Consider the following 106318-nt stretch of genomic DNA (forward strand, 5'->3'; position numbering starts at 1 on the left):
GCTGCTCACTCTCTCCACCACAGCACCGTCGATGGTCAGCGGCAGGTGTTGGGCATGACCCTTCCGGAAGTCAACAACAATCTCCTTGGTCTTGCTGACGTTCAGCAGGAGGTTGTCAAAGGACTTTGTTTTCCCTCGCCCGGACGCTGGTCACCGGGGCCCCCCTCTGGAGCCAGGTCTGGAGGTGGGGCTCGAAGGCGAGCGCCTGATGGCCGGGCCTTCGCCCATGGGGCCCGGCCGGGCATAGCCCGAAAAGAAAACGTGGGTCCCCCTTCCAATGGGCTCACCACCTATAGGAGGAGCCAAAGGGGTCGGGTGCAGAGTGAGCTGGGCGGCGGCCAAAGGCGGGAACCTTGGCGGTCCGATCCCCGGCTGCAGAATCTGGCTCTTGGGACATGGAATGTCACCTCTCTGGCTGGAAAGGAGCCTGAGCTAGAGACACAGCGATGGATGTAAGTGGGAGAGAATTGCATCATTTTTTATATGTTTCAAAATAAATTCTTACTCATTGTTGGAGTAATCTCAAGAAAGCCTTGGCCTGCCAGACCTGGAGGCCTCATCTTTTACGAGTTTACGACTCTCCTTTGAACTAAGTACTTCCTATTCAGTTCAAGGAATGTCTTTTGATCCCCGTCAGCCTTATGTATCCTTCCTGTCCTTATGTTACTTTTGTGTTTGCTTTTGTAAGAGGTCTTCACTAACAATGAGCAGAACTTCTTTGCATAGGTGAGGTGTTCTTTGTTTAGTTCAAAGGGACTTCATTCCTTTTAGTTAACTGTAGCTTTGATTCATTGGGGATATGGGAGGAAACTGGAGTGCCCGAAGAAAACCCGCGCGGTCTCTTGGGGAGAACATATATATATATATATATATAAAAAACTCGCTCTCTCTCTGTGTCCGATCCGTTGGTTATGGACCATTTGTAATGAGCACAAAACTCCAGTCACATAACACCCACTCACCCACTCACCCACTCACCCACTCACTCACTCACTCACTCACTCACTCACTCACTCACTCACTCACTCACTCACTCACTCACTCACTCAAACCCACTCACTCACTCACTCACTCACTCACTCACTCACTCACTCACTCACTCACTCACTCACTCACTCATGGTGTGGGGGACGTTTCTCCCAATCACACCCTTTCATAGCTCGCAGCCACTGCCCACGTGAACATTGAAGTCACCGAGCAAATCGAAAGCGTCCCCAGATGGTCCACTCTCCAGCACTCATTCCAAGGACTCAAGAAAAGGTGGGTACTAGGAACTGCTGCTGCTGCAGCTGCTGCTATGCTCTCGTCCATCAGGGTGAACAGCAATGTACAGGCGGTAAGCCTGGGGGCAATAAGAACGCCACTCACCATGAAAAACTCCAGAGTGGAAGAGAGTCCAACCCAGAGAACTAGCACCAGAGCACAAAATGTATGTGGAGGCGACTCCCACTATGTGTAGTCGGAACTTCTCTGCCTTACACACCAACTTGGGCTTTTTCCCTGTCAGAGAGGTGACATTTCATGTCCCCAAGAGCCAGCTTCTGTAGCTCGGGATCAAATCGCCAAGGTCCTCGTCTTCCGCCGCCCATTTCTCTCTGCACTTGAGTCCTAAGGCCCCTCCCACAAGTGATGGGCCCATGGGATGATTGTTAGAGTTAATAGTTAAAATTTTAACATTTTTTGAATAGTTCAACCTAGAGGACTGGTACTAGAGCCCAAAATGTATGTGGAGGTGACTCCAACTATGTCTAGTCGGAACTTCTCTGCTTTGCACAGCAGCTCGGGCTTATTCCCTGTTAGAGAGAAGACTTTTTTTTTTGGGGGGGGGGGGGGGGGGGGATTTGATTTGTTTATTTCGGCAAGTATATAAACAATAACATTTTTACAGCTTTATTTCACATTAGATTTGACATGACTTGTCGAAAAAGGAAGTGGGTTGAAGTAATTCTGCTTATCTAAGTCAAAGTCAGCTTTATTGTCAATTTCTTCATGTTAAGACACACACAGATCGAAATTACGTTTCCCGCCGTCCCACAGTGACTAGACACATCACACAACACATACAAGCAAATAGCACAGAGTAAAAACAATAGATAAGAGCGATGAATAAGTAATAAGCAAATGACCGAAATAAATAAACAATAAATAAATAAATAAATAGACAAATGAGGAGCAAAATGGAGCAAGCGTGCAGACAGCCAGAATATAGCGCCAAAGTACAGGACGTTATGCAGCCGAGGGTGGAGGGAGTTCAGGATCTTGACAGCTTGGAGTATGAAGCTGTTGGTGAGTCTGGTGGTGCGGGAGCGCAAGCTCCTGTACCTCTTCCCAGAGGGCAGAAGATCAAACAAAGTGTGAGCGGGGTGACTCTCATCATACACTATCGCGGTCGCCTTGCGGGTGAGACGGGAGGTGTGAATGTCCTTCAGGGAGGGGAGTTAAGCACCAATAATCCTACCGGCTGTGTTCGCTGCAGGGCCTTCATGTTGTATTCAGTGCAGCTACCACCCCACACAGCGATACAACTGGAGAGGATGCTCTCAATGGTGCCACGGTAGAATGTGGTCATGATGGCAGGAGTAGCACTCGGTCGCCTGAGTTTCCGCAGAAAGTACAGGCGGCGCTGAGCTTTCTTCACCAGTGACGCAGTGTTGGTGGTCCAGGAGAGGTCCTCACTGATGTGCACCCCCAGAAATCTGGTGCTGCTCACTCCACCAGAGCACCGTCGATGGTCAGCGGCAGGTGTTGGGTGTGACCCTTCCAGAAGTCAACAACAATCTCCTTGGTCTTGCTGACGTTCAGCTTGAGGTTGTTGTCCCTGCATCACGAGGCCAGAAAGTCGACCTCCAACCTGTATAGAGTCTCGTCGCCCTTGGTGATGAGACCCACCAGAGTCGTGTCGTCAGCAAACTTCAGCATGCGGTTGCTGCTGAAGGTTGCAGTGCAGACATGCGTCAGCAGGATGAAGAGCAGCGGACTGAGCACGCAGCCTTGGAGGTTTCCCGTGCTCAGTGTGATGCTGCTGGAGATAGTGTCACCAACACGTACCACCTGAGGCCTCCGACAGAGGAAGTTCAGAAGCCAGTTGCAGAGGAAGGTACTGAGACCCAGTTTGTCGAGTTTGCAGATGAGACGCTGTGGTACAATGGTGTCGAAAACAGAACTGAAGTCCACAAACAGAAATCTCACATACGAGTCTCTTTTTTTCCAGGTGGGTGAGGGATGATTGGAGGGCAGAGCAGATAGCATCCTCAGAGGACCGTTTGGCTCGGTTCGTAAACTGGAAGGGGTCAAGGGGAGAACGAACCTGATGTGCGTCATGTCAAGCTGGTCAACGCACTTTATAATGATGGGAGTCAGCACCACAGGGCAGTAGTCATTGAAGCAGGATGGAGCAGCTTTCTTCGGTACAGGTATGATGGTGGCAGCCTTGAAACATGATGGGACGATGGGTGATCTCTAGTTCAAATTTACGGTGAACAACTGAGGAGCAGCATTTATTTTGTTTTACATTCGTTTTGTTTTTTTTTGTTTTTTTTTACATTTCGTGTTACAATGGAGGATTACATATCCAAACTCAAACGATTTTCAACTATGGATTTTCGGTCGAAGCAGGTCATCAGTAAAGGAAGACCAACTCCGAAGTTAAAAGGTTTGATTCGGACAGGGGGACTTCGGAGCATGTCTTTTCAAACGGAGTGGTACGCACGATCAAAAAGAAGTTTTTGATTCCATGTGCTTTATTGGGTGTTTTTATGCGTGAAGACTGCTGATATGGGATTTAGATTAAAATAGTTAAAATTATATAATGAATAAAATACTCTCAAGCAGCATTCCCTAACCTTTTTCGTGACACGGTGAGGTGTCGGACAAATTTTACCGGAAGGGTGTGTGTGTGTGTGTGTGTGTGTGTGTGTGTGTGTGTGTGTGTGTGTGTGTGTGTGTGTGTGTGTGTGTGTGTGTGTGTGTGTGTGTGTGTGTGACGTCACTGCCTCCCCGGTCATGAACCTCACCGCACGTCACTGACAATGAAATATGAAACGATATTACTATAATGGCATAATGTCCTGCAGGAAGACGCCCTTGGTCATCATGGCACTGCCTGCGAGGAGATGCTCTATAAAAATGGACAGGGACAAGAACTGTTTCTCCCGCCGATTAGTTCATACAGAATCCACTCAGCAACTTTTAGTTTGGGCATCACCTAGCTAGAAAGGAGTGGGCAGGAGAAAGAGTACAAACGGCAATCAAATCCGCCAGTGTAGTTTAATTTTAAAATAAATCACACCACTAAAACAATCTCTAGTGAATTAAAGGGTTTTTTGAGATGAGATTTATGATAAGCTGGCCTGCCCACTTTTGGAACTTGCTTCCTTTTTTTTTTCCCATCTCAGCGTGTGTAAGTCACAGGGGACAGGCAGGCAAGTATTGTAATTTTTCTCATAGTAATTTTATGATTAAGGGCTGTATAAATAAACTTGACTTGACTTAATGTGTTTCTGTAATGCGTAAATCCTGGCTTGGATTGTCTCGTTCTCTGAAATGGTGATTCATTGCCACCAAAATTCATATGCAAATATGAAAGCGTTCTGCACAATATTCTGGGTTTACTTTCTCAAAAGTGAGCTCCTATGAATAAAATCAACTATCACCTCCACAAAAAAAAAAAAAAAATTACAATGTGAAATGGACAATAGAAGAATTGTGCATACAAATTTTGGTTCAGCTGAGTGCGTCGAGTCAATTTTATTTATGTTGCCCTGGATCACAAACATGTCTCAGTTGTAAGTCACAAAACCTCAACCTCTCTCGTGTCTGCTCTTCTAGAATAAAATTCACCTTTTTATATTGGTTCATGTATCCCGTAGCCTGATCCAAATAAAACTTCTCTCTGTATGTGCATTCATGTGTAACATTGAAAGAAGTGGAATATTGTATTTCAATATGTAAATACCATAAATGTCTATTCAAACAGTAAAAACGTGCTTTCGTATGAAGCGATCTAATATTCATAATATTCACTTCACTTTTATTCGGCAGTGGCAGTTCTTGGACAGTGTTTATCTTGATTAGAGTCGAGGACATTTTAACGACGACTGACAAGTGACCAGTCACGAGCGTACCCCGATTCTCAGCCAACGTCGACAGGGAAGGGCTCCAGCTGAACTGTACAATCACAATAGAAAAACAATTGATGGCTCTGCGACATTTTTTGGCAAGTATTCTCTCAAAAGGCCTGGGCAACTACCAAGTAGCTGTCCTACGAGACACATGTAGCATAGAAAGAACAACACCGTAGTTCAGAAGTGCAACAACAGGAGACGGAAGTACGAGACGGAAGAGCGTGCAATTTCGGAAAAGCGGAGCACATTCCTATTTGCAAACAATTTTTTCTCTCAAACAAGGTCCCAGCGGAACTTTGAACGTGTAGGAGTTCAAGAAGTTGTTTTTTTTGTCACTTTTTTTTCTGCCACAGACAATCCATTCCTGTGCATTTTTGTTTTTGTTTTTGTAACTTTGTTGCTGTTTAGTGAAAGGGAATACAAGAAAACGTAACCGATCCAAGCAGATCGTGAACCCGCGAGTTTGTTAGCAGATTGCTAACAGCTGATTTACCGGGGAACAGCTGATTGAGCTGTCAAAGAGATAGCTGTGACTAACGTGAGCAATATGGGGCCGAAAAAAAACCTAACCATGTCCACGGAGGAGGTCGAGGACATAAAAAGGTCACTTGATTTCCTTTCGGAAGAAGTTTCTGCTGTAAGGATGCAGCAGAAAAACATCTTGGCACTGGTGGAAGAGGTAAATGCTCAATGCTGAGAAGGACAAGCGGCTTGCCTACCTTGAAAGTCGGGTAGCGGATATTGAGCAATATACAAGAATAAATGACATTGTGATCACGGGAATAGCAATTAAACCCATATCTTATGCAAGGGCAGTGACGGCAGGTAACGATGGCTGTGAGCAAGATGCAAGCTCAGCCGAGCAACAGGTAGCTGGGTTTCTGCAAACTGAAGGAATAACTATGGACTCCAACCAGGTTGAAGCATGTCATCCACTGCCCAGAAGAAACAGTATTGACAAGTCAGCAGTCATTCTGAAATTTGTCAACAGGAAGCACAAAGTTGCACTTCTAAAGCAGAGTAAGTTGCTCAAAGGCACAGACATCTACATAAATGAACATTTGACAAAGACCAATGCGGATATTGCAAAGAAAGCACGTCACTTGAGAAGAATGGGAAAAATACAGAGTACATGGACCAGAAATTGCAAGATATACATCAAACTAAAGGGATCACCAGAAGAGGCCAAGATACTGATGGTGAGGAGTATTGAAGAACTGGAAAAGCTTGAATAAGTATCCTCAATAGAAAATCAACTGGAATGGACTTGGAACTGAGTGGAGGTAACAACACAAAACATAAACATAATGCTCAGGGACACTACTCAACCTACATCAAGCAACAATGGACATGTAACACAGTGGATACAAGAACATGAGCAACTCCAACTAACGTTTGATTACAGTGAAAGCAACACTCTGGACATAGATCAGGACATCAACCCAGACAATAATTTCTTCTCCACCACAAACAACACGTTATTATTACAGCAATGATCAGTACAATACGGATATCTTCACAAAAGATAAGCTATCTATTATCCATTTCAATAGCTGGAGTCTATATAAAAATTTTAGTCGCATTTGGGATTACTTAAACACATTCAAACAACCATTTAATATAATTACTATTTCTGAGACCTGGATTACGACTGAGAAGGGAATGCACTTTGAGATGGAAGGCTATGAATTCATACATAATAACAGACAGAGTAAAGGTGGGGGTGGTGTTGCAATCTATGTTTATATGAATATGAAATTCAAGATTGTAGAGGCTATGACACAGGTGGTGGACAATCTTCTTGAATGTCTCACGATACAGATTTGTGTTGAAAAGAAAAAAGACATTATTATAAACTGTCTATAGAGCTCCTGGTTCTAGCATTGAGACACGTTTCGGTTCAGTCCAGATGTGTCTTGATCAGTTCAGCATGTGCATTTTTTAACCAGTTGAAACTGTGGCAGAATGAAACAGTGGTTCTCAGAAAATTGCATCCATGGAAAAGTGGCAAAGAAGAAAACAACCACAAATATCAAACCTTTCCGCGAGGTGTTGGAGTGGGCAGAGGTATTGCCACACAGAAACAAGGGATACGTAGCTTTGGCCACCCCTAGAGCTCTGCCCCATAGTGTCCTCAAGCCCTCAAATTGGGCCGTGGTCTATTTACTGGACTAAGACCATTAACGATGAGCCAGAAGCCAAGAAAAGAAACCACTGTTGCTAATAGCTTAATAGCTCTTCATTGAAACAGTCCATTTTCAAAGAAACAAAGTCAAGATGACAAAATACACTAAAAAACACACAACTCAGAGCAGTCTTTTGTGTCACATTTCCAGAGTAGTGCCCCAACTGTAAACCTACAAAAACAAATACATTTGTAAAATGTCCACCTAATTTTTGATCTCCTTGGCGAGCATCTTGTGTATGGCTCTTAGACAAATTTGAGTCCAAAAAATATGGCGGGGACATAATTTCAATCATCAACCCAGTGAAGAAGATTGAATGTGACCTAAATTCCATTATGGTTACCTGTCAAATGTAAATTTACTGAACTAAGCAGAGATGTGTTCTTGCCTTTTGACCTGGATGGACCTCTCTGCTGGAGCCCTAATTTATATCTTCATTCATCAATAATTAAAGATATAAATATACCTTCTCTGTCCCCAAGTGTTGATATATTATTTGAGCTTATGTGAGAAATCTGCCATCTTCTGATCTGCTGCGAACATAGTCAACTCCCCACTTTGCACCTCCGTCCTCCTCCTGCTCTTCTGCTTCCTCTTCCACCGAGCACTCAACCAGTATTTGAGCACAGATGTGTATTCACACTTTCAGCTACCTCCCTATGGTGAGGTTAAATCAGTGGGAGCAAAGTGTCAACTACCATAATTTTTGGACTATAAGTCGCTCCGGAGTATAAGTCGCACAAGCCATAAAATGCACAATAAAGTGAAAAAAAAACATGTATAAGTCGCACCGGACTACAAGTCGCACTTTTGGGGCAAATTTATTTGTCAAAATCCAACACCAAAAACAGACATGACCAGCAACAACAGGCTAAACGATATGGTATGTGAACGTGACATATACACAAACGAGGAGCTGAGAACGGGCCTGACGTAACATTCTGAGTTATTCAAGTGAGTATTACATAAATAACACGTTTATCAAACCATCTGTGTCACTCCAATTCATTAAATCCATCGATCGTGCTTTACGTAAACAATGCCGTGTATGCGCCGCATATGCTGACGTCGGACCTGTTGTAAGTTTCATTTCTAATTATTCCACAGACCCATATAACGATATATAAAGTATATTTCAAATAACTATCATATTACAACAATATTATCAAACCATCTGTGTCACTCCAAATCATTAAATCCATCGATCAAATTCCTCGTTCTTTATGTCAACAACGCCGCGCGTGCGCTGCAGAGATCTAGTATATAACTATATTGTAGCGTTAACAAAGTACCAGGAAAGACGTGGGTTTGGTAAACTGCTCTTCATTTAACAAAACAAGAGTTCAACGAGCCAACAACTACTGAACTTCCAGCCACGAAGAGAGCTCCATAAAATATAAGCGGGCGTGCGTAAAAGCCATGTCCGAGCCCCATCCACCGTCCCCGGACAGCCACCCGGCCGAGCGCCGGCCCCCGACTTCCATCCACGGAGGTGAAAGAGAGCTCCCGTTGAGAAGGACCGGGCGTGCGTACAAGCCATAATAGTTTTTCAAACCTTCTGTGTCACTCCAAATCATTAAATCCTTCAAACTCTTCGTCCTCCGTGTTACTTACAAACAAAGCCGCTAATGATGCCGGTAGTACGTGGGGCCCTTCGTCATCTTTGTCTTCCCGTGATCGAATCCTTTGCCCTTTATGTAAACAACTGCCGCGCGGCACGGGTGACGTCACTTGCAGTTCAAATGACAGTAATCTCTTGCTACATCGCGGTTCGTTTATTGTGGTTTCACTACATCATGGATTTTTGAATATTTGAGAAAGAAATCACATATAAGTCGCCCCCCCACCCAAACTATGACAAAAACCGCGATTTATAATCCGAAAATTACGGTAATTCCATCCTTGTGGACAGCACCAAAAGTAAAGTAACAAGGAATCTTGCATTTTGTGCTGAATATGGTTGCACAGAACACCATACAATAGCAAAAAATGTGAATAACATTGTAAAAAATAAAGGTACATACAATACATGCACAGAACAGTGTGAGAATGGTCATTAAGGGGAATGGGAAAGGTTTATGTCGCGTACAGCTGCCCTGGGGCAGATTGATGCGAGCGTGGCAGCCAGTGCGTGCCTATGGCCCCTACAATAACCGCCAAATATGCACAGCCAGTCATAATACATCAATGTGAGTTGTAATGGAGGCAAGACAATACTCATGCTTAAGGATACAACAACATATGACCCAGACAGAAAAGAAATCAAGCAGCCAACTCTCTGCTTACTCGACAACTGCTTTACAGCTGAACAAAGGCGACCCAGCATAGTAGCAGTAGTAGATAAGTGTAATAGGCTAATTTTGTACTGTATTGTAGAGAATAATGCCATTAGAAGGGAATGAAAAACCTTACTTATCCATGTTTGAAACAGCGGCTGGTTTCAACCTGCCAAGGGAGGCAAGCGTAAAGTGCACGTCAGTTGCCAGTGGACCCTGCTGATGTTTCAGGGGGCAATATAACTGTGTGCTGCCATATTTGAGAACAGTGTAGTTACACACATCCCCAGGTTTTGGCCTATACCACACTCAAAAACAAATTTTCTTGAGGATGGTCTAGACATTTTCTTCATTTCTTCCCTGGCTGCATCGCAGGGAAAAATGCGAGTGGCCATGTCATTTCTGTTCCAAGAAATGACCCAAACCAATATATTGATTAAATTGCAATCATCGATTTTGTAGGAAACTGCACATAATTGTACATCATCATTTGCATTGATATAGCGAAGTATTTGCAAGTTCAAATGAATAAGAAATTGATTTTCTTTTTGTGCAGACATTCAGATGTGAACACTAAGAATTTCAATCTGAGAGAGAGACAGAAAGAAACTGTAAAAATGACTGAATATGGGGAAATTAATTTTTTTAATGATTACATTTATTGCCATTAGAATGGTCATGATCTTCAGTACATAATACATTTTTCTTTTGTCATTGTGCTTTACAATTCATTATTTTCTGCATGCAGACAGAGGGCGGGCAGCTTCTTTCTGTGTCTGTCACTCATCCAATATGTCAACAGATGTCTTGGACTCCTTGATGCTGATCAGCTCTGGCCCCTGTGGCAGACCTTGGAAGACGCGAATGTGAACATGGTCGTCTCCTCCCACGTGCACCTGCAACAAAAGTGTGATAACACCAACATTTAAGAAAGCTTCTCACCTGCTACTAATAGTGTGATTATGCCACATTGTAATCAACTGCACACTCAGTCAGGAGCAGCTTTCCCCAACAGACAAATGGACACAAACATTGTCAAAAAGATCATGAACTGCCATGACATCAATATCCAGAAGCACTAAATCGCAAAATATATCAATTTTAATTAGCATTTTAATCAGAGCAAATTCTTCTCACATTCTCTGGATCCAGATACTACGGAAGAGGATTAGGACCAGTGTAGGAAAAAAAAACGAGGGGTGACAGGATTCTGACTTTTTTTTCTCAGAATTCTGACTTTATTCTCAGAATTCTGATTTTAAAGTCAGAATTCCCAATTTCTGACTTTAAACTCAGAATTCTGACTTTCTTGTCAGAATTCTGACTTTAAAGTCGGGATTCTGACTTTATTCTCAGAATTCCGACTTTATTCTCAGAATTCCGACTATATTCTCAGAATTCTGTCTTTAAATTCCGTTGGACTTTAAAGTCAGAATTCCCAATTTCTGACTTTAAACTTGGAATTCTGACTTTATTCTCAGAATTCTGACTTTCCGACTTTAAAGTCAGAATTCTGAGAATAAAGTCAGAATTCCGACTTTAAAGTCAGAATTCTGAGAATAAAGTCGGAATTCTGACTTTAAAGTCAGAATTCTGAGAATAAAGTCAGAATTCTGAGAAAAAAAGTCCGAATCCTGTCACCCCTCGTTTTTTTTCTTCTTCATTGGCCCTAATCCTCTTCCGTAACATACATATTAAGACTATGCAGCTACTTAGAAATCTATCTGGATCCATATGATTTTATTTTGTGCAATCATAAAAGTGAGTAAATTCAATGCATTTTTATTGTATTGTATTTGGAAATCTGTTTGTATATCAATAACATTTTCAGTAAGTTAAAAAATATTGTTGAAATATAGTATACTGTGTATTGTGCACTTGTATTCTATCCATCCATCCATCCATCCATTTTCTGAACCGCTTAGTCCCCACGGGGGTTGCGGGCGTGCTGGAGCCTATCCCAGCCGTCATCGGGCAGTAGGCGGGGGACACCCTGAACTGGTTGCCAACCAATCGCAGGGCACACACAGAGACGAACAACCATTCGCACTCGCACTCACACCTAGGGACAATTTGGAGTGCTCAATCGGCCTATCAAGCATGTTTTTGGGATGTGGGAGGAAACCGGAGTGCCCGGAGAAAACCCACGCGGACACGGGGAGAACATGCAAACTCCACACAGGGAGGGCCGGAGGTGGAATCGAACCCGCACCCTCCTAACTGTGAGGCGGACGTGCTACCCACTGCTCCACCGAGCCGCCCCACTTGTATTCTATTATGTAGTTATTTAAATAACATATTTTCGATTTATTTCAAAAGAATATAAAGCAACTTCTATATGTATTATCCATCCATCCATTTTCTGTACCGCTTTGTCCCCACGGGGACCGCGGGCGTGCTAGAGCCTATCCCAGCGGTCTTCGGGCAGTAGGCGGGGGACACTATGAACCGGTTGACAGCCAATCGTAGGGCACACAGAGATGAATAACCATCCGCACTCGCACTCACACCTAGGGGCAATTTAGAGTGCCCAATTGGCCTATCAAGCATGGGTTGTGGGAGGAAACCAGAGTGCCCAGAGGAAGCCCACGCGAGCTCGGGAGAACATGCAAACTCCACACAGGGAGGGTCGGAGGTGGAATCAAACTGGCACCCTCCTAACTTTGAGGCGGTCGTGCTAACCAGTGTGCTACCGAGCCACCTATATGTAATATAGTCATAATAATCATATTAATACAAAACAAACCATGATAAGATTACTTGGGCTGTGCTCACCTTGATGAGGTAGTTGGTCCCGTACACAACCTGTCATCTGTAACTTTTGCAGATGAAAACTTCGTAAATTTTCCCAGTTTTTTGCTCAGCTTGAGACTTCACCTGGAAGGAATTTGGGGAATTTGCAATTTTAGCCTTCCAAGCAAGCAACATTAGACGCAAATGTCAAATTTAAGTACTCACGTCACAGATTTTCTGAATCTCTTCGTTGGCACCTTTAACACCTGAAAAACCTCCCATTGGCTCGCAGATGACTATGCATTTTGAGAGACGAGGAGCAGAGCAGAAGTAAACTGTAGTTCGTCTGTTGATGTTCAACACTGCCTGAGTACAAAGTGACCTGCTTTTAAAAGCAGATGAAGGGGAGGGCTCAATGCTTTTTTCGTTAGGTGTCAGTGATGCTTTTGACACAGTTGACCGTCAGTGACCGGCTTAATCACTGGGTGTAAATCAGACACTGCCCTAAGTTGGTTTATTCCTCTTATTTATTTCTTATTATTTATATTTCTCCAGCTCAGTGGCCTTGTGGTATGAGTGTCCGCCCTGAGACTGGGGGGTCGTGGGTTCGATCCCCGGCCGAGTCACACCAAAGACTATTAAAAAAATAAATGAAACCCGATGCCTCCCTGCTTGACACTCAGAATTAAGGGTTGGATTGGGGATGCTGTAAAGCCCTTCTTAGGCTGCCCTGCATGTGGCATTACCTGCACCTGTTGGGCAACGACCCTCTGAAGGAGAGAGGTTGGCAAGGGGACGGCACGGCTGCTTGACACCTAAAACAATCTTTGTGCTGGTAAGACTTGCAGAAATAACTGCTAGTCTACTCATCCGTCGGATCGACGGGAGATTCCATCATCATCATCAATCATATTTATTTCTTAGAGAAACTTAAACAGCTAACTAGCAGCTGGAGAATACCTTTGCATTTTTCAATATATATGTATAGTACGTTGCAAGAATTGTAAGAATGCTATTCCAGGGACCTTGAGATTGAGAAAAAGTACACACTTTTGTATACAGTTCTGTAAATTCCCTATTTCTCTCGCAGATTTGTTCTAAATTTTGTATCAAATACATAAAAACATGTTAGAAATGCCATAAGTCATTCCTAATAGTTTCTTAACAATAATGTGTTCTGTCCAGTCCCACTAGACTGAACACAGTATTTTGATTAGTTTTTTTCTGGTGAGTTTTTTGTAACTTAACTATTTTTGCAAAACAATTCACGCAAATAACAAAACTTTCAAACAAATGTAACAATAAACATCTTATTTCTCTTACAAAAGTGGATACGTGTTGCTTAACTTTTCAAACGTTTGCATTATGTGCTTTTCTGGCTTATATTAGTGATGCTTGTTTGCAGATAAGGATGCTTGTTGTTGCACAGTTTTTTTTTAATTTATTGTTGTTCAAAACATAAGGAAAAAAAACATGTTGGTCATTTTGTACATTTTATGTGACAAAATGCATTAGACTTGACAAAGTTACATACTATACCTATTTATTTGGCATTCAGCGTGTACAAGCTGGAATAAAAGGTCTCGATGAGTTTTCCAAAAAAAATTTCCCTGCATCTCTCCCCGTTCAAGGTTAGGTCACACAGTTGATCATAGTGAATAATTTTTGTATGCAGTGTGGAAATTTGATGTCTAGAAATACAAGCTTAAAATTATGTTGCACAGGTCAATATAAATGTATCAGCTATAGCTTTCAAGATGTGTTTGGGCTGTTGAGTTGAGTTATCCCGCTGTGCGTGCGATTAACATTGAAAATCATTGCATTGAAAATGAGGCAACATAGGAGGTTTCACTCATCATATAAAAATCAAGCATGTGATGAAAACACACCATAGTTGCTTATGAATTACATGGAATTAAAAAACAAATAAAACCATCAAAACGTACTTTTGATGTGTATTCATATGACCAAATGCATTAAACAATTATTCGACATTCAGCGTGTACAAGCCGGAATAAAAGGTCACAATGCGTTTTCCATAAAAATGGGGTCTGTCCCATTCACAAGAAAAAAAAACCCATTCAAATGTTTTAAAAATCCATTAATGAGTGTGAATTTAAGAGGGCCCAACAACGAGAATATGGTGGTCTATTGTACAAATTATGCTGAATGGTTGTTCTTTTTCTGATAGTATTTAAAGCTAACATGAACTTGCAGAAATTCAAAATCCAAAATACATCATATTCGTAATGTTAAATGTGTATTTTCCTGTACAGCCGACACAAATGATGCTTTCCATGCTTAGTAAGTATTTTTAAATCATCAGTACACCCTGTCCCCCCACAGACACACCCTTGCTGCACATACTCACATTGTGCATCACTGCAATCACTGCATCTCTCTCTCTCTCTCATATATATATATATATATATATATATATATATATATATATATATATATATATATATATATATATATAGAGAGAGAGAGAGAGAGAGAGAGAGAGAGAGAGAGAGAGAGAGAGAGAGAGAGAGAGAGAGAGAGAGCGATGACCAAATAATTCAGGTCAAGACGCCCGTCCTGGTTTATTTTGAAAAATGTAAAAAAAATTGGCCATTCTTTCCCAATTACATTCGTCGGTTCAGGTCAAGACGCTTGTCTCGGTCACGTGACATGTCACCTCAGTCAAGCCCACGAAGCAAGCAAATATGAGCAAGAAACAGAGATGTTTGGAAAACTTCTTCAGAAAGGGAAAAAAGGCCAATGAGAAGACGGAAGAAGAAGAGGCTATGACTTCTAAGAAGGAAAGCTGCATTTAAAATTTCTGGAGTCCTACTTAAAACATGTATTTTTCGCCACAGGTGACTGACGCGCCAAGCCCACTCTGCATATGTGGCGACAGGCTAGCTAACGAGGCAATGAAGCCTTCAAAACTGCTTTCGGCACATGGAGACCAAGCATCCTGCATTAAAAAACAAACTTTAACCACCACTCATTGTCTAGATGGGACTGGCTCGTTTCTGAGAAACAAGCTCAGTGCTCCCACTAATTCAACGTAATGGTGAGTTTTATTTTTGTTATTTATACTTGTTTTTATGCCAGTCGTCTCATTTTATTTCATCGTATTTATATATGTATTTATAATAAATGTATTATTTATATAACTTTATTATTTATTTATATAAAGGCCGGTCCACAAAAATATTTCTGACAAGTCACGGATCGGAATGAGCAGAGCGACCAAATGCAGCTTGGACCAGGGTTTATTGAAGGTAAAAGGTAGTTGGAAGAGAGGATATGGGGAACAAACTAACAGAACCGGCAACCATGACGTAACGACCTAACAAATATCAACGGAACTGACCGACAGGCTGGCAAACAAAAACAGAACTGACAGAGACGTGAGACAAGAAACGTGAGACAAGAAATAATCCGACAAGCGTGTGACACGCAGACAGGGTTTGAATACGCGACAGGTAACGAGAGGCAGGTGACTGTGATTAGTACATATATTGTGAGTGGACACAGGAAAAGAGGTGCGAGTACACAGACACGGACAGAAATAATGACAACCTACACATAATAAAACAACCGGGGACCAGTCGTGACACACGTAACCGGTCCTTGGCGCAAAAAAAGGTTGGGGACCACTGGTTTAGGTGGTTAGCATGACTTGCTGTGCCTGTTTCTGGGAGCCTGAAGTTTGCGTAAACCAGGGGTGTCCAAACTTTTTGCAAGGAGGGCCCGATTTGATAAAGTGAAGGGGCCCGGGGGCCAGTAGTTTTTTCGGACATTTTTTTAACTACAATTTCATCCAAATAAACACTGTTATAAAACAAATTTCATTCTCCCAATTGTCTTTATTTTTTAAATGACAAAATAACCAAATATAAGCCACTCAGGCAGATGTGAACAACTCTAAAAACACAAATTCTGCCTTTCATTCATATCTGAAGAGTCCGATAACATTGAACAAACTATGAAATACCTTAAATTTACATGAGTTTAAAATTATTTTCGCCTCATGAACATTTTAAACAGGAGTTATAAGTAATACATAAAATACGATAACATTGAACAAACTGTATGAAATACCTTAAATTTACATGAGTTTAAAATTATTTTCGCCTCATGAACATTTCACACAGGGTTCACGCAGCCGGTTCGCGCGTACCCTTTTTACAACAGGTTTATTTCCGCATTTGACTTGCGCATGCTCCGCATAGCAGGACAGCTGGAGTCATGTTCTTGCTGTGAAATCACGCCTGTTCGCGCGAGATTACATTTCTGCGGCATAAATATAAAAAATAGCTTTGGTACGTGTGTATTAAAGCGCTGGTCAACAATGGCGGCGGGCCACATACTAAAGATTTTATCACAGAGGCTGCGGGCCTGATGAAATTTGACCACGGGCCGCAATTGGCCCGCGGGCCGGACTTTGGACATGTCTGGCGTAAACCATTCTAGTGAAGTAATACAAAGACTCATCTTAACAGTCATGAGACGCTTCAAGCAGGAATTGTCAGTTCATGTGCAGTCTTAACACTGCACTGGAGAATAATTTATGTGAGGAGACAGATAATGTGAGGTCATTAGGAATTCAAACTGACAAACCAGTAATTGGTTTTGTTTGCTTGCCATAACTGTCTATGCTGCCCTTTTGACTGTAAAACATTGCAGAACCGTATTTCTAGATGATTTCCTTTAACTGCCATCCTTTATCATTCCTTAGGCTTATGTTCAAATTATATTTCATACTTTGATTGCCATTTTTTTTCTACCTTTTCCATCCCATTCTGTCATTTAATAAAAGGATTATCTGTACCAAAGAAATCTGCAGCTCCTCTGAGGAGCTGCAGCACTGGAAATCTGGATGGGAGATACATTCTCTCGCTTGTTCTCTCAATAGCTCACACTGATGACTTCCACTCTTTTCCTCTGACTAATATTCTTTGTCTCCATTCTCCTCTTCCAAATTCTTTCTTCCTCATCCCAGCATACAGATTATGAGGCTGCCTGGTACTGTCCCCCATTCAACATTCATCTTCACTCAGGGGTTGCTTCATCCATACATCCCCTTTACTGGCGATGCCGTTCTCTTGCGTTCTCTTGCGGTAATCTTTCCATATACTGTAGCAAGACAAAATGCCACAAGAAATACATTCTCAGCTATTAATGGCACTCCCTCTTTAGCTTCCCCTTCTGCCAAACTCTACCTGTCCAGATACCCTCAATTTAATAGTCCTGACCTTTGGATATGAATAAGGTCGTCCTCAATAATGGGAACTCCTCAACTAATCATCAGTCTTGCAGGCAAGTAAGCGAATTTCAACAAGTTCTTCAGCCAGCATCCATGCTAAATTCATTACTGCATAATTCACAATAGAAACGTTTCTCACATAAAACTCATATAGAATGACGGGTTTTTGGTTGTAGGTTCAGTTGTAGTTTGACTTTATTCATAGTATTTGTCAAATGTGACCCATTCTGATATTTGAAAGTCAAATTAACAACATCAAAAAATACCCAAATCTCATCTCTCTAACTAGTCTGTACATGCAAAAAACAAGTGGAAGATATTGAGTAAATAAATATACGCTTTTTCTTAAACATTAGGAATTTGTCATTCATTCGTGATTTTAATGTCAATGTTCACTGAAGTCAGGTAAATGAGCCCAGTGCCATGATAAAATATTGAATTTTAATGTCAATGTTTGAACTTCGGGGCACTTGATCCTTTTGCACTTAAAGGCACTTATAGCCAACTATGGTAACCAGATTTCTCCATCGAGGTCTGTCGTGGGGCAAGTAGCTGAGCTTAGTCTGGTGTCACATGGCAGGCTTTGAGGTCCTCAGCAACAAGGTACAGCAAACTGGTGCAGGTGGGGGTGCAGCCTCCAGCCCGCATGCAGGGGATTAAAGTCCAAGAAAACTATTAATATTTTATAGCAGCCACATTTCCAGCAGATGCTTTTGCCAAAATGTTAGCTTGCTATAACTATTACATTTTGTAAACATCAAACTTTCTCTTTTTTCGAGAAACCAATCAATAGTCCAATGATTACACGAGCAAGCTCGTTGTACTTTGATACTGGCTGGCATACGGCCAAACAATAACGATAAAATCAACTCAAACAATATTGGACAAGTGAGGCCAATTCACCCATCAACCGTACCCTGGCTCATGGCCACTATAAAAAAAAACTAATATATAAGAGAGCACATTTCAGTTTTCAAGTCCAGGTATTTGCATTTGGACATGAAGAAGAATTACCGTAATTTTCGGACTATAAGTCGCGTTTTTTTTTTCATAGTTTGGGTGTGGGGGGGGGGGGGCGACTTATACTCAGGAGCGATTTATGTGGTTTTTTTTTGTTTTTTTTAAATTACTTTATCATTAACACATTACTTACTAGTACAGTTGATCACCTCACATATTATTTAATACACTGAAAAACAAAGCAATTCACACTTTAAAGCACAATATTCAAGTTCATGAAACAAATAAACAAAACAAAAAAAACAACTGAAAAAGAAATAGTTATTTTCAAACTAAACTGAACGAGGGTGATTTAAATTTCACACTGAAAAAACAAAGCAATTCACACTTTAAAGCACAATATTCAAGTTCATGAAACAAATAAACAAAACAAAAAAAAACTGAAAAAGAAATATAGTTATTTTCAAACTAAACTGAACGAGGGTGATTTAAATTTCACACTGAAAAAACAAAGCAATTCACACTTTAAAGCACAATATTCAAGTTCATGAAACAAATAAACAAAACAAAAAAAACAACTGAAAAAGAAATATAGTTATTTTCAAACTAAACTGAACGAGGGTGATTTAAATTTCACCATTGGCCGTGACGCAACTGGGAGGGGAAAGCGCTGTTTTTTGAGTTTTTAAAAAGCACAGGTCTGGTGAAGAGAATTTAGTGTGGTGATGTAAAAAAAAAAAAAAAAACGTAAGGGGCAGCAATGCAATTTAGGATGTGATGGACAGCATGCGAGCACACATCACGCCAGACATGCAAATCACGAGTCCGACGGCACGTACGCGGCATTGTTTACACGATCGATGATCGATGTATTTTATGATTTGGAGTGACAGATGGTTTGGTAAACATGCTTGATAGGCCGATTGAGCACTCCAAATTGTCCCTAGGTGTGAGTGTGAGTGCGAGTGCGAATGGTTGTTTGTCTCTGTGTGCCCTGCGATTGGTTGGCAACCAGTTCAGGGTGTCCCCCGCCTACTGCCCGATGACAGCTGGGATAGGCTCCAGCACGCCCGCGACCCCCGTGGGGACTAAGCGGTTCAGAAAATGAATGAATGAATGAATTAATGATAGTTATTTGAAATATACTTTATATATCGTTATATGGGTCTGTGGAATAATTAGACATGCAAATCACGAGTCCGACGGCGCACGTACGCGGCATTGTTTACACGATCGATGATCGATGTATTTTATGATTTGGAGTGACAGGTGGTTTGGTAATATTGTTGCTATATGATAGTTATTTGAAATATACTTTATATATCGTTATATGGGTCTGTGGAATAATTAGACATGCAAATCACGAGTCCGACGGCGCGCGTACGCGGCATTGTTTACACGATCGATGATCGATGTATTTTATGATTTGGAGTGACACAGATGGTTTGATAAACGTGTTATTTATGTAATAATCATTTGAATAACTCTGAATGTTACGTTAGGCCCGTTCTCAGCCTCTCGTTTGTGTATGTCACGTTAGCATACCGTATCGTTTAGCCTGTTGTTGCTGGTTCGTGTCTGTTTTTGGTGTTGGATTTTGACAAATACATTTGCCCCAAAAGTGCGACTTATACTCCGGAGCGACTTATATATGTTTTTTTTCACGTTATTGTGCATTTTATGGGTGGTGCGATTTATACTCCGGAGCGACTAATAGTCCAAAAATTACGTTAAGTCTTTCTAGTATTTTAGTCTTTCTTTTTTTTTTTTTTTTAAATAAAACAGGGGACTGATTTATTGATTTGTTGTGGTGTTTAGTTTCTCGTAAGGTTGATGTTTATCAGGTCCCTCAAAAACTGATTTGATACACCCTCCAAACACAAATGCCAGCTTCATAATTGTCCAATTTTTAGTTAACTGGTGAGAACGTCTCTGATAGGGAGGAGACATATTGAAATAAAAAAAAAAAAATTACCTCTCAAGAAATATTATTAAAAGCCCCCTTGAGTTAATTCAGTTGCTCGCGGACTTCCAATCAAAAGCTTCTAACACAATCTAGCTCGCTCAGTTACGCAAACACACTAACACTTATAATTTACATTTCAAAGGCTTTTGTGTTGCTGAATTACCTGATTTCATGCTTCACATCTTGGGACACTGAAACAGAGGAATAAAAAGAACATTCAACAAGGGATCAGAGTGAAACATGGCACAGTAGGAGCCTGAGGGCCATGATGGCAACAGTGCTGAAGAGCCTAACATTTGGGATTGATTCCTCCTGAGGTTTATGATTTTCATTTACACACTGTATATTTACATGACTGCTAATTTTTGGTCGTTAAAAGTGGTGCAGTGCGGAAGAAAGTGACAAAACTTAGGTGGAATGAGATCTTTTCAAAATATCCCAGATGCAAGTATACCTTGGCGCAGGGACAAGATTTTAATTAATTATATCATTTTAAATGAGCCATTATTGTAAATTCACTGGGAGCAGGGACTCATCCCAGTAAATAAAAAAAGAAAGAACGTATGCAATCAAAACAAGATTGGAAATATTCTATTCATGGGGGATCTATTGAAGAGCAGGGGTGTCAGGAACAGAGACAGGGCAACCAAATTCAGCATGAATCTGTATTGAAAAGGGGAAGTGGAAAGCTGGACTGCCAATCTGGTTGGGGAGGCTGAGCAGAAGAGTGCAGCATGGTCAGGGCAAGCAAGTAGTCGAGGCAGGTGTCAATCACAGCATGCTCGGTCAGTTTGACGGAAGCGGTCGGCAACAAGGAAAAAGCACAGCTTGACAGGCACAAAGAGCAAATGGGTGGCATACAGGAATGAACTGACAAAGGAGTAACTGGATGACAGGCTTTAAATAGGGAGACTAACAAGCAGGTGACAGGTGTGGGTGATTTCCTGATTAGGGGCGTGGTCAAATGGCAGGTGCCGCAGGCACGTGACAGGGGGTTAATTACATGTTTATAGTGTTCAGGGATTGTGTAGTTGTGTTGACGGTGTGGTATAGTTACTATAGGGAAAAGAAATCTAAATATTGTACAATTACTGTCATTATATTAAGAGCACATATTTACAAATATTTTGCCTATTTTTGTCATACATTCCGTTAGGAAAGGGGGTGTGGCCCCACAGTAGTAAAATTGTGGCACCCCCCAGTTGCCCATACCTGCTCTTGAGCATATCTTGGGTGCTGTCGTTTATAAATTGATACTTCTGGCATGTTACAACAGACAGTTGCTCATTTACAGTCATTTTCAAAGGATTGAAATTTTATTTTCAGTTTGTTTGAAATCCAAAAACAAGTATCGAATAAGCCGTAGACTGGTGATGTTTTTTGTGTGACATGATCCTAAGGGTTGCCATTCGTCATGACCCAGTGTTGACAGAGCGTGTGGCAGCATTGTCTTTAGGATGTTGAATTAACAAAAAGTCATCCACAGCAGTCACCTCCCGACAGGCAGAGAGGGGTATAAAGAGAGAGGAAGATGTGAACTTCGACATAAAGAGGACATTAGAGGGAGTGAGGGAGCAGTTTCGCCTCTAGCCAGAGCAAGGGGGAGCGTTGAAGTGACACACACAACCCCAGAGCAAAACGGAAGAGGGCAGAATTTTAAAAAAGAAAAAAAAAAAAAGGAACTGTGAGACAAAAAGGAAAAGTTCTCCCCAGCTTGAAGGGAAGCGAGGCTTTGAGTAGGCAATGCTTGGTCAGAAACACTTCATCAATCATAGCTGACAGCACTGTGAGAGACGACAGGAGAAATGCAGCAATCGGACTTGGGGCACTTATGTAAAACAAAAGTGCTGTTTTGATGTTATGAACCACTCTGGGAAGCTTCTTGTCCAAGATAATGGTTGGAAAGTATCATAATTTTCATGATTTGCTCTTAAAAACCCAAAACACTGTCAGCAATGACACATTTTCCTTAAAGTATGCATTCCACTGAGAGTTCATTTTCAACAAATATTTACCCTGTTTAGACAATGAATTTAAATTATAGAAAGAAAATCAAAATTAGTTTAATTATAGAAAGAAAATCAAAACACTTTTTACGAACAAAAATAAGCTTAATGAATACATTTGTCCAGTCACGCGAACATGAAGAATTTGCGGTATTTTTACAGTTTTTTTATGCTTGGTTTCATATATTAATCCAATAATTTAATGCTAAACATAATTTTAAAAATTGGAATTGAACCACAAATATTCCGATTATTTTCATAACTATTTTAAAGATTTAACAGCCTTTACTTTATGTCACATGTTCTCTTAGGGAGTTCTACACTTTTATTGCGGGAGAACAATGTAGAGTTCGTATATATGTGAATGGCTTATGCTTCATAAATTATTCTTGAATTTTTTGTTAGATTGCAACTGATCCAAAAATATACTATGTGGGATTTGGGGAATTGAAAGTGTCGGGGCACACAGTTAAAACCACCAATACTAATTATAATTAGGTAATAATTAGCCAATACTAATTAACATCAGTCAGGTCAATGGAAACAAATTTTTATTTTTATTTTCCCCCACCAGCATGAGTTATATTAAAACTCTTCAGTCAGTGACTCCTCTGCTTCAGCGGCAAATACCCCATGGGAAATACCCTTCCTGGCTTGTTGACCAAGACCTCCTACCGGACCTACGCAGCCTGACATCTCAACTGTCCCCTTGAAAGGCCCTGAAGGGCTCTTTGCTCCTGTCATTCTGGTCGCCCCCAGGAATGACCTGAGCTATCTCTGTTCTTTGGCCCAAGCCTTGTCTTTGTCTTCCTGCATTTGGCCTGCTTATTGTGTCTCCTCCAATCTCACTCACTCCCACTCATCTTCCATTTGTGCCTCAATGTGTTTTTAATTTGCTGGTTTCTATTCAATTTCCCCTTTGTGCATTGTTGGATTGTATGGATTGTTGTAAGTTATTTAATACGGTAAGTGTTTTTAAGTGTCAGTTTTTGTCTGTATTTCATTTAGTATCATTTTTCTTCGCTAAATATTTCAATTTCACGCCACCCAGTCTTCTCTGGATTTGGGTACACCTGCCATTGTCTTGGATAACACTGCTTCTTCAATATATCATTCATTATCATCATTTGGAACCAGCTCAGTGGGCTAGTGGTAGAGTGTCCGCCCTGAGACTGGAGGTTTGTGGGTTCAAACCCCGGTCGGGTCATACCAAAGACCATAAAAATGAGACCCATTGCCTCCCTGCCTGGCACTCAGCATTAAGGGTTGGAATTGGGGGTGTTAGGATACGGAATTTAGCTATCTGACTCCAAATTGCGATCAACACTTAACACAAGTTTCTATGTCCTAATCCACACACTGGCGCACCTAACAATTTTGCGAGTTCGTTCTGTCAAAGAGAAGACCAGTAGATCAATCAGACCAAATTTACCAATTGTTTATTCCTAACAAAGCGCACTAATACAGGCCTGGGTCCCGGGTCCCTCACACTAAAACTGGTGCGTTTTTGTGACCACCAAAAGACGACACATTCTTCCGGGTTGCCCAGTTTTAAAGAAACACAATATGAATATTAAAGCATGCAAAATATTGTGTGATGATTGGCCGATGGTCATCTCCTCCCCGTCGAGGTGTCATCACTCTGGTCAGGGGGTTGGTTTTTTCCTCTCGAAGCCCAACCACCTGGACGTGGTGTTGTTCTTTGTTCTCGTTCCTCACCGACCTTGAGGTGTTATTGTCCGGTACTCCCTTCGTTCCGTACCGTCCCGTACTCCCTTCGTCTGGTACTCCCTTCCTGGGCCTGTTCCATAACTCTTAGAAGAAAACAAGTTCATGCAGTGTGCCTGCACATTCCTCACCCCCCACCAATCCACACAAGCACTCCAATACTAGATATTATATTGATATGATTATATGTTTCACACAACCTTAAAAAATATGTTTGCAAACCGCTGAAAGCACATTTCCCTTTAGGGGGTTAGATCACCAAATGGTTCCCAAGCGCGGGACCGCTGCTGCTCACTGCTCCCCTCTCCCCCAGGGGATGGATTAAAATCACATGGGGATAGGTTAAATGCAGAGGATAAATTTCACCACACCCAGATGTGTGTGTGTGATGATGATCATTGGGGCTTTACACGTTCTAGGGATATCAGTTGCAATAGTCTCACAGGGAAGGTTATGTGGTGCTCCAAATTGACATTGCCCAATAAATGTCATGTAAATTCTCTCTTGGTGTACCTTTGGACATTTAGCTTAGCTCTGACAAAAAGGGATGTACAGATGTTCCAGATGTAAAGATAAGGTTTGAGCTGAAATGCTTGGCTGTAATCCCAGCATTTACATTAGATCAAAAGATTTGTCATACATGCTTACACAAACCAATCGCGAATCAACTTGTTATTTATGTTGTAGTTATTTGATATATACACTGCTCCAAAAAATTACTGCTTACTGATGCCCTTAGATAGATCTGGGAGGACATCCCACAAGACACCATCCGTCGTCTCATAAGGAGCATGTCGCGACGTTGCCAATCATGCATACAAGCATGTGGGGGCTACACAAGATATTGAAAAGAGTTTTGAATTGCAGAAATTGAATTTAGGCAAAATGGACGAGCCTGCCACATCATTTTTTTCACTTTGATTTTTGGGGTGTCTATATACTGAGCCCGCTGTAGGCTGAAAACTTTTATTTCGTTCAAAAGATGTGGCATCCTTTTGTTCTAGACATTAAACTGTCCATATCAGTATAGATATCCAACTTTTTTTTTCACCATTGAAATCTGATGTTTTCAAAGTGTTCCTTTACTTTTTTTGAGCAGTGTAGTTTATTGAGAGTAGCAACGTCTATGTTGTTAGATTTTAGTAGGTTCCGATTGTCTAGCAAGGCCGTGAAGGAAGGGACACAAGAAGAGCAATCCAGGGCGCTTGCTTGTAGCACTGTGTTGGCTCATATGTTGAGCTCTTGTTTTGTAAAATAGAGGCGGTTACCAAACCCACGTATTGCCTGGTACTATGGTAACGCTACAATATAGTTGTATACGTAGATCTGTGGAATAATTGTAGCCGCAACTGACGACGAGGCTGAACTCCCAAGTGAGAATTCATTCATTTATTTATTCATTTAATTTTAATTTAAAAACATCATTTTAATAATTTATTTCAGTCAACATCAATTTACCATTTTTATTTCTCGTTGAATAGCATCATTCCACCACAGCAACACTAAGTCACTGTTTAGCTCAGTTAGTAGAGAATGGCATATTCAACACGAGCCATGTTCCCGAGTGAGTTTGAATCTGACATCTGATAACTTTTATCATGATTTCTTTCCTGAACTCGTTTATTTTTTATTCATTCATTTATTTATTCATTTAATTTTAATTTAAAAACATCATTTTAATAATTTATTTCAGTCAACATCATCATCATCAATTTACCATTTTTATTTCTCTCTTTATTTAAAAATAGCATTTTAATAATTTATTTCATTCAACATCATCATCATAATTTACCATTTTTATTTTATTTAATCATCATAATTAATTTACCATTTTTATTTCATTTAATCATTATTTCGTTTAAATAATTTATTTCATTCAACTCTTTTTTTTCATTCATTTATTTATTTAATTTTAACACGTCATTTTAATCATTTATTTTATTCAACATCATCATAATTAATTTACCATATTTTTTAAATCATTTTATTTCTCATCATTTAGCATCATTCCACCGCATCAATAGTAAGTCACCTTTCTCAGTAGGTAGAGCATCAGACTTCCACCCTCAACGTCATGAGTTCGAGTCCCACAATAGTGTAAAGTGTCTTCGCCTTCGCACGCAATTTCTCCAGAAATTGCAAATTCTAGTTATTAAACAACTTATTCCTCCCACTTTTGGGCACCTAACTACTCCCACATGCTTCAACCGATTCACCCCATTCCAACTTTCACATGTTTCAAAAATTCACGTATTGCTTGCTACCATTTGTTTTTGTTCATAACATTTACAGTTTTTGCGTAATTAACAAAATTGTTCCTTAAAATCCCCCATTCATTCTTAATTGCACATTCAACACGAGCCATTTTCTCGAGTGGGTTCGAATCTCACATTTACTTATTACACATTAGCGCCATTCATTAAGCAAATTCCAGCGCTTAAACAGTCAGACACTGGTAAGCTCACTAGGTAGAGCGTCAGACTTCCAATCTCAACGTCGTGGGTTCGAGCTCTGCATTAGGCAATTTTGTCAATACCACTTTTATCATGATTTTTTTACCTACCGTAATTTTCGGACTATAAGTCGCGTTTTTTTTCATAGTTTTTTGACTTATACTCAGGAGCGACTTGTGTTTTTTTTTTTCAAAAAAAATTATTTGATCATTAACACATTACTTACTAGTACAGTTGATCACCTCACATTATTTTTAGTACATTGAAAAAAGGAATAAAGCAATTCACACTTTAAAGCACAATATTCAAGTTCATGAAACAAATAAACAAAACAAAAAAAACCAACTGAAAAAGAAATATAGTTATTTTCAAACTAAACTGAACGAGGGTGATTTAAATTTCACCATTGGCCGTGACGCAACAACTGGGAGGGGAAAGCGCTGTTTTTTGAGTTTTTAAAAAGCACAGGTCTGGTGAAGAGAATTTAGTGTGGTGATGTAAAAAAAAAAAAAACAAAAAAAAAAAAAAAAAAAAAAAAACAGTAAGGGGCAGCAATGCAATTTAGGATGTGATGGACAGCATGCGAGCACACATCACGCCAGACATGCCAATCACGAGTCCGACGGCACGTACGCGGCATTGTTTACACGATCGATGATCGATGTATTTTATGATTTGGAGTGACAGATGGTTTGGTAAACATGCTTGATAGGCCGATTGAGCACTCCAAATTGTCCCTAGGTGTGAGTGTGAGTGCGAGTGCGAATGGTTGTTTGTCTCTGTGTGCCCTGCGATTGGTTGGCAACCAGTTCAGGGTGTCCCCCGCCTACTGCCCGATGACAGCTGGGATAGGCTCCAGCACGCCCGCGACCCCCGTGGGGACTAAGCGGTTCAGAAAATGAATGAATGAATGAATTAATGATAGTTATTTGAAATATACTTTATATATCGTTATATGGGTCTGTGGAATAATTAGACATGCAAATCACGAGTCCGACGGCGCACGTACGCGGCATTGTTTACACGATCGATGATCGATGTATTTTATGATTTGGAGTGACAGGTGGTTTGGTAATATTGTTGCTATATGATAGTTATTTGAAATATACTTTATATATCGTTATATGGGTCTGTGGAATAATTAGACATGCAAATCACGAGTCCGACGGCGCGCGTACGCGGCATTGTTTACACGATCGATGATCGATGTATTTTATGATTTGGAGTGACACAGATGGTTTGATAAACGTGTTATTTATGTAATAATCATTTGAATAACTCTGAATGTTACGTTAGGCCCGTTCTCAGCCTCTCGTTTGTGTATGTCACGTTAGCATACCGTATCGTTTAGCCTGTTGTTGCTGGTTCGTGTCTGTTTTTGGTGTTGGATTTTGACAAATACATTTGCCCCAAAAGTGCCTTCGCCCATGGGGTCCGGCCGGGCATAGCCCAAAAAGAAAACGTGGGTCCCACTTCGCATGGGCTCACCACCTGGAGAAGGGGCCAAAGGGGTCGGGTGCAAAGTGAGCTGGGCGGCGGCCAAAGGCGGAGACCTTGACGGTCCGATCCCCGGCTGCAGAGGCTGGCTCTGGGGACATGGAATGTCACCTCTCTGGCTGGAAAGGAGCCCGAGCTGGTGTGTGAGGCATAAAGGTTCCGACTAGCATAGTCGGACTCGCCTCCACACATAGTTTGGGCTCTGGTACAAGCCCTCTCGAGAGGGGCTGGACTCTCTTCCACTCTGGAGTTGTCCACGGTGAGAGGCGTCGAGCAGGTGTTGGCATACTTATTGCCCCCCGGCTGGGCGCCTGCACATTGGGGTTCACCCCGGTGAGCGAGAGGGTAGCCTCCCTCCGCCTTCGGGTGGGGGTACGGGTCCTGACTGTTGTTTGTGTCTATGCACCGAACGGCAGCTCAGAGAGACCCTTCTTAGGCTTCCTGGAGGAAGTGCTGGAGAGCACTCCTTCTGGGGACTCCATCGTTCTACTGGGTGACTTCAATGCTCTCGTGGGCAATGACAGTGAGACCTGGAAGGGTGTGATTAGGAGGAACGCCCCCCCCCCCCCCCCCCGATCTGAACCCAAGCGGTATTCTATTATTGGACTTCTGTGCCCGACACGGATTTTCGATAATGAACACCATGTTCAAGCATAAGGGTGTCCATGTGTGCACTTGGCACCAGGACACCCTGGGCCGCAGTTCGTTGATCGACTTTGTAGTCGTGTGATCGGATTTGCGGCCGCATGTTTTGGACACTCAGGTGAAGAGAGGGGCGGAGCTTTCAACTGATCACCACCTGGTGGTGGGTTGGCTCCGATGGTGGGGGAAGATGACGGTCCGACCTGGCAGACCCAAACGCTCTGTGAGGGTCTGCTGGGAACGTCTGGCAGAATCCCCTGTCAGGAAGAGCTTCAACTCCCACCTCCGGCAGAGCTTTTCCCACGTCCCAGGGGAGGTGGAGGACATTGAGTCTGAGTGGACCATGTTCCGTGCCTCCATTGTTGAGGCAGCCGACCGGAGCTGTGGCCGTAAGGTCTTTGGTGCCTGTCATGGCGGCAATCCCCGAATCCGCTGGTGGACACCGGCGGTAAGGGATGCTGTCAAGCTGAAGAAGGAGTCCTATCAGGCCATTTTGGCCTGCGGAACTCAAGAGGCAGCTGACAGGTACCGTATGGCCAAGCGGAATGCGGCTTCTGCGTTTGCTGAGGCAAAAACCCTGGTGTGGGAGGAATTTGGCGAGGCCATGGAGAATTACTTCCGGACGGCTTCGAAGAAATCTGGTCTACTATCCAGCGTCTCAGGAGGGAGAAGCAGTGCACCGTTAATACTGTTTACAGTGGAGATGGCATGCTGCTGACCTCGACTCGGGACGTCGTGAGTCGGTGGGGAGAATACTTTGAAGACCTCAATTCCACCTACAAACCTTCCATTGTCGAAGCAGGACCTGAAGACTCTGAGACGGACTCTCCAATCTCTTGGGTCGAAGTTACTGAGGTAGTTAAAAAACTCCTCGGTGGCAGGGCCCCGGGGGTGGATGAGATCCACCCGGAGTTCTTAAAGGCTCTGGATGTTGTGGGGCTGACATGGCCTCTACAGCATTGCGTGGACATCGGGGACGGTGCCGCTGGATTGGCAGACTGGGGTGGTGGTTCCCCTCTTTAAGAAGGGGTGTGTTCCAATTACTGGGGGAATCACACTCCTCAGCCTCCCTGGTAAGGTCTATTCAGGGGTGCTGGAGAGGAGGGTTCGTCTGGAGGTCAAACCTCGGATTCAGGAGGAGCAGTGTAGCTTTCGTCCTGGCCGTGGAACAGTGGACCAGCTCTACACCCTCGGCAGGATCCTCGAGGGGGCATGGGAGTTTGCCCATCCAATCCACATGTGTTTTGTGGACTTGGAGAAGGCGTTCGACCGTGTCCCTCGGGAGGTTCTGTGGAGGGTGCTTCGGCAGTACGGGGTGCCGAGCCGACTGATAAGGGCATTTTGGTCCCTGTATCACTGATGCCAGAGTTCGGTCCGCATTTCCGGCAGTAAGTCGGATTCGTTCCCAGTGAGGGTTGGACTCCGCCAAGGCTGCCCTTTGTCACCGATTCTGTTCATAATTTTTATGGACAGAATTTCTAGGCGCAGCCGAGGCGTTGAGGGGTTCCGGTTTGGGGACCTCAGCATCACGTCACTGCTTTTTGCAGATAACGTGGTGCTGCTGGCATCTTCAGGCCGTGATCTCCAACTCTCACTGGAACGGTTCGCAGCCGAGTGTGAAGCGGTCGGGATGAGGGTCAGCACCTCCAAATCTGAGTCCATGGTCCTCGGTCGGAAAAGGGTGGAATGCCCTCTCCGGATCGGGGATGAGATCCTGCCCCAAGTGGAGGAGTTTAAGTATCTTGGGTTCTCGTTCACGAGTGAGGGCAGGATGGAGCGCGTGATCGACAGGCGGATCGGTGCAGCGTCGGCAGTAATGTGGACTCTGTACTGGTCCGTCGTGGTGAAGAGAGAGCTGAGCCAAATGGCAAAGCTCTCGATTTACCGGTCGATCTACGCTCCTACTCTCACCTATGGTCACAAGCTATGGGTTGTGACCGAAAGTACGAGATCCAGGATACAAGCGGCCGAAATGAGAACCCGGGGACGACCCAGGACGTGCTGGAGAGACTATGTCTCTAGGTTGGCCTGGGAACGCCTTGGGATCCCTGGGATGAGCTGGAAGAAGTGGCTGGGGAGAGGGAGGTCTGGGAGTCCCTCCTAAAGCTGCTGCCCCAGCGACCCGACTCCGGATAAGCGGAAGAAGATGGATGGATGATGACCCAAATAAACCGGAAGTGACCTAGGCTAAACCGGAAGTGACCTTGTTAAACCGGAAGTGACCCCAAATAAACCAGAAGTGTCCCAAATCAAATTGGAATATTTATATTTATTTGAAATTCCACCAAAATCTTCAAAATTCAGTTTTTCACCTCTAATTTCCACATTCTTCTACCGATTCAACCCATTCCAACTTTCAACTCTTCATCTTTTTCTGACCTATTCCCCAAATTCCCATTTCCCATAAATTCCACATTTTCATATTTGAAATTCCACCAAATTCTCCAAAATTCCGTTTTTCACCTCTAAATTCTACGTTTCTCAAGTAATTCCACTGGTTTCAACAACATTCGGCAGCATTCCCCAAAAAGTTATTCAAACATTTCGCCTTCAACCGCAATTTCTCCAGAAATTGCAAATTCTAGTTATTATTATTATTATTATTATTATTATTAATGAGCAAGCAGATGACGCTGGGTGAATGAGCGTGCTTGGCAGGCAGCAGTAGGTTTTTTTTCGTGGTACGGAGGCCTAGCGGTACTCGTCGCAATCAAATCTGTTTTATACGGCTCAGTGCTTTCCACGCTCTGGGCAAATACAGAGCACAGATGCCGCATCTTGTGTGGTAGACTCAAACATGAACAAAACAGAAAAATAAATCAGATACAAGTAGATCTCTGAGTGTAAAAAGAAAATCACTGAGTGGCCGATCTGAACCAGGGAAGCAGGGACAAACTTCTGAAGCGTGCCCAGTGCACAAAATCCATAATCTTATCTCTCGTTCTGTTTTAAAATGCCGTTCCTGGTTTTTGAGATTCCCTTTTTGCCAAATGCCACTTGTGCATTGCAGATCAAACAAACAAGCTTTAATTTGAGAATAGACAAAAAATACATATGTCTCGATGCTTTCTGCAATCCCAGACTGCGTTCTGTGATGCAGGTCATGTGCCTGTAAATTAAAGGAGACCTACTTTTTTATTTTATTATGAAATACTTTTTCGTGGACATGGGCCAGATGGGATGCGTATGATGTGGTCAAGCACAGATATAGATTAATGTAAAGACGGACACACAAAAAGCTCTCTTTTTTTATTCTTGTCCTCCTGCACACCTCGCAATTGGCTTAGGAAAAGTTCACGAGCTATTAGTCATTGGCTATCAACTGGTTGGGCAGTCCTGTGCTAGGCCATGCTAATCGTCATGTTCCTGGTTTTATTTGGACACAACAGGGCAGATCCATCCATTTGCTGAACTGCATTTCCCTGCAGCAGGCCATCGTCCCGTCATGTTTCAAGGCTGCCACCATCATACCTGTGCCGAAAAAACCTGCTCCTTCCTGCTTCAATGACTACCGCCCTGTGGCACTGAGTCGTGTCGGTAACAATAGGTAACAAGAGGCAGGTGAGAATAATCAAACTAATCATGGGCACACAGGAGGGGAGGGGCGAGCACACAGACAGAAACCATGACAACAGACAGTTAGTGGTACGGCTGGGGACGAGACGTGACCAATAGCTATCCTTTCATTCACATTGATTAGCTTTTGAGCAGTGTTGGAAAAGTTCATTATCTACATGAACAAGTTCAAAGTTCAGTTCACAAATTTTAGAATTAATTTGTTCAGTTTCAGGGCGGTGACTGGTTAGCACGTCCGCCTCACAGTTAGGAGGGTGCCGTTTCGATTCCACCTCCGACCCTCCCTGTGTGGAGTTTGCATGTTCTCCCCGAGCCTGCGTGGGTTTTCTCCAAGCACTCCGATTTCCTCCCACATCCCAAAAACATGCTTAGTAGGCCGATTGAGCGCTCCAAATTGCCCCTAGGTGTGAGTGTGAGTGCGGATGGTTGTTCATCTCTGTGTGCCCTGCTGGCAACCGGTTCAGGGTGTCCCCCACCTACTGTCCGATGACCGCTGGGATAGGCTCCAGCACGCCCGCGACCCCTGTGGGGACAAAGCGGTACAGAAAATGGATGGATGGATGGATGGATGGATGGATGGATGGATGGATGGATGGATGGATGGATGGATGGATGGATGGATGGATGGATGGATGGATGGATGGATGGATGGATGGATGGATGGATGGATGGATGGATGGATGGATGGATGGATGGATGGATGGAATTTGTTCAGTTCATAGTTCATAATTGAAATTATTTAACTCATCATTCCAAAAATGAAAGGTTCAGCGCTTTTCTTCTCTCAATCAAAAAAAGCTGATATGTTTATTTGAACACAGACACCCATCATGTTTTCCAACGTTTTAACATTCCCGTTGTCCAATCCCAGCATAATGTCTTGAACAGCTTGAAAGCTTACTGCTTGGACTGCACTCCACTGGTGTGAAAACTTTCGTTGCACAGACAGAACAATGATTAGCACAGCTTCTTCAAAGGAAGGGGATTCCTTAGGGATTGTGTTGAATCTTGGTTCATATGTAGGGTTTGAATGTTCATCCTGTGCTTGCATGGGTTTCAGCATTCTCCTCATCCAAAAAGATGCAGTGTACAGTATGTTAGCTTGGTTCATCTTGGGCACATAGTGCATAATGGTTTCCTGACATGACAAGTCAAGTTTCCAGCAACCATCACAATAAGGTATGAGACAAGACCTTGCTGAGCTCACTGTTAGGTTGTACAACAAGATGGAATAGGCCAATCGGTGGAAGAATACCAAAGATACCGAGGTGGTACAGTGTCAGTGAATGAAGACGTTTTCCAGTAGGCTGCGGAAAGGTTCTTGTGGCTAAGAAGGAGCACACCGTGGAGTAGTGCTACTAGGACACAAGTAAGGGCCTAATCAGCTTTGGTTGGGTCGCCTGGGGGAGAGTGTATGATGTTTGCTTCAAACGATCCTGGGTTACATCACTGATGATGTGTGTGTGCATCAGACGATGCTTCAAAAATGTTTATATCACTCTAAGGGGCCTATATAGTCATTTGGGAATAAAGCTTTCCACAACATTGTCCAATGTGTTGTGCTTTGGTTTTGTCTTTTTCATCATCTGATGCCCTCTATTAAAGCTTGGAACTGTCAGTTTTAATCTATTCCCAATTTCCCTTGACAGTGGAAACAGCTCTGACATTCACTATTCCCCCCATGTCTGTACTCTGATGTTGAGCTGCAGTGTCAACCTTCATTAACTCCACATTTGATCACAGTATATTTTTCCTTTATATATATATATATATATATATATATATATATATATATATATATATATATATATATATATATATATATATATATATATATATATATATATTCCAACTATAATAATATATTACAATATCATTTTGTATCTTATCCATTCATTTTGGAAAAATAAAACTAATACCTTCTGAGACAGCCACTTTTAAAGGGAACGCTCCTTCCTCTTCCTTCATGTTTTGGTGGAAGTCACTCAAGGAAATCATTGTACGGACATTGCCTATATTATTAAAATAACGGGGCTCAACCAGCCTCACAATGTATGTGGACATCTCTACTTAGGCCCACTTCAAGATCTGAAAACCTCATAAAAGGATTTGGCTTCCCATGGCTGACATAAAAGAGCAAGAAATTAGCAGCCTCCCTGCTGCTAAAATTCCCTTTCTGTCATGTCTGTCTGTCCTCTTTCATAAGTCACTAAGATAGCCAAATACAATGCCGTTCTGAGAGACTTTTTGGAAGTTGAATTGTTCATAAATGTTTGTATAGTCTACTGAAATCAGTAAGGGTTCATTTGACTTACAAGACCAAACAAAACAAGCACAGACTGCAACGGACAATCAGGACTGCAAAAAAGATAATAGGAACCAACCTCCCATCTATCCAGGACTTTACCTGTCCAGGACCAGGAAACGTGCTCGTAACATCTCTACAGACCCTTCTCACCCAGGTTGCAGTCTGTTCAAACTACTCATTTCGTCATTCTCGTTTCTCATTTCCCCTAGTAGGAGTTTTGAGTTTTTCCTTGCCCTCCTGGGAGTTTAAGATCAGGGGATGTTTGAGAATGTTTGTCAATTTTCGCACATGTTCTGAGTGTTGTTAGTCACCTAAATGTTGAACAGAGGCTGAGATGTATCAAAGTCAAATTCCTTTTTTGGCATGTTCAAACATGGCCAATAAAAAATCTTAAATCTTGAATCTTGAATTTCCCTTGAAGCTCTTTGGCTGCTGATTGACGGTGGGTATCTGCAACACAATGCCCCTATATCAATCTGGTAAGAAGTTGAATTTGTTCAGCTAATCTTGTCTTTCATCACCTTCACAGGTTAAAAACTGAGCAATAGTAGCAATGTGCATATCAATTTTGGTGACACTCGGTGACAACAGAACGTGACAAACCAAGCCAGGAAATGTGCTTTGGAATGCTTATATGAGTGTGGCTGGGCCACTTTGCCATAAATCTCGTCTCCAAAAAGCCCCCAAATCACTAGATTCTTTTAGTTGTGCGAAATTTAGTGCCAACATAATTTTTACATATAGACCTAAATGCCAATGTTCAGCACAGTTTAGTGTTCTTTTAACTTTTGAAGAGTTTTCACGTCATTCTCAACAACAACTTCAACACAATTCAATTCTTATTTGTAAAATAGTCTATTTAAATTACATTGCAGTGCAGTTGCCACCTTGACATACTTATCTTAATACATACAGTATAAACTGTAATATTTGTTTCACCTTTGTAGAAACTTGAAAATGGATCATATGCAATAAAATAACATCAATTCAACTCTTCCTTGGTGCCCCACTTTTGACATCAACACAAACTTAAAGTCTACAGCCAACTCATAAAAACGGTAAAACACCATTTAAGTGTGCTTATCCGATGGGGAAAAATCCTCTCTATGCAACACAAACTCCTAGGTGAATAAAATGATTTATACATAACAATTCCTTCCCATACTGATAACCAGACATGTTTCACTTTGAAAAAAATATTCTTATGCGGTCTTGAATACACAAAAACACCAAAGTAATTGCTCATCTCTCCAGACTGGAGTCACAGAAAGGCTAGTAGAGAGGAAGTCAAAATGATGTAATATTCTAAACACATATCTTGCCTCTGTCCTGTGACTACCTCTACTTCCTTCCTCATTTGCCCTGTTTGTAAAACATTACTTTCAACTATTCTTTACCCTTGAAAGAAAGCAAAAATTGTAATCATTAGATTGGTAGTGTTTTACTTTTCATTGTCTTGATCAATTAAAACAAACAAAAAAGTGTCATGTGAAAACAGAATTTTGATCCAGAAAGAGAAGGAGATGGTGATGGAAAAACTATTAAAGAATACAAAGTAACAAAAGTTGCTGATGGTATAGGGGTATACTCGCCTGACTTGTAGGTGGGCAGCGTTGGATCGAGTCCCGCTCAGTGGCTGTGTCGGTGTGACTGGTTGTTGGACTCTGTGTGCCCTCCATCTGGGTGTAGTCTGCCTTTCGCCCGATGTCAGCTGGCATACGCTCCTGCGCCCTCCGTGAGCTTTAACAGGATAAGTGCTGTCGAGAATGAATGGATGGACAAAGTAACAGAGCGTAGGTCTCTGTGCAGAACCCCCAAAAAGGTAACAACAGACAACAGGGCTGGAATCAGAAGGTAGGAAATTTGATATTCACGCCACTGAGCAATAACTGTTTAAAACAAAAATGCTCCGATTTTTTTTACTAGTTTATCAATGCCTGCATAGTGTAATAAGACACAATTTCTAACAACTCTAATGGCTACAACTAGCTGCCTGTCATTTATAAATGCAGCCATTATCTGCTAAAGCAACAGGAGTTAGGAGTGAGGGATGTAGGAGTATTGAGGGTGGGGGAGTGATTTGGGGGGGAGGGTGAACAAAGTGGGGTTGGTGGTTGCTCAGGTATAAAAGCCCAACTACAATTCATTGACCATTATTTGGGGGGAAGCTTACATTCAGTATCCTAAATAAAGTTTGTACATTATATCAAGTAGTGTAAATAACTTACTGCACCCGGTCTTTTACTTTACAACGTCCCGTGCAAGAAGCAAAGATGCCGAAGTTAAACACAACTCGAGGCTCTGGAAAAGATGCTGAGCGAGGTTGACCCTTGTGAAGAAATCAACCTCCAGCTGAGTTGAGTTTCTCATAAGTCTTTGGGTAAGCTTTCCTAAGGATCCTATTTTAGCAGCTGACAGGTACCGTATGGCCAAGCAGAACGAAGCTTCAGCAGTTGTTGAAGCAAAAACCCAGGACTGGGAGGAGTTTGGCGAGGCCATGAAAAATGACTTTCAAACCGCTTTGAGGAAATTCTGGTCAATTATTGACTCAGGAGGGTGGAGCAGTGAAAAGGTTAATACTGTGTATAGCGGAGACGGGTTGCAGCTGACCTTGACTCGGGACATTGTGAGTCACTGAAAGAATACAAAGACCTTCTCAATTCTATCAACACACCTTCTATTGAGGAAGCACAGCCTGGGGATTCTTAGGTGAACCCTCCTACATCTAGGGTTGAAGTCACCGAGGTGATCCGCCCAAAGTTCCTAAAGTCTCTGAATGTTGTGAGGCTGTTTCGGTTATACATCTCTGCAATATCACGTGGACATCGAGGACAGTGCTTCTAGATTGGCAGACAGGGGTGGTGGTCCATCCTTTTACAAAAGGGGATCAGAGGGTGTGTTCCAACTACAGAAGAATCCCACTGCTCAGCCTCCCTGGTCTATTTCGGGGTGCTTGAGAAGAAGGTCCATCGGGATGTCGAATCTCATTCAGGAGAAGCAGCCGTGTAACAGTGGACCAGCTTTACACCATTGGCAGGGTTCTCGAGGGTGCATTGGAGTTTTCCCAACCAGTTTACATGTGTTTTGTAGACTTGGAGAAGGTGTTTTACCATGTCCCTCAGGTAAATGTGTGGGGGATGCTACAGTACTATGGGATACCAATCCCACTGATAAGGGCGGTTTGGTCTCTGTATCACCGATGCCAGAGTTTGGTTCGCATTGCCAGCTGTAAGTTGAATTCGTTTCTGGTGGGAGTTAGACTCTGCCAAGGCTGCCCTTTGGCACCAATTCTGTTCATAACATGGACAGACAGCATTGAGGAGGTCCAGTTTGGTGACCGCAGTATTGCATTTATTTGTAGTTTTATGTTTTATAGTATTGTATCTATTTGCAGATGATAAGGTGCTGTTGGCTTCTTCAAGTCGCGATGTGCAGCTCAAAAAGGGTGAAGCTGTTCACAGCCGAGTGTGAAGCGGTTGGGATGAAAAGCAGCACATCCAAATCAGAGACTACGGTCCTCTGTCAGAAAAGGGTTGAATGCCCTCTTCGGGTCAGGGATGGAGGAGTTCAAGTATCTTGGGGTCTTGTTCATGAGTAAGAATAGAATGGAGCGGGAGATGGACAGGTGGCTATCTGAGTAGAATTCCTGGTGGATGCCTCCCTGGTGAGGTGTTCCGGGCATGTCTCACCGGAAGGAGGCCCCAGGGACAACCCAGTACACGCTGGAGAGACTGGCTCTGGGAATGCTTTAGGATTCCTTCGGATGAGCTGGATAAAGTGGCTGGGGAAAGAGGAAGTCTGGGCTTCACAACAGAAACTCCTGCCTCCGTGACTCAACTCTGGATAAGCTAGAGAAAATTTATAAATATGTTCATAGCTTAATAAAAAACATTGCTTCAGTTCCCTGGGATTCATCTGCAAAAATAGGATAAAATAAATATTACTGTATTTTCACGTTTATTAGGCGTGGATAAAAGTATTGGATTTTCTTCCAAATGTGCAGCACACCCGATCATGCAGTGGTCCCTATGTGTGTTGTAGTAAGGCGGACAAATTAAAGAGCGCCTTGAGACCGTTAAAGGGAGTATTGTGGGCGTGGATTTGCAGTACGCCCCGCCCTGTGTGTGTGTGTGTGTGTGTGTGTGTGTGTGTGTGTGTGTGTGTGTGTGTGTGTGTGTGTGTGTGTGTGTGTGTGTGTGTGTGTGTGTGTGTTGTTGTAAGGCGGACGTAGTAGAGAACACCATGAGAACGTTAAAGGGGGAAGTGTGGGCGGGGGAAGTGCGGGCGTGGATTGTATATAAAAGAACGGGTACATGCGTCATGCAAAACATTGTTGTTATGACAACAGTGAAAATGGCAAAGAGACACGCTTATCAAGCACAGTTCAAACTGAAGGCCATCAGCTATGCGGAGGAGCATGGAAATCGAGCAGCCGCGAGAGAATTTGAAATCAACGAATCGATGGTTCGCCAGTGGTGGAAGCTGGAAAACGAGCTCCGACAGGTCAAGAAGACGCAGCTGAGTTTCCGCGGACGTAAGGCAAGGTGGCCCGAGTTGGAGGAAAGACTCGAACAGTGGATCATCGAGCAAAGAACGAGTGGGAGAAGCGTTTCGATGGTCACCATTCGACTAAAAGCAGCAACGCTAGCAGAATTGAAAATTGAACATTGTCAAGGAGGTCCGCCTTGGTGCTTTTGTTTCATGAAACAGTGCCATTTTTCCATCTGGACCAGGACTACGTTGGCGCAGAAAGCGGATTATAATGAAAAGCTGGCCATCTTCCGCTCCTGCTGCAGCAAACGCATCGCCGACAAACACATCCAGCCCAGCCACATCACCAACATGGACGAGGTGCCGCTCACTTTTGACATCCCGGTGAATCACACTGTGGAGAAGAAAGGGACTAAGACGATCGCGGTACGCACAACGGGATACGAAAAGTCTTCTTTTACTGTGCTTGGCTCCCATGCTAATGTACAGAAACTGCCACCTATGGTGATTTTAAGAGAAAGACTTTGCCTAAAGAGAAGTTTCCAGCAGGAGTCATCATGGATGAGAAAATGAAGAGTGGCTGAGGGAGGTGTATGTAAGGAGACCATCGCTGTTGATCTGTGACTCTATGCGTGCCCATCTCACAGCCGATGTGAAAATATAAGTGAAACAAATGAGCGCCGAGCTTGCTGTCATTCCAGGAGGCCCGACAAAGGAACTCCAACCGCTGGACATCGGTGTACACCAGCCGTTCAAAATAAAGCTGCGAGTGACGCAGGAGCGATGGATGACCGACAGAGAGCATAGTTTCACAGAGTGGAAGGCAGTGCCGGGCAAGTTACGCCACAATTTGTGAATGGATTGTGGATGCTTGGGCTAACATATCTGCTGGTACTGTTGTTCGAGCTTTCGTAAAAGCCGGCATCATATCCGAGGAGCCACACGGCACGGAATGTGACTCTGACAGTGAAGAAAGTGAACCTGGCATGTCTGTTGGAGATTTAGCGCTGCTGTTCAATTCGGAAACAGAGGATGAGGACTTCGATGGGTTTAATTGATGACCAATACCGGTAATAAAAATGTGAATACCAAATTCCGTTTTGCTCCCGCTTCATTTTTAAATACGCACACTTGTATGCTTGTGTGTGGGTGTGTGTTGTTGCCATGCGAATGTTAAAGGGGGAAGTGTGGGCATGGATTTGCAGAGATTTACGCCTCATGGAACGGTGTTTGAAATGAGCTTTTGAGAAACAGGATTTCTCGGCGGTGCATTTTGCGATCTAGATTAATTTCGAGATTTACGCCTTGTGGGACGGTTTTTGAGAAACAGGATTCCTTGGCAGTGCGTTTTTGCGATCTAGATTAATTTCGAGATTTACGCCTTGTGGAACGGTGTTTGAGATAAGCTTTTGGTATACAGGATTCCTCATTGTGTGATCGTTTGGCTGCAGTGTTTTCTCATGCCAATTTTTGAATGTGTTTGTGTGATTGTTTGGCCACAGCGTTTTCTCCCGCCAATTTTTGAATGTGTCGGTGTGATCGTTTGGCCGCAGCGTTTTCTCCCGCCAATTTTTGAATGTGTTTGTGTGATCGTTAGGCCGCAGCGTTTTCTCCCGCCAATTTTTGAATGTGTTGGTGTGATCGTTTGGCCGCAGCGTTTTCTCCCGCCAATTTTTGAATGTGTTGGTGTGATCGTTTGGCCACAGTGTTTTCTCCCGCCAATTTTTGAAAGTGTATGTGTGATCAGTTGGCCGCGGCGTTCCCCCCTCCCCCCCCGCGATTTTTGAATGTGAGTCAGATACGTGATTGTTGTGATTGGCTTGTAAAAGGTCCCCAGGTGTCGCACCTGTGCATCTCCATCTTTCTTTGTCTCCACGGACGTTGGAGTGTGGGGGGGGGTGCATGATTGTTGTAATTTGCTTGTGAAAGGACTGCTGGAGCGTGCTCCCCGGGTGTGTCACCTGTGCCTTTCTATCGTTCATTGTCTCCACTAATGTAGGGGGGTGAGGGTTTATTGTCACTCGTTTGTGACGGAGTTTTGAGTACTTGCGTGTACGAGGCCTAACCTGTGTTGGTGGGTGTTGTTTCTGTGACTATAGTGCAGGACAGAAAATAAAGCGTTGGCCCTTAACGGTCCTGTTGGGCTGTTGGTACTTGTTTGGATATATCCTACATACGTGAATAGCGTTGCGTTTGTTGAGGGTTATTGATAGTGCAACCTCTAATTACGTACGCAATATGGAAGGAGAATTTGACCTCAGGGGGGATTGGTTTGACCTGGAGGCACTCCCATTGGCGAATGGAAGTGTGCGGGCTCAATTTGATGCCGCGGTGGCAATTCATGTGGAAAATTTCCAACCAGAGAAACGTGTAAAAAATAGACAGGTGATAACTGATTGGATAGGGGACTCTCAGAGGTCTGGGCATTTCTCCCCTGGGAGATGCAACACTGATGTGGTGGCCTTGTTGCAAAGGACTGAGGCTAAATTGGTGACCAGATTGGAGGAATTGTCTGCTGTTAAGCGGAGCGTTTTGGCGTGGCGTGATAGAAAAAATTGTCACAGACGTAAAAGGATCGAGATGTGGCGCTCGATGGTAAGGATGTTGATGTTGGCTGCTGGGAACAAATATTGGATGAGTGAGGGAGGCGTGGGCACCCCTGGGAAGGAGGGGGGGTCAGCGCTGGTGGGTGAGCCTGCGGAGGCTCAGAGGGTAAAGGTGCCTCTCCCTCTCCTCGGCTGGCTCCCCCTGGTGGCTGCTCACCTCCTCCTCGGATTACTCCCTCTGGTGGCTGCTCATTTCCTCCTCAATTACCCCCGGCGAGTGGCTGCTACCCGCAGCTGCCTGAAACCAGTAGTAAGTATGAAGACTTGTTTGTGCCAAGGCCGCCACCCTACCCTACACTGTTCAACCCTTTCTCCCAGGCGGCATCCCAGTCTACCTGTGTAGGCCCAGCATTGCAAGTACCTATTGTGCAAATTACGGGTGGCCAAGTAGATTCTTCCGTTCTCAGTGGAGATATGTCCGGGACCCCTCCCATCAATATCAGGGTCCCCGCGCTTGCGTCTGCTCCGGGGCCTTCACAAAGGGGTGATGACCCTATGCTAGGCAATCATTTTGACCAACTTTTGTCCACCATTACAGAAACGGTTGTGGGCGCTTTTGGCGCTTGATCAAATTATTGGCTGCACAAACGACTTTCCTCTGCATGGTGACCGGTGGGCACAACTTAACTCCCTTCTGGCTCATACCCGCTCGGTTATTGATGACCACCATTTAGGGGCGACACAGGTCGGGCCCTAGATGCAGGACAATTACGCAAGCACCCCCAGGTGGCCTAGCCACGTGTCGACATCTGGGGGTGCCACCTCTCTTGGGCAATTGATTACGCTTGACCGTTTCTCGCAGCCTGGCGGGACCACGCCCCGGTTCTCCCCGGTGACCCCCCGGTCTCCCTCCGTGGATCCGGTTGGGGACTGTGTCAAAACAATCGAGGCTATATGACTGAATTTGTTGGACGAAAGGTCGTTTGATAATAGGGATGGCCCTCCGTCCGTTGGTCATCCTTCAGGTTGTATCTCGCGGGTAGAAGTACGGGGGGGGCTGTGGATGGTTGGGAGGAGCCCAGACCTCTTACCTCATTGGCTATGCCTTTGGTATCCACGTCCTCCGCTGAGGGGATTCCGCAGTTTAAATATACTCCCTGGTCACTTGTGGATTTGGATTTGATTGTAGCCAAATTGCCTCCATCGTCCAATGGTGGTGCGCCGTGGGTGGCAAGACTTTCTGCGGCCACCGCGGGTCAGATCTTAACCACGGGAGATGTTCTGTCCTTGCTCACTTCTTGCTGCTCTGCGGAGAACCTGCTGGTTCTTCGCCAGAGGTTGGCCTGGCTTATTTGTCCCGCGGATACTGCACTCGATGGGAACATGACGCGTGCTCTGTCCGCCATTATTCGTCTACTTTTTCCTACTCCCCAAGTTGTCTTTGATGAAATGATCTTATCACCACTTCCTGGGGAATCTCCCACTAAATTCTTGGACAGGGCAGTGGAGGAATTTAGCATGAAGACCTCGTCCAGCCACACATTGAGCGAAATGTCCGCCTTTGTGTTCCGTTCTGCCGTAAGTCGCGGTTTGCCGGCTAGGGTGCAGGAACAGCTACGCGAGAATCCGACGGTGTTGTCCGTGGATCATCGTGCGTGGGTTTCATTGGTGACGTTCTATCTGATGCGACACAAAGAGAAGTCCGCCCAACAGGAGTCCAAGCTGCAGAAACTTGAACAGGAACTGACTGCCCTGAGGGTCCAGGAGGGTAAGGCTGCCGCATGCCAGCCCAGAACCCAACAGGTGGAGATGCAGGCCCCGGTAGCAGCGACGCAGGCGACGTCTAATCTTGAACCACCAGAGTGGGCTCCCCAGGCGATCATGGCGCCTCAGATGAATGTCCCATCAGGGGGTCCGAGTTACGGTCAGCCAGGAGGTAGGTGGGCTGCGAATCAAGGTCGTGGGTTTGTGGGTGAACCCCGCGGCGCATTGTCATTTACGGCCATGAACTGTGGCAAGACTGGACATTTGTACCAGGGGTGCAGGTACCAACTCCGCTACCCACTGGCATATGGTCCGTCACAATCTGATCCACGTTGATTGTGTCCAGCTGCATGTGCGCCCACCCGCTGGTCCTGGACAGGGGGCGGGACAGTATCCACTATGACGGCGGCCAATAATCGGGGAGACGGGTCTGCAGGAGCCCGTCCTCAGAGTGATGCTGAATGGCGAGGCCACCGACTTTATGGTGGATATCGGTGCCAGGTATTCCACCGTTACGAAGCTTCCATCTCAGGTGGGCCTTTCTAGCCAAACGGTATCTCTTACCAGTTTTTCGGGTAGGGCACATTCCCTGCCTCTGACACATGGTGTGAAGGTGGCCGTGGCTCACCAACATCTGTATCATTCCTTCATCTTGGCTCCCAAATGTCCCATCAATCTGATGGGAAGGGACCTCCTGATGAAGCTAGCCGCATCACTGGATTGTATTCCCTAATGGGGAACGGTTTCTCTGTACTGTGCAACAGACCTATGATTCATGCGTTCTTCCTCTGTTCTTGGTCACTGACGTGCCCGACCCTGCTGCTGGGCGGCGGTGGAAACATCCTCGGGCTCATGGCATCAGGTCATGCGCCAAGTAGACAGTTGGCGGCCTTGGTGCCGGACACTTCACCCTTACCTGCCCCAGTCTGATCCCTTTCATTGCACTTTATACTGACAGGTTGGGTGATTTGATATATGCGGAGGAATTCCAACAGGTGGAGGGCAGGGAATGGCAAGTATACAACACATATTTACTGCCAGGGCCTGCTGGGGTGGCTTTGCTGACTGATCTGATGATCAACGTGCGTGGTACAGGATGGACGAACCCCCAGACACGTCACTTCCTGCATGCAGCCCCCATATTACGGTGATGGTGGCAGCAGAACACACCGCTAAGGATCTAGGCTCCATGACGTATGCGGCCTCACGAGCTTCCGATTGGGTTGCCGTGTCTTCCGAACTGTCCTATTCATCATTCTGTGATTCTTACTGAAAGAAGTTGTCGGCTACTCCAGTCCCCTCCATCCTGCAACATGTTCTCCTGCCTCGCCACCATGGCCGGGAGACTACAGATTCGGAGGATGCCGGTGAGATGATGGATGCGCTCCCTGCCGATCTTTGGTCACAGGGCTCCAATGACGTTGGCCTGTGTCGCAATGTCTCTCCAATTACATTTGAGATCACCCCGGAACCGGTCCGTTTGCGTCAGTACCGTATTTCCCCTGAGGCCGCAGCGGGGGTCTCCGAAAATGTCTTCACCCTCCTTCATTCTGGTGGTCTTCAGGTGGAGTCAGACCCCACCTGGAACACCCCGCTTTTGCCGGATCCTAAAAAAGAAGGTGGGAAGTTGAGGATGGCTCATGATCTCTGCGCCATAAATGCTAAAGTTCTCATTCCTCTCACTCCAGCCCAACCCGTTTTGCGGCGTTGTCTCTGCTCTTTCCGTACCACAAATTATTTTCCTGTATTGATCTGGCGAATGCTTTCTTCTGCCTGCCGCTCTAAAGGTCGCTCCAGCATATCTTTGCCTTAACCTTTCAGGGTCAGACCTACTCCTACACTCGTTTACCCCAGGGGTTGTCCTTTTCCCTGGCCTTTTCAACGCAGCCCTCCGTGATGTTCTGTCTTCAGTGACCCTTCCTGATGGTGTCATGCTCGTCCAGTATATGGATGACACACTTCTTGCTGCCCCCTCGGAGGCTGTTTGTTTGCAGGCGACGAAGGCAGTTCTGCTGCGCCTGTGGTCCCAAGGTCTGGAAGTCACCCGATCTAAATTGCAGTGTGCCCGCCGGCTTGTTTCTTTCCTTGGGCGAATGGTGTCTTCTGGGGCCTAGCCTACATCATCCCCGACCGGAAACAGGACGGGAGATGCTTTGTTTCTTGGGTGTTGCCGATCACTCCCGTAATTTCATCCCTGACTTCGCTGAATTTACCTCCCCGTTGCGACAGTTGGTCAAGGAGGCTGGCATGTGCAATCTCACGGCTCCTCTGGCCTGGACGACGGAGGCAGAACAACTGTTCATTGCCCTGAAACATTCGCTGTCGTCCGCAATTGATATGGCCATTCCCCGGTACGACTTGCCCTTTTGTTTGGATGTTTCTGTGAAGGACCGATCTGTTTCCGCTGTTCTTTTCCAGAAGCATAGGGGGGGATCGAAGAATACCGTAATTTTTGGACTATAAGTCGTGTTTTTTTCATAGTTTGGGTGGGGGGGGGGGCGACTTATACTCAGGAGCGACTTATGTGGGGGGTTTTTTTCAAAAAAATTTACTTGATCATTAACACATTACTTACTAGTACAGTTGATCACCTCACATATTATTTTTAATACACTGAAAAAACGAATAAAGCAATTCACATTTTAATGCACAATATTCAAGTTCATTAAACAAATAAACAAAACAAAAAAAAACAACTGAAAAAGAAATATAGTTGAGCACTCCAAATTGTCCCTAGGTGTGAGTGTGAGTGTGAGTGCGAGTGTGAATGGTTGTTCGTCTCTGTGTGCCCTGCGATTGGTTGGCAACCAGTTCAGGGTGTTCCCCGCCTACTGCCCGATGACGGCTGGGATAGGCTCCAGCACGCCCGTGACCCCCGTGGGGACTAAGCGGTTCAGAAAATGAATGAATGAATGAATTAATGATAGTTATTTGAAATATACTTTATATATCGTTATATGGGTCTGTGGAATAATTAGACATTCAAATCACGAGTCCGACGGCGCACGTACGCGGCATTGTTTACACGATCGATGATCGATGTATTTTATGATTTGGAGTGACAGGTGGTTTGGTAATATTGTTGCTATATGATAGTTATTTGAAATATACTTTATATATCGTTATATGGGTCTGTGGAATAATTAGACATGCAAATCACGAGTCCGACGGCGCGCGTACGCGGCATTGTTTACACGATCGATGATCGATGTATTTTATAATTTGGAGTGACACAGATGGTTTGATAAACGTGTTATTGATGTAATAATCATTTGAATAACTCTGAATGTTACGTTAGGCCCGTTCTCAGCCTCTCGTTTGTGTATGTCACGTTAGCATATCGTATCGTTTAGCCTGTTGTTGCTGGTTCGTGTCTGTTTTTGGTGTTGGATTTTGACAAATACATTTGCCCCAAAAGTGCGACTTATACTCCGGAGCGACTTATATATGTTTTTTTTTAACGTTATTGTGCATTTTATGGGTGGTGCGACTTATACTCCGGAGCGACTAATAGTCCGAAAATTACGGTACTCATGTTTTGATCTGTTCTGCTAGACCCATATGAACAAAAACAACCTCCCTGTGTGCCTCGGCATTGGCGAAACCTTTGCAAAAGACTGCACACATTACACTTGGACATCAAACACACATTTTGACAACACATGGAGTGGTACAGTATGTCACCAGCCAACTATTCACCATGTCATCAGGCAGACAGTGCAAATTGGAGAAAATACTGCACCAAATTTGATTAACACACATGAAGGGGTGAATGCGGCACATGGATTGGGGGAGGGTCAGCCGCATGTGTGTGAAGAACGAGACTGGCAGGCACAGAAATTCCGTGAGCATTTGTACATGGAAGCGATGACAGATGCAGAAGTGCTGTTCACAGACGGATGCTGTTTCAGAGGCCAAGAGTCGCTTAAATCAGCTTACGCAGTGGTAACACACGTGAACAACGACACGTTTGAAGTGATTAAGGCCGAACCGATTGTGGGACCACAGTCGGCACAAAGAGCTGAACTGATAGCCATGACTCAGGCGTTGGAAATGGCGGAAGGTAAAAGTGTAAATATTTACACGGATTCTGCGTACGTGGTCACAACGGTTGGTCTGACGGAATGGGAAAGAATCACGTACGTCACCGCGTCAGGTACCCGGTAAGATACCTGACGGATGTTACGCGGCTAAGGGATGCGGTAATAAAACCTAAGAGAGTGGCGATTGTAAAATGCAAAGGACATTCAGTCAGACAAGATATGATTTCGCGCGGCAATGCCAAAAAGTACTCGGCCGCAAAAGAGGTGTTACTGGATGACGGAAAGATGGTGCAGCTGCCCATCCAATCGGGTGGACAGGCTAGATGGTCAGTTTCCGAACTACTGTTACAGCAAAAACGAGTGAGACCGGAAGAGGTGAGTATGTGGAAATCCAAAGGGGCCCAGAAGGCGGGATTTGGCGTAGAAACGAGTCTCTGATAGAAAGACAGAATAGTCAAGGTTTAGCTTCTTTGTTTTCTCAGAACACATTCAAAGGTTTCTTTTTAGCTCTGCCATGACGAGCCTTAACAATATTGCCTTGAGCACATTGGCCGGGACATGTGGGGAAAGTAGAGACAAAACGGAGAGTGGGAAGGTAGTGGCACCCTTTTATGGAGGAAGTAGTGGACGGGAGGGTTGAGAATTGTACAATATGCCGTGAGTGCAATGCAAGACCAACCTGGAAACCGCAGGTGGGTAAAAATGCCCCAAATCTATCATAACCTGACCAGGAAGTGGTAATGGACTTTACAGATATGGTTCAGAAGGTGGGTGGGAACCGATATCTGTTGGTGATTGTTGATGCATACTCAGGTTGGCCAGAGGCTTATCCATGCCGGCAGGAGAATGCAGTGAATGTCACGCGCTGTTTGGTTAATCACTACATCCCGACACATGGGTTTCCACACATTGTCAAGTCAGACAATGGCACCCACCTTAAGAACAAAGACCTTCAGTGTGTAGAAAGAATGTTGGGGCTAAGACACAAATTTGGTTCAGTTTATCACCCTCAATCTATGGCCCAAGTGGAGAGAATGAACCGCACATTGAAAGATAAACTGAACAAGGTGATGGCGGAGTCCAATCTGAATTGGGCTCCCTCTGGCATTGATGTGTGTGCGTATGTCCGTTAACGTCCGAACTGGGCACACCCCTTTTGAGTTGCAGAACGGACGCTGTTTTCCGGGACCTGCGTCTACCCTTCCGGTTGCAGATTCGGAGGGCGGTAAGCACTCTCGCACACATCTCCAATCTATTGTCCAGTTCTTTGGTTCCAGGTTTGCAGAACAGACGACAGCGGACCCAGAAGGGACGGCCGAGATCCAAATAACTCCATCGGTCTGGCTGAAGGTCCTGAGACGGAAGTGGACGGAGCCGAGGTGGACTGGTCCTTAAAAAGTGGTGGAGCGCACCTCGCATGCATCACGAGCAATTTTTTGTCTTGAACTGTTGTTATTGATAACGCTCTGGTCGTGTGAGACCTTTCCTGCATTATAATATTATATCTTGCCGCAGGTTTTTCACTCACACACTAAAATTGAACTGGAGTATTGAGGAAAAACCTCCTCATTACTGGGAATTATTCCTGACATTGTTGTTTTTTATCATGTATCACGCTTCACGATCCCCAATCTGTCCGCTATCACTTAGTCTTTTAGGTTTTTTGTTTGTGCTCTTGCTCTTTGATGTCACTCTGTAGCATGGTTTTTCTGTTTTTGTTGACCTCTTTCGAGGTCAAAAGGGGGATTGAAGAGAGAGCAACAGCAATGTGTACATGTTCTATTATGGGAGACAATCTGTACAATGTGATGCTCATATATGTACAATTCTTTTATTATTTTATGTAAACATAACTGATCAATCAGAACACGGATACAACACACATAACGGGATAAACACACAGGGGGGTGACGCCCCCCACACTCAGGTACAAAATGGTCATGTGACAAGTTCCCACCTTTCCAGACAGGATAAAAGAAGCTAACCTGGAGACAGAAGCTGTTGTTTCATTTGTTGCCATGCCATGTGTACTGCCTGCCATTAAACAACCCAAGATCTTGCCAATAAAGAACCACCTCTATGCTCCACATCTTTGTTGTCCTGGCTCAACATCGGACATCCCGCGCAGCACGCAACAAGCGCCATGAGAACGTTAAAGGGGTAAGTGTGGGCGTAGATTGTATATATAAAACCCGCGCCCTATGAGCTGTTGCGCCCTATGTGTGTGTTAAACACAGTCATGGCACACAACTGAGACTGCGCCTTTTGAACGTGAAAATACGGTAATTGCTCCAAAAAGTTAGAAAGTCGCTTCTCAAATGAAATTATTGATTCGGAAACTGCTCTGCAAAGAAAACAATATTTTGAGCCTTGCATATTGATGGCTACTGTTAAGTTACCCTTGTGCCAGACACCATCTCAACCCCCTCATCTACCGTCAAAAGGGGGATTGAAGAGAGAGCAACAGCAATGTGTACATGTTCTATTAGGAAAGACAATCTGTACAATGTGATGCTCATATATGTACAATTCTTTTATTATTTTATGTCAACATAACTGATCAATCAGAACACGGATACAACACACATAACTGGATAAACACACAGGGGGGTGACGCCCCCCACACTCAGGTACAAAATGGTCATGTGACAAGTTCCCACCTTTCCAGACAGGATAAAAGAAGCTGACCTGGAGACAGAAGCTGTTGTTTCATCTGTTGCCATGCCCTGTGTACTGCCTGCCATTAAACAACCCAAAATCTTGCCAATAAAGAACCAACTCTATGCTCCACATCTTTGTTGTCCTGGCTCAACATCGGACATCCCGCGCAGCACGCAACAAGCGCCATGAGAACGTTAAATGTGTAAGTGTGGGCGTAGATTGTATATATAAAACCCGCGCCCTATGAGCTGTTGCGCCCTATGTGTGTGTTAAACACAGTCATGGCGCACAACTGAGACTGCGCCTTTTGAACGTGAAAATACGGTAATTGCTCCAAAAAGTTAGAAAGTCGCTTCTCAAATGAAGTTATTGATTCGGAAACTGCTCTGCAAAGAAAACAATATTTTGAGCCTTGCATATTGATGGCTACTGTTGAGTTACCCTTGTGGCAGACACCATCTCAACCCCCTCATCTACCGTGCTGCAGCACTGTTTTTATGCCTTTTTTACTTTAATCTCCCGTTACACCCCTGCATGTGTACAGTGTTGAACAAATTACTTTCAAAATGTAATATCTTACATGTTACTAGTTACGTACTTTTGAAAGTATAATATGATTGTCTCCAGCACGCCCGCGGTATATGGATGGATGGGTGGATGTTTCTTTACAACATTACTGTCTGTTATGTGAGTAAAGAGTCACATTTCCACACTTTAAAATGAAAATGCAAAATTTGCAACCATACTGTAGCTGCAAAAGTTAACTTGTAATGAGGATCTTTAACACTATATAGTGTGTGTTATAATCTTAACTGTTTCCACTATGATTTGAAATCTGTCAGGGTCCGAGAGCTTTCTTTTTGTCCACGGGGCCACCATGAGCAGGGTGTCGGAGGACCCACAGGTGTGGCTGATCAGGCTCATTAGGATGAGGCTCTTAAGGAGCATGCTGCCAGCAACGCGTCGCCTGAGTGTCTGCCTATCCTGCCTGTCCCCTCGCCACCAGCTGACGCCACAACGGAGTCTCACAACGGACTCTGCACCCCAGCGGGGTTCATGCCCCCAATCCAGAGAAGTTCTGGAGAGGGTGGTAGCTGTAGAGGTTTCCTCCTTCAATGTTCGCTAGTGGCGGCTTGGTGGCGCACTGGGTAGCACGTCCGCCTCACAGTTAGGAGGGTGCGGGTTCGATTCCACCTCCGGCCCTCCCTGTGTGGAGTTTGCATGTTCTCCCCGTGTCCGCATGGGTTTTCTCCAGGCACTCCGGTTTCTTCCCACATCCCAAAAACATGCTTGGTAGGCCGATTGAAGACTCTAAATTGTCCCTAGGTATGAGTGCGAGTGCGGATGGTTGTTCGTCTCTGTGTGCTCTGCGATTGGCTGGCAACCGGTTCAGGGTGTCCCCCGCCTACTGCCCGATGATGGCTGGGATAGGCTCCAGCACGTCCACGACCCCCGTGGGGACAAAGCGGTTCAGAAAATGGATGGATGTTCGCTAGTTTTTAACCGGTCTCCTCGTTTTTTTCCCCACAACAAAGCCAGAATCTCATTCATTTTGGGACTCCTCACGGGCAAGGCTGTAAGATTGGCAGAGGCCCAATTTACTGACTACAGGCATTTTGGTTGTTCATACGATGATTTTTTTGAAGGAGTTTAAGCAGACTTTCTCAACCGAGACGGTTATGGGGGCCTAGGCAGAAGAATAACACCATGTCAGATTTTTCCATTGAGTTTTGTGCTTTAGCAGCCGCTTCCGGATGGGGCCTATCCTTGAAGATGGCCTTTTTTCAGGCCTTGGATGAGTCCTTAAAGGACAAATTGGCAGTCCTAGATGAACCAAAGATATGAGACGACATGATTTCCCTGGCCATTTGGTTAGAGAATCGCATAAGGGAGAGAAGGAGAAACTCTCGATGGGAGAGATTGAAGGGAAGTGTTAAGCTACGGATTTTAGCTATTGATCTGACTTCAAATTGCGATCAACACTTAACACGAGTTGCTATGTCCCAATCCACACACTGGCGCACCTAACAATTTTGTGACTTCGTTCTGTCAAAGAGAAGACCAGTAGATCAATCAGACTAAATTTACCAATTGTTTATTCCTAACAAAGTGAACATGGCTTACAGGCCTGGGTCCCGGGTCCCTCACACTAAAACTCGTGCGTTTTTGTGACCACCAAAAGACGACACATTCTTCCGGTTTGCCCAGTTTTGAAGAAACACAATATGAATATTAAAACATGCAAAACATTGTGTGATGATTGGTCGATGGCCATCTCCTCCCCGTCGAGGTGTTATCGCTGTGGTCAGGCGGTTCGGTTTTTTCCTCTCGAAGCCCGACCACCTGGACGTGGTGGTGTTCTTTGTTCTCGTTCCTCACCGACCTTGAGGTGATATCGTCCGGTACTCCCTTCGTCCTGTACTCCCTGTCTGGGCCTGTTCCACAACACTTCGAAGAAAACAAGTTCATGCAGTGTGCCTGCACATTCTTCACCCCCACCAATCCACACAAGCACTCCAATACTAGATATTATATTGATATGATTATAAGTTTAACACAACCTTAAAAATATGTTTGCAAACTGCTGAAAGCACATTTCCCTTTAGAAGATAACAGCCTTTTTTAGTCAAATCCAGTCCGCCCAGGCAGTTGCCTAGCCAGTCCCCTCCAGAGCCCGTGGCTATGCAAATTGGCCGGACTCGACTCACTCCGGAGTAACTGCAGCGGCGCAGAGATTCTAAACAATGCTTGTACTGCGGTTCCCCGGATCATTTCGTCACCTGCTGTCCGATTCGGCCAAATGGAGAGGGTCCGACGGTCGTGAGTGGAGGACGCCGGACCATCCTCCAAGTGTCAAGTCTCCTCACTTCTCCCTACCTGCCATAATTTCAGTCCATAATCATAGTCACAAGCTGTCTGCGCTCATTGACTCAGGATGTGAAAGTAATTGACCGAGAATTCATCTCCCAAGCCCAGATCGAGACGATACCTTTCTCCACTCCCCTCTCTGTCTCCGCCCTGGATGGGAGGGGACTAACCCTAACCCTCCTCACCTCTGGGAGCAGGATTCTTTTTTGTGGGCAAGAAGGATAAGACGTTATCCCCGTCAGAGAGAGAAAGACAATGCAGCTCGCTTTGATGTCTATTGTTATGCAAATGTAGCAGGTGTTTATGCTAATGAGTATAGCATCCTTGTGTGACATCCGGTCAGGTGTCACATCCTGTGTCAGGTGTCACATCCAGTGTCAGGTGTCACATCCGGTCAGGTGTCACATCCTGTGTCAGGTGTTTCATCCTGTGTCAGGTGTCACATCCTGTGTCAGGTGTCTCATCCTGTGTCAGGTGTCACATCCTGTGTCAGGTGTCTCATCCTGTGTCAGGTGTTACATCCGGTCAGGTGTCTCATCCTGTGTCAGGTGTTACATGGTTATGCTCGTCCCATCCGGTCAGGTGTTCTATCCTGGTGTCAGACAGAGAGGCGTCATCTCGTGCGTCAGACAGAAAGGCGCCATCTTGGCTGGCCAAGATGGCGTCTTCCTGGTTGTCGCGGGGGGAGATGACCCTATTGGTTATTGCGGGCGGCGGCATGTCTGGACATGTATTTTTTACTTTACCAAGCTATATTAGCTATTTTATCTATCGCCATATTGGTCATGGTTAATATTACGCAGGTGTGCATGCTAAACATGCTAATGTGTTTGATGGCCTGATGGTGCATGTATTGGGGGGTATCACCAGTCAATGTGTAAATTGATGAAAGCGGATGAAGACAAACTGTCTTAATTTTACCAGTTCGCATCACATATGATGTGTAAATGTATTTGGGGTGTCACCATATTGGTTGGTGGTATTATAGCTTTAGCCATATTGGTGGAGGCAATGTCTGTGGCCCCACATGCTAATGTGTGGTATTTTAACACGTTAATGTATTTGGTAGCATTTCATGACTGTATCCGTGCCTCTTATAGTACCTCTATCTGCGGTTCTACGTGTTAGTGTGTGGTATTTTAAGCCATATTGTTGGAGGCATGTTGGAGGATGGTTATGTATTTGGTTGCATTTTTTTTCTGCTGTAGCCATACCCTTTTGAAGGCCTGTTGGGGGTGTTAATGTATTTGGTTGTAGTGTTGATGGCTCTGCATACTAATGTGTTTGACGGTATTTTTTTTTTTTTTTTTAGCCATATTGGTGGAAGTGAGTTGGGGTATGTTTATGTATTTGGTTGTATTTTTTGATTGTATCCATACTTCTTGTAGCAATGTCTGCAAAAGAAAGCATGGTCAATGTGTTTTTTCACATGACTAGGCCATCATAGTCGTCTCCATTTGATGGCTCTAGCCGTCTCCTTAGGGGGGTGATGATCAGACAGGATGGAGCCGTTGGTGGAGGTAAGTTGGGGCATATTGGTGGAGGTAAGTTGGGGCATATTTATGTATTTTGGTTGTATTATTTATTTATTTATTTTTTTGGGTTGTATCCATGCTTCTTGTAGCAATGTCTGCAAAAGAAAGCATGGTCAATATGTTTTTTTTCACACTACTAGACCACCGTGGCCGTCTCCATTTGATTGTCTCCGTTTCTGCATTGGTGTTGATGGCTCTAGCCGCCTTCTTAGGAGGGTTGGTGATCAGACAGGATGGAGTCGTTGTATGAGTCGTCAATGTGCAAATTGTTGAAGGTGTCTCAAGACAAACCGTCTCCGTCAACCATTAGCTTTAGCAGAGCGTTCTAGTGCAGGTTGTATCTCTGATAGTTATAATTTGTTTAGATGGGTTTATGAAAGTTGTGTAAGTTAATAGCTTTTGACTAAAAAAACATGTGATACAGAGAGGTGTGGTTTGAAAAGGGGTGGGACCGGTAGCATCTATATTACGGCTCGCTTGAGGGGTGAGTTCACAGAAAAAATTTAAGCTAAAGCTACGCTGCTAAACCACAAACCTGAAGATCGGATCATGATTGCGGAAACGCCGGTCAGCATCCACCTATGCCACAAAGGCTCAGCTGGACTTGCGGATGCTCCCAAGAGGAAGAAAATGTTTCTCCAACGTGTACAGAGGCCTCCTACAGAGAAGCTTGAGCAAAACTGGCGCTTAACACCGGAGGCCATGTGGGGATTTAGATTTTCTTACGAGGTTGGTGAGGTTTCATTCTACATGAGGGACGAAGCCCCGCCAGGAGCAGCCAACGTCTGCAGATTTGACGATGCAAGCACAGCATGTGGTGATGACAGCTCAAAAGGATCTTTGAACTCAAACGACTGGGCCATCGTAAGTGAGCTGGCACCCAGAGTGATGGAAGATTTTCTTGATGAATATGGAACACAGGGCGAGTTGTACATCACTTGGGTATCAAGGATTACAGCGAGCGGGAAATGTTTTTTACGTCTTAAAGTTTCTCCTCAAACTATTGATGGCCCGGAAGATGGGGAGGTGAATGAAATACTGTATTTCGCCATACAAGTGTTTAGCAGTGAATGTGGGATTTTTCAGACATTATTGAATATACCGCTTTCTGAATGGTATCAAAGAATGGAAGGCTGTGGAGACACTATTTCGGAACTTTTTCTTTCTAGCCGTGCTTGGATCAACATTGTAGGAGTGAAGCGGAGGTTAGTTTTAGACTAAATTAACTTTAAACTGTTCAAAAAAAATCTCCCCAAACCACACCCCCACCTCCCCACCCCCCTCCTTCACCTCTTGTCATAGAAAGGCGGGATCGTAGTCATTAGCATACCTGTGTAAATTGTATAAGAGAGGTCATGATCGTATGGCCCGTCCCACATGCCTTCCCAAGCCGTCACAGCTCAACCATCTAAGAGAGACCGAAGATTGAAAGCAGCGATGCCTCAAAGAAGACCAACAAGACGACTTCTGCCAAGTTTTCCTGCCATGGAGAATGGTCCAGGAGAAAAGACTTCCAGAGGTGTGCAGACCGTGCCTGATTGTACAGTTACACTCTGGTCTACTCCTGACAGCTCCGACACAGAGTCGGGTCTGGGGGGCAGCATATCACCAAACTCAGAAGGACCAAGCACCAGCTCATACGTGTCTACAACGAGGCCGCAGCCAGAGAGACCGAGCGTCGACTTTTCAACAGCTGCAACGAGGCCGAGCGTGTCACCTTCAGCTATGGGGCTGCCTCTCATCACGTCTGCAGCTGTATCCCCGTCGCTATTGCAGCAAACCGACCTGGAGGCAAAGGTGTACGCACAAGCCAGCCGATTCGACCGTCTCTTCCCAGGACCCGGCGTCATTTTGCCATCATCATCAGCCTTCGATGCATTTGGCAGTCCTGCAAGCCCCCCACAACCATCACCACAGAGAGGTGACGGACCACGATATGCAACAGCGGAGGAGGAGTTTTGGTCAGCGTCTCCTTCCGTAGAGCTGATTGACAACGCATGCGTCTCATATCCGATAGCTGGTATGTACCTGGCGCCATTAATGGAGGGTGACGTGACACATGTGCTCAGTCCAGACCAGGGCATCATGGTAGCCGGTGACTGTGGTTTTGCTGGCTATGAGGATGCCGTTGTGAGCCAACCCGTAAGGCCCGATGACCAACACCCCGTCATGGACCCTACAATGGCCGGGGAGCTCACGTCAACAGAGGACATGGATATAGGATGGTACCTTGATATCCTGGAACAACCTACAACGACAGAGGCCTGCAACAACCAACCAAAGGAGTTCGTCCCGCTGGGTGAGGATGCTGACTGGGATGAATTCGCTATGGAAATACCACAATTACCCTGGTTAGTAGTTGAAGATTACATGCGTGTCAAACTTTTGATTGTTCATCTTCTGTACAATACATTGATGGAGCATGCTAAGGAGACGTGTGACGGTTGTATTCTTGATGATCTGAGTCAAATGCATCATACCTGCCTATATGTTGAAGAGAGCTACTTTTATTTTTACAATAATTACGCTAAGGTAATGGCTGAACTATGCAATACGAATTTTCTCCACACATTATCGACCATGCTTTTCTATTTCAATACAGCAGCCCCTCTTAAAACGATCCGCAGTACAGCTACATTCATTTTACAAGAACTGGCTCCAGAGTGCAGTATCTTCACGCAATTAAGGGCTATAAAAAAAGAATATAAAGCTATTGTGGAATTGACCGAATCAGACATTGATCTTCTATTCAGAACTTTTGGAAAACGAGAATGGGTAACATTATCAGGAAAATGATTGTGAAATATTACTACCGTATCCAAAATTGGACGGATATTCTAGAGAAAGTCATCTCACAAAACAATGTCAATGATGTTTCTCTCCAGAAAATGCTTGCATTAATGTCAAAAGTCCGATCGCTGTCAGAATCATTGTTTCAAACACCATGGGACAATTTAGTCATCCACTCTGTCATGTCAAGTTTAGCAGGTTTGTCTGAAAAAATGAACTGTATTCTTAATGTGTGGGCTCAAATTGGTGTAGGGCAATTGATGACTGTTTTGACTTTGTTTACAGATTGTGTTAAATTTCACATACAAAACAATATGCCAATTGATATTACAGGAGAGTTAAAGAGATTTAAAAATCTAATTGAGTCAAAGGTTTCCCCCTCTGTATTATATACTCTGATCAGTGTTTTTACTCAATAGTGTTTTAATAATGTGACCTGATTGCTTTTTACTCCTTAGTAGTGGTTTTTTTTTTTTTTTTGGGTTGTTGTTTTTTAAATAAAGTGTATTATGTTTCTTTTAAACACTAATGTGATCTGATTGTTGTTGTTTCTTTTAAACACTAATGTGATCTGATTGTTTTACTATTAAAAAAAAAGAAAAAAAAGCGTTTCTGTGTGTGTGTGTGTGTGTGTGTGTGTGTGTGTGTGTGTGTGTGTGTGTGTGTGTGTGTGTGTGTGTGTGTGTTTCATTAATCCCACCACACGCCGATTTGCATCATAACAAACCTAACAATGCCTCGGAAGAGATGTCTCGAGAGAGTCTATTATAATGCTAAGAACCCAGGTAGTTTTGGTGGTCCAGAGCGTTTACATAGAGCAGCGGTTGTTAGCTGTAAAAACATTAATATAAAAAAGGTGAAAGCATTTTTATCACAACAAGACACCTATAGTCTGCATAAACCGGTCAGAATAAACTTTCCTAGAAACCGAGTTTTTGTAAGAGCCCCAAAAAGACAATTTCAAGCAGATCTGTGCGATATGCAATCGTTTGCCCGGTACAACGACGGCTATAAGTATATTTTAACCGTGATTGACATTTTCACAAAGTATGCATATGCTCGAGTTTTGAAAGCTAAAACAGGAGCGCATGTTACAAAGGCATTTGAATCTGTCTTATCAGATAGCGATGCTCCTTTACGGCTCCAAACAGACAAGGGAAAAGAATTCTTCAACAAGCCCTTCCAAAAATTAATGGCCCACCATAATATCCAGCACTTTGCAACGTCTTCAGAGACGAAAGCGCAAACTGTGGAGAGATTCAACAAAACATTAAAAACACGCATGTGGAGATATTTTACAGCTAAAAATACACATAGGTACGTGGACGTGATTGCGAGCCTTCTAACCAGCTATAATAATAGCTATCACAGCAGTATAAAAATGGCCCCAAGTGCCGTCACCGTTGGCAACATAGATACTGTGTTCCGGCATCTGTATGCAAATGCTCCTATCCGTCATGAAAAAAAGCCCCGTTTTGCCCTGGGGGAAATTGTTAGGATTTCCAAATTAAGAGGGATTTTTGATAAGTCATACCTGCAAAGTTTTAGTGATGAGCTATTCAGAATAACAAAATGTCTCCGCCGTGTTCCACCTGTCTACAAGATAGCTGATTTAGATGATGTGGAAATAGAAGGTACTTTTTATGAAGCAGAATTGCAAAACGTGAAAATTAGTAATAATAAAATTTTCCGCATACAACGAATTTTGAAATCACGCGTCGTGGCAGGTAGACGTGAGATGCTGGTGCAATGGGTCGGTTGGCCGTCCAAATTTAACAGTTGGGTACCAGCGAGCAGTGTCAAAAACATATGATGCAAGATAAAACAGCCATTGTGTGAAACATACAAGATGAGTGAAGTTCAGAGAGAATTTTACGTCACGCTGGCTTCGAATGCTAGCATGCATGTTTTCAAAGATAATAGCTTATCCGAATTTAAAATTGAGTTAGCGAGACACATAGAGTTAGAGGGGTCATGGGAAGTCGGTTTATGCGAAATATCCTACGTTAATTCAATCCTCGACATCCCTGAGAAAAAGCGCAGCTTTTACCTCAAACAACCCAAGATGGATACACCCCGCGGAGATGGGTTTCAGAGCGACCTGGAATCACGTCATATGCTGAAAGTACGAGGCGGGATCTTCAAAAGCTACGACTCCTTAGCTTCTGAAATTCAAACCTTATTAAGTAAAGCTAGTAATAAAAAGACCGCTGTGAAATTTGATCATCATAAGCAAAGGTTCGTGTTTACGGGGGAAGAAGGTTTAAGAATAATGTTCAAAAGCCCTCTAGCGTTTGTTTTAGGAACTAACCATGAACATTGGATAGCACTGAAACCGGAAGGTGTCATTGCCCCCCACCCCGCTGACAAGAGAGCTGGACGTTACCACATGTTTGTTTACACTGATTTAATTCACCACCAGACGATCGGAGACGCATTCGCGCCCATGCTTAGAACAATCGCTATCGAGGGTGAATACGGTGATGTTGTTTGCAAGACATTTAATCCTGTTTACTATTTAAAAGTAAGCCGCAGGCATATTGAGACCATTACGATCAGTCTACGGTCAGATCAAAACACTCCGTTAGATTTCGAATACGGCAAAGTAATTCTCATTCTGCATTTTAGATTGAAATAAAAATAAAATAAAAATGATTATGCCCTTAACTACACACCCCGACTTGAACCGTTTTATAAACTATTACGAGAACCAAGCAGGTGGCTCATTTACAGGCTTTCAAGGTAGCCCGGTCCAATACGGACGAGGCCTAGGTTCTATTTTCTCTAAACTTTTCCGTTTTGTTGCGCCGATGTTCAGAAGTGGATTTAACCTGGCGAAGCCACACCTCCAAAACGCTGCTAAAAACATAGCTTCAGATGTAGCGGGCCGGGTTATACAGAGAATACAACGGAAACCGGAAACAACGCAAGAAGGCTCGGGACTTGTAGTTTTATCACGCAGAGGCCTGCATCCTGGTGGGCGGAGGAAGAGAGCTGTTAAGAATAAAAAGAAAAGGCGCTCTACCAGCCGCAAGTCAGTCGTCAGACGAAAGCGTTCGAAACGGAGTACAGATATATTCTCTTGAAAGAAATGGCCCTCCTCCACTATCGCTCACAAGAATGTGTTCTGAGTGAGTTAGATTTGTTTACAGCGCCATTGACACAATTATCTATCGAGGACAATCAATATGTAGAGATTCAGCCTTTATCCGCTATATTGGACCAAGGTCCAATTGAATTTTTCATCCCTGGAGACGGTTCAAAATATCTGGATTTATCTGATACGCTACTTCACCTACGTTTAAAACTTACACGGAGAGATGGGAGTAATTTACCACCGAATGAACCTGTAAGCTTAATCAACTTCCCGCTAAATACAATTTTCGGTCAAGTCGATATATCTCTCGGAGATCGGCTCATATCACAATCCAGCGCTACACATGGTTATAGGTCTATTATAGAATTGTTACTAAACTTTTCAAAAAGCTCGTTAGAGTCACAATTCACAGCCTGTATGTTTGCAAAAGATACAAGCGGGCGTATGGATTCCATCGCTTTCGAAGGGGCGGGAGTGAATGAGGGCTTACTCAAGCGCGCACAGCGGGTAGCCGGGTCACGCGAGTTCCATCTCCTAGGCCCGCTTCATGCCGACATATTTTTTTCTGAGCGCCATCTGTTGAATAACGTGGATCTTCGTGTGAAGCTGACTAGAGCCCCTGATGATTTCTGTATCATGAGCCCTCCTGACAGTGATTCTTGTCTTAAGATACTTGGAGCTTCACTGTTTGTAAAAAAAAGTTACAGTGTCCCCAGCAGTGGCTTTGGGTCACGCGTCCGCTTTACTTAAAAACAATGCCCTTTATCCACTTACAAGGGTGAATATTAAATCTTTTTCCATACCTCAAAACTCACGGATTTGCCACCAAGACAATCTCTTCCTAGGACATATACCCAAACAAATTGTAATAGGTTTGGTCAATCACAACAGTTTTACAGGGCGTCGTGATTTGAACCCCTTTAATTTTTTTCATCACGATGTCGAGTATCTGGCTTTGAGCCATGAGGGCCGTCAGATTCCGGCTAAAGCTTTTCAACCCAATTTCGAGGCTGGGATATGTACACGGGAATTCCATAATTTATACACCGCATCTGGACGTTTTTTAAAAGATTTACCTCTATGTATCGATCAACAAGATTTTAATCACGGCTACTCCCTTTTTGTTTTCAATCTAAATCAAGCAGATGACTCAGGAGCTTTATCGACGATTAGCAATGGTGTATTAAGACTTGATATGCGCTTCCGTGTGACCCTCCCACACACAGCTACTCTTATTGTGTATGCAGCTTATGATTCAATTATAGAAATCAATGCAAAGAGAGAGGTCTTGATGGATTATTACTAACAAGATGAACGGACGCGAACTAGATTTGATCATGACTCGAAAACAAAGATCCCTTTTCGGAGGGGTGTTTGCATCGGATGAGATCGGTGACATCAAAGACACACACCCTAAGCATTATATTGTGAATACCGACCCCCGCCATCTTCCAGGGGAGCATTGGCTCGCCATAACACTGGAAAGCGACGGAACCGCCTCATTCTTTGATCCTTTTGGTTTACCACCGAATAACCCATACTACCCATCTACTATATATGAATTCCTGAAAAAACGCTCGAGTCGTATAACATACCACAACAGACAACTCCAACACGAACTGACGGACACCTGCGGGCAGCATTGCGTGTATTATTTGTGTCAACGCGGATACGGCCTTACCTACCTGGAGGTGTTATCTCATTACACTACTGACCCTTTAAAAAACGATGTTATGGTCCGCAATTTTGTCAAAAAACTACAAAGGCCAGATCGGATGTGTGGAGGACAGATAGCTTGCTCGCTGCATAAATTTAAAAAATGCTATTGTTTGAAACAACGTTAATGTTTTATAAACCTCTTTATTCAATAAACAATGTTAAAGAGATTTACAGAGTCATGTGTTTTTTTTCCGGTAACAGTTCGTAATACAACAAAAAAAAAAAACATTTTCATATCTAATAACTAACCCATTTTACAGTCGACATTGTTTTCTTCCTTTTTCGTTTACTTATAACGCTTACATCTTTCTCGTAAGAAGCAGCCACATTGTCATCCTTAGCATATTTCACACGTTGAAGATCAGCACGAGCCAGGGGGTTGGAGATCGAAGATTCAGGTAGGTTAAGATTAGCTAGTGTATTTAAAAATTCGCTCCAACCAACAGGCTGACCAGGTAGTTTTTTTCCACTCACAACTAGATGTTTTAACAGATCACTCATATGGGAGCCTTTGACCGTTTTTCCTTTAAAAATAAATTCATTTAGCGGTGTCCATTTCATGTCAGCGGCCGACAATCTTTTCAGCACATAGCTGGCGTTGCGACGATAACGGGGTCCGATGGCATCCAGAATATCTCCCCAATCTCCATCGGTTGTCTTCTCAAAAGTCTTTCTTTCAACCGTCTCCCTCTCATCGCTTTGAATCGTGATAGGTATTCGTTCGATGTCCTTTTGTTTCACCACACCCATGTAACGTTGTAGCAGAGTTTGATACATTTTGATTTTCTCATATTGATTTAAATTTTTATTTTCCAAAACCTGTTTCATTTCACGATCGAGATCATTTTCAAGCGTATCACGTATGGTTGGTGCAGGTCGGCTTAGCTTCTCTAGCTGATAGGGTGAGATCATGTACATTTTTTGGGCTGTTTTCAAACTCATTTCTCATTTGTTTATGAAAGCGCCGGCGAGGCTCCCCAGAACAGGTGCAAAAGCGGCCAGCAGTGGTAGTATAAAACCGCCCTTCTGAACCAACACAGCTCTTTTCTTCTTCAACGTATTTTTCTTATCAGCCAGAAAGCGGATGTTTTTCTTTTGTTTTTGAAGTTTTTGATAATGTTTTGATTTTAGAGGGATATGCCCTTTCAAAAGATTCAAAGCAATCTCACACAATGCTTTCACTAGACTAGCAGGACCTCTAAGGAGTAAATGCTTACGTTTGGCAGGTTTGGATGTAAACAAAGAGCGGAGTAGCGATGCGTTTGTTTTTAATAGTTTTGTCATGGTTTTATTGTTTAGGGATATAAACAGTAGGCCACTGGTTATGTAGTACACCTGTCCGCAGTCTATATTGTTCTGGACAAGATGGTGTCAAATCTATCAGTAAATAGCCATGTGGGTCCTTTGTAGCATCCTCAAAACACTCTAGGAAAAACTTCCGATTGCTAGGGCAAATCTGATTTGCCAGAACATTCACTTGTAATTTATCGCGCGGGTTTTTGAACAAAATCAAATAATTACTGTTTAAACTGATTGTGCGGCTGAATTTCCCCTGGTGGAATACATTCTGCGTCAGCATTATAACGCTTAAATTTTTATGATGTCGATATTGAGTGAATATTCGAACCACTTCTGGATTATCTGAAGCCTGGAAGACGATGTCATCCAAAATCAGCAGATGATGTTGCTGCGGCGGGAACAGCTTCTCGTCATCAAAAGATTCAGGCAGTCCTTTGATAAATGTGATTTCTTTATTCAACCTTTTGAGCTCATCGTACATCGGTTGATATGATGTGTAGACCCACACAATATTATCAGGTTTTTTTCTCAAAACATGTTCAGGATTTTCCAATACATTTTTTACAAAAAAGGTTTTGCCACAACCAGAAGGCCCTGCTACTAAAGATGAAAAAGGAAGTTCTAATCTAGGGTCAAAATCAACCTGATTAAAAGCCATTTCCACACACACACACACACACACACACACACACACACACACACACACACACACACACACACACACACACACACACACACACACACACACGTATGGATAGAGAGTTGTCAATAACCAAAGGGTTCAGTGGTGCCTCGCTCGAGTAACCTCCTTTTATCATAGACCACACGAAGCCGTTTGGAGAATGACGTGTTTCTGAGATGAAACCCCCTCTTATCACGAACAATGCTGTGTTGGGGGGGGTATAGCACATCTGAGTGGGCACCTGCTGTGTCAATGTAACCCTGAACCAAACCGAGCATGCTATCGAGATTGATGTTTTGACCGCTCTCGTGAGTCTGCGTGATCCCCTTAACCTTCATTACAACGCGACCTGTCTCCCTCGTTCGGTAAGCGTACGTTTTTGGCCCTGCAGAGACAAATTCTTGAATGGTGTCATTCGAGAGCTCATCTGTCAAATCACCCAGATAATCCCCTAGAGGAAGAACACTCTCACCCGGTTTCACAGTGTACACGATGCTGTCGGTGTCTGTGTAAAGCACTCTCCTCTGTAAAACCTCCAAATAGCTATACATTTTCAAACGTGCATAGGCTGTCGTGAAACACGCTGCAGCCACATTTGATGTTTTTGACGCAGGTATCTCTGTGTTTGTGTGGAGACAATACTGTACAATCGAAAGCTTTTCACTAATGAAGTGGAAAAACCTCACGTCGTACAGGCCTGAAAACAGAAGTTCAAAAAACTCCTCAGATTTTGTCACAATTTTGGTGTTTGCCATGTTCTCACGCTGCGCGAGCTTACCCCACAAGTTGTTTAGACAGAGTTTTGACACTTGTCTTTTTCCTGGGTTTACAGCAATTTTAGAAGGGTCGAGCTGGATACCCTGGTGAGTTGCGTAATTTTCGATGTATTTTTGTCTATCAGCTTGGTTGACCACGTGAGCCGGATAACCTGAAGACTCTTGTTTACCTTTAAGAAATGTGCGCATATAACCCTGAAAAATTGTGTCGCTTGTTCTTGTGTAGTGCCATACTTCTGTAATACTTGCAACCGTGTAGCCAAGGTCAAGTGCCTTAACAAATTCAGGGGTTGTCCAAACACCTGTTAACGATCTTTGATCATCATCATGTCTACATGCTGTTTGTTGATTATTGAGCTCAGCGCATGTACGACACAGTGTGAAGACAAGTTTACCTTTAGCTGTTTTGAAGGGTAAGATCGGCAAATACAAACCACGTGGTGGGTTGACTGTGGCGCTGATGAAGCCGAAATACGATCTGGGGTCTTTAAAACCATCATGGATAATCGTCGGATGCCCGATGGGGTAGATGCCTGTGCTATTTATGTAAGGGTATAATGACGTTACATCAACATACAACACACGCTCGTCAGGTTCTGCTGTGTATCTTAAAACAAACGCGTTTGTTCGACCTCCAAAGAGGGCTTGCCTCGGCTTGAGAGGTGTGGGGAATTTGGCCTTTTTCAGGAATTCCTTCACCTGTATGTTCACCTTTTTCATCTGCAACCACTCGTGCTCCCACATGATTACAAGGTGCACATCCTGTTTAAGCTGTAGTTCCTGAATTTTCCTTTGGGTGCTATCAAACCTCTCCTGAAAGGGGCGTTTTGTTGTCGGGCATATTTTGGTAAGATCGTAGCATTCTGAACAGCCATGGTGATAACAACCAAAATACTCAAACACTACTTTTACACCGTCAATTTCGGTATAACCATCCACAGTGTACTTATCTATCATGACCTCACCACCGTTCAACGCATGTCTGATGTGAATATTCTGGCTATGCATGATCCATAGCAGGTATTGTATAGCATCATGTGAGAAGGCTTTATACTGACGCATATAGTTGTCTGAAGGTGTGATGGCTAGTGTTTGGGGGGTGAGGAAGTTAGCGCGAAAAACATTCATGCACGCCGACGCAATTGTCACAGCTTTGAATGGATCTGTTCCTGTGGCTTCAAAAAACTCACCCCTGAATTTCTCACTCCCCAACATTAACAGGTCAACATCATTCTTACAATAGGCTATCGCCTGCTCAGCAAAATCGAACACACCATTAGCTTCATTGTCGTACCATTCATCAAACTTAGCTCGTTGAGAGGGTGACATCCGATCGACACCGTAGTGTGCACGGTCAGGGTAACACCCTACATAGTTTAGATGTTCTAAAGAGCTGAATTTGTGCGGAAAATACCCCTTTGATTTATCTTCAAACCCGAGGGCCTTAGGCATCGCACTTAAGGGCATGGTCAGAAATGAGAGAGAGTCTATATATCGGGATTTCATGTCTAAATCGACAAATGACAAAACTTTACTCCCTTGCATCAGAATGTCAAGTTTGATACCGAGTTCGAGCATTCTCTTTATCAAGATGTATGAATCAAAACCTCTCGCATTATGCGCGACAAATGTCGTTTGTTTAAACCGGGGGTTTCGAAAAAAACTAAGAAAATCATCAACGCATTCGTCACCAAACCAATGTTTCTCCAATCTATTTGATTTACAGCAGATGAGAAAAGGTTTGTGGAAACCATCTGTATCTACATAGGTTTCAAAATCGTAGTAGACTACATCTTTGCAAGGTGGCTGAGGCTTGATGGGCTGAATGTAACACACATGAGGGTTTAACAGAGCACCGTTTTGACTCAAAACCTCGTCACAGACAGTACACCTGTTAACAGGGCAGCGATGTTTAGCACCTGTGCCATCAGCTTTCACATAATATTGCAGACCACATTGGATGCATTTTTTGTATGAGCTGCAGTTGCTCACACGATTCGCCACCCGGGCCTCTTTATGTTTGGCAAAGCATTCCTCATTACGACAAGTTTTGTTACAATCAGGGCAGATGATTCGCTTAAACCGCTTTTGTTTACAAAACGGGTCGAGACAAACATCACAATGCCCTGCACAACGGTGTTGATGCCAATTCTCGTGCCCCTTATAGCAATGTCTGCAAAAGTAAGCGTGACCAACAAACCCCTCTATAGCTTTCACACCATAGAAATGACCCTCGAGTAGTAAGACAAATAAAGTGTCTTCATCTGATGCGGGGTAATGCGTGTCAAAAAAAGTCATCGGACGACAATCCTCTTTTCGATACATTACAATTATTTTCCGTTTGAGGATTTTTTCAAATTTGTGGACATCCCCTAGACTCACAGGTGTCTGGCAATTCAACCCTACACTCTCGTGTAAAAGTCGTGCATGCCTTGTGGCCTGTTTTGCTGTTAGTGTGTTATTTAGCAGATAGGTTAGTGACAAAGCAAAACATAGCTTGTTGTCTTTGTTACGGGGTATGTGTAAATGCCGTTTTTTCAACCTCAAAATTTCTCTGTTGGTACTGTTTACCAGCCTGCGCCGCATTCCACCACCTTGTAACGGTGTGACTATTTGCACAACAAGCTCTAAGCTGTCGTCGGCAAGAAGCTCTGTGTTTGATTGAGCTAGACGTTCGAGCATGTCTGTTACATTATCTCTGATAGAGTTTATGTCACTCTTTTGCCTGTAGATATGCGCTCTCTCATTACCACCCACTAACTCAACCTGAATCACATCACCTTGTTGTGCCAGCCTATCCACCTCACGCATGACATCATCGATCTTATCCTCAATCTGGAGGTATAAGGTTGCAAAATCATTGATGTTTGTTTGTGATGGTATATTTAGCTGGTTCCTTACCTCCACATTATTGAAATGCGGTCTGCTAACTACAACAGAACCACCTTGTTGGGAATTGACATTATTCGCAAACATATCTGTGTGTGTGTTTTCATCATTAGCATCATTAGCATCAATCTGATGCTCGTTTATTACAGAACAGTTGCTAGGTTGGTGAGGCCTGTGTTGAAATGTTGATGTGTCGGCATCAATAACATCTATTTGATGATCAATTATTACAGAACAGTTGCTAGGTTGGTGAGGCATGTGTTGAAATGTTGGTGTGTCGACTTCGATAGCAGATGGAAGAGGGTCAACAGGATTAACGGGCAACTGGTCAACCATAGGCTGTGTATTTAGATTTCTGATCATAGTTAGCAGGTGTATAGGAATATCAGGACTGATACGGCCGTTGTTATCATTAGCATGGTTGTTTAATTCCTCTATAATTTCTACCAATTGTGGCGGGATCTGTGTAGGACTCTGTCTACCTTCGTTCAAACTTTGATTGTTCAAATCATCTACGGCAGTTTGTAAATGTGTAAGCAAATCGGGGGTTAGGGGGCTCTCACCCCCCGACACAGCAGCATTCATATTGTTGAGAACCAAGAGCAGATCTGACACATGACCGTCAGACGCATCAGCCGATAGCAAATCAATATCATTGTTAACGCTAAGCAAATCTAACTCAGATGCGTTACTTCTTTGGTTTGTACCCGTTTCAGAACATGGTTGCAAATCTATTTCATTCATGCTTGTTAGGAAATCTGACTCTGTTGACGACAGGTTACAACGCTCCATTATATTTCTTTAAAAAAACACAACAGAAATAGTACAAACAGTGATCTAAGTTGATTCAGCCAATTTCGTCAGGATTCGTATAACCCTAAAAGACTCTTGGAGTCGACTTTTGTAAATGCAGTTACCACCACACTCTCGTCTTCTATTGTTATGGTGATGACCCTCGCGTGCCGACTCTCGCGCGCTGTTGGTCTGACGGCTCGCGTTGTAGATGGCGGCCCAGCGGCTCCTCCTCCTCCTCCTCCTTTCCTTTTGAACCCCACGACTCGTGAATCGGCGTTTGGCTGGAGGGTAGATATTTAAAATCAGTAAAACAGCTATAATAGCAAAAAATAGTTAGTCGAATGATAACATATAAAAAAAGTATACCTTTAACTTTGTTTGTCGATTCGTGAGGGTGGTTCACACCTTCGTATGCACTTAAAGCATCCGCCAATTCTGTGTCAGTCAACGCTTCCGGCTCCACCTTCTGCCGCTCTGCACAAGGTCCAATGCTAGCACGTGACTCTGGTGCGCTTGACTCCTGCGGCTCAGGTATTTTGAAACACCGTTGAGAGATGTCTGCTAATGCCTGCGCTGTTTTTGAATCAGCTTCTGTCGGCAGCCCGTTTTTTCTGATATCCTCTTCAGCGGCGGCTATGAGGTCTGGTACATACATAAAATAAATCTTAAACCAGTAGCATTTATATTAACAACCCTAGATGAATACCACATTCACTCACCGTAGTCTGATTGTGTAAGAAAAACCCCGCTAAGATCATCGTTGAATGGGGCTGTAGGTGAATGAAAAAAAGTATTATAAAGTAGAAAAAATAAGAGTAATATATTCATGTAAATAAACTCATAAATCATTTACTTACGAGGATCATGAACATCAGCATAAACGATGATATCTATGACACAATACATAAACATTACACCATGTTTTTACAAATAACCTTAGTGCCTGATAATAAGCTTAATGTATTAATATATTGATAAAAAACTAGCAACACTCACCTTTAACCATCTCGGTACAGTATTCAGCACTCTCCGACTCAGCTGCTCAGAGCTTCTACGCCGGTCTGCTCTCTCAAATGATTGATGGTTGTCTGCCCCAAACTAACTTCAAACTTGGCGGGCGGAAAAGAGCACACCCCCCGGGGTCATGTGATGTGAAAACACTCTGCTAAAGCTAATGATTGGTGGAGGGGCTTGTCTTCATCAGCCCTTCAAACTTAGCTGGGGGGAAATGTCACACCTCCGAGGTTATGTGATGCAAAAACACTCTGGTAAAACGGAGACGGCTCGTCTTCATCCACCTTCATCCATTTACACATCATATGTGATGCGAACTGGTAAAATGAAGACAGTGTGTCTTCATCCGCTTTCATCAATTTACACATTGACTGGTGATACCCCCCAATACATGCACCATCAGGCCATCAAACACATTAGCATGTTTAGCATGCACACCTGCGTAATATTAACCATGACCAATATGGCGATAGATAAAATAGATAAAATAGCTTGGTAAAGTAAAAAATACATGTCCAGACATGCCGCCGCCCGCAATAACCAATAGGGTCATCTCCCCCCGCGACAACCAGGAAGACGCCATCTTGGCCAGCCAAGATGGCGCCTTTCTGTTTGACGCACGAGATGACGCCTCTCTGTCTGACACCAGGATAGAACACCTGACCGGATGGGACGAGCATCACCATGTAACACCTGACACAGGATGAGACACCTGACCGGATGTAACACCTGACACAGGATGAGACACCTGACACAGGATGTGACACCTGACACAGGATGAGACACCTGACACAGGATGTGACACCTGACACAGGATGAGACACCTGACACAGGATGTGACACCTGACCGGATGTGACACCTGACACTGGATGTGACACCTGACACAGGATGTGACACCTGACCGGATGTCACACAAGGATGCTATACTCATTAGCATAAACACCTGCTACATTTGCATAACAATAGACATCAAAGCGAGCTGCATTGTCTTTCTCTCTCCCGTCAATAACCAGTATCTCCTCCCCCTCATCAGCGTTTGAACCAGTCCAGGAAGCCACCATGTTCACCAAGCTTGATCTCCAGAACGCATACCATCTGGTCAGGATAATAATAATAATAATAATACATTTTATTTGTATGGCGCCTTTCACGGCACTCAAGGTCGCCGAACACACATAAAATCGACACAATTAAAAGAAAAGAAGTCTAAAAGCAAAGAGACCTCTTGAGCAGAGCAATAAACTTAGACAAATGCCTGCCTAAACAGGTGGGTTTTGAGGTGAGATTTAAAAAGTTTGATAGAGTCAATGTTTCTGATGTCCGGGGGGAGGGAATTCCAGAGGCGAGGGGCAGAGCAACTGAAGGCTCTGGCCCCCATAGTTGACAGATGAAATGAGGGGACAGTGAGGGTGATACTGGAGGCAGACCTGAGAGACCGGGTAGGACTGTGTACATGAAGGAGGTCGGACAGGTATGGAGAAGCAAGGTTATGGATGGCCTTGAATGTGTGAAGGAGAATTTTTTAATCAATGCGCTGTTTTATGGGGAGCCAGTGAAGTTGGTGTAGAACGGGAGTGATATGATGGTAGACAGTGGTTCCAGTGACAATGCGAGCAGTAGCGTTCTGGACCAGTTGCAATTTATGGAGGAGTTTTTGAGGGAGACCAAAAAGGATGGAGTTGCAGTAATCTAAGCGAGAGGTGACAAGTGAGTGAACTAAGATAGCAGCGCTGGATGGGGTGAGTGATGAGCGGAGGCGATTAATGTTACGGAGGTGAAAATAAGCGGAACGGATAGTGTTGTTTATGTGGGTGCTGAATGATAGGTTGCAATCAAGGACGACACCCAGACTCTTTGTCTGAGGGGAAGGGGAAACCGAGGAGGTGTCAATGGTGAGAGTAAAACAGGGTTGTTTATTGAGAGAAGCTTTGGAACCTATAAGGATTACCTCAGTTTTGTCGCTGTTTAGTTTAAGGAAGTTTGAGGTGAACCAGGATTTTATTTCTTGAAGGCACGCACTGAGAGAGGAGGTTGTGAGGCTGAAAGGGGGTTTTGAAGAGACATAGAGCTGGGTGTCGTCCGCGTAACAGTGAAAATTAATGTTATGTTTACGGAAAATCTGACCAAGTGGGAGGAGATAAATGATAAATAGGAGGGGACCAAGGACAGAACCCTGGGGAACACCAGAGGACACGGGGGAGGGGTGAGATGTGAATGATTTTAACTGGATAAATTAAGAACGGCCAGAAAGATAAGAGTGAAACCAGTGCAGGGGTGTGTCAACCAGTCCAATAGCCGCTAGTCTTCCTAAGAGGATGGAGTGAGAGATTGTGTCAAAAGCTGCACTTAAATCAAGAAGAATGAGTATGGATATGAGACCAGAGTCGGCTGCAATCAGGAGATCATTTGTGATTTTAATAAGGACTGTTTCTGTACTGTGTCGAGGGCGAAAACCAGACTGGAACTGTTCGTATAGATTATTATTAGTGAGGTGGGTGTGGATCTGAGATGCAACCACTTTTTCTAGAATTTTGGACAGAACCAGGTCGGAGATGGGACGGAAGTTACTGAGAATATTGGGATCTAAACCTGTTTTTTTAATAATTGGTGTAACTGTAGCAGATTTGAGAGATAGAGGGACAGAACCAGAGGTGAGGGAAGAATTGATAATAGCAGTAATCAAGGGGAGCAGAGAGGGGAGGGAGGCTAAAACCAGAGGAGTAGGCAGAGGGTCAAGTTGACATGTAGATGGCTTTGAATTTCGAATGAGTTTGGATAGATCAGCAGCAGAGGGAAGTTGGAAGCAGGAAAGAGAGGTGGGGGTGGGATGAGGAAGGAAAGAAGATGAATAGCTAGACATGTGAGAGGTCAGTTGTTGGTGGATAGTGGCTATTTTATTGTCAAAGAAGGACATCAGGGTGTTACAGTGACCGGTAGAATAGAAGTGTGGGGGGAGGGAGTCACGTGGGCGGGTTGAATTATTAATGATGGAAAACAGGGCTCTGGTGTTCCCCGCACCAGCTGCAATTTTCTCCGCAAAATAGTGTGATTTTGCGGAGGAAATTGCAGCCTTATATTGCATTATGTGAGTATGGTAGAACAGTTTATGAATCATGAGTCCAGTTTTGCGAGAAAGCCGTTCCAGCTGTCGTCCTTTGGCTTTCAGTTGACGTAGATGAGTTGAGAACCAGGCTGCAGAGTGGGGGAAAGAAACAGTTCGGGTTTTGAGGGGGGCAAATGAGTTTAGCAGAGTTTGTAGACCAGTGTCATAAGCAGAAACAAGCTGATCCGGGGTATATGGGGGAGTGACGGTGGGGAGACTGAGACTGAGACTGAAATCTGCTATGTTGATATTTTTGATATTGCGGAAGGATATGGTACGGGATTGTTTGATTTTGGACAGTGTGAGACTGAGGTTAAAAGAAACTAGTAAATGATCAGAGAGGCCTGCTCCCAGATCAACAGGAGAGCAGTTAAGAGGAGTGACACCAGAGCAGCAGACTAGATCTAAAATATGGCCTTTGGTGTGGGTGGGGAAATTAATGTGTTGTTTAAGTCCAAAACTGTCCAGGCAGAACATAAAATCCTTAGTGAGAGTGGTGTTGGAGTTGTCCATGTGGATATTTAAGTCCCCAAGCAGAATGATGTTGGATGAAAGTGAGCAGATGTGAGTGAGGAATGTAGTGAATTCCGAAATAAAGTCCTTATTCTGTTTGGGTGGACGGTAGATATTAGCTAAAATAATTGGAGTGGGTCCACTTAGCTGCAGAGCAACCGATTCAAAAGAACTGGTCTCTGGCACCGAAAGAGATGAGACCTTCCAAGTTTCACGATGAAATATTGCTAGACCTCCTCCTCGACCAGTGAGGCGTGGTTTGCTCATATAAACAAACCCGGGTGGACATGATTCATTCAACTGAGAAAAGTCACCAGGATGTTGCCATGTTTCAGTCAAACACAGAAAGTCAAACTTGCTGTCAAGGAGGAGGTCCTGTAGCAGCTGTCCTTTGCCGGTGAGGGAGCGAATGTTAAGTTGTCCCAGATTGACGTCACAGTGTTGGTTCGAGCAGGAAGCATTAGCTACCCTAGCTAGGCTAGCCAATGCACTGTGATCCACCTTCCTGTTCATGTTTCTCGGTGGATGGCGGCGGGTGTAGGACCAGATAGTGTTTATGGCAGTGGAGTCATCGATGTGGTAATTGCGTCGAGCTCCACGGTGGCTGTATCTCCGGTGGTGACGGCGAGCGATGTCCGGAAAACATTGCAGTGCAGGTGGGGGAGCAAACCGGCAGTGCCGGAGCTGGAGAAGCACTGCGTTTGTGTAACGAATCCGGGTTGACTTCATGCTGGATGAATCATGGCGGACAGGGAGGTCCACCAGAGCATAGAGCTCACAGCAGGGTTGATATGTATGATACACGGGCCAGACAGGAAAACAGCGGAGCAGCGACCAGCTAGCACACAGGTAGCAGCTGGACAGTGTAGGCAACCACGCTACAAACAAACAAGTCCACTTGAGAGTTGTCCAAGAGTAAAACCAAGAGTACGACATTCGTCCAAGTTTAGTGATCGGCTGCAGACTTTGCAGGAAATCGAGCAAAACGTCAAAAACAATAAAAAATTGTCCAGAGAGCAGCGGCAGCAAAACGCGCCAGCGTTCACTCGGATATACCAAGGAAATGAGTGGAAGACCGTCTTCAAGACCCCGGTTGGCCACTTTGAGTATCTCGTCATGCCTTTTGGTCTCTGTAACGCCCCCGCCGTTTTCCAAGCACTGGTAAACTATGTCCTCCGGGATTTCCTCAACATTTTCATCTTCGTCTACCTGGATGACATCCTCATCTATTCACGGAATCTCTCGGAACACTGCCGCCATGCCCATTTGTTGCTGCAGCGTCTCCTGGTTTGTCAAGGCAGAGAAGTGTGAATTTCACAGACCATCATCTTTTTGGGGTTCATTCTCGAGGGCGGACTGGGTTCGGCCTGACCCTGACAAGAATAAAGTCGTCCCGGAGCCCCAAAACCAGATCCAACGGTTCCTTCTACCGCCGATTCATCCGTAATCACAGCTAGACAGCCGCTCCCCTCATAGCCCTGACCACCATCCTCACCATCGTCGACCGTTTCTCAAAGTCATGCCATCTAGTCCCTCTCAAGAAGCTCCCCTCTGCGTTCCAAACTGCCCAACTCCTAGTCAAGCACGTTTTCCGTCTCCATGGTATTCCACAGGAGATCCTTTCCGACAGAGGCCCTCAGTTCATTTCCCAAGTTTGGAAGCAGTTCAGTTCAGCTCTTGGTGCGAAGGTCTCTCTAACGTCCGGCTACCATCCCAAGTCAAATGGTCAGAGAGAACGCATGAACCAGGAGCTTGAAGCCGCACTCCGATGCCTGACTTCCGATAACCCGGCCGAGCTGAACAAGTTCCTTCCTTGGGTGGAACATGCGCACAATTCGTAGGTCTCCGCTGCCACGGGCCTGTCCTCGTTTGAAGCATTGCTTGGTTATCAACCTCCACTATTTCCTGCCGACGAGAAGTCAAGTCAAGTTTATTTGTATAGCCCTAAATCACAAGCAGTCTCAAAGGGCTTCACATAGACAAACAATTGACAATTATTCTCAAAGCATCCCCTGATCTTGAGCTCCCAAAAGGGCAAGGAAAAACAAAAACAAAAAACTACCAGGGGAAAAATGAGAAACCTTGAGAAGGGACCACAGATGGAAGAATCCCCCTTTCAGGATCACCAGGCTGCAATGGATGCAAAGAGGGCACATAAAATACATAATATGGAAATCAAAAAGTGGATGTCCAGGCCAAAGCGAAGAGCTGTCGGAGGAGACCTCGATCGTCCTGGCAGTGTCTTCGAGGAGGGTAATCCGCTGCAGTTCCCTCATCCTGAATTGGTCCACGAGAATCTAGATAGCTGCTGTCAGCTTGGGTGTCACCTAACCACCTTCCCAGCCAGGGAGGGGTGGGGGGAGTGGGGTCGGGGAGAGGGAGCAAAAACAAACTCCAGCCGAATCGGCCACTACAGGTTAATTAAAGGCCATATCATAGAAATATGTCTTTGAACGTGTCTTAAATGTTTCTACTGAGGTAGCAGTTCTAATATCCATTGGTAGGGCATTACAGAGCTCTGGAGCCCGAATAGAAAATGCTCTAGCCCCTGCAGACATTTTCTTGGCCCTCAGTGTCACTAAAAGACTAGCGTTTTGCGAACGAAGGTTACGAGACGGAACATAAGGAACAACTAAGTCAACGAGATATGAAGGCGCTAAGCCATGCAATGATTTATAGGTTAATAGAAGAACCTTGAAGTCACATCTTAAATGGACCGGGAGCCAGTTTAAGTTGGCTAATATTGTGGTAATGTGATCAAATTTTCTTGTCCGTGAGAGCAGCCTTGCAGCAGCATTTTGTACTAACTGTAGACTTTTGATGCTGGACTTGGGAAGACCAGAAAATAATGCATGACAGTAGTCCAGGCGCGACGTGATAAACGCATGTATAATAATTTCCGCATCACCGGTCGAGAGGATTGGGGGAATCTTACCAATATTACAAAGGTGAAAAAACGCAATTCTGGTTATATTCCCCCGAGATTAGTTACAGTATCACTCTGAGTGATAGTACGGTTATCTATAGTTTAGTTTATCTATAGTGGTTTCCTTAAATAAATGTTGATAACGAGCTGGACCAATTATCAACATCTCAGTTTTATCTGGGTTAAGACGAAGGAGGTTGAGAGACATCCATTGCTTGATCTCCGCGAGGCACGCCTCAAGATTACAACAGACCCGCGAATCTGTCATTGATAACGACATATATAATTGGGTGTCATCCGCGTAACATTGAAAACTAATATTATATTTACGTATTATGTCCCCAAGCAAAATCATATAAATATTAAATAGAATTGGTCCTAGTACCGATCCCTGTGGGACACCACACGTAACCTTATAGAGCTCAGAGGACGTATTGCCATGGACCACTCGGCCTCATATCTGATAGATATGAGTGAAACCAGCCTAGTGCTGACCCTGAAATACCAACACAACCTTTAAGACGCTCTAATAAAACATCAAAGTCTACAGTGTCGAAGGCAGCACTAAGATCGAGTAGTAACAATACCGATGAAGTGTTTGAATCCATAGCTATGAGGAGATCATTAGTCACTTCAGCAAGTGCTGTCTCAGTGGAATTATTAGCTCTAAAACCAGACTGGAAAGATTCAAATCGATTATTAGCGACCATTTAATCGCTCCTACTTTTTCAAGAAGTTTTGCTATGAATGGGAGTTTTGAAACTGGCCTATAGTTACTGAGACAGTCCGGGTCAAGACTTGGTCGCTTAAGTAGCGGTTTAATGATAGCAGTTTTAAAGGCTGTTGGCACTATCCCAGAGGAGACAGACAGATTAATTATATTGAAGACGGACGGTCCTAAGATTTGAAATAATTCTTTCAATAGTTTGGCTGGAAGCGGGTCGAGTAAACATGTTTGTTTAGCCGCACCAACTAATTGTGTAAGCCTTTCGAGGGAGACACTTTTAAAATTTGAAAGGGTGATCATCAGCGCCGGTAATCGGCGGTCTCAACTGAGCGATGGGAATGGTCATCTTGATCTCATCCCTAATGGATTCAATCTTTCGAGCAAAGAATTTCATGAACTCGTCAGCTGAGTGAAAGGAGCTATCGGGGGTCGGCTGGCGTAGTGTTAGCTTTGCCACTGTATCAAATAGGTATTTAGGATTGTTTTTATTGAGATTAATGACTTACAAAAAATAACGAGTTTTTGCTAAGATAAGCGCATCTTTATATTTCAGGAGGCTGTCACGCCATGCCTGATGGAAAACCTCAAGTTTGGTTAAACGCCATTTGCGTTCATGCTTTCTACATAATTGCTTAAGCCTTAAGCGAACGTATTTCATCTTTGAACCACGGAGTAGGCAATCTACGACGAGTTTTCAGACATAGCGGCGATGGCATTTAACAATGTATTATTGAATTTATTTGTAAGATTATCAATAGAGCCAGTATATGGGGGGAATACGGCAGTTGCTGGTGGCAGTAGCTCAGATAGCGCAGTTGCAGTCATGGAGTTAATATTACGACTGCTATAATTCTGATTGCTCTCTTGTCTTTGACTAAGAACTGAAATTTCAAATTTACCTAATGATGAGACAAAACAGTAGTCCTCGGGATAATACCAGATCTAAGGTATTTCCATTTCTATGCGTTGCTGCCTGTATTGCTGGCGTAAAACCAAACGTATCAGTTAGAGTTTGAAATGCCGAAGTAAGTGCCTCTGACGGTAAATTCATGTGGATATTAGAATTGCCCATGATTATTATATTATCCGCATTTGTCACTAGATCAGCCATGAATTCTGAAAATTCATCCAGGAAGCCAGAGTAAGCCCCGGGTGGATGGTAAATAACAGCAAGATAAAATGACGGTAAAGCAGTGGATCGGGCAGTGAGAACTTCAAATGTTTTAAATACGTTCATTGAATGAGGCGTAAATCTAAGATCGGAATCTGAGATGAGGGCAACACCCCCACCCTTTTTTCGAGGACGCGCCACATGTAAGCTCACAAAATTTGGAGGCGAGGCCTCATCAAGTGGTAGCAGTTCATTAGGTTTTAACCAGGTCTCGCAAAGACCAAATACATTTAGATTATGTACCATGATGAGGTCATCAACGAGAACTGCTTTCGTATGAAGCGATCTAATATTCATAAAACAGAGTTTAAGTGTAATCGGTCGATCAGGGTTCATATCTATCTCAGGATTTTTAAATGAAATGAAAGTAAGATTGTGTTCTCTAGGCCTGACATCACCTCTCAATTGTTTATTAGCGCGGTGGGATGATACGACCGTAGGAATTTGATAGTAAATATTTGGTACACATGTAATATCATCTGAAAGAGGCACCGTATCATCAGCTATACCGGTCAAGGTGGAGCGATTGGATTAGTCTACTACCTCAGTACAAAGTGTGTTCACGTGTACTGTAGCACTATTCAAACTGTGACGCTTTAGTCTACACAAGGAGCTATGTGCATGCTGGAAGTCTAGCCTAGCGCTAGTTAACTTTAACTTAACTGACTCCAAACCCATCCTGCCCCGGCCTGCTCTAAAGTGACCTGTCATGAGTGGCTCAAACAGTAATCTATATTCCTAGAAAGAATGAAGGCGCCTTCACGGTTAGGATGAAAGCCGTCCTTCCTCAGCATGTCGGGGCGGCCCCAGAAGCAGGACCAGTTATCTATAAAATACAGTCCCTGAGAAGGAGATTGCGGTCACATCCGTTCGCCACCACATGCGCCGCTGTAAGCAGGTCTGGTCTAACGCCATCAAGAACCTCCAACGCACTGTCGAACCAAACCGGAGATACGCCGACCGAATACTCCCCTGGTCAAAAGGTCTGGCTCTCCTCCTGGGACATTCCCCTCAAGTCCATGTCGAAGAAACTTGCTCCATGCTTTATTGGCCCATACGAGATTGTGTCTGTGATCAGTCCCTCAGCAGTCCGTCTCAGTCTGCCTCCAACCCTCCGGATTCATCCCACGTTCCATGTCACCCAGATCAAACCTTTCCGATCCAGCTCGTTCCTTCCTCCTAATGTGCCTATTTTTTAAGAGGGATGCAAGCACAGGGATTTGGGAGGTCACATGAGCTTTTATTTCAATTGCCTGATAACATTTTTGAGATACAATGAATAAGTTTGATGAGGTTTATTTAAAACACTTAAATTAAAATATTAATTAGGATGAACCCATTTACCCAGTCGTCTGTGACAGAAAACTGTCAGACCTCAATTTTCTGGAGCACTCTATGTATACTTTGTCACTTTTTTTAGGTGACAGACTGTCTGTATTTTCTATCTTTTGGTTGCCTTTCTAAAGTTGAAAACTCCAGGGGATTTACAGGTGTAAGAAAGTATACTGATTTAGGTCTACAGTGTTTCACTTCTTTTTCCCTTGCTGTAGATGAGAGCACTGACGTGTCTGATATTGCGCAGCTGACTGTCTTCGTCCGCGGCGTGGACACAAATCTGTGTGTTACGGAGGAGCTTCTGGGATTTAAACCAATGCATGGCACAACCACAGGGAAAGAAATCTTTGAGGAGGTTTGAAAATGTGTAACTGAAATAAACCTTCCGTGGAATAAACTTGTGGGATTAACCACTGATGGTGCGCCAACCATGAGTGGTAAAGGAATGGACTGGTGGGCAGGGTCTGTGAAAAGATGCGCGAAGAGAACTGTGCAGGTGAATTATCTGTTGTTCACTGCATCTTACATCAAGAATCCCTGTGTGGTAAAGCGCTGAAGATGGAGGATGTTATGTCCACAGTAACACAAAGGTCTCAATCACCGTCAGTTTAAGTCTTTTCTGGAATTTTCTATGCACTTTTTCTTGCTACTCCAAGGCCTGAATGGTTGATTTATTCATAGTTATGTTATTTTATTTTCAAATTTATTAGCCTGTGTAAGAAGCTAATTTTGACATTTACCTCAGAAGGCTGCAAACAGAAAGGAGGCATTCAATTTTTATTTAAATTTGATTTAATATGCCTTTGATATGTTTTATTATTATTTGTTAGGGTTGAATAGATTAGGGTGATCATATTATGTTGGAATGTAATCAGTGGTGATTGACCTAGATTAGGGTGATCATATTATGTTGGAATGTAATCAGTGGTGATTGACCTAAGCTTGTCCTGTCTTAACAAAGGAGCAGAACAAAGTGCTAAGATCCTTTGCACTGATTGACCAATTGTAGAAGACGCAATCAAAGTTGTTTTGTCTACTCAACATTGTAAAACATCCCCCGCTATGATGTGATCAGAGGCCAGGTGTTTCAACCCCCACCTTGGCCACCACACATGTAAATTGTCACCCCCACCCTTCTTTTCTCAATAAATACTCTCTTGCATGGGTGCAGCGGCAGACTTGGTTCGGACAGTGCTGTGTCAACAGCATCGAACAAGTTCTCCACTTGCAGAATTTGTTCGGACATTGTTGTAGTTACAATGACGAACAAATTCTCCACGTGCAAGTGTTCAAAGGGCATACTGTCTCCTGTGTGATTCTTGCACAATAAGTTAGAGTCGGAACATCTCTAACATTATTATTATTATGACTATTATTGTTATTATTCGTATTATTAGTGTTATTATCAACTTGATTTTGCACGCCTGCACTTTTAAGTTATATAAGCCTTGCTTGTTCAATATTCATTGTAAAATCAAAACTTGTTTGATTCCATATTAAAAGGTTCATTTGTTCAACCTTGGCCCACGGCTTTGTTCAATTTAAAATTTTGGCCCACTGTGAATTTGACTTTGACACCCCTGATATAGATACACGTGTTCATATGTACACTGTGTTAGACAGAAAATAAGGTGACAAGAACTCAATGTAGTCAACTTAGACTGCAGCCACTAAGAGGGAGGTGCTTGTATGTACAGTAAATGTGGGCTTTGCGCATTGTTGTAAGTCAGCCAAACGAGCTCGGAAAATGACAAGATCAATACCCTAGTAGGAGGAGTTGTTAGCCTCTCGATTTTTTATCTTGCTTGAGGGATAAAAAGAATAAAGCCACTGCAGTTGCTATGTCGTCCATTGTTGCTGAGAAAATAAAGAAAGTGGTTGATTTGTGGTTATTTTGTATAGCGGAACCGTGAAGCGCAGTTAGTTATGTAATGTGTGCCGTCTACCAGTGTTGTGTGACGTCAGAAGTTGAGCGTTGACTTGCGTGCTGTATTTCTGTCTGTTGCAGAACTACACACACCGTTCACACAAGAATCACATTCACACACCCAAACACTCACCCAAGTACACTACACACACCTGCTCTCACATCCTTATGACCAAACGTGCGCCTATACCCTTTTGCCTGAGCCACAGTGCCTGTTACTTTTTTGCCAATAATTCAGTAAAGCAATCAAAACTTCTGTGTTCTGACTGACGAAAAGAGCATAACCATCCGAGCCAACCCCCTATACCAGGGGTGGGCAATTAATTTTTATCAGGGGCCGCATGAGAAGCCTGAATTGTGTCAGAGGGCCACCAACTTTATTTCATTGTAAAATACTTAAATTAAATATTTTGAATAGCTGGTACTGATAATCAGAAGAATAAAGCACTCTGTAAATATGTATATTAGGTTATGTGAAACTGTGGTCTATTGGTTAAATAAGAAAAACAATTATTGAACCAGTGCAATTTATTATTTAACTTGTTAATCTCCACAAACAATAACTTGTAATGCTTTCCACCTCGTTTTACCTGTTCAGTGAGAATAATCCAGTCTGTTCTGGGCTTCAACAAGGGCATTGAAATTTGGCGGAATGTCTGAAGTGGCTATGCGAAGGACAGCTGAGAGGTGGTCATCAGTCATAGAGGATCTGTGTTTGGATTTGTTGAACTTCATAACTGAGAATGTCTGTTCACATTGATAGGTAGATCCAAAGAGGACTAGGATCCTCTAGGCATTCCTCCTCAGGTGTGGAAAGTTCTCCTCTTTGAGGGCGGAGTAAAAGTCCAGCAGTGAGACTGACTTGAAGTGATCTGCCAGATGTGTGTCAGACTGCAGATCAATGAGTTCCATCTGAACTTCACTTGGTGCATCATCCACACTGCAGTTGAAGGGAGAAGAAACCATGTGCATTTCACTCTCAAGAGTTTTGAAATCTTGAAATCTCCTTGAAAACTCTGCATGCAATGCTTCTAACATGGTTGAGTACTTTTGGAGGTGATCACCTGATCTTTTGGCTTCCTTAAGTGTTGGCAAGTGGGTCAGAATGTTGTCCTTCACTTGGCTTGAGAGAAGCTGCAGTTTTCTCATGAAAGCCTTCACTGCACTGTACATCTCATGCACAAAAAGGCCCTTGCTCTGCATTTTGACATTTAGTTCGTTCATTAGTGCAGTCACATCAACAGCGAATCCGAGGTCTGCCAACCAGTTGTTATCTGAAAGTTCTGGGATGTCATGACCTTTCTGAATACAGAACTCCTGAATCTGGTCTCTCAGGTCCCAGACACTTTTCAAAACCTTGCCAAGGCTGAGCCACCTAACAGTGCAGTGATAGCTTATATCACCATGTTCAGCCTCAGTTTCCTCCAACAGAGCAACAAACTGTCTGTGATTTAAAGCTCTTGCTCTGATGAAATTAACTATTTTAGTGACAGCATCAACGACATGTTTCATTTTTAACACTGTCTTACACAACACTTCCTGATGTATGATAGAATGCAAAAATGTCAATTTCTGATCAGGGTTAATTTCTGTCACTTTATCCTGCATTCTCTTTAAAAGTCCAACATTTTTCCCTGTCAGATTTGGACAACCATCTGTTGTCACACCTGCAAGCTTGTCCTATTTCAGTCCTAAAATGTCCATACATGCATTTACCTCTCTGAACAAGTCATTACCGGTGGTTGTCCCTTTAATTGACTGCATGGCTGCCAACGCCTCCGTGATTTGAAAGTCTGCGGTTATTCCACGTAAGAAGATGAGCAGCTGGGCAGTGTCACGTACATCGCAGCTCTCATCCAAAGCCAGAGAAAAAAAGTCAAAGTCGGCCGCTCTGTTCTTCAGCTGAAGTTCTAAGTTCCCCGCGATGTCCTCAATCCGCCTCGTTACAGTGCGTCGGGAGAGTGAAATGTTCTCAAATGCGCCTTTTTTCTCTGGGCACATCAGCGCAGCAGAGTCCAATAAACACTCCTTAATAAACTCTCCGTCGGAAAACGCCTTACTTTTTCTGGCGATTTTGTGAGAAATGACATAACTTGTCCTGACGGCTGCATCTCTGGGAGTGTGAAGTTTAGTGAAAAATCCTTGTTGGGTTTGTAGTTTTGCAAGCAATGCATCGTACTCCCTTGCACGCTCTTCACCAGACAGATTTCTGTATATTTCTTCATGCTTGGTGGTGTAGTGGCGATTCAAATTATATTCTTTAAACACAGCAACCTTACCACAGACTAAGCACACTGCTTTGCCTTTAATTTCTGTAAAGAAATATTTGGAAGTCCATGTTTTGTTGAAAATACGGCATTCGTTATCAACTTTTCTTTTCTTGGGATGTGCCGACATCTTAACCTGGCGAACAGCATCACCTTCACTCACACACGTGTATACGCGAGTGAAGGTGCTACGTCTACGACGTGCATACTAGCGACGTAACGCTTTTCAAAATAAAATTTCAAAATAAAAGTAAAAAAAAAAGTTTAATTTATGGTGTTTATGATTGGCCTCACGCGGGCCGGACAGGGACGTACCAAGGGCCGGATGTGGCCTATACAGTCCTCAGGCTCCCAAACAGAAACAGTAGGTTTATTTACATTTCAAAAACCAGAAGCCATTTGTTTACAAATGTGATTGCATTTTAGTTTACATATTTTAATTTTCAGATATTAAAAAGTGATGGACATTTTTTGCATGATTTGAATGAGGCAAAATAACATGCTTTTTCTCTCGAATATATTGTTATAATCATTTGTTTCAGATGTACTGTAATTATTTTCTGTAGAAAAATTCAATTTGGTGTTCAAAAAGTCTTTTTTCATACTTGAGTCTTGAAAAAGAGGGGGTCGTCTTATAATTAGGGTTGTCTTATATTCGGGCCAATACGGTAATGCTCCAGCTCCTCTCTAGTACATGTCATGGTAGACACTCGCACAAGCAAGTGAACGCCAGCGAACAAACTTATGCGAGGCACATTACGCCATAGTTCATTTGGGATCCTGGCTGAACATAGCATAACAAACACGCGAAATAAGCGGGGCATCTTATTGTCATTTGTCGGTTAAATGACTATGCCAGACAGCTAGTCACCACCTATGCTGCACAACAAGAACCTGCACTGGCAATGGGAAAACATCGCAAACTGGCCTGGTTTGGCCATGTCACAAGACACACTTCCCTGTCAAAGACCATCCTATAGGGCAGTGGTCCCCAACCTTTTTTATGCCACGGACCAGTTACGCGTCAGAAATATTTTTGCGAACCGGCCTTTATATAAATAAATAATACATTTATCTAAATAAATAATACATTTATAATAAATATGTAAATACTATGAAATAAAATGATACGACTGGCATAAAACACCCCTCCGTGAGTCGTCACCTTATCGTGGTGGAGGGGTTTGCGTACCCCTATGATCCTAGGAGCCATGTTGTCTGGGGCTTCATGCCCCTGGTACGGTCACCCATGGCGAAAGGGTCCCAAGTGAGGGGCCAGACAAAGCACGGCTCACCAAAGCCCCTTATGATGACAAACAAAAAAGGACTTTGTTTTCCCTCGCCCGGACGCTGGTCACCGGGGCCCCCCTCTGGAGCCAGGTCTGGAGGTGGGGCTCGAAGGCGAGCGCCTGATGGCCGGGCCTTCGCCCATGGGGCCCGGCCGGGCATAGCCCGAAAAGAAAACGTGGGTCCCCCTTCCAATGGGCTCACCACCTATAGGAGGAGCCAAAGGGGTCGGGTGCAGAGTGAGCTGGGCGGCGGCCAAAGGCGGGAACCTTGGCGGTCCGATCCCCGGCTGCAGAATCTGGCTCTTGGGACATGGAATGTCACCTCTCTTGCTGGAAAGGAGCCTGAGCTAGAGACACAGCGATGGATGTAAGTGGGAGAGAATTGCATCATTTTTTATATGTTTCAAAATAAATTCTTACTCATTGTTGGAGTAATCTCAAGAAAGCCTTGGCCTGCCAGACCTGGAGGCCTCATCTTTTACGAGTTTACGACTCTCCTTTGAACTAAGTACTTCCTATTCAGTTCAAGGAATGTCTTTTGATCCCCGTCAGCCTTATGTATCCTTCCTGTCCTTATGTTACTTTTGTGTTTGTTTTTGTAAGAGGTCTTCACTAACAATGAGCAGAGCTTCTTTGCATAGGTGAGGTGTTCTTTGTTTAGTTCAAAGGGACTTCATTCCTTTTAGTTAACTGTAGCTTTGATTCATTGGGGATATGGGAGGAAACTGGAGTGCCCGAAGAAAACCCGCGCGGTCTCTTGGGGAGAACATATATATATATATATATATATATATATATATATATATATATAAAAAACTCTCTCTCTCTCTCTGTGTCCGATCCGTTGGTTATGGACCATTTGTAATGAGCACAAAACTCCAGTCACATAACACCCACTCACCCACTCACCCACTCACTCACTCACTCACTCACTCACTCACTCACTCACTCACTCACTCACTCACTCAACCACCCACCCACCCACCCACTCACTCACTCACTCACTCACTCACTCACTCACTCAGGGTGTGGGGGACGTTTCTCCCAATCACACCCTTTCATAGCTCGCAGCCACTGCCCACGTGAACATTGAAGTCACCGAGCAAATCGAAAGCGTCCCCAGATGGTCCACTCTCCAGCACTCATTCCAAGGACTCAAGAAAAGGTGGGTACTAGGAACTGCTGCTGCTGCAGCTGCTGCTATGCTCTCGTCCATCAGGGTGAACAGCAATGTACAGGCGGTAAGCCTGGGGGCAATAAGAACGCCACTCACCATGAAAAACTCCAGAGTGGAAGAGAGTCCAACCCAGAGAACTAGCACCAGAGCACAAAATGTATGTGGAGGCGACTCCCACTATGTGTAGTCGGAACTTCTCTGCCTTACACACCAACTTGGGCTTTTTCCCTGTCAGAGAGGTGACATTTCATGTACCCAAGAGCCAGCTTCTGTAGCTCGGGATCAAATCGCCAAGGTCCTCGTCTTCCGCCACCCATTTCTCTCTGCACTTGAGTCCTAAGGCCCCTCCCACAAGTGATGGGCCCATGGGATGATTGTTAGAGTTAATAGTTAAAATTTTAACATTTTTTGAATAGTTCAACCTAGAGGACTGGTACTAGAGCCCAAAATGTATGTGGAGGTGACTCCAACTATGTCTAGTCGGAACTTCTCTGCTTTGCACAGCAGCTCGGGCTTATTCCCTGTTAGAGAGAAGACTTTTTTTTTGGGGGGGGGGGGGGGATTTGATTTGTTTATTTCGGCAAGTATATAAACAATAACATTTTTACAGCTTTATTTCACATTAGATTTGACATGACTTGTCGAAAAAGGAAGTGGGTTGAAGTAATTCTGCTTATCTAAGTCAAAGTCAGCTTTATTGTCAATTTCTTCATGTTAAGACACACACAGATCAAAATTACGTTTCCCGCCGTCCACAGTGACTAGACACATCACACAACACATACAAGCAAATAGCACAGAGTAAAAACAATAGATAAGAGCGATGAATAAGTAATAAGCAAATGACCGAAATAAATAAACAATAAATAAATAAATAAATAGACAAATGAGGAGCAAAATGGAACAAGCGTGCAGACAGCCAGAATATAGCGCCAAAGTACAGGACGTTATGCAGCCGAGGGTGGAGGGAGTTCAGGATCTTGACAGCTTGGAGTATGAAGCTGTTGGTGAGTCTGGTGGTGCGGGAGCGCAAGCTCCTGTACCTCTTCCCAGAGGGCAGAAGATCAAACAAAGTGTGAGCGGGGTGACTCTCATCATACACAATCGCGGTCGCCTTGCGGGTGAGACGGGAGGTGTGAATGTCCTTCAGGGAGGGGAGTTAAGCACCAATAATCCTACCGGCTGTGTTCGCTGCAGGGCCTTCATGTTGTATTCAGTGCAGCTACCACCCCACACAGCGATACAACTGGAGAGGATGCTCTCAATGGTGCCACGGTAGAATGTGGTCATGATGGCAGGAGTAGCACTCGGTCGCCTGAGTTTCCGCAGAAAGTACAGGCGGCGCTGAGCTTTCTTCACCAGTGACGCAGTGTTGGTGGTCCAGGAGAGGTCCTCACTGATGTGCACCCCCAGAAATCTGGTGCTGCTCACTCCACCAGAGCACCGTCGATGGTCAGCGGCAGGTGTTGGGTGTGACCCTTCCAGAAGTCAACAACAATCTCCTTGGTCTTGCTGACGTTCAGCAGGAGGTTGTTGTCCCTGCACCACGTGGCCAGATGGTCGACCTCCAACCTGTATTGAGTCTCGTCGCCCCCGGTGATGAGACCCACCAGAGTCGTGTCGTCAGCATATTTCAGCATGCGGTTGCTGCTGTACTTTGCAGTGCAGTCATGCGTCAGCAGGGTGAAGAGCAGCGGACTAAGCACGCAGCCTTGGGGGGCCCCTGTGCTTAGCGTGATGCTGCCGGAGATATTGTCACCAACACGCACTACCTGAGGCCTCTGACAGAGGAAGTCCAGTAGCCAGTTGCAAAGGCAGGTACTGAGGCCCAGGTTGTCGAGTTTGCAGATGAGACGCTGTGGAACAATGGTGTTGAATGCAGAACTGAAGTCCATAAACAGCAATCTCACATTCGAGTCTCTGTTCTCCAGGTGGGTGAAGGCAGAGTGGAGGGCAGAGCAGATGGCATCCTCAGAGGACCGTTTGGCTCGGTACGCAAACTGGAAGGGGTCTATGGTGGGGGGGAGAACGAACCTGACGTGCGCCATGACAAGCCACTCAAAGCACTTCATGATGATGGGTGTCAGTGCCACAGGGCGGTAGTCATTGAAGCAGGAAGGAGCAGGTTTTTTCCACACAGGTATGATGGTGGCAGCCTTGAAACATGACGGGACGATGGCCTGCTGCAGGAAAATGTTAAAGATGTCCGTGAAGACATCCATGAGCTCCTCAGCGCAGTCCTTCAGCGCTCGGCCCGGGATGTCCGGGCCCGCCGCCTTACGGGTGTTGATAGCGGCAAGCGTCCTCCTCACACTAACAGCAGAGAGGCACAGGGGCTTCTCGTTCGGAGGGGGAGGGGTCTTCAGCAGGCAATAGCGGTTTTGAGCGTCGAAGCGAGCAAAGAAGTGGTTCAGTTCGTTGAGCAGAGGGACGTTGCCCTCACCGCTCTGTGGCGCGGGCTTGTAGTCCGTGATGGTCTGAATGACTTGCCACAGGCTCCGTGTGTCCCTGCTGTCTTTGAAGTGGGCGGTAATCTTGGAAGAGAACGCCTTTTTTGCTTCCTTGATGCCCCGGGACAGGTTCGCCCTAGCTGATCTCACGCCCGCTTCATCCCCAGCCCTGTAGGCTTTGTCTCTGGCCCTCAGCAGCCCAAGACAGCCCCTCTCAGCCATGGCTTCCAGTTAGCCCGGTGATGATGTATTTAGTGAGGGTCACATCATCAATGCATTTCGCGATGTAAGAGGTCACAGAGTGAGTCTACTCCTCAATGTCCGTCTGATTGTTGCAAGTGGCTGCCTGCTTAAACATTTCCCAGTCTGGAGTGCCAAAGCAGTCTCGAAGAGCATCAGAGGCCCCCCCAGGCCACACTCTTACCCGCTTGCGAACCGGCCTGGAAGCTCTCACTCTTTGTCTGTAAGCGGGCATAAGCATAACAGTAATATGGTCAAAGTCCAATGTGGAGGAGGGGGTGGCCTTGAAAGCTCCTATATGTGCAGTGTAGACCAGGTCCAGGAAGCTGTCACCATGTGTCGGATAATTAACATGCTGGTGAAGCTTTGGAAAGACAGACTTCAGGTCAGCATGATTAAAATCCCCAGCGAAGATGGTGAAACTGTCAGGGTGCGCCGTCTGCTGTTCACTGACAGCCTGGTACAGTTCACTAAGGGCCGTGATCCTGTCGATTTCAACATTGGAAGGCGGGATGTAGACCGCGACAAGCAGAATCGCAGTAAATTCCCTTTGCAGGTAAAAAGGACGGCACTTAATGATGTTAGGATACGGATTTTAGCTATTGATCTGACTCCAAATTGCGATCAACACTTAACACAAGTTGCTATGTCCCAATCCACACACTGGCGCACTTAACAATTTTGCGAGTTCGTTCTGTCAAAGAGAAGACCAGTAGATCAATCAGACCAAATTTACCAATTGTTTATTTCTAACAAAGCGCACTAATACAGGCCTGGGTCCCGGGTCCCTCACACTAAAACTCATGCGTTTTTGTGACCACCAAAAGACGACACATTCTTCCGGGTTGCCCAGTTTTAAGAAACACAATATGGATATTAAAACATGCAAAACATTGTGTGATGATTGGTCGATGGCCATCTCCTCCCCGTCGAGGTGTTATTGCTGTGGTCAGGCGGTTGGGTTTTCCCCGCGAAGCCCGACCACCTGGACGTGTTGGTGTTCTCGTTTCTCACCGACCTTGAGGTGGGATCGTCCGGTAATCCCTTGTTTCTCACCGACCTTGAGGTGTTCTCGTCCGGTACTCCCTGTCTGGGCCTGTTCCACAACACTTCAAAGAAAACAAGTTCATGCAGTTTGCCTGCACATTCTTCTCCACCCACCAATCCACACGAGCACTCCAATACTAGATATTATATTGATATGATTATAAGTTTAACACAACCTTAAAAAACATGTTTGCAAACTGCTGAAAGCACATTTCCTTTTAATGATCACAAACTCCGCCAGTGGCAAGCAGTGTCTGCGTACAACTACAGAGTCCAGGCACCATTTATCACGGATGTAGACACAGATTCCTCCTCCACGCGATTTTCCCCCTTTTACAATGGTCAGTTAGCACGTCAGATGCACCAGTTGCACAGCAGAGTCTGGAATGTTGACATTCAACCAAGTCTCAGTGAACATGAGCACACAGCAGTTACTCACTGTCCAGTTCGTAGATCTCAGCAGTCGAATGTAATCCATTTTGTTGTCCAGCGACCGAACCTTCGCCAGAAGAATGGAAGGCACGGCCGGGTGAGTTGGGTTGGCCGCTAGCCTGACCCGGACGCCTCCTCGCACACCGCTTCCGACGCTTTTATGCGGGGAAGGAGTAGCAGACAAGTCCGGCGTTGTTTCAGGCCGGAGTTGTCCGAATGCCTTTAATGTCTCCGTTTCAAAGTTCATAACGCCGCAAAACTCGCTTTCGCCGATGTCGAGCAGAACCTGCCTGCTGTACTTGTAGCACGACGCGGTAAGACTAGAGGAACACGCAAAACTGTCGGACAAACACTTAATCAACGAACAAAACACCGATCGGTTGAGACAGAGAGGTCGCTGCGTGTGCACGCGCCGCCATCTTGTATAGATATAGATATAGATATATATCTAGTACCGTCCCGATTTCAACTAATGTTTCTAATGTTTCACTGCAAGACTCTACACAATATACTTTACTACAGCACTACCTATATATCACCGTAACCATGGAAAGGAAGAAGCAAAAGAAAAATGAATTTGACCAGTACAATATGATTGTAACTGCATCTGAGGCAGTATTTCAGCTCAAAGTATTTTAGTTCATACATTAATGATTTCGGTTCATAACTTAATAATAATAATAATAATAATAATAATAATAATAATAATAATAATAAATTATATTATAACGCACTTTATATTCGGAGGAATCTCAAAGTGCTACATGGCAAGTAAAAACAAGAATAAAAAGCAAGGACAAGTATAAAACAACTGGACGACAACCAGGATATAAAAACAGGAATTACAGAAATGCCAAAGTAAAGAGGTGAGTTTTAAGTCCGGTTTTGAAAGAGTCAGTGGATTGGGGTGCTCTTAGGTGGTCGGGGAGGGAGTTCCACAGTGTGGGGGCTGCATGGCAGAAGGCCCGGTCGCCCATGGTGCGCAGCTTGGTGTTGGGGACATGGAGAAGGTGAGAATTGGATGAGCGGAGGTTTCGGGTGGCAGATTTGGGGGCAAGGAGTTCTTTGAGGTATGGGGGATGTTAGGATACGGATTTTAGCTATTGATCTGACTCCAAATTACGATCAACACTTAACACAAGTTTCTATGTCCTAATCCACACACTGGCGCACCTAACAATTTTGCGAGTTCGTTCTGTCAAAGAGAAGACCAGTAGATCAATCAGACCAAATTTACCAAATGTTTATTCCTAACAAAGCGCACTAATACAGGCCTGGGTCCCGGGTCCCTCACACTAAAACTCGTGCGTTTTTGTGACCACCAAAAGACGACACATTCTTCCGGGTTGCCCAGTTTTAAAGAAACACAATATGAATATTAAAGCATGCAAAATATTGTGTGATGATTGGTCGATGGTCATCTCCTCCTCGTCGAGGTGTCATCACTGTGGTCAGGGGGTTGGTTGTTTTCCTCTCGAAGCCCAACCACCTGGACGTGGTATTGTTCTTTGTTCTCGTTCCTCACCGACCTTGAGGTGTTATCGGCCAGTACTCGTCCCGTACTCCCTTCGTCTGGTACTCCCTTCCTGGGCCTGTTCCATAACTCTTAGAAGAAAACAAGTTCATGCAGTGTGCCTGCACATTCCTCACCCCCCACCAATCCACACAAGCACTCCAATACTAGATATTATATTGATATGATTATATGTTTCACACAACCTTAAAAAATATGTTTGCTAACCGCTGAAAGCACATTTCCCTTTAGGGAGCATGTCCGAGGATGCACTGGTGAGTGAGGAGGGTGATCTTATAATTTATTCGAAATTTGATGGGGAGCCAGTGCAGAGAACGGAGGATGGGTGTGATGTGGTCGCTTTTCTGCACCCTCATCAGGATCCTAGCAGCGCAGTTTTGGATGTACTGGAGCCTCTGGAGGCTCTTGCTAGGGATCCCGATGAGGAGTGCGTTACAGTAGTCTAGCCTGGAGGAGACAAAGGCGTGGACAAGTTTCTCAGCATCTGTCAGGGTAAGTGTGGGGCGGAGTTTGGAAATGTTCCTGAGGTGGAAGAAGGAGGTTTTGCAGATGTGTTTTATGTGTGACTCTAGGTTGAGTTGAGAGTCCAGTATCACACCTAGGTCGGTGACAGTGGCTGAGAGGGGGATTGTGTGACCGGCGAATGAGATGCTTGTGATTGGGCAGGTATGGATCTGATGGGAAGTGCCAAATAACATGGCTTGGGTTTTATCGCTGTTGACTTGTAGGAAGCTGAGATTCATCCACGCCTTTATCTCCTCCAGACACAGTGAGAGGATGGATGATGGAGATGGATGAGGCTGGGTTGCAGAGGGTAGGGGGTTGAGTTTAAGGTATAGCTGGGTGTCGTCCGCGTAACAGTGATATGAGATGCCGAACTTCCTGATTATATTGCCAAGGGGTAGCATGTAGAAAATGAAGAGGGTAGGACCGAGTACAGATCCCTGGGGGACACCGGAGGAGTAATATAGATTACTGTTTGAGCCGCTCATGACAGGTCACCTTAGAGCAGGCCGGGGCACAGGTGACTAGACCACCTGTCAGGATGGGTTTGGAGTCAGTTAAGTTAAAGTTAACTAGCGCTAGGCTAGACTTCCAACATGCACATAGCTCCTTGTGTAGACTAGAGCGTCACAGTTTGAATAGTGCTACAGTACACATGAACACACTTTCTACTGAGGTGGCAGACAAATCCAATCGCTCCACCCTGACCGGTATAGCTGATAATACGGTGCCTGTTTCAGATAATATTACGTGTGTACCAAATATTTACTATCAAATTCCTACGGTCGTATCGTCCCACCGCGCTAATAAACAATTGAGAGGTCATGTCAGGCCTAGAGAACACAATCTTACTTTCATTTCGTTTAAAAATCCTTTGATAAATACAAACCCTGATCAACCGATTACACTTAAACTTGGTTTTATGAATATTAGATCGCTTCATACGAAAGCAGTTCTCGTTAATGACCTCATCACGGAACATAATCAAAATATATTTGGTCTTTGCGAGACCTGGTTAAAACCTAATGAACGGCTACCGCTTAATGAGGCCTCGCCTCAAAATTTTGTGAGCTCGCATGTGGCGCATCCTCGAAAAAAGGGTGGGGGTGTTGCCCTCATCTCAAATTCCGATCTTAGATTTACGCCTCGTTCGAATAACGAATTTAAAACATTTGAAGTTCTCACTGTCCGATCCACCGCTTTACCGTCATTTTATCTTGCTGTTATTTACCGTCCACCTGGGGCTTACTCTGGCTTCCTGGATGAATTTTCAGAATTCGTGGCTGATCTAGTGACAAATGCGGATAATATAATAATCATGGGCGATTTTAACGTACACATGAATTTACCGTCAGAGCCACTTACTTCGGCGTTTCAGACTCTAATTGATACGTTTGGTTTTACGCAAGCCGTACAGGTACCAATCCATAAGAATGGTAATACCTTAGATCTGGTATTATCCCGAGGACTGACAACCTCTAATATAACAGTACTGCCATACACTACTGTTTTGTCTTATCACTACTTAATAAAATTTGAAATTTTAGTTCTTAGTCAAAGACAAGAGAGCAATCAGAATTATAGCAGCTGTAATATTAACTCCATGACTGCAACTGCGCTATCTGAGCTACTGCCACCAGAAACTGCCGTATTTCCCCCATAAACCAGCTCTATTGATAATTTTACAAATGAATTCAATGCTACATTGTTAAATGCCATCAACTCTGTGGCGCCGCTACGTCTGAAAACTCGCCGTAGATTGCCTACTCCGTGGTTCAAAGATGAAATACGTTCGCTTAAGGCTTAAGCAATTAAGTAGAAAGCATGAGCGCAAATGGCGTTTAACCAAACTTGAGGTTTTCCATCAGGCATGGCGCGACAGCCTCCTGAAATATAAAGATGCGCTTATCTTAGCAAAAACTCTTTATTTTTCGCAGGTCATTAATCTCAATAAAAACAATCCTAAATACCTATTTGATACAGTGGCAAAGCTAACAGCAGACGGCGCACCCTGACGGTCTCATCATCTTCGCTGGTGATTTTAATCATGCTGACCTGAAGTCTGTCTTTCCAAAGCTTCACCAGCATGTTACTTTTCCAACGCGTGGTGGCAGCTTCCTGGACTTGGTCTACACTGCACATAAAGGAGCTTTCAAGGCCACCCCCCTCCCCAACATCGGACTTTCTGACCACGTCACCGTTCTGCTTACCCCCACGTACAGACAGAGAGTGAGAACTTCCAGGCCGGTTCGCAAACGTGTTAGAGTGTGGCCTGAGGGGGCCTCTGATGCTCTTCGGGACTGCTTTGGCACTACAGACTGGGAAATGTTTAAGCAGGCAGCCACTTGCGACAATCGGACGGACATTGAGGAGTATGCTGACTCTGTGACCTCTTACATCGCTAAGTGCATTGATGATGTGACCCTCACAAAGTACGTCGTCACTCGGGCTAACTGGAAGCCATGGCTGACAGGGGCTGTCCTTGGGCTCCTGAGGGCCAGAGACAAAGCCTACAGGGCTGGGGATGCAGCGAGCGTGCGATCAGCAAGGGTGAAACTGTCCCGGGGCATCAAGGATGCAAAAAAGGCGTTCTCTTCCAAGATTACTGCTCACTTCAAAGACAGCAAGGATGCTCGGAGCCTGTGGCGAGGCATACAGACAATCACGGACTACAAGCCTGCGCCGCAGAGCTGTGAGGGCGACGTCCCTCTGCTCAACGAACTGAACCGCTTCTTTGCTCGCTTCGACGCTCAGAACGACTCTTGCCCGCTGAAGACCCCTCCCCATCCGGACGAGCAGCCTCTGTGCCTCTCTGCCATTAGCGTGAGGAAGACGCTTGCTGCTATCAACACCCGTAAGGCGGCGGGCCCGGACAACATCCCGGGACGGGCGCTGAAGGACTGCGCTGAGGAGCTGATGGATGTCTTCGCGGACATCTTTAACATTTCCCTGCGGCAGGCCGTCGTCCCGTCTTGCTTCAAGGCTGCCACCATCATACCTGTGCCGAAAAATCCTGCTCCCTCCTGCTTCAATGACTACCGCCCTGTGGCACTGACCCCCATTGTCATGAAGTGCTTTGAGAGGCTTGTCTTGGCGCACGTCAGATCTGTTCTTCCCCCCACCGTGGACCCCTTCCAGTTTGCCTTCCGACCCAATCGGTCCTCTGAGAATGCCATCTGCTCTGCCCTCCACTCTGCCCTCACCCACCTGGAGAACAGGGACTCGTATGTGAGATTGCTGTTTGTGGACTTCAGTTCTGCATTCAACACCATTGTTCCACAGCGTCTCATTTGCAAACTTGTCAAGCTGGGCCTCAGTACCTCCCTTTGCAACTGGCTACTGGACTTCCTCTGTCAGAGGCCTCAAGTAGTGCGTGTGGGCGACAGTGTCTCCGGCAGCATCACGCTGAGCACGGGGGCCCCTCAAGGCTGCGTGCTCAGTCCGCTGCTCTTCACCCTGCTGACGCATGACTGCACTGCGACCTACGGCAGCAACCGCGTGCTGAAATATGCCGACGACACGACTGTGGTGGGTCTGATCACCGGTGGCGACGAGACTCACTACAGATCGGAGGTCGACCTTTTGGCCGCTTGGTGCAGGGACAACAACCTTCTGCTGAACGTCAACAAGACCAAGGAGATTATCATTGACTTCCGGAAGGGTCACACCCACCACCTGCCGCTGACCGTCGACGGAGCTGTGGTGGAGAGAGTGAGTAGCACCAGATTCCTGGGGGTGCACATCAGTGAGGACCTCTCCTGGACCACCAACACTGCGTCGCTGGCGAAGAAGGCCCAGCGCCGCCTGTACTTTCTGCGGAAACTCAGGCGGGCAAGTGCTCCTCCCGCCGTCATGACCACATTCTACCGTGGCACCATTGAGAACGTCCTCTCCAGCTGCATCGCTGTGTGGGGTGGTGGCTGCTCTGAGTACAACATGAAGGCCCTGCAGCGCATAGTGACCACTGCGAGTAAAATCATCGGGGCTCCACTCCCCTCCCTGAAGGAAGTTTACGCCTCCCGTCTCACCCGCAAAGCGGCTGCGATTGTGTGTGATGAGAGTCACCCCGCTCACTCTTTGTTTGTACTTCTGCCCTCTAGGAAGAGATACAGATGCCTGCGCTCCCGCACCACCAGACTCAGGGACAGCTTCGTGCTCCAAGCTGTCCGGATCCTGAATTCCCTCCCCCCTCCACCCTCTGCTACATGACGTCCTGTTCTTTTGCGCTATGATCTGGCTGTCTGCTATTAGCGCGCTTGCTCCATTTTGCTGCTCTTATTTGTCTATTTATTTATTTATTGTTTATTATTTGGGTTATTTGCTTACTACTTATTTGTTGCTCTTGTCTGTTCGTTTTTACTCTTTGTGCTGTTTGATGTGCGTGTTGTGTACTGTCTAGTCACCGTGGGACGGTGGGAAACGTAATTTCGATCTCTTTGTGTGCCTGGCATGTGAAGAAATTGACAATAAAGCGGACTTTGACTTTGACTTTTGACTTTGACTACGCCAGCTGACCCCCGATAGCTCCTTTCACTCGGCTGACGAGTTCATGAAATTCTTTGCTCGAAAGATTGAATCCATTAGGGATGAGATCAAGATGACCATTCCGATCACTCAGTCGGGACCGCCGATTACCGGCACTGACGATCATGCAATAACCCTCTAAAATTTTAAAAGCGTGTCCCTCGAAAGGCTTACACAATTAGTTAGTGCGGCTAAACAAACAAACTCGACCCGCTTCCAGCCAAACTATTTAAAGAATTATTTCAAATCTAAGGACCGTCCGTTTTAAATATAATTAATCTGTCTGTCTCCTCTAGGATAGTGCAAACAGCCTTTAAAACCGCTCATTAAACCGCTACTTAAGCGACCAAATCTTGACCCGGATTGTCTCAGTAACTATAGGCCAGTTTAAAATCTCCCATTCATAGCAAAACTTCTTGAAAAGGTAGTAGCGCAGCAACTTATTGATTACACGGTCGCTAATAATCGATATGAATCTTTTCAGTCTGGTTTTAGAGCTAATCATTCCACTGAGACAGCACTTGCTAAAGTGACTAATGATCTCCTCATAGCTATGGATTCAAACACTTCATCGGTATTGTTACTACTCGATCTTAGTGCTGCCTTCGACACTGTAGACTTTGATGTTTTATTAGAGCGTCTTAAAGGTTGTGTTGGTATTTCAGGGTCAGCACTAGGCTGGTTTCACTCATATCTATCAGATATGAGACCGAGTGGTCCATGGCAATACGTCCTCTGAGTTCTATAAGGTTATGTGTGGTGTCCCACAGGGATCGGTACTAGGACCAATTCTATTTAATATTCATATGATTCCGCTCGGGGACATAATACGTAAATATAATATTAGTTTTCAATGTTACGCGGATGTCACCCAATTATATGTGCCGTTATCAATGACAGATCCGCGGGACTGTTGTAATCTTGAGGCATGCCTTGCGGAGATCACCCAATGGATGTCTCTCAACTTCCTTCATCTGAACCCAGATAAAACTGGGATGTTGATAATTGCTCCAGCTCGTTATCAACATTTATTTAAGGAAACTACTATAACTATACTATCACTCCGAGTGATACTGTAACTAATCTCGGGGTAATATTTGACCAAACGCTCTCCTTTCAAAGGCACATTAAGAATATAACCAGAATAGCATTTTTTCACCTTCGTAATATTGCTAAGATTCGCCCAATCCTCTCGACCGGTGATGCGGAAATTATTATACATGCGTTTATCACGTCGTGCCTGGACTACTGTGATGCATTATTCTCTGGTCTTCCCAAGTCCATTATCAAAAGTCTACAGTTAGTACAAAATGCTGCTGCAAGGCTGCTCTCACGGACAAGAAAATTTGATCACATTACCCAAATATTAGCCAACTTACACTGGCTCCCGGTCCATTTAAGATGTGACTTCAAGGTTCTTCTATTAACCTATAAATCATTGCATGGCTTAGCGCCTTCATATCTCGTCGACTTAGTTGTTCCTTATGTTCCGTCTCGTAACCTTCGTTTGCAAAACGCTAGTCTTTTAGTGACACCGAGGGCCAAGAAAATGTCTGCAGGGGCTAGAGCATTTTCTATTCGGACTCCAGAGCTCTGGAATGCCCTACCAATGGATATTAGAACTGCTACCTCAGTAGAAACATTTAAGACACGTTTAAAGACATATTTCTATGATATGGTCTTTAATTAACCTGTAGTGGCCGATTCGGCTGGAGTTTGTTTTTGCTCCCTCTCCCCGACCCCACTCCCCCCACCCCTCCCTGGCTGGGAAGGTGGTTAGGTGACACCCAAGCTGACAGTGGCTATCTAGATTCTCGTGGACCAATTCAGGATGAGGGAACTGCAGCGGATTACCCTCCTCGAAGACACTGCAAGGACCTTCAAGGGATCCTCCGACAGCTCTTCGCTTTGGCCTGGATATCCACTTTTTGATTTCCATATTATGTATTTTATGTGCCCTCTTTGCATCCATTGCAGCCTGGTGATCCTGAAAGGGGGATCCTTCCATCTGTGGTCTCTTCTCAAGGTTTCTCATTTTTCCCCTGGTAGGGTTTTTTTGAGTTTTACCTTGCCCTTTTGGGAGCTCAAGATCAGGGGTTGCCTTGAGAATAATTGTCAATTGTTTGTCTATGTGAAGCCCTTTGAGACTGCTTGTGATTTAGGGCTATAAAAATAAACTTGACTTGATTCGGTTATCAAACCTCGTGAGATGAGCCGAGAGGACCTGCATGCCAACTGACTCCGTCCGTTATTACATTCTCGTTACTCTGAGGATTGCATCAACTCTAATCATGCCTCCAAATGAAGTAAGTGGGAGCAGTAAAGCCATCCTAAAACACAAAGACACTCCTAAAGCAATGCGACAGTGAGCGCCCAGAGCGCTACGGTTGCGCGATCGGACCAAATTAAGCTTCCTGCGCACTGAGGTCCACTTAAATTTTGGAAAGTCCATTATCCATCCATTTTCTGAACCGCTTTGTCCCCACGGGGGTCGCGGGCGTGCTGGGACCTATCCCAGCCGTCATCGAGCAGCAGGCGGGGGACACCCTGAACCAGTTGCCAGCCAATCGCAGGGCACACAGAGACAAACAACCATCCGCACTCGCACTCATACCTAGGGACAATTTAGAGTCTTCAATCGGCCTACAAAGCATGTTTTTGGGATGTGGGAGGAAACCCACGCGGACACGGGGAGAACATGCAAACTCCACACAGGGAGGGCCGGAGGTGGAATCGAACCCACACCCTCCTAACTGTGAGACGGACGTGCTACCCAGTGCCCCACCGAGCCACGAAAGTCCATTCGGACTTTCAAAATATTTTCTAAATTTTAGCGACCGCTCTGTCACAACAATGCGACCAGCGCGGTGCAGTTGCGCGTTCGGCGGTGCGCTGTAGTTGCGCGATCGGACAAAATTAAGCTCCCTGAGCACTGAGGTCCACTTAAATTTTGGAAAGTACATCAGGACTTTAAAATTATTTTCTAAATTTCAGCGACGGCTCTGTCACAATAATGCGACCAGCGTGGTGCAGTTGAGCGGTCGGTGACGTGCTACGGTTGCGCGATTGGACAAAATTAAACTTCCTGCGCACTGACTGTGTGTGTGTGTGTGTGTGTGTGTGTGTGTGTGTGTGTGTGTGTGTGTGTGTGTGTGTGTGTGTGTGTGTGTGTGTGTGCGTGCGTGCGTGCGTGCGCGCGCGCGCGCGCGCGCGCGCGCGTGCGTGCGTGCGTGCGTGCGTGCGGTGCCAGGTACATCATTTTCTGTCCCTGTCGTTGACTTGGCAGCGCTTGTGACTAGACGACACAAAAATCATCATTCACGTTGTTTTATATTAACATTTACGATTGTGGAGAGTGAGTTTACGCACATATTCACTGAAATTACTGTTTTCCTGTTCATTCTTGTGTAAACACACTGTTGAAGTATGACAATCTGAATTGTCAAGTGACCGTGCTGGATGACCCCACATTGTTCACAAACTAAAGGGACCCATATAATTTAAAAATGTCCCTTTTTTAACATACCACAGCCAATCATACTTTAGTCAAGATGCTGCTGTCTGAGAAAGACTGTGTCAACTCGCCTCGTTACAGAAGACAGTGAAATCAGACGAGTAAAATTCGAAAAAAACACTGTGCTAAGGTAAAATAACTGAAGAAATTGGTTTTATGTACCCTTAATTCATCCAAATTGGAATATCTTAGCGGCCACTCAGGCCAATGTGCAGGCGTCCCACATGCCAAGATCCATGCGACTTTTGTTATTTGCCCATGTCCACCTCCTGGATGATTTCCTGAGCTGGGAAACCACAAAAAAAGCATGGCAAGCAGCCATGCAGAGGTGCTGCATTCTGTGCCCCCTCAAGCATGCGCTGGAGCAAGATAAAGTGTTTCCCTTGAGACATCTGATGACAGGGAGTTAGAAAGACAAAGTAACTAGCCATCCATCCATTTCTCTTCTCATGAGGGCTGCGGACGTGCTTATCTCAGCTGAATTCAGACAGTAGGCAGGGGACACCCTGAACTGGTTGCCAGCCATTCGCACTCACACCTACGGGCAATTTGGAGTCGTCAATCAGCTAACCATACATGTCTTTGGACCCAATGCAGGCATGGGAAGAACTTGCAAATTTCACAGAAGTTAGAATCGAACCCACAACCTCTGCACTGGGATGCCAGTCGACCAGTCAATTTAATGTAGAATATTTGGAAATTGTATTCTATTTTTATCTGAAGTTATCACTATAAATTAACTTCGGTTGAATTGAGGTTGTAAATAAATACATTGAAAAGTGGTTTATAATGTAGTCACTCTAATTTTATATGTACAGTACATTTTTGTTTTTGTTTTTACATGATTTAAGTTTACTAGTTTGTGATAAAACAGAGGACACACTAGGCAATTCCTCCTTCAATTTTCTCAAGACTGAGTGTTGAATCATACATATCAAGTGCTGGTTTTATATAAAGAACACTCCAGTGGTTGTTTTGATCCAAGGATACAAAAATACCTATTAAAATGTGCCCCCCCCGTACGCACCCGTCTCCTTTGTCGCATTGCTGAGCTCTCCGGTTGATGATAACATCCAATTTGATCTACAGCAAACAGAGGGCTTGTTGTTTGTTGATATTTTTGTCTGTTTGTTATTCATTCAAACATCAACACTGACATGTCTTTTGGAGTAGGAGAAAGTGAGGCAGATGGAATCAGTTTCTGTAACGGAACAAAAGCTAAAATGTAGTAAATAAACTGTGAAATTACCCTGTCGACAGCATAGCTGACGAGTAGATCGGGACCACAGAATGTATATTCTTGAACCTGTTAAACAATACTAAGTCTGTGTACCTCATTCGTTCACAGACTTGTTGAACAGTGTACAATTATGTTTCAGAACCACTGAAGAATAGAGAAATAAGCAAACAAAACCCAGAAACTACTTTTGTGATAAATGTATGCTTCAAATGGTGACTATAGGCAGTTATTTAAGGGTCGTAAGAGAGATATCCTTGGAAGTTTCATCCAGGTTCCAAACACTGCCATCTGTCTTGTCAAAACGTTCAGCAGAGGCAGTGTCTTACGGGTTAAAAAAAATAATAATTATATATATATATATATATATATATATATATATATATATATATATATATATATATATATATATATATATATATATATATATATAATTATTATTTTTTTGAAAAAAAAAAGACAAAGTTCAGCATCCCTTCTTTGGTGGTGAGGTAAACACAAATAACCTTTGTGCAAATACTGGCACAAATGTTGACAGTACTATCAGTACTGTCAACATTTGTGCCAGTATAGTCCAGTATAGTCCAGTACCAGACCATAGTCCTCCTCCTCGTCTTCACAGCTGACCTGTGCAGTAATAGCACAGCAGTAATAAGACCAAGGCCAGAATCTGCTGCCTGTTCTAATAGATTTCATTTCAATAATGTTTACAGAAAATAGCTTTTTATGTGTGTATATGAGGAATGCTGGAGTCTTTGAGCGCTAGTATTATCTTGGAACTGCCTTTAACCCTGAGGTATCCCAAGGTGATAAATAATGTATATTTCTGTTTCAGTAAGTGATAATGTTACATCAGTTTGGAATTTTCTTTCACTTTTGTCATTGTTGAGGTTTTTTTTTTACTACTTATTGATTAGTAGTTGCATTTGCACCCTTTTTGTCAAAGGAGTTTTTTGTTTTGGATTCCCCCCAAAAAAGGATCACTCATCCATTTGCTGATCAATGTAAATTTTCTTGCGGACATTTGGATATATGTCAGTATATGGACAGTTGATATATATATATATATATATATATATATATATATATATATATATATATATATATATATATATATATATATATATATATAGTCTTGAAATATATATTTCGGTATATATATATATATATATATATATATATATATATATATATATATATATATATATATATATATATATATATATATATATATATATAACTTCATTACAACACTCAGGACATGTGAGAATGACAAATGACAATATTCTCAGCCATCCCCTGACCTTAAACTCCCATGAGGGCAAGGAAAAACTCAAATCTCCGACTAGGGGAAGTGAGAAACCTTGAGAAGAGACCAGGCTGCAATGGATGCAGAGAAGACACATAGTACAAAAAGTGTAGACAATCCAGAAAGGTGTGGAGAGCAGGATGTTATTGCACAGCAATGACTCTGAGACTCTAAGAGTGGTGTGAGTTCATCAGAGCAACAGCCTGGGGGAAAAAGCTGTCTCTGTGTCTGCTGGTTTTGGCGTACAGAGCTCTATAACGCCGTCCGGAGAGGAGTAGTTGAAACAGACTGTAACCTGGGTGAGAAGGGTCTGTAGAGATGTTGCTTGCACGTTTCCTGGTCCTGAGTACCTTAGTACCTTAGTCTCCTTTCCTTTCATCTTTCACGAGCGTGCGGGTGTCCGGAGTTGCCGCAGCCGCGCTTTGAGCTGCTCCTGCTTGGCACGCAGTTCATCAGCGGCTTTTCTACAAGTCTTGGGTAGATGGGAGGTTGATTCCAATGATCTTTTCTGCAGTCCTGATTGTCCGTTGCAGTCTGTGCTTGTCTTGTTTGGAGGCCGATCCAAACCAGACAGTGATGGAGGTGCAGAGGACAGACTGGATGATGGCAGTGTAGAAGGTCTTCAGCAGCTCCCGTGGCAGGTTGAACTTCTTGAGCAGTCTCAGGAAGTACAGCCTCTGCTGGGCCTTCTTCCGGACAGAGTCTATGTGGCCGGTCCATTTCAGGTCCCGTGAGATTGTGGTACCCAGGAACTTGAAGGTGTCTGAGGAGAAAATATAGTATTACTGCGGATAGTGAGGGGTGAAAGTGGTGAAGGATCTCGCCTGAAATCCACTGATCTCCACGGTCTTGAGCGGGTTCAGCTCCAGGTGATTTTGGCTGCACCAGTGGACCATCCGCTCCACCTCCTGTCTGTACGCAGTCTCATCACCGTCCCGGATCAGTCCGACGAGAGTCGTGTCGTCTGCATACTGAAGGAGCTTCACAGGAGATTCACCTGAGGAGAAATCGTTGGTGTAGAGAGAAAAGAGCAGTGGGGAGAGGACGCACCCCTGAGGGGCGCCAGTACTGGCACGTCCGCCTCACAGTTAGGAGGGTGCGGGTTCGATTCCACCTCCGGCCCTCCCTGTGTGGAGTTTGCATGTTCTCCCCGTGTCCACGTGGGTTTTCTCCGGGCACTCCGGTTTCCTCCCACATCCCAAAAACATGCTTGATAGGCCGATTGAGCACTCCAAATTGCCCCTAGGTGTGAGTGCCAGTGCGAATGGTTGTTTGTCTCTGTGTGCCCTGCGATTGGTTGGCAACCAGTTCAGGGTGTCCCCCGCCTACTGCCCGATGACGGCTGGGATAGGCTGGAGCACGCCCGCGATGTTCTTTATATTGCATATATATGCAACTTACGAGTATATATATATATATATACACATATATAGACACATATATATACACATATATTTACACATATATATACACATATATATGGGAGTCCATATAAGAAATGCAACTTATATATACACATATATATATATATATATATGAATTCTAGTTTACCATAATTTTCGGACTATAAGTCACGTTTTTTTTCTTAGTTTGGGTGGGGGGGCGACTTATATGTGAATTTTTTCACAAATTTTAAACCCCCCCTCCAAAAAAAACGGAAATCGCGATAAACAAACCGTGATGTAGCAAGGGATTGCTGTAATTTGAATTTCAAGTGACGTCAGCGGAGCGGCGGTTGTTTACATAAAGGACAAAGATTCGATCACGGGATGACGAAGGGCTGCCGGCATCATTAGCGGGTTTGTTTGTAAGTGAGACGGAGGACGAAGAGTTAGAAGGATTTAATGATTTGGAGTGACACAGAAGGTTTGAAAAACTATTATGGCTTTTACGCATGCCCGGTCCTACTCAAGGGAGCTTTCTGTCACCTCCGTGGATGGAAGTCGGGGGCCGGCGCTCGGCCGGGTGGCTGTTCGGGGACAGTGAATGGGGCTCGGACATGGCTTTTACGCACGCCCGGTCCTATTCTATGGAGCTCTCTTCCACCTCCGTGGCTGGAAATGCCACCTCCGGAGCTGGAAGTCCACCCGCCGCATGCCTGGAAGTCAACTTTGTTAACGCTACAATATAGTTATACACTGGATCTGGTGGAATAACGACGAGGCTGACGTCAGGGCGCACGTACGGCATTGTTGACAAAGCACGAGGAATTTGATCGATGGATTTAATGACTTGGAGTGACACAGATGGTTTGATAATATTGTAATATGATAGTTATTTGAAATATACTTTATATATCGTTATATGGGTCTGTGGAATAATTAGAAATGCAACTTACGAGTCCAACGTCAGCGGCGTGGCGCATATGCGGCGCACACGCAGCATTGTTTACATAAAGGGCGATAGATGGATTTAATGAATTGGAGTGACACAGATGGTTTTGTAAACGTGTTATTTATGTAATGGTTGTTAGAATAACTGAATATTACGTCAGGCCCGTTCTCAGCTCTTCATTTGTGTTTATGTCACGTTAGCATACCTATCGTTTAGCCTGTGTTGGATTTTGTCTAATAAATTTCCCCCAAAATGCGACCGATACTCCGGAGCGACTTGTATATGTTTTTTCGCGTTATTGTGCATTTTATGGCTAATGCGACCTATATTCCAGAGCGACTTTTAGTCCGAAAAATACGATATACAAACCGGATTCAGTTGAAGTCTGGAAATTGCGGAAAATATAAATAAAAACAAAATACAATGATTTGAAAATCCTTTTCAACCTATATTCAATTGAATCTATTTTGCCTTCACAGAAATGTAAGTCAACCATGCCATGGGAACTAATGCACCCCTATACCATCACAGATGCTGGCTTTTTAACTTTGCGTTGATACAGTCTGGATGGTCCGCTTCCTCTTTGGTCCGGAGGACATGACGTCCAGTGTTTGCCAAAACAATTTGAAAAGTGGACTCATCAGCCCACAAAACACTTTTCCATTGTGTATCAGCCCATTTTACATGAGCTTGGGCCCAGAGAACCCGGCGGCGTTTCTGGATGTTGTTCATAAACCGCTTTTGCTTTGGATGGTCGAGTTTTAACCCGCACTTACTGATGTAGTGACGAACTGTATTTACTGACAGTGGTTTTCTGAAGTTTTCTTGAGCCCATTTGGTGATATGCTTTACATACTCATGTCGGTTTTTAAGGCAGTGCCATCTGAGGGATCAAAGGTCACGGTCATGTCTTGGTTTCCGGCCGTGGCGCTTACATGCAGTGATTTCATCAGATTCTCTGAACCTTTTGATGATATTATGGACCGTAGATGTTGAAATCCCTAAATTCCTTGCAATTTTGCTTTGAGAAATGTTCTTAAACTGTTCAACTATTTTCTCACACAGTTGTGGACA

The 106318-nt window shown here is 44.3% G+C and overlaps 2 protein-coding genes, 1 long non-coding RNA gene and 6 pseudogenes across 3 annotated transcripts; 4 read left to right on the forward strand and 5 right to left on the reverse strand.

Annotated features, from left to right (window-relative positions):
* Nucleotides 1–10344: 10344 nt before the first annotated feature.
* On the reverse strand, nt 10345–12600 carry LOC147061285 (cystatin-B pseudogene; annotated as a pseudogene).
* A 452-nt stretch (nt 12601–13052) lies between these two features.
* LOC147061286 (uncharacterized) lies at nt 13053–34498 on the forward strand (annotated as a pseudogene).
* A 4621-nt stretch (nt 34499–39119) lies between these two features.
* LOC147061287 (uncharacterized) lies at nt 39120–39940 on the forward strand (annotated as a pseudogene).
* Nucleotides 39941–43434: 3494 nt separating this feature from the next.
* Nucleotides 43435–45964, forward strand: LOC147061288 (uncharacterized; annotated as a pseudogene).
* A 1586-nt stretch (nt 45965–47550) lies between these two features.
* On the forward strand, nt 47551–51345 carry LOC147061289 (uncharacterized; annotated as a pseudogene).
* Nucleotides 51346–63784: 12439 nt separating this feature from the next.
* Nucleotides 63785–69529, reverse strand: LOC147061290 (uncharacterized). The gene is made up of 3 exons (XR_015065512.1): nt 69389–69529; nt 69036–69311; nt 63785–68950 (listed from the first exon to the last, which is right to left on the reverse strand). It is a non-coding gene; the product is annotated as an uncharacterized LOC147061290 (long non-coding RNA).
* Nucleotides 69530–70511: 982 nt separating this feature from the next.
* Nucleotides 70512–73847, reverse strand: LOC147061291 (uncharacterized). The gene is given in 1 exon segment (XM_085905915.1): nt 70512–73847. A coding segment is annotated over 1 exon segment (2886 nt). The 5' UTR covers nt 73814–73847; the 3' UTR covers nt 70512–70927.
* A 683-nt stretch (nt 73848–74530) lies between these two features.
* LOC147061292 (uncharacterized) lies at nt 74531–78460 on the reverse strand (annotated as a pseudogene).
* A 3715-nt stretch (nt 78461–82175) lies between these two features.
* Nucleotides 82176–83150, reverse strand: LOC147061293 (general transcription factor II-I repeat domain-containing protein 2A-like). Its single transcript, XM_085932068.1, has 2 exons — nt 83123–83150; nt 82176–83041 (listed from the first exon to the last, which is right to left on the reverse strand). Exons 1-2 carry the CDS (start codon nt 83148–83150, stop codon nt 82176–82178), a joined length of 894 nt encoding a protein of 297 aa, XP_085788194.1.
* Nucleotides 83151–106318: the final 23168 nt, after the last annotated feature.

Source organism: Syngnathus leptorhynchus, chromosome 2 (assembly GCF_054491065.1).
Source record: "Syngnathus leptorhynchus isolate UIUO chromosome 2, UIUO_Slep, whole genome shotgun sequence".
In the NCBI taxonomy this organism is placed as follows: Eukaryota; Metazoa; Chordata; class Actinopteri; order Syngnathiformes; family Syngnathidae; genus Syngnathus; species Syngnathus leptorhynchus.

Bases quoted from the DNA above. Each gene is read 5' to 3' on its own strand.
- LOC147061293 (XM_085932068.1), bottom strand. From the start codon at position 83,150: ATGCAGTCAATTAAAGGGACAACCACCG. The intron at 83,042-83,122 runs GTAATGACTTGT...GTGTGACAACAG, and splicing joins AATTAAAGGGACAACCACCG to ATGGTTGTCCAAATCTGACA.